This window comes from Oryza glaberrima, chromosome 11, assembly GCF_000147395.1.
Source record: "Oryza glaberrima chromosome 11, OglaRS2, whole genome shotgun sequence".
Lineage (NCBI taxonomy): Eukaryota > Viridiplantae > Streptophyta > Magnoliopsida > Poales > Poaceae > Oryza > Oryza glaberrima.
In genome coordinates, this window is record NC_068336.1 from 20,958,792 (window position 1) to 21,102,970 (window position 144,179).

A 144,179-nucleotide genomic window follows, 5' to 3' on the forward strand; every position below is an offset into this window, starting at 1 on the left:
TTTTTTTTTTGACTTTATTACACATGCTTTTTTTTTCTTATGGCGAACGGAACCTAAGCTTTATTTTTTTTTTTGAATCATATGTAGTGTAGTTACGATTTTTTGTTTATGCCGACGGTACGTCGTATTTTCCCTTTTATACATGGAAGGTATTTATATATACACCTAATGATTCTAAAGTAATAGGTCCACCAATTTAAATGAAAATCAACTATATATAGATATAGATCTAATCTCATGGTCTAAAATAACGGGTCCACTAATTAAATGAAAATCGACAGTGAGATCATTTATAGGAAGTTTAATGAATGATATTTACGTAAATTTATAGAATAGTATGTTTTATCTTTAAATAACAGAATTAAAGATCATCAATTTTTTTCAATGCATAGGTTTACTTTTTTTTTTTCTTTAGACGAACAGCAGGTACGTCTGTGCGTATTGTTTTTTTTCAGTCGTATGTACGTATGGAGTACTTGCAGTTATCGTTCTCCCGTATACATATAGAGATTAAGGAATTAGTTTCTTAAAATAAAATATATCTAATCTAATGGTTTAAAATATTGGGTCCACCGATTTAAGTGAAGATCGACGGTCAGATTTGACAGTGCCACGTGGCGGCTTAGGAGCGTTTGTAGAAGTGCCACATGTCGGTTTGAGAGCGTTTATAGGAAGTTTAATGGACTTTTAGTATATAATAGATGATTAGTTGATTAATTCCTCTATAAATCTGTAACTAATTAATCAACGTCCTAAATTTCACAATTCAAATCCATCTCGCAATTTCAGTTTGAGTGGCTGAAGAAAGAGAGAGGTCATGACGAGGAGGATATTTCAGCTACGAACCAGCTTGACATAAAGGATGACGGTGAGATTGCAGCTACGGACCAAGAGGTGCTGCACTCGCTCGTGGCGTTCCTACACATCGCGCAATCAATTTACCTGTTGTTTTTTTTTTTCGCCGGGGCAATTTACCTGCTCTTAATTGCTGGGCATTGGTTTGTGCCTATTTCAGCCGGACAGTGATGCAGCCAAAGAGGAAGAGGAGGCTACGACGAACCAATCTTGAACCGGCTCTCCGGCCAGCACTCGTTCGGTTATGCCTGCAGGTACATGTACAGATGTACCAGAGTTGCACACCAACATCTTCATAACAATCATCAACTATGATGATACCATGAGAATTTCTCTTTCCGGCTGTAGTTAAACAACAGCAGCAGCAGAACAAGAAGAAGAACAAAAGGGAAAATACTTGAGCGGAACTGAAGAGAAGCACAGGGCAGGAGCAGCTCATAATCCTTCTCTGGGCATTTATTTTTCTTGTAAAACTACAGAGTCCTTTCAATTAAAAAAATCTGTGGTGTTTTTTTTTTTTTGCGGGAAAAAAAAACTGTGGTGTTTGAAGCATTTCTTTTTTTACTCGAGAGGAGTGATCGCACTGTCACAGGATGAAGGCGTCAAGGGTGACGGCCGTTTCTCCAGCAGGGCCGTGTGCTTATATTTGTCCCTACATTTGCATTTTGCAACGCCATACATTAATTGGAGACATTACGACATGCTAAGCATCACTTACATTCATATGCTTTGTGAACAGAACTTGATTGTTCATTTTTCTTTCCTATTGGGTATTTTTTTCTAGAGAATTATTTCTACACCTAGTACTAGTTTTTTTGCACGCGCGCTTTGTTTTTGGGTTTTCCATTAATCCAAAAGTGAGCCCAATAAGATAATTAAGGGGGTGTTTGGATCATGGACTAAACTTTAGTCCGTGTCACACACTAATTTGGAGTATTAAACATAGACTAATAATAAAACTAATTGCATAAATAAGAGCTAATTCGTGAGACGAATTTTTAAGCCTAATTAATCTATAATTAGCAAATATTTACTATAGCATCACATAGTCTAATCATGAATTAATTAGGCTCAATAGATTCATCTCGTGAATTAGTCTAAGGTTATGAAATGGGTTTTATAATTATACTATGTTTCACCCTTCAAATTACCATCCAAAACATTCGCCGTAACATACACTAAATTCTGAATTTAGTTCATCCAACCACCCACCAAGGACGCACTTCACTTGCAGGTTGCATGCGGCAGCAGGTCAATCGCGCGCGCGCGTCAAGTCAAGCTACCTGCAAAAAAGCTTTGCATTATGTGTCTTTTTTATTTGCACATGTTTTTCGCTTGGAGCCGAAAGCTATAGCTAGTAATTAACTTATTACTTATTATATATTGCTATATATGCGTTCATGCGTCATAGATATATGTGTCAGTACTTGCGTGGATGGAATGCGTGACAAGCAATTATATTACAAATTGAAATCACCTTTATGTAATTAGACATCATTACACTCACTAGTTTGAAATTTCTATTGCACATGCTATAATTGTATTTGCAAATCGTTTCTTTTTTCTTTTTAAATTAACATTGTAATTTGGAGGTCCACAAATTGAATGTGGTGAATAATTTTTCTTTACGAAACATGGTATAAATTCATACGACCAAAATGAGATATGATATGTGAAATGAGTTCAAAAGATTTAAAAAATGTACTTTTATTTAATAATATTTTTAAATACGTCAAATGGAAAAAAACAATCGAATCATAATTAAGCTAGACAGTGTACTACCGTTGCCTAGCTAACTTGACCTGCTTGCATGGTAGATCCACATCTATCCACATCTATCCACTATGAGACGCGTGAAGAATAATGCCCATCTATGTTCTTTTAGACCGGCGAATAATTAAAGTCGATTCCCTCGTCAAATAAAATTATTAATCACCTTAGTGCCGCACTGCCTCGCCCTAATAAAGACACTTTAATTAATTTGTCTCTTACAACAAATGGAAAAAAAAGTACTCCCAATGGATCGAAAAACCAATCATATAGTCCCAAGCTCTATATAATCTCTCTTAAATCTTCATGTATCAACACTAATCCCTTGCATGCGAGTCATGGCCATGTGCGCACTATCCACAGTGAGTCAAGGTCATGTTCCCTGTTGAACAAAGCTGCTCACATCCGCATAACTCTTCACTTCTTAGTTTTTAAGGTCAGTCAAATTCAATTTGAGCTGAGTTCAGTTTGCAGGTGTGTGTGTTTTTTTTCTTTTTTGCGCTCTTCAATAAGGAGAGTGTCCATAGAATTTATTTTGCTGGATGGGAGAAGCTAGCTCGCGTGAGCTTATTTTTGTCCCTACATTTGCATTTTGCAACGCCACACATTGGAGACACCAGTCGCCAACCCGCGGTTTATATATTGGTGCTATATAAAAGTTTACTCATATTAAATGCCTTGCTGATTTTCAATACCAGTCAGTTAGATTAAAAGATGAGTATATTTCAGATAACTATAACTATTTTATGTATCCAAACTATCAATTTACTATAACTTTAGTCAAACATTTCAGAAAATTGCAACAATAGTATATGGTTTTATCATAAAACTATAACTTTATTCAGGTGACGAATCTAGCCCCACCAATCAGGTACACATGTAAAACTCACAAAGTTACACATTGGTCCCACATATTAGACACGCATTGTGGGTTAAATTTGTAGCTTTGTGAAATGCCCAACTGAAGTTGTAGCAAAGTGATAGTTTTGATCAAATACTTTGCAGTTTTTATGAAATTTACTTTTAAAAGATTCCACATGTATCACAACTTGCTAATTATTATTTTAGAAGTTAAACTAATTGATTACTAAATTCAGAGTAGAACAGTTCAAGATGGATACAATTTCCTATTTATCAATAATTAATAATTCAAGAAAAAAATAAATAGGTCATGCTATTCAAAATTACAAATTTTACCGAACACAAATTCTTTATATAGATTTATGGTTCGCAATAATATGGTTTATCAACATCATTTCCTCTTGTTAATTTTTGAGCTCCCTTGAAGTGCCTTGCCAACAGGTGTGTTTAACAGTTATCATTTTTATTTTAAATGTAAAAATTTCTATGATATATATATATATATATATATTTGTGATTTTTTGAAATTACAGCTGATCTAACTAAAAGAAGTACACAGTAGTTAATTACTCCTAACTAATTATTAATTTGAATTACTGAAATTACCATATACTAAATTGATTGTCAAAATGGGCACAGCTCCATAGTTTTTTCTGAAACATAACAGTAGTTAATTACTCCTAACTATATATTAATTTGAATTACTGAAATTACCATATACTAAATTGATTGTCAAGATGGGCACAGCTCCATAGTTTTTTTCTGAAACATAGCAGATTAGAATTAAAAACAAGTTCACGTCAGTTTTAGTACTTCTTCGTTTCACAATGTAAGTCATTCTAGCATTTCCCACATTCATATTTATGTTAATGAATCTAGATAGATATATATGTCTAGATTCATTAACACCAATATGAAGGTGCGAAATGCTAGAATGACTTACATTGTGAAACGGAGGGAATACTAATTATTAATTTAGAATTAAATGAAAAGGTGCTAAAGTGAGAATCCAAGATGAACACAGTTCCATCTTTATTAACTAATTAAATCTAAATCTACTGTCCTCGTCTATATACCTCTGGACATGTTTAATTAACACAAATTCCAAATACAATTTTGGCATGCATGGGCACATGGCTGCTTCTGAGCCTCGTCGATGTGCATTCGAGCGAGATTAGCATGGCCAATGGTGGAAACTGGATCGAGATGCAACATGAGACAAAAATAAGAAAGCTACGTGCATAGATTGGATACGTGATAACGTTAGTATATGTAACTGCAATCCGATTAAACACGGTTGCAGTTGGAGCGTTTGATAGGCTTTGAAAAGGGCCCACAAAGTAGAAAAAAACTGGCCCACAATGTTAAATCAAATAGGATCTCTACGGCTCTGATTCTAAGATCAATCTAATCAACAGTCAATTATCTCTAGTTAACGTGGAATCTTGTAGGAAGTGTCCGATTAGTATAAAAAAAATGGCCCACAACGTTAAATCAAATAGGATCTACGGCTCTGATTCTAAGATCAATCTAATCAACGGTCAATTATCTCCAATTAACGTGAGAGCTCGTAGGAAGTACCCGATTAGTATAAGTATAGATAGATATATTACAACAAGCATGCTAAGCAAGACTTACATTCGTATATGCTTTGTGAACGAAACTTGATTACTTCCTCCATTTCACAATGTAAGACTTTCTAGCATTGCTCACATACATATAGATGTTAATGAATCTAAACACGTACATATGTCTAGATTCATTAACATCTAAATGAATATGGGCAATGTTAGAAAGTCTTACATTGTGAAACGGAGGAAGTAATTGTTTATTTTTCTTCCCTATTGGATTTTTTTTCTAGAGAATTATTTCTACAGCCAGTACTAATTGTTTGCACGCGCGCTTTGTTTTTGGGCTTTCCATTATTCCAAAAGTGAGCCCAATAAGAAAATTAAGGGACTCATATCACTTGCAGTTGCATGCAGCAGCTGGTCAACCGCGCGCGCGTCAAGTCATGCTACCTGGAAAAAAGCTTTGCATTAGGCCTTTTATTGCACATAGGCTGTGTTTATCCCACCTCACAGTTTACAGGCGGAATATGTAATTTATTTTATTATTAGTCTACGTTTAATATTTTGAATTAGTGTACGTATATTCGATGTGACACGCTAAAACTTTTCATCTCTGCATCTAACACCCCCATATTTTTCCTTTGGAGCCGAAAGCTATAGCTTAGTAACTTATTATACAAGCTTACGTATAGCTATATGCGTTGATGCGTCGTAGATATATACGTTCCGCACTTGCGTGCATGGAATATGACAAAAGTAACTATATTACAAGTTGAGATTACCTTTATGTAATTAGTACGATATAAAAATCCATCCATCTATCTATTATATACTGAAAGTAAATTAAATTTCTTACAAACACCCTTAGACCGTCACGTGACATACACTATTAGATTAGATCTATTATTAAAAAATAATAACTTCCTCCTGTTTAGATACAAATCATACTACCGTTCTCCCGTACATACAACGTACGAGTGGTACATGCGATTTATACTTCTACTGTTCACTGAAGGGAAAAAACCATACGAACATAGATAGAAAAGACAGCAAATAAAATAGATACATAAAAATGGAATATATTACTTCACAAATATAAATATATATAGTTAATTAAACTAAGATCTATAATATAAAATACGCACTAAATGTTCTTTAAACCATCTTCTAAATTATTTTTAAATTATATATCCAATTTGTGATCATTTTGTATTTCTTTCATTAAATTATAAAAGTTATATTGTGGTCCTAAATACATCACGGCACGTGAGGCAGACATATGTATGATAATTTTTCAAAAAAATCACATCATATTTTAGGGGTGAAATATGCAACACTAATTTAAATCTATATATGTACACAATTTTAGTTGTGTTTTTCAAGATCTAATTAAACTATAATTTGTTTAAGATTAAGATGCTCAAAGTATTTTTATATTTTTAGAACTATTTGACTGTACATATTTATCAAAATATAAACAATAACATGATACTGTGGATATTATTGGAGTGGTATGTCTCATTAGCTATATATTTTTTTAAAAAAAATATCTTCAAACGATTAACCTCGGTCATTTTCAAAAAAGTGTATTTTACCTATATCATAAAAAATTGAGTAGTAGTGATCAACACCATAAACAAATTGTGTTTATATTGCACCACAAATCTACTCAAAACATTTTAAAAAACTACATTGGTCACCTCCGTTCTTCCCTGAAGGACACCAAACATGGACAACAAAGTTTAGTATGGTGTCGTAAATATAGCATGGAATATATGGCTAAGTTAAAGACAGTCCCAGCGGAGGCCACCATCGCTAATAGTGCTCAACTTTCTACTTACCGATGCAATACACCATTAGCGTGTGATAATGAATTATACATTAAAATTATGCTCCAAGCAGGTCTTCAGGAGCATGGCTACATCGATGCGAGACCCATATCTCAAGGCAACAGAGAAAGGAAGTCTTGGTGGCTACGATCGACTTCACCCATAGAGTACCATTTGTGTTTAACTTTAATGGTGCTATTCCATTAATGGATAGAAGTGGTGGTATTTTTACAATAGTTATAAATGGATTTAGAAATAAATGATACATGAAACCTAAGTAGTGGATAATTTAGTGTATTAATGATGTATTAGGTTTATTTTTTGGCGCATATGCAGTTCACTCAGCTTTTAAAGCATAGTAAGTAATGGTGATATATAATAGGAGAATTTATATGTCACTCGAGTGTATTTTTAATCTGAGAGATATTCTTATTATTTAATAATATTTAAATAGAAATAGTGAGATTTTACTTCTTTTAGCATTATTTTTATAAAACAATCAATAAAATGCCCGTGCATTTTTCTATTGTTTTTTTTTTAAAAAATAGACATCATTATACTCACTAGTTTGAATTTTCTATTGCACATGCTATATATCGTATATAATCTTTTAGACCGGCGAATAAAGTCGATTCCCTCGTCAAATAAAGTTATTAATCACCTTAGTGCCGCACTGCCTCGCCCTAATAAAAACTAATCATATTGTCCCAAGCTCTATTTAATCTCTCTTAAATCCTCATCGTATCAACACACTAATCCCTCGCACTATCCAAAGTGAGTCATGGCCATGTTCTCCTGTTGAACAAAGCTCTGCTCACATCCGCGCCCAGAACTCGATCTTCACTTCTTAGTTTTTTTAAGGTCAGTCACATTCAATTCGAGCTGAGTTCAGTTTGCAGGTGTTTCTTTTTCTTTTTTGTTTTGTCCTGCACTCGTCAATTAGGAGAGTGCCCATAGAATTTATTTAGCTGGATATGTGTTCTAATTAAAGCTGGGACTATCTCAGCCATCTTGTTCATGTTGACCATTTCATCGATTCAAATGGTTTCCATTTTTTTTTCTTTTTTTTTAAACTGCTTCCAATGTTTACAGGCTCATAAAAGCCTTAAATTGTAACCGACTATGTATATATATTCAACACAAACTCTAACATTTTATACACATAACTGTTATGCACAATAATCTCTCTTCCTCAGACAATTAACTACTCCACTCCTTCATGGTACCCCACCTGTGAGGAATCCTTACCCTCACCTGCCCCACATCCCTAAAATCCTATTTTTCTGTAGCCATGCGGACATTGTTCATTTTGAGTTGCAGCAGTGATTGGGGGTTCTACTAAAGATGGATCATTACTGACCCAATTGCAGTCTTGCCTGTAGGGAGAAAGGCGAGGAATTCACCCATGGAGTTCATATTGGGGGCAATGCGGCCTCTCCTTTTCAAGCTCGGGAAGCTGCTCAAGGAGGAGTATGGCCTAGAGAAGAAGGTGATGAAAGGCATCGAGTCACTCCAAAATGATCTGGAGATGATGTACACCGTCCTCAACAAGGTGGACAGTGTGCCGTGGGATCAGCTTGACGAGCAAGTGAGGGTTTGGGCAAGCAAGTTGAGGGAGCTGTCCTACAACATAGAGGATGCTATCGATGCCTTCATGGTGCGCGTGGAGAAGGGCCCTGAGCCCGCTGCCGAAAACAATCTGAACAATAAAGTCACGGAATTCATTAAGAAGATTGTCCGCTTGTTCACAAAGAGCAAGGAACTCCATCAGATCTCCCACGCCATCGAAGAAGCACAAGAGCTCGCCAAACAGTATGGCAAGCTACAACAAAGGTACATGTTTGACTTTAGCTCCGTCAGGGACGATGGTGCTACCCTTGATCCTCGTGTGCTGGCTCTGTACAAGGATGCAAGAGAGCTCGTTGGCATCGAACACCCCAAGGACGAGATAATCGAGAAGCTATTTAATGGGGATGAAGAGTCCAAGCTGCAATTGAGAAAAATCTCAATCGTTGGGTTTCCTGGGCTCGGCAAGACAACTCTCGCCAAAGCAGTGTATGAAAATATAAAATCACAGTTTGATTGTGATGCTTTTGTTTCAGTTTCTCAGACTCCTGACATAACAAGGGTTTTCAAGAAGATGCTCTACGGACTTGACAAGCAAAAGTTTGCAAATATCAATGAAGCAACTAGAGATGAAGTGCAACTTATCGATGAATTGAGAAACTTCCTTCAAGATAAAAGGTACACTTCACCAAATCCTATAGCTGATCTATTTTGTTTCATCAGAAGGTACACCTCACACATATTATCGATCAATTTATTGCAACCGTCATTCTCCCTCGTTTTTCTTAAGGTGATATGACCATCCCAGTTCAATTTGAATGTTTTTATGGCACCCAAAACTTTTTAAACCATCCATTATGCACTGATCCAAGAGTCAATATTCTGCTTACCTCTTTGGATGGTAAGATGCTATTTATTTTATCAACGAAGTCTATAAGTATCAAACTATCGATTAAAATAATAAAAAAAGCAAACAAGCAATGTGTCCTCTTATCCATTGAACTTCATAACTAATGATACGAATAAGTCTTCTAGTAAAATGAAAATTGTTACAACAAAATTACACCATTGCTATTGTATTTTTATTACTTTTGATATGTAATCAGAAAGAATAGGTATAATTTTGCAAGACTCCTACAAACAATAATGTGGATATTATGGTACCCGGTACCCACGGAGAGGCCTTTGGGCCATGAGGCATAGGGTGGACCAAGAGCCCTACCCCCATGTGGCTATCTTGTAAATAAGGAAATAGATAATTCCAAGATATTATCCCGAGGATCCTGCATATCTTTTATAGATGGAATAGGGATATCTAATTGCAATTAACTAGATATTTTCCTTCCTTGTAACCCTCCTCTCTCAACCTATATAAGAGGGGTAGGGGTCCCGAGATGGGGGAGGACGGCACTTTGCACCATTCTTCACACTTTGACATCAGATACAGATCCAATCTACACACAACTGGACTAGAATATTACCTCACATCGAGTGTCTGAACCAGTATAAATATATGTGTCACCAGATCTTGCGCACCCTATAAATTTTATTGCCGATCCAAGAAATCGACAAATAATTTAGACCACAGCCCATTTTTAGTCTATAGTAGTCTTGTGGTTTTGGCCCAAATGGCCCAGAAGTGGTAGTGGTGGCCGTTTAGTACAACTTTGTGTAAGTTTAGGATTTATAGTTGCTGGTTGCAAGTTGCAACTAAGTCTGTGTTACGGGAGAGTCGATCGATGAAGACCACCGACCGCGAGCCTGTCGCAAAGAGTTACGTGCGGCCATCGATCATCCCCAACACCTGAGGCTGCAATCAACAGTGATTGGTTTTTCTAATATATTTTTTCACCGGGTGTTTCTACTAATATATTAACGTGGCATCTTTTTAAGCGTTTGTAAAAAATGTTTGAATTAGTTTGGTGATTTTTTAAGTTTTATAATCTATATGAATTTGAGAGTTTCACCACTAATACATTGTTTTTTATTCAATCTTTAGCCTGTTTTGGATATTTTGTTGTCGAGGGATTAAACGGTTTGGCAACTTTATGGATTATAAGAAAACTAGTCACCAACCCGTGCGTTGCACGGAATGGGTTTATATATTGCTATTAGTATTATAAATGTTAAAATTAATATGTCAAATTTGTAAGTAAAATCTTTTTTAATGTAAGTAATGTGTAAGTACATAAGTTCCTAGAAAACAGAATTAGTAATTATATATAATCCATTCTAATATTTATTTTGTTAATTTCTAATTTCTAAATTTAATGGTCTGTGATTTTTACGGGCAAGATTTATTATTACGTAAATTAGACATTCTATAATAGACATATAGCGAGCAGTAGGCACAACCCATATTAAATGAGTTTTAAAAGTGTCTGACGATATCAAAATGGTGATTAGTTTGCTAAATTATTTTTGTCATATAAATTTTGTATTGTTCGACAAAAACATAACAAATGGTAAGATATGTGCTAAAAATTAATGGTGTTATCTATTAAAGCCGGATTGAGTATGCACTTATGGTTCGGTACATCATTCTATTGATCGCTAATTGGACAATTAACCAGTTGTATGGCTATTTAGTTAGTTGTTAACGATTAGCAGCTAACTAAGTATAAATTTTTATATAGATAATAGTATGTTTTGATTGCCTTCGTCGCTAGTCAAAATATCATATATTTATATCCTTTTACTGAGTGAGTTCTAAACCTTTTTGTTGTAATGTTGACAACATAATATGTTTAATATCTCTAAAATTAAATAATTGAGAAAATATAAATTTGTGTGCATGTCAGGAACATGATCTTCCTCCTCACGTCCTCAGCATACCGACAAACGTTATTTATCCCTTTATTATTTGTGCATATAGCTTACTACAGGCGTGTACCCATTGAGGATTCAGAGGAAGTATCTTCCTAGCTAGGCAGTAAGCGTGTAGTCCGCGAGTGATTACGACTGAGTGCTCGCTTGGTCCGATCAAGAGTCCATATCCATGTTGAAAAAATCTTCGATTACGAATAATTTCTAAAATATTTGTCTTTGAAATACGGTGATATGTATAGATTAGTCTAAAAAAAATACTTCAATAAATCATATATTTGTTAACACATGCATACATATTATAATAAAAAATAGTGGTCAAAATTGTTTTTTTAAAACCATGCCCTTATAAAAAACGACAAGTATTACCAACCCGGAAAGAGTATCTATTTACATATCTGACATTTGTCCATATAGAGTCCAAATATGACATATATTCAATCAATCTCAACCGTTAAAACTTGCATTTGCCACGATCAAACGACATAAATATTTCTTTTTTCTTTGATTAATGTGAGAATTTTTAGCCTCAACAGTGAACATGGTTTATTCTTTTAAGGCTGTTTTAATAATATAATAATAGATTTCTAGATTTTTTTCCCTGTTCATCGGAAGGTTTACATATGATGGCTAGGAGCTCTTTAGAGGTTGTTTGGTGGATCTTTATTATAAACTAGGAAGGTAGCCTGCGCATTCGCGCGGGCATGCGTCGTACGCTAAGTATGCGACATTTATAAGAGCGAAATATTAACCGGAGATCAACTGCCACGATTTCTTCATAAATTGTTTTCACTGGTATTAGTTGCTTATATAATTTTCTAACCTATTACTTTTATGTTATATCATATTTAAATAATATCTATAAGCAATTATTTATAATCTTCTTCATCATTTGAAAAACAATATAATCTCATTTTCTTTAGAAAATATGTTAACGAAAGTAAAAGTAATGTGTTTTTCTTTTCTTTAATTGCATATATTATCATGGTTTATTAGAGGATGAATTGGGTGGGACATGAGGCTTTACTAAATGTATGGGTTTATATAGCCTAATATGATTGATGCAGTTTGAGAGGTGATCCATCCATGAACATTTTTATTTAGAGTGGGTCAGAGGCTCCACACAACCTAACATGAATATGATAATGACGAAATATAGTTGCGCAGTAATATTTTTGAAATGTGATGTCCCATGAATACACGCTTGTTTACTATACAACATAGATCTAACGGTTAGAAATAATAATGGTTCCACTAGTTTAAAATGAATAGTAGTATTCCAAAAATGTAGCTTAAAAATTATGGTTGTTTTAATATCCAATATTATTGCGAAGTGAGTGTAACTCAACTGGTTATGTTCCTTGTGATGGAACATGTCCACTCGGATTCAAGGCTTAGACTTGACACGGATGCTCGCATTTACGGCTAGTTATTCCTTCAATGCTGACATATCCGTTGGCAGCGAGACGCTCGTGGTGATTTTGTTAATCTCAAAATATGTCGGCCCAGTCCTTAGGAGATATTCATAGGGGTAGGATATGCGTGTGTGTTTATAGGGGCGAGTGTGCGTGTGTTGTGAGTGCCTGCGATTGTATGGTATTTCTTAAACAAATACCCAATATTATAGATTGTTTATCGCTGTGTGTTTTCATAAGGGTGAGTGTGCGCGCATTCAGAGCGCACGCGTTGTATAGTCTTTCTTAAAAAACGAATATTATTGAATTGTTTCTCTTTTAGTTTAATAGCTAAAAAATAGGGAGGGGACGGACCATGTTTTGTGCATGTGAGGGTGGGGAGGAAGTGGAGGAGATTTTATTCTTCTACTTTTTCTATATTATTTAAGTGAAATCCAAAATTCTTTCCCTTTTTATAGGAGGTGACACATGGCGACTTAAGATTTTCTTAAAAGTAGATCTAATAGTTAAAAATAATGGATACACCAATTTAATTGGATTGTTTTAGAATTTTAGTATATGATATACAATTAGTTATGAGCGTTCTGGAGAGCGTTTTTTGATTTTTGTTATGTACAATAATGATTTAGTACAACGTGTTACATATTTTCAATTATTTTTTCGTTGTTGTTTAATTGGCATGCACACGATTGTGTCTACCTTCAAATGATGCATTTTTAATTTTGTATAGTAAAATATAGCTAATGCGATCTTGATTTATTTATTTAGTTATAAAATAAAACAATAGCTATGACTATTATTATATCATGTTAGTTAAAACAAAATAGAATATGGGATAATTGAGCTGGAGAGGAGAGCATGGGAGATTCATAGAGGGAGTGGATATGACAAGATTATTGTTTTTCAAGATAGATCGAATGGATCCTATAAATACAATTTATCTTACAGCTATTAGAAATACTTTGGATATTGTATTTTCTAATTAAACTACTTAAATTTTTCTAATTTAAGTACATGTTATTAATCAGAAGGTTTAAAAATCTATTTGATTTTTTCTTAAAAATATATGGATGAGTGAACAATATATATGTCCCAAAGTAATGAATATCTATAATAATATTAGCTATATGATTTTAATAATATATGTCCCAAACTTGGATCTTCAATCTTAAGATATATTATAGTAAGTAATCTAATGGATTGTACCAATAAAAAATTAGCTATATGATTTGGATAATACAGTTGTTTAAAATTTGTTATCATAAAATATTTTTTCCATCTATCTAAAAGACGAAAATAGGAGAGAAATGAAATAGGTGTGGAGGTATGCACGCACGTACGTACTGGACGGCCGGGGATGAGATATGCGAGCCTTTTTTTTGTCCTTTTCTTTTTGGCTAAATAAATATAGTGACAAAAAATAATTGGTAAAAATATATATATTCCACCTTTCTAAAAGAGGAAAATAGGATAGAAAGGACATAGGTGGTATTCCTTTTTTTACTTGGACAAATAATTTAATAGTAGAAAACAATGGGTCAGCCGTATATTACAGAAAATCGACGGCTAAATGTTTTGTTTATTCTCAAAATTTTTGTGATTTCTCTAGTTTATTAAAATGTCATGCGGCAACTTAGGAGCATTTGTAGGAGTGCTACGTGGTGTCCTAAGTACGTTTGTAGGATGTTTAATGGACTATTAATATATAATAGACGGTATTAAGAGGAAGCGGGCTAATGTAAAGGTATAAAATAACGGATCCATAAATTTAAATATAGTGCTACGTGAGATTATACTGTACTACGTGATGGCCTAAGATCGCTTATGAAAGCACCACGTAACTATATTTGTAGCTAAAGTAATAAATTTTATTTTTTATAGTATAGAAGATCCTATTTAAAAAGGACCGTATATTTTTTTCCGATGGTACGTACATATATTTTCCTTCAGGGCTTTATAGCATTTTTTATCGTGCGTTCACCGTACATACGTACGCATGTTCCTTTGTATTTTTCCATCCAAGTGAACAGTTATCAATGTTTTTTTTCTCTGTAGGTTTTTTTTCTATCGTACACACGTACGTTCTTTGTTTCTTTTTTAATAAACAGTACCTGAAGATTCATATACGTATGTAAGTACTTTCATACGTATACGCATATAAGTATTTCCATCGTAAGTAACTATTTTCATGTATATAAGTATTCTCAGATATAGAAAGCATAAACTTTTTAAATAGATCTAATCCAATGGTGTAAAATAATGGGTCCACCAATTTAAATGAAAATCGATGGTGGGATTGTAGAATGCCACATGGCGGCCTAGGAGCACTTGTAGAAGCGCCACATGGCGGCTTAGGAGCGTTTATAGGATGTTTAATGGACTTTTAGTATATAATAGACTAGATGATGCCCATGCTTTGCTGCGGGATATATGGATGAATATCATACGAATATATGTTGAATGTCGTAGAAATTATGAATAGAATTGGTTTGGGTTGAAATATTATGAAAAATAATGCGAAGAGTCGTAATTTAGCATGCTTGTATGTTAAGGTTTAGGATGTAGTAAATTTACCATGCTTCCACATGTTGAGTCTTAGGTGCTTAGTGGGTTGCTATGACATACTTGTATGGTAGCCTTTAAGATGTACTAATAATTATTATGCATGTGTGTTGAGCTTTAGATATTTAGTGGGTTGTAGATATATAGATGGTTTTATTTTGATTAAACTAAAAAGAGGGTAGTGCACGCCAGTGATGAATTTAATCCCCACATTGAGCAAACTGTTGATGATTGTTCATGACATGTTAGATCCTCAATGCTAGTAAGTTTCTTGGTTCGACACAAATATATTGTGGATCATCTCTCTAATCCATTCACTTTCTATGACCATATGGATAGGTATTTGATAATTGTCGATGACATATGGCAGAAATCAATATGGGAACGGATTAAATATGCTTTGGTTGATAGTAATTGTGGAAGTAGAGTGATCACAACAACTCGTATTCATAATGTTGCCAAAGAAGTTGGTGATGTTTACCCCATGGAGAAACTTTCTGATGAAAACTCAAAGAGGCTATTCGACAAAAGAGTGCTTGGTACTGAATACAGAAGTGTGTCCAGTAATCAATCGGAGGAGGTGACTAAAAAAATACTAAAGAAATGTGATGGTGTACCATTGTCAATAATTACAATAGCTAGTGTGTTGGTTCATAAAGATGACTGGTCCGAGGTCTATGATTCAGTTGGTTTTGGGCCTGAAGATGGGAATGAAGTTGTTCACAACACAAAGAAGATACTTTCATTTAGCTACTATGATCTACCTTCGTACCTACAACGTTGTCTATTGTACCTAAGCATATATCCAGAAGATGATTCAATAGAGAAGGATTGTTTGATTTGGAAATGGATAGCCGAAGGTTTTGTCTATGAGAAACAAGGGAAGCAGTTATTTGAGGTTGGAGAGACATACTTCAATGAGCTTATAAATAGAAGCATGGTACAGCCTATAGAAGACCAGATCAACCTCGGCACCGTGGAAGGCTGCCGCATCAATGACACGATGTTGTATCTCATCCGTGACCTATCAATGGAAGTAGACTTTGTAAAAACATTGGATAGAGCATGTGAGGAGCATGATTATTGTTTGCAGAGCAGTACTATCCACAGGATAGCGGTACATCATGGAATGAGACAAGATCAAAACAATAACATAGCCTTGTGCATGGCACGGTTGAGGTCATTAAATGCCATTGGGTGTCCTATTAGCATGCTGCCCCCTGTTGAGAGCTTCCAGGCTCTACGCGTTCTAGCAATAGAACATTGCGATGTCAGCACAAGGGGATGCCAATTGAAGTATCTTGGAAAGCTATGTCAGTTGAGGTACCTAGGACTGACAAACACACCTGTTGTTGAGCTTCCAAGGGAAATAGGAGACCTTGTGCACCTTCAAACATTGGATGTTAGAGATACTGGCTTGGAGGAACTGCCAGCGACCGTTGGCAAGCTTAGCAAACTGATGCGCCTTTGCACCGGTGAAGATGCAAGGCTTCCTTTCGGTGTTGGGAACATGACATCCCTCCAAGAGTTGTGGCTGTTTACTCTAACTGCAGACTGCTGCCCAAACTTCAATGTGGAGCTGCGCAAGCTAACGAACCTGAGGGTGCTTTATATTCTTGAGGTTGGTAATATAAACAGTAGCTCGCTAAAGACTTTGGTGGAGTCTTTCTGCAGTTTGCGCAGAATCCAGCAGCTGGAATTGTGTTTCTCTTCACATCTGGGGATAACCAGCTTGGAAGGCTGGGAGCCCCCGTTGCAGCTTCGCATTTTCTCTATTTCTGGCGTCAGTATCGCTCGGCTGCCTGCATGGGGGAACTGCAAGCACATCTCCAATCTGTGCTTTACTGTGCTGGAGTTGGAAACATGGGACCTGGAAATCCTTGCCAAAATGCCGGAGCTCCACTTTCTCGCTATTTACATCGTGGGGAGATTTTCATGGACCATCGCTGGTGGCAGACTGTTCCCCAGCCTAAGAGAGTTCGTCACGGACATAACAGTCACCTTTCTAGAGGGAGCGATGCCGATGCTCACTAGGATTTACCTCAAGCTGCAGGTGTCAAAGGGTGATGCCGCCAAACACGTTGGCTTGGGGAACCTCCTGCAGCTCAATACGGTCAATATTGACCTCCGGTGCAGGGGTGCAACAAGAAGGGAGGTGAAGGAAGCAGAGGTGGCCGCGAGACGCATGGTCGACGGCCACCCCAACTGTCCCTGCATTGGTGTCAAAAAAACAGAAAGGGTATGATTGGTTTCCTTTATCATGATTAATTAATTGATTATCTTATTATCCTATCGGAGTTCTCGGTTTCGATTTATTTGTCAAGATTTATTTGTTAGTTCACCATTTTTTAGTTCGTCAATGGATAATAACCCTTTGTCAATTTGAAATTCAGGATCTGATGGAAGCAGACGAAGATGATGGTGATGATGAGGAGATTTCAGATTCGGATGAAGCCGAGAGCGATGATGATGAGGAAGAGATTTCAGAGACGGACCAAGAGGTAGTACATTTGTTAATTCGCCATTGTTTAGTTCGTCAATGGAAAATAACCCTGTTTCAATTTGAAATTCAGGATCTGACGAAAGAAGACGAAGATGATGGTGATGATGAGAAGATTTCAAATCCGGACGTAGCCGAGAGGGATGACGATGAGGAGGAAGAGATTTCAGATACGGACCAAGAGGTATATCATTTGCCTGCAGTTTGCAAATATATCTCGATCCCTGGCTGCGTAACTAATTTACTAGCTACTGGTTTCATTCCCGTATCCAGCCTGATAGTGGCACGCGCAAAGGGCAGAAGAGGCTGCGCAGCAGTAGTCCACAAACTCTCTCTACACAAGTGCAGGTATACATAGCAAAAGCTGCACCCCTAATAGTAATATAGTAATCGTCTTGAAAACAATGTTCCTACTTTGATTATGCAAACTTTTCAAAAGGAAGAGTTTGTTTTGTTACTTATGAATAATTGTTGATTGGGTAGTTAAATCCAGCTAAGAAACATCCAGGGGTTTTTCGTCTAGCTTCACAAGGTGGTGAGCTAGACGATCTGAATTCGAAGCATCACTCCTTCTAATTATTTGAGATTAGATTCTTCCCTAATATTCGTATTTTTTAAGTTAAATCCAGCGATTGAAATTTCAGTTAGAAATCTCGGACCCCTAGCCACAAGCAACTACCTTGCCCAAAATATTTGGGATTTTAGTCTTTTTATTAATTTAGTCAAGATTTCTTAAATTTGAAATAATTTCGTCCAAAAGAACACCGAAAGGCCCAAAATTCACGAAAACTCGGTGACCACCATAATTACGGAAATTTTGGTGGCTTTTGAAATTGTGAGCCTTGGTTCATTCCACCACACTACCTCGAAGTTCAGGTTCATTTCGAAGATCCATAACTAATCATCTTCCTTTTCATTTAGCCTTTAATTTTCATTCCTCAATTCATATCCTTCTCTCAACTTTAATTCTAGCATCTGAGGAATGAAGACGAAGATGATGAGATGATGTCAGCTAACGAAGTTGACGGAAATGATCATGACGAGAACATTTCAGCTACGGACCAAGAGGTACATCACCTGTGCGCAGTGAGATTATACACCCGAACCTGGTTGCATAACTAATTAACTAGCTACTGGCCATTTCTTTAGCAGTGTCAGCCGGACGATGGTGCAGCCAAAGAGGAAGAGGCTAGGCACCATTCTTGAACCCACTCTGATTTGCACTCGTTCGTTCACGCATTCAGGTATTACAAAGCGAAAGCTACACGCATTTATATCATCTTGATCAAAACATTATTAGAACATGATCGTTGTATATATGTACACTTTTATTTCCAGGTCTAATTAATGGAGCACCGGAAACAACAACAGGAGAAGAATTTCAGACTAGATGCCGTTCTTTGGTGGCAGCCTCCTCTTTGGCCGTACGAAGAGAAAGAAGACGCCCTCCGGCAGATTTGAGCACCAGAACAGCGACGGCTGTTCGATATGTGTTCTAGTTTTTTGTTTTTTTTTCTTTGTCATATCTCGAGGATTTGTATGGTGTGTATGCAAATGGATTGTGCTATGCGCATCGATGAGGCCCAATCATAGGCCCGGACAAAAATGCTGAACAATTAAGCCACTAAGCTGTCACATATGTTACATAATACTCCCTCCGTTCCGTTTCGAAATGTTTGACGCCGTTGATTTTTTTAAACATATTTGACCATTCGTTTTATTCAAAAAATTTAAATAATTATTAATTTTTTTCCTATCATTTGATTTATTGTTAAATATATTTTTATGTAGGCATATAATTTTACATATTTCACAAAAGTTTTTGAATAAGACGAACGGTCAAACATGTGCTAAATAGTCAACGGTGCCAAACATTTCGAAACGGAGGGAGTACTATTGTTTGTGCTTGCTATCCGTTTTTTGGTTGTTCCCCTGTTTATCGTTCATTTATGTTGATGTCTCAAATGTACATGCTCTGTTTTACTCTGTTTTTCACACGGGTACCCTTTTAAATATCTGCACCTCATGTACACTTTTGAGATTTTTTTTTGAAACGAATACTCCTTGAGCTTGTGGTGAAGTAAAGCACACTGAATGTTTGTGGTTGGTTCTAAAAAAAAAAAAGAAAAAAGTTTGTGGTTCAATGTCGGAGCTTTTAGGCCTGTTTGGTTGAGTGCCACGCTTCGCCAAACTTGTGGCAATCAAGTTTGACCAACCAAAGAAAGCGTTTAGTTAATGCCACAAATGAGTTATACCCTACTCTCTCCGTCTCATAAAAAATCAACTTCTGAGGATAAACCTGGACAAGCATTTATCCAGATTCATTCCTAGAAGTTGTCTTTTTTTTGGGACGGAGGGTGTAATTTTTTAAGTAAGCTGTCCCACTTGTCATAAAATTACTTTTCTACCATAACTTGTCACAATTGTGACCAATATTCTTAGTCAAACAGTGTGTCATGCCACGCTTTGTCAAATATATTATGGTGAAGTATGAGAGCCACCCAAACAACCCCAAATTTGTCACTTGTTAGTTATTCCAAACATTTGATATTTAAAAAAGAGGGAGTTGGTTAGTGCGACGTTGTCATCGTGCTGACCGTTGGTCAACAGTCAAGTCAACACTCATGAAGTTTCTTTGAAGAGGAGGCTTTGCATGATTGCATCTGGGTGTACCTGTATTTCGGACGGAGCTCCTCTGACGTAAAGTCAGAGGGACGTGGGTCGCTGATAGGTGGGGCCCACTTTCATGAGCCCATACGTCAGTGACCACGTCTCTCTGATTTTATGTCAGAGGAGCCTCTTTCCTGTATTTCTATCTCCTTTGTTCCTTCTCATGCCTCAGTCCAAACTCCAAACTCAATCATTCCACACATTGCTGATTCTGATCAAGTGAGTAAACCATGACGACTCTACCCACCTGAGTAACAAGTTCTCACGACCGCCAGCAGCCTCGTGCAAGAACCCGGCCGGCTGCCTCCCTTACTTTCCTAAGCACCTAGCCATGGAGCCGCCTCGGACCCCTTCTTGAGCTAAGCTGCCAAGAGAAAAGCAAGAACAAGAGCTTAATTGGTTCTCTGCTTCTTTGGCAAGTCCAGCTGCATTCAATTCAAGGGTAACCCTCCCTCTACTTTGCAAGTGTAGTTTACAGGTGATCACTTTTTCTATTCTGAGTTGTTAGGCATTTGCAATGTAGGGATGGTCATATTATAGGTGTGTTCTGTGAGACTAGTAGTTGCAAACAATGGCACGATCATCTTTTCTTTTTCTGTATTTGGAAGAACATCTGAAACATTTATAGACAGTTTCCTCATTTATAGTTTCAGCAGTTTCTATATTCATTCAATTATGTAATTGTAGGCTCTTATTTCTGTGTAAACAAGACACAACCAGCTCTTATAAAAAAATTTCGCATTCTTAAATATCCATAAAGGCTACACTTAGGGTCCTTGACTAAAAAAATGAGATAGAATGAATATAAGATGTATGCACACTGGTGTATTCATATGCTTTTTTATTTTTGTAAGGTTAAGCAGTGGTAGAGAAAGCAGCTGAGTGGTAGTGAACCGACATATCATTGTATGTAGTAAAAAAAATAGAAGGAAAAGGAGGCAATCATTATAAATAGAGTTCGTCACGGGGGAAATGGGCACGCTCCTCCCCAAGCTAAGTGAGCTGCTCAAAAAAGAGTATGACCTTCAGAAGAGTGTGAAGGACTGGATCATGTTCCTTAAGGCTGAGCTCGAGAGCATGCAAACTGCCCTCGATAATGTTTCAAAGGTGCCTCTAGACTAGCTTGACAAACAAATCAAGATCTGGGCTAGAGACATTAGGGAGTTATCCTACAATATCGAGGATAACGTTGACACCTTCATGCTTCGTATCAATGGCCTTGAGCCAACCAAGAAAAATAAATTCACGTGGTTAATTGATAAGTGCCACAAGTCATTGTCCAATATAAAGACTCAGCACAGAATAGCCAACAACATCAGGATGTTAAGAGCCAAGTTAAGGAGGTGATGGAACGACAGGATATGTACAAAATTGATAGTGTTTCTGCTAAGCTTCCAACTACTGTCGATCCATGCAACTTGACACTCGATGAGAAGGCCAGTAGGCTCATTGGCATTCATAAGTCAACTGATGACCTAATCAAGAGGTTGTTAGTGGGGGATGAGGCATCCAAGAAGCTCAAGATGGTCTCTGTTGGTGGTATGTCATGAGACCCTTCGACCAGACCCGCCGAAACCACGCGACCAGCTAGGATTCAGGCTCAAGGCGTCAAGTTCATTGGGGCAAAGCTCCATGGCGAAGACTATGCGGTGAAGACGGCAAAAGAATGAAGCCTCATGGCGAAGGCCATGCGTCCTGGGCGAAGGTCAAATAGCGAGGGGTACACGTCGAAGGAGGATGACTTCGCCATACCGAAGCCAGCTCCGAGGAGGCCCAAGGGGCCATCCCAGCCGCTTCGGCCCATGGGCCATTGGGCCAGCGTTCGCCAACTTGACCCATTAGAGGCCCGTGTGCCTCAATTACCATGTATGCCCATGTAAATGTCCCTTTCATAAGGGCAACCATATAAATTCCCCTGTAAAACCTAAACCCTAATAGGGGGACCTGTAATAGGGATATAAATAGACCCCTAGGACCATGTAAAAAGGGGATCCTAAGAAAAATTCTCAAAGTTAATACAGTTTACTGCTTTCCAACATTGTTGAGTGACCACGTCCTTCGACGTATGCAGTTGTCGTTTCGACAACAGCTGGCGCCGACCGTGGGGACCTCCGAGCGAATGCCACCGAAGAGGGTCGCGAGGGAGAAGATTGTAAAGCGAAAGGGAAGTGAAGCAGAAGGCGAGATGGCTACCGAAGGCGGGGAGCCTTCGGTGCACGGCGCCGGAGCGGGAGCAGCGCCATCGGCTTCGGCGCCCGCACTACAACTGCCACCTTTGGCGCCCGCCGCTTCGGCGGAGCCAGTGGTGAACACAGGCAAGGCGGCGATGATGGCTGTGGGAGCAAGGGCGCTCCAGACCAGGGCGGAGATCTTTCTGACAAGCTATCTGGTGCCGACCCAAATGATCCTAATGTAGCTAGCTCCAACTTCGACCACGCTCACCACCACGCAAGCCAACGCCAACCTCGAAGTGCAAGCCGAAGCCGACATGGGGGCCATGCGTCAGAACATGGCGGGACTTCAAGACATGCTTCGCCAAATGCAAGAGAAACAACAGGCATACGAAGCGGCGCGGCGAGCCAAGGCCGCTTCGGCACCCATTCTTCAGTATTCGACAGGCTACCTTCAGCCCCATGTCTACCCGCAAGCGCCAAGCCAAGTCAGTCCGCCTCAAGTCTCGTAAGCGCCGACGTGCTTCGTCGGGCAGCACTCGGCCTCAACTGTACACCCGACTCCTCATGCACAGGCACCAGTTTGGCCGATCGCTACCCAAGTGCACCCCCCGCAACCTCCTCAGATGTCGCAAGCGATGGCGGAGGGGGCTTTGGCTTTGCAAGCGTAGCTTCAAGCTTTCCTTCAGCAACTCAACCACCCCCACAACGTTCCAAGTACAGCACCTTCGGCCCGACCGGAGGAGAACACAAGTCAAGGTACACCCAGTTGACTGCCGTCGAACCAGCCTGGTCCGGGGGCTTCGCCTTGGAGTCAAGGGCCACAGTTCGACTTCAGTAACGCTGCTCAAGCACCAACCATTCAACCATAGGCACCGACACCAGGCTTCAGAACACATCAGGCGCCGAACCAGGTCGCCATGGCATGGACTCAGCCTTCGTTTGACCCGTCCATGGCGGCACACCAAGCGTCACCGTTCGGAGCCGAGCAGCCGAACACTATGGCCCAACCTTACGCACAAGCCATGACTTCGCCCTTCGCCACGCCATACCCACAGCAAGGTGTTGCAGGCAAAGCGAGGGGGGAAAGGGGCTGCCGTTGAGCTCGGGAATCAAGAATCATCCAATCCCACTCCAGTTCAAGTTCCCACCCGTCCCGCGGTACTCAGGTGAAACGGATCCAAAAGAGTTTCTGTCCATCTACGAGCCCGCGATCGAAGCCGCTCATGGCGACGAAAACACCAAGGCATAGGTAATCCATCTCGCTCTAGATGGCATCGCCCGTTCTTGGTACTTCAACTTACCTGCCAATAGTATTTACTCATGGGAGCAATTGCGCGATGTCTTTGTCCTTAACTTTCGAGGTACCTATGAGGAGCCGAAGACGCAACAGCATCTGCTCGGCATTCGCCAGAGGCCTGGGGAATCGATACGAGAATACTTGCATCGTTTCTTGCAAGCCCGATGCCAGGTTCAAGACATAACCGAAGCATCTGTCATCAACACTGCTTCGGCCAGGCTGGTTGAAGGCGAACTTACAAGAAAAATCGCCAACAAGGAGCCGCAGACACTCGAGCACCTGCTTCGCATCATTGATGGGTATTCAAGAGGCGAAGAGGATTCCAAGCGGCGGCAAGCAATCCAAGCCGAGTACGACAAAGCCTCCATCGCCGCTGCCCAAGCCCAAGTCCAAGCGCAGATCGCCGAACCAGCTCCTCTCATCGTTCGCCAACCTCAGCCGTCGAACCAGGGATAGTGTCACGCCCGGAATTTCTATCCAAAATTCCAAACGCTTACATGTGCGCGAACCCTCGTCCAGGAATCAGCCGAGGCACACAATAACAAATTGATAATAGAGTACAATTATTACTCTAATTAATAAGCGAATAAAATGTCATTACAGAGGTAGATAGTTCCTCTCAATCAATAAAGATCTAAGCAGCGGAAAATAAGATAAACGGCGCAGACGATTCCACTCCACAGGCAGCTTGACCAGGGCTACACCTAATCCTCCACACCATCAGCATCACTGTAGAACTCCTCCTCTGATGAATGATTGCAAGGTGAGTATATGACATACTCAGCAAGCCACGCAGCAAATATGCAAGTGCACAAAATAACAAAGGATGGCATAATAGGGTTTCATTTGCATAAACAGCATTTAATAAACATTTCAGAATTTAGTAAACCATATTAATCCAACGCTATACAACATACCCTGTTGCATAGGCCCAACCATTCTGAACAACCAATCCCGGCTGCACAGTTCTATCTCCAAACCAGGAATATACCATTCCAAACCAGGAGCTAATCAAATTATTACCAGTCATAGTATCCTTTATTATGATGAGAGGTATGAGACTAATCACGAAAGACATTGTTAAACCCGCCCATAACCGCGGGCACGGCTATTCGAATAGCTTTACTCTGACCAGAGGTGTACCACTGTACCCACAAGACACAGCCCCACGACATGTCACCATGCGCCTTGATACCACCACGGTACCTCAGAAAGGAGCTGTGACAGTACCCCTCGCACAACACAATCCACCACAGCGCACCGTTCCTGGATCATAATCACCCCCTTATAAACAAGGCATGGACTCCCCAGCGACCCCCGTGGGCTTATCTCCGCCACTTCTCAGTCTGGTGCCCCGCAATGAACTATGCTATACAAAAGGTAAAGCCGTTGCCCACGCTGGCTTGTGGTTGGCACGGTTAATGTTTCACAACCGAAACTCGTGAACCGGTCCTTAATTGTCATGAGCACGACCATCAAAACCATGTGCTCACAACCCACCATTAACAGGTTTTAGTTGGCAAATTTATTAATTAACCAATCATGATTAACCATCATGAGTTATCATTAAGCCATCATTAAATAATAGTGAGTCATAAGTTATCCCAATAGTGTGCTAATGTTTCTAAGCATGGCTAAGCAATCACATCTAATATCTAGCTGAACCAATATATAAAGCTCAACTAGTCAATTTATAAGAACCCAAGGTATCAAGGAATAAAGTAATCAAGAACAAAAGGGCTATAACAAACAATAGGTTAATTCCACCCAATGACATTCGAAAATAAATGCAATAGTTGAATAGAAACGATAGCTTTAAATGGGATCAACATGCTCAAAGGGGTTGTTTGGGATCTGTGTGACTTGCCTTGCTGGCCTTGGAACTCTTCAAATTCTTCTCCTGCGAAAACGGACTCTCCGGAAACGTCGGAATCTAAACAGAAAAGAGCAAAACACCAAAACAGCACATAAACAAGCATGAACAGTACATGTAGATATTTTTAACATGTAGATCTCAATTTTAGAAAAATTTAGAGACTTGAACCAACTAAATCCGAGCTAAGATGAATTAGTTATGAATTTTTAAAGATTAAATCGGATTAAAACACTTATATGGATTTTAATTGAATTATGACGCAATAATGAATTATTTTTGAAAAGGAAAAGAGGATTTATTGCGTCAGCGGCTAGGGTTAGCGGTGGACCGGGTGCACAGCGACGGTTCACGGGAACGGACGGCCGAGATCGACCGGTCCACGGCCGGACCACGGCGGACGGCATCGGTGACGTCGGCGATGACGTCACCACCGGCGGCGACCGAACCGCGCGAGCTCGCCGGCGAACGATGGCGTGGCGGCGCGAACGGAGAGCACCTACGGGTAGCGGACGGCACGGCGAACTCACCGACGACCAAAGCGACGGCGGATGATGACCGGACGACGTCGGCGACGAGGAAGAAGCGGCGGAAACCTTCGGCTTGACGACGGCGACGGAGTTCCGGCGGTCGACAGCGACGACGAAGGGGCTGACGAGGACGACGACGCGACGGCGACCACGACGGCGGCCTTCCCGAGCGACGGCGACGACTGGAGCGACGGCGGCGCACGGCTGGAGCGGCGGCGACGACGGCGGCGCGAGGACTCACGGCGCTAGGGCTCTACGGACGACGAGAGGCGAAGGCGAGGGTGGCGACGGGTAGCGGAGACACCGGGGATCCTTTTATAGGGGCAAGGAGGCGGCGGCGAAGGCCCACGGCGACCGGCGACGCGAAGGAAAGTCTAGGGTTCGGAGGAGAGAGACCGATCCGATTCGAGATCGATTCCTCCGCTTTCCAAACGATTTTAGCCGAAGTTCCAAAAGGGAAAAGGTAGAGGAGATCGAGAAGATCATTTCCCCTCTATTGATTTCACCGGAAACGGAAAGGATCGGCCGGATTTGGAAAGAGACGGCGGCGGCGCGGCGCTAGGGTTTCGGGCGGCGGCGGCGCGAGGAAGACGACGAGTCTGACAGGTGGGCCCCACCTGTCAGCGGGCGGACGCGCGCGAACGGCGGCTGCGGACTGGGCCGACTTGGGCCGAGGAGGAGAGAGAGAAGGTTTTGGGCCGACTTTCGGCCCAAAGCCAAAAGAGACTTTTAAAAACCTTTTTCCATTTAAATTATTCATGAAATGCAATTCCATTTATTAAAAATACTTCCTTAGCTCAAATAAATCCCAGAAAAATCTAGAAATTATAGAATTAAGCAAAGTATTTAATGAAATTTTATCTGGCCCCATTTTATATTGGAATTTATTATTTAAAATTAGATCTTCTCTTCTAGGCTTTTAAAATCAATTCTAACAATTCCAATTAAACAACAATTTATATATTTGAAATTTTTAGGGTGTGACAAACCTACCCCCCTTAAACAGAATCTCGTCCTCGAGATTCGGAAGAACTGGCGAACAGATGCGGATGAGCTGACTTCAATTCATCTTCTCGTTCCCAAGTTGATTCTTCTTCCGAGTGATTACTCCATTGAACTTTACAAAAACGGATCACTCGATTCCTGGTTCTTCTCTCATCTGTTTCCAAGATACGGATCGGTTTCTCAATATAAGTCAGATCCTCTTGGACTTCTATCTGTTCAAGATTAGCTTCTTCGGTTGGTACCCTTAAACACTTTTTCAATTGCGACACATGGAACACATTATGGACTCCTGTTAGAGATTGAGGTAACTCCAACTGATAAGCGACCTCTCCTCTTCTACTGACAATCTTGTAAGGTCCCACGAAACACGGTGCCAATTTTCCTTTAGTGTGGAAGCGATGAACTCCTCGAAGAGGCGTGACACGAAGGTACACATAATCTCCTTCATCAAAACTTAGATCTCTACGACGACTGTCGGCATAACTCTTATGACGGGACTGGGCCACACGCAATCTTTCTTGAATGATTTTTACCTTTTCTTCTGCTTCCCTTAGAATATCAGTCCCAAAAACCTGACGTTCTCCCGTTTGATCCCACAAAAGCGGAGTGCGGCACTTCCGACCATACAGTGCTTCGTAAGGAGCCATCTGAAGACTAGCTTGATAACTGTTGTTGTACGAGAATTCTGCATAAGGTAAATTCTTATCCCAACTTCCACCGAAGTCTAAAGCACAAGCTCTCAACATGTCCTCCAAAATCTGATTTACCCTTTCGGTTTGTCCGTCTGTCTGCGGATGATAAGCAGTACTAAAGTTCAGCTTAGAACCCATCTCTTCTTGAAGCTTCTTCCAAAACTGTGAAGTAAACTGACTACCTCGATCAGACACTATTTTCTTAGGGACACCATGCAAGCACACAATCCTTGCCATATACAATTCCGCCAACCGACTTCCGGAATATGTTGTCTTTACTGGAATGAAATGAGCCACTTTGGTAAGCCTGTCGACTATCACCCAAATAGAGTCGTGGCCTGATGATGTTCTGGGTAGACCAGTGATGAAATCCATACCGATTTCCTCCCACTTCCATTCAGGAATCTTCAAAGGCTGCAGCAAACCTGCGGGCTTCTGATGTTCTGCCTTGACTCGCTGGCAAACATCACATACTGCTACGTATTCTGCGATTTCACGCTTCATACTTGCCCACCAAAATCTTTCCTTGAGATCCTGGTACATCTTGGTACTACCAGGGTGAATGGAGTACAAAGTATCATGAGCTTCCTTCAGGATTGCATCTTTTAAACCTTTGTTGTCTGGGACGCAGATTCTCTCGCCCAACCATACAGTTCCTTGCTCATCTTCCAAGAAACCGATAGCTTTTCCTCTTCTCATATTCTTCTTAATTTCTTGAATATCGAGGTCATTAATTTGAGCTTCTCTAACTTGATCAATTAGAGTAGGCTTTGCTTCTAAGGCTGCAACAAAACCTCTACTAACAATTCCCAAATTTAATCTTTCAAATTCCTTGCATAACTCCAATGGCAACTGTCGTCCTTCCGTAGCATTGCAATAACCTTTCCTGCTAAGAGCATCTGCTACAACATTAGCCTTTCCCGGGTGATAATGAATTCCCATGTCATAATCCTTAATTAATTCCAACCACCTCCGTTGTCTCATGTTCAGATCTGGCTGAGTGAAGATATACTTTAAACTCTTGTGATCGGTGTACACCTCTGTACGAGTACCGAAAAGATAATGACGCCAAATTTTCAATGCATGAACCACTGCAGCCAACTCAAGATCATGAGTAGGATAGTTCTTCTCATGCGGGCGTAACTGACGAGAGGCATAGGCAACCACCTTCCCATCTTGCATCAGAACACAACCTAAGCCAAGCTTAGATGCATCGCAATACACCTGGAAACCCTTCTTTGGATCAGGTAAAATTAAAATAGGAGCTGATGTTAAGCGATTCTTCAGCTCTTGAAAACTCTGCTCACATTCTTCTGACCACTTGTACTTTACATCCTTCTGAAGCAGTCGTGTCATGGGCTTAGCAATCTTGGAGAAATTCTCTATGAACCTCCGGTAATAACCTGCAAGACCCAGGAAACTGCGAATCTCTGAAACTGTCTTCGGTTGTTTCCAGTTGGTTACGGATTCCACATTACTAGGATCAACGGCAACTCCTCCGGCTGATATGACGTGACCGAGGAACTTTACTTCAGACAACCAAAATTCACATTTGCTAAACTTGGCATACAACTGATGTTCTCGCAGCTTCTCTAGTGCAAGACGAAGATGTTCTTCATGCTCTTCTTTTGTTTGGGAGTAGATAAGAATGTCATCAATAAAGACCACCACGAACTTGTCTAGGTATTCCATAAACACCTTATTCATTAAGTTCATGAAGAAAGCGGGGGCATTGGTAAGTCCAAAAGACATAACAGTACATTCGAACAATCCATACCTAGTGGTAAAAGCCGTCTTAGGTATATCCTCTTCTTTAATCCTCAACTGGTGATACCCTGATCGAAGATCTATCTTGGAGAAAACGGTGGCACCTTTAAGCTGATCGAACAAGTCATCAATTCTGGGCAGCGGGTACTTATTCTTGATAGTCACATCATTTAATGCACGATAGTCCACACACATCCTCTGGGTATGATCTTTCTTTTCCACAAAAATAACTGGAGCTCCCCATGGAGATGAACTCGGTCTGATATATCCCTTTTGAAGCAAATCGTCGACTTGCCTTTTGACTTCTGCCAACTCATTGGCTGCCATTCTGTAAGGTCTCTTATGGATCGGAGTTGTTCCGGGTATCAGATCTATTCTGAATTCAATATCTCTCTTAGGCGGCATACCAGGTAAATCGTCCGGGAACACGTCCGGGTATTCCTGTACTACGGGAATTTCTTCCAAAGCTATTTGGTTCAGACTTGACCTTAAAGACTCAGAGGACAGTGCATGAACTGTTACAACTCGACCATCATTGCTGGTGAGAGTTACTTTTCTGTTGGCACAGTCTATCACACCTTTATACCTGACTAACCAGTCCATCCCTAGGATGACATCAAGATCTTTGGATTCTAACAAGATAAGATTGGCCAGGAATGGCACTTCTTGAATTTCTATTCTGACAAAGGGGCTACGTTGCAAAGAGAGTACTTGATTACTCGGGGTACTAACCATCAAAGGACGTCTAAGATCTTCTACTTCCATCCCATGATTTCCCGCAAAACTCATAGATAAAAATGAATGTGTAGCACCAGAATCAAAAAGCACTGTTGCAGGAACTGAGTTAACAAGGAACGTACCCAAAATTACATCTGGAGCACCTTGAGCTTCTGCAGCAGCAACATGATTGACACGAGCCTTTGGCGTAGGTGCGGTAAAGTTACTCTGGGTAGGGACAATCTTCGCGCGTCGGGGCTTCGGACACTTGTCAGAGTAATGTCCTGGTTCACCACAGTTGAAGCATACTCCGGGCTTGCTGCCTTGCTCCTTCTTGGCAGGCTGTTGTTGGGTTGGAGCTGCCACAGGACGTGGAGCTTGATTTCGGATGTTGTTGCCAGCATTGTTGCTGAAGAACTGACGCTGCGGACGAACAACAGACGAAGAACCTCCTTGTGGCATGGACTGGGGTCCTAAAGTAAGACGCGGCCTCTGACTATTCCCTTGTTGTGCCTTGAAGTGAGCAATCCGACGTTTCTTCTGCTCCATGCGGTTGTACTTGTCCTCCTGACGAATAGCCTTATCCACTAACTTCTGGAAATCATGGTAATCCCCAGTCATGAGTGGGTAAGAAAGCTCATCATTAAGTCCTTCCAAGAACCTCTCCTGGCGCTCTTCATCAGTGCGCACATCTTCTGGAGCATAACGAGCCAGACGATTGAACTCATGCAGATACTCGGTGACCGTGCGAGACCCTTGGGTGAGCGACCTAAATTCTTTCTTCTTGAGAGACACCACTCCCGATGGTATATGCGTCTTCCGAAAAGCAGCGGTGAATTCAAGCCAAGTGATAGGTTCAGCAGTAGTCCTGTTAAGACGGGAGTGATCCCACCACTCAGAGGCAGGGCCATGCAGTTGGTGTGATGCAAATGAGACCTTCTCCTGATCAGTGCACTGAAGCAAATCCAACTTCTTTTCTATGGCGTGGAGCCAATCACCAGCTTCCACAGGATTAGTGGTGCTAGAGAAAGTGGGCGGCCTCACACGAAGAAATTCTGCTAACTTGTTCTGGGGAGGTGCGTGGTTATTTCCCTGATTCTGCTGGTTCTGGAGTTGCTGCATCATCATGTTCATAAGCTGTGCCTGTTGAGCCAGGACTTGAGCAAGTGTGGGGTTCTCTCCATTGTTGTTGTTGTTGTTGTTGTTGGGGCCATTCCCATTGCTGCGAGTGAGCACCATCTGGCACAGGCAAGAGCACAGGAAGAGAAACCGGGAAAAACTACTTAGGACAGAGAATTAATTTTCCCACTAACTTAACTTTTATTGATCTTAACTGAGTTTCATTATTACAAAACTGAAGACTCTCTCACACCACCAACTACCTAACACTCGAAAGCAAACAAACGCATGCACTTACATCCCACCACTGATGTAAACCACATGCAGGACCCACACACACAACCAAACTTAAAACAAGCAAACTAACACAACGATCTAGGACAACGGCTTGACAAGGAACTCTAGGTCTTCCGGGCATCGGAGTTGATTGAAGGCTCGTTCGGCTCGTCTTCATCATCTTGAGTGGCTCCCCACTCGACCTTTGAATGGGTGCGCTTCGATTCTTCTCCTTCATCATCACTTATATTGACGACCGGAGGATCTGCTAGGGCTGGGGTAACTTCTTTCTCCACCACACGGACCTTTGGCGCCAATTGGTAGCGAGGGACGAATAGAGCTCTCTTCCTTGCGGTAAGACGAACCCTGGCCTTCTGCGGCAGTGCTTCCCCCTTCAATGCGGCTAGTTCTTTCTCCAAACGATCCACCTTGTCTTCTAGCTTGCAAATCTTTCCACGATTCTGGTCTTCACGATCTTGAGCTGCTAGCACAACCTCCGCGCGGGTCTCATCCATAGCCCACAGCATTTCAACCAAATGCCTTGTGGTAGCATCATTCTCAATCCCCTCAGTCTCAAGGTAGCTGCCACGGTCACTTCCCTGGGGTTGGCGAGGATGGTAGCGATACTCAGTGTCGGCCAACTGATCACTGTAGCGATCACGGAGCTCTCCTATGGCGATCCTTGCCACCTCCTGACATGCATGAATATAATTTCCCCCTCCAGCTTCGAACATCACTGATGGGATATCTTCACTATTACTGTTTAAGGTGGCTTTTGACTCGACACTTCTCTTCATCCCGATCATGTGGAATCTGGGCATACATAGGGGCAGTCCCAAATCCTATGGCAAAGGACATCATACGCAACTCCTGGACAAATCCTTCAACACCAAACAAGTACTCAGGCTTGTAGTGCGGCATCTAAAGACAAGTAAAAGGAGGGAGTTAAGACATTTGTCCAATTAATAGCACAAGTTTTTGGATTAATTTGAATAAATTTAGAAAATCCAGGTAAAAAGATAAGTAAATAAAGTAAACTCAGCTTGCAAGATAAGTTGAAACAGGTGGAAACAAGATCACAAATTTTGCACTTTTGAACAACAGGTTTCAAAAGAAATAAAATAAAAGAAAAGTTGTAAAATCAACATGCTAAATTTATTTCATTGCAGCAAGATTAAATAGAACAACGTTGTAAAACTTTTGCTGGCAAATGAGTCATTAGTACAGTAATTGATGTACGGTACTAATAACACAGGAATAATCATAAATAATTTTTTTTTAAATGAGAACAATTAAAGGAATTATAAACTGCATGTGCCATTTGTTTGGTTTAGTTAAAAGAGAAAGAGAGGAGAATAGTTCTATTTTTTCCAATATTTTTAGAGGGCTTCTATGGGTAACCATTTGGCATAACCTAGGGTCAAGGAGGCTCTGATACCAACTTGTCACGCCCGGAATTTCTATCCAAAATTCCAAACGCTTACATGTGCGCGAACCCTCGTCCAGGAATCAGCCGAGGCACACAATAACAAATTGATAATAGAGTACAATTATTACTCTAATTAATAAGCGAATAAAATGTCATTACAGAGGTAGATAGTTCCTCTCAATCAATAAAGATCTAAGCAGCGGAAAATAAGATAAACGGCGCAGACGATTCCACTCCACAGGCAGCTTGACCAGGGCTACACCTAATCCTCCACACCATCAGCATCACTGTAGAACTCCTCCTCTGATGAATGATTGCAAGGTGAGTATATGACATACTCAGCAAGCCACGCAGCAAATATGCAAGTGCACAAAATAACAAAGGATGGCATAATAGGGTTTCATTTGCATAAACAGCATTTAATAAACATTTCAGAATTTAGTAAACCATATTAATCCAACGCTATACAACATACCCTGTTGCATAGGCCCAACCATTCTGAACAACCAATCCCGGCTGCACAGTTCTATCTCCAAACCAGGAATATACCATTCCAAACCAGGAGCTAATCAAATTATTACCAGTCATAGTATCCTTTATTATGATGAGAGGTATGAGACTAATCACGAAAGACATTGTTAAACCCGCCCATAACCGCGGGCACGGCTATTCGAATAGCTTTACTCTGACCAGAGGTGTACCACTGTACCCACAAGACACAGCCCCACGACATGTCACCATGCGCCTTGATACCACCACGGTACCTCAGAAAGGAGCTGTGACAGTACCCCTCGCACAACACAATCCACCACAGCGCACCGTTCCTGGATCATAATCACCCCCTTATAAACAAGGCATGGACTCCCCAGCGACCCCCGTGGGCTTATCTCCGCCACTTCTCAGTCTGGTGCCCCGCAATGAACTATGCTATACAAAAGGTAAAGCCGTTGCCCACGCTGGCTTGTGGTTGGCACGGTTAATGTTTCACAACCGAAACTCGTGAACCGGTCCTTAATTGTCATGAGCACGACCATCAAAACCATGTGCTCACAACCCACCATTAACAGGTTTTAGTTGGCAAATTTATTAATTAACCAATCATGATTAACCATCATGAGTTATCATAAGCCATCATTAAATAATAGTGAGTCATAAGTTATCCCAATAGTGTGCTAATGTTTCTAAGCATGGCTAAGCAATCACATCTAATATCTAGCTGAACCAATATATAAAGCTCAACTAGTCAATTTATAAGAACCCAAGGTATCAAGGAATAAAGTAATCAAGAACAAAAGGGCTATAACAAACAATAGGTTAATTCCACCCAATGACATTCGAAAATAAATGCAATAGTTGAATAGAAACGATAGCTTTAAATGGGATCAACATGCTCAAAGGGGTTGTTTGGGATCTGTGTGACTTGCCTTGCTGGCCTTGGAACTCTTCAAATTCTTCTCCTGCGAAAACGGACTCTCCGGAAACGTTGGAATCTAAACAGAAAAGAGCAAAACACCAAAACAGCACATAAACAAGCATGAACAGTACATGTAGATATTTTTAACATGTAGATCTCAATTTTAGAAAAATTTAGAGACTTGAACCAACTAAATCCGAGCTAAGATGAATTAGTTATGAATTTTTAAAGATTAAATCGGATTAAAACACTTATATGGATTTTAATTGAATTATGACGCAATAATGAATTATTTTTGAAAAGGAAAAGAGGATTTATTGCGTCAGCGGCTAGGGTTAGCGGTGGACCGGGTGCACAGCGACGGTTCACGGGAACGGACGGCCGAGATCGATCCATCCAAAACGAACGGCCGAGATCGACCGGTCCACGGCCGGACCACGGCGGACGGCATCGGTGACGTCGGCGATGACGTCACCACCGGCGGCGACCGAACCGCGCGAGCTCGCCGGCGAACGACGGCGTGGCGGCGCGAACGGAGAGCACCTACGGGTAGCGGACGGCACGGCGAACTCACCGACGACCAAAGCGACGGCGGATGATGACCGGACGACGTCGGCGACGAGGAAGAAGCGGCGGAAACCTTCGGCTTGACGACGGCGACGGAGTTCCGGCGGTCGACAGCGACGACGAAGGGGCTGACGAGGACGACGACGCGACGGCGACCACGACGGCGGCCTTCCCGAGCGACGGCGACGACTGGAGCGACGGCGGCGCACGGCTGGAGCGGCGGCGACGACGGCGGCGCGAGGACTCACGGCGCTAGGGCTCTACGGACGACGAGAGGCGAAGGCGAGGGTGGCGACGGGTAGCGGAGACACCGGGGATCCTTTTATAGGGGCAAGGAGGCGGCGGCGAAGGCCCACGGCGACCGGCGACGCGAAGGAAAGTCTAGGGTTCGGAGGAGAGAGACCGATCCGATTCGAGATCGATTCCTCCGCTTTCCAAACGATTTTAGCCGAAGTTCCAAAAGGGAAAAGGTAGAGGAGATCGAGAAGATCATTTCCCCTCTATTGATTTCACCGGAAACGGAAAGGATCGGCCGGATTTGGAAAGAGACGGCGGCGGCGCGGCGCTAGGGTTTCGGGCGGCGGCGGCGCGAGGAAGACGACGAGTCTGACAGGTGGGCCCCACCTGTCAGCGGGCGGACGCGCGCGAACGGCGGCTGCGGACTGGGCCGACTTGGGCCGAGGAGGAGAGAGAGAAGGTTTTGGGCCGACTTTCGGCCCAAAGCCAAAAGAGACTTTTAAAAACCTTTTTCCATTTAAATTATTCATGAAATGCAATTCCATTTATTAAAAATACTTCCTTAGCTCAAATAAATCCCAGAAAAATCTAGAAATTATAGAATTAAGCAAAGTATTTAATGAAATTTTATCTGGCCCCATTTTATATTGGAATTTATTATTTAAAATTAGATCTTCTCTTCTAGGCTTTTAAAATCAATTCTAATAATTCCAATTAAACAACAATTTATATATTTGAAATTTTTAGGGTGTGACAGATAGCCGCCAAGGCCAAGTCAAGCTCCCATGACTTGGAGGAAATTCAGAAATGATCGCACGGGCAAGGCGGTGATAGCTGTCGAAGAGGTCCAAGCCCTCCGAAAGGAGTTCGACGCTCAGCAATCAAGCAGCCATTAACAGCCTATTCGCAAGAAGGTCAGGAAGGACCTCTATTGTGCATACCACGGGCAATCCTCGCACACCACCGAGCAATGCCGAAACATTCGGCAGCGTGGCAACGCTCAAGACCCAAGGCCGCAACAAGGGGCTGCTGTCGAAGAACTTCGTGAAGCTGCTCAAGAACAAGCACCCCCGGCCGAACAGCGCCAAGACGCACAGCGCAGAGTAATTCAAGTGATTACAAGGGCTGATCCGCCAGTACCACAGTCGAAGCGGCTGAAGAAGATGCAGCTGCGAACGGTACACAACATCACCGTGGTAAGCGAAGAGGCTCCGAGGTACTTGAACCAGCAAATCTCTTTCGGGCCTGAAGACGCCGAAGGGGTGTTGTTCCCACATCAAGACCCCTTGGTGATCTCGGCCGAGGTAGCTGGCTTTGAAGTCCGGCGAATCCTGGTTGACGGGGAAAGCTCGGCCGATGTCATCTTTGCCGAAGCGTACGCTAAGATGGGGTTGCCAACCCTAGCCCTCACCCAGGCAGTAGCCTCGTTTCGTGGTTTTGGTGGCGAAGCAGTCCAAGTTTTGGGCCAAGTTCAACTGGTGGTAGCTTTCGGCACAAGTGAAAACATGCGCGAAGAGCAGATACTATTCGTCGTCGACATCCCATACAACTACAATGCCATCTTCGGCCGCGCAACTTTGAACAAGTTCAAAGCCATCTCCCACCACAACTACCTCAAGCTCAAGATGCCGGGACCAACAGGCGTGATCGTCGTCAAGAGGCTTCAACCTTCGACCACATCAAAGGGTGATCTGGCCGAAATCAACAGGGCTGTGCACAACGTTGAGGCTGAACCACATGACCATGCTAAACACATGCCGCAGCCTGCACCTCATGGCAAGATGATCAAGATGCAAGTCGACGACGCCGATCCCACAAAGCTCGTCCTATTGGGGGGCGATCTGGGTGAAGAGGAAGCCGAAAACATCCTTGAGGTGCTCAAGAAGAACATTGACATTTTCGCCTGGAGCCCCGACGAAGTGGGAGGTGTTTCGATGGACCTCATCATGCACCATCTAGCGGTCAAGCTGGATGCCAAGCCAAGGAAATAGAAGCTGCGCAAGATGTCCGCCGATCGCCAATAGGCAGCAAAGGCCGAAGTGCAGAAGCTGCTCAAGGCGGGGGTGATCCAAGAGATCGAATACCCAGAGTGGTTGGCGAACCCGGTTTTGGTAAGGAAGTCAAACGGCAAGTGGCGCATGTGCTGTCGCGCCCGGAAAAATACCTTTTCCAGAACGCTAGTGTATTAATCCCCGTCCCAGGAAAACCAGGGTACACCGCACAAACATGATACAAAAAGGCACATCTTTATTATATCGATAATATTTACATTATTACAAAGGCACTTCAGGCCTGACAAACAGAAATAAACAGTAGCGAACTAGAGACTAGCGGGCCTACGGCTCCATCTTCACATGCGCTCAACTGGGGTATAAGCCGGGATTCCACCTAAGACTTCTTCTTCAAAGCTTCTCTTACTGAAGGGGGGAAAGATAGAGCAAGAATGAGTACAACCACAGTACTCAGCAAGTCACACCGGGAGATGCATGATTAATGCAAGGGGGTACAAGGGGTAATAATATAGGGGCTAGGTTTTGTAGTAAACAGCATTTAAAAGACACTTAGTTGCTCAAAGCTATTTTGTAAACACGATCCTAGAGCTACACAGTGTTATTAATCAAGGCCGTGAACCCTCACGAACCTGCCTTAACCCAAGGCCTACAATGATTCAGACTGAACTGGCAACCCGACATGGGTCCCAGCTCGTCCCAAGCCAACCCAGACCAACCATTCCATATTTTAGTTGTTAAGCAAATTTTAAGAATTAAACCGGTTGCCCATATCCGAGGGCACGGCTATTCGAATAGATTATACTCTGATTAGAGGTGTACATCTTTACCCACAAGACACGTCTTTACTCTGCATTCCATTGCAATTGGAACCCATCATAAAAAACGTGACATAACCCTTTACCCATCCTAGCCGTGAACAAAAGCACCTACCCAACATTGCCTACGGCCGGTATCCCGGACAAGCAGGCCAGGATTGAGACCCTAGCAACAAGATCTAGACCGGGTGCGCCACACACATAGGGGTGAGACCACCTGCGTACTAGTCCAGTGCCATGGCATCTCGACTAACGGACACCGGCCCGTGTATCCTTCATTTGCCTAGACATCTCGATTACCGAGCCGCAGCTCGCGTAGCCTTCATTTGCCTTAGAGATATCCATCGTCGCAATGACTTCATCCATCTCTATCCGTGTCCTTTTGTTTAGGACTAGACTGAGCACCGAGTTAAGCCTTACCCATTAGACATATGGTTAGTACGGTAGTGCTTTGCAACAGAGGCTCGAGCTTAATCCTTATATTGGCCGGGGTGCTACTTCCCACAACTGGCATGCACCCAAACCCCACCGGAAAACAGGGTTTAGGGGTTTTGAAAGAGGAAGAGAGGGGTATGTCCAATTCCACCATAAGCCAACCATTCCACAATGTCCAAGTGATATGAGTATTCCCAAAGTCGAGTTATAAAACCACCTAATGTTGCCTAATTAATCAGCGAAGCATCTACCTAAATTCATACTAGTGGAACCATTAATCGAGTACCCACTAGTTGGGGTTTTATTTTCCTAGGGTGAGCAAGGTGATAATAACAATAGAAATAAAAATAAGGTCATAACAAAGGTAAATAGGCATGGCTAAATAAAACAGTGATAACGCGGGAATTTAAATAAAGCGATAATGCATTAATTTAAATCAAAATACTTTTATAAACTGGGATTCAATATGCTCAAGGATGATATGACTTGCCTTGCTCAGAGAGAATGGCATTCTGAACCTTCGGCGACGACCATGAACCACGCTTCGGGAACCTCCGGAACGACAAGAGCTACGCGAAGCACACAAGCAAAGCTAAACCCTATAAAGAAGCAATAACAATACATAAAAAGAAAAGCACCAGGGTTCTTTAGGTTATAACAAACATTAGGAGACTTGAACGGGTCGATTCGGGGTTCGTATGACCAAGATATGATCATCCGAAGTTTAATGCTATTACATGGAGATTTACGGATTATTATAATTAGGTTTTGCAACTATAAAACATGCGTAAGCGCTAGCCTGGAAAAGACAGGAAGGCTGCGCTGTTGACATGCGGACCCCACGTGTCAACCTAAAGGACCACGGTAGACCGAGTACACAGAGACGGTCCACGGGTCGACGGAAGCGGACCCCGTGTGTCAACCGAGGCAAGTGGCCGACAAACGGACTCCACTAGACACCACGCGGGCTGCATACGTGGAAACCACGTAGCTACCGAGCGGCACACTAACACAGTCACCACACGCACACACAAACGACTATCGACACCGGTACACAGGTACCGGGGTCGACAACCGCACAACGGGCACGGGTGACACCGAAAGGACGAGGACGGGGGCAGCGAGAGAACGGACCCTTACCACCACGCAACAAGGCGTGGGAACGACGACGGCGAACGGCGAGGGAACGACTTCGGCTGCGATCCTTGGACGAAGGCGAGACACGGCCGGCACGAGGCTTGACGACATGGAGCCGAGGACGAAGACGATGACGGGGCTGCAGCGGCTCACTTGACGGACGCGGACGACGAACGCGATCGGCTTGGTGGAGGGGCGAACACCACGACGACCGGGAACAACGAGAGGACGACGATGGGAACCGGCGAGGAGGCGACGACCAACGCCGGCGGGTTCGGCCGAAGGGGAGGCGAGATAGCAGCCGGCAGCAGCTGCACGGAGGCGAGGATGACGTGGGACACGCCGCAGCGATGCCCACGACGGTGGTGGCGCAGCGAGACGACAAGCCGGCGAGGATGAACGATGAAGACGACGACGGACACCGGCGGTGTTCAGCCGAAGGGGAGGCGAGGGCAAGGGCGACCTTGCCGCTGCGATGCCAGAGGAGGAGACGGCGACGTCGGCCAACGCACGGGCACGGCAGGAGGGGTTGCCGGAGGCGACGTCGGTGACGAGGAGGATGGAGAAGCCGGCACGGACGATGGCGTTCCGGCGAAACCGAGGGGCAACCGGAGGAGAGGATGACGCTGCGACGTCGACGGAGGAGACGGCGTCGACAATAGCCGCCGCACCGGCGAGGCGGCACAGGCGGCTGGAGGTGGCCGGCGGCACGGGAGAGAGAGGAGGGCGGCGAGGAGAGGTGGTGCGGCCACGGGGAGATGCGGGAAGAGGCTAAAATGAGAGAACGGAGGAAGGGGATCCCATTTTATAGCGGAGGGGAGCTAGCTGGGCACGGGAGAGGGCAGAACGGCGCCGAGAATGGCGGCCGGCGGCCATGGAAGGTGGCCGGGGATGCCGCGGCCGTTCCAGGCGATTGAGGGCACCATTCAAGGGGGAAATTAGGTGGAATGGAAGAGGAAGGAAAGGGGATTAATTCCTCCCAATTAATTTTGGAATCCAAGGTTTGAATCACGCGGATTTGAGGGAGGAAAGGAATTAGGGTTGCACGGGAGAGAGAGGAGGCCGTGCAGGAGGAGGAAGACGACCGGGTGGGTGGGGCCCACGCGGTCGCGCGGTCAGCGCGCGTGCAACGCGCGTGCGTGGGAGGGCGGCGGCTTGGCTTGGGCCGGGCAGGCCAGGAGGGGAGGGAGGAGTGGAAGGAGTGGGCCGGGAGGGGGAGGGGAGGGAGGGGCGGCCCGAGAGAGAGAGAGGGGAGGAAAAGGAGAGGGAGGAAAGAGAGACTTTGGGTCGGACTGGGCCCAAAGAAGGAAGGAGGATTATTTTTAGGTTTTCTTTTTAATAAACTTTGATAATTGTTGTTGTTGCTTAATAATTATTTCCGGTGTTCTGAAAATTCAAGTAAAATTTGAGGGCTCCTTTTAGACCAAGGAGAACTTAACAAAAATTCTCTAGGCCACATTCAAATTTTTCTTGTACGTATTTTAGTGTTTGCCAATTTCTTTTTTGAATTTTAATTAATTCTATTATTCATTTTAGAGAATTATTTTTATTTCGGGATGAATTTATCAGGACGTGACATGTGCGTCGATTTTACAGACCTCAACAAGGTGTGCCTGAATGATGACTTCCCCCTGCCGCGGATCAACCAGCTTGTTGATTCGACAGCCGGCTGCGAGCTCATGAGCTTTCTGGATGCATATTCCGGCTATCACCAGATCCACATTAATCCGGCCGACATCCGCAAGACAGCCTTCATCACGCCGTTCGGCACTTTCTGCCACCTCAGGATGCCTTTCGGCCTGAGGAACGCGGGAGCAACGTTTGCCAGGCTGGTGTACAAGGTCCTTTACAAGCAGTTGGGGCGAAATGTGGAGGCCTATGTCGATGATATCATCGTAAAAAGCCGTAAGGCTTTCGACCATGCGTCCGACTTACAGGAGACCTTCGACAGCTTGCGCGCGGTTGGTATGAAACTAAACCCTGAGAAGTGTGTTTTTGGTGTTCACGCGGGCAAGTTGTTGGGTTTTCTTGTTTCTGAAAGGGGTATCGAGGCGAACCCCGAGAAAATCGACGCCATTCAGCAAATGAAGCCTCCGTCGAGCGTACGTGAAGTACAAAAGCTCGTAGGCTGGATTGCGGCGCTCAGTAGATTTCTCTCGAAGGCAGCCGAAAGAGGTTTACCCTTCTTCAAGACCCTCCGGGGCGCGGGAAAGTTTAACTGGACCCCCGAATGCCAAGTAGCGTTCGATGAGCTAAAGCAGTATCTGCAAAGCCCACCTGCCCTGGTCAGCCCAGCGCCGGGAAGCGAACTGCTACTTTATCTAGCAGCTTCGCCGGTGACGGTCAGTGCAGCTCTTGTCCAAGAGACGGAGTCAGGCCAGAAACCAGTGTATTTCGTCTCCGAAGCTTTGCAAGGGGCGAAGATAAGATACATTGAAATGGAGAAGATTGCTTACGCCCTAGTGATGGCTTTGCGCAAGCTTAAGCACTAATTTCAGACCCACAAAGTCACTATGCCATCGCAGTATCCTTTGGGCGAAGTGCTACGAGGCAAAGAAATCACTGGCCGACTCAGCAAGTGGGCGGCGGAATTATCCCTCTTCGACCTATATTTTGTAGCCTGCACTGCCATCAAGTCCCAAGTCCTAGCTGACTTTGTGGCCGAATGGACACCGGCATTCGCCCCTGAACCCGAGCCTGTCGAACAGCCTTGGGTAATGTACTCTGACGGCTCGTGGTCGCACAAGGGGGCAGGCGCCGCGGCAGTTCTCACTTCGCCAGGGGGCTTGCCGATTCGGTATGCCGCGAGGCTGCAGTTCGACACGACCAATAATACGGCAGAATAGGAAGATGTACTATTAGGCCTAAGAAAGGCGAAAGCATTGGGGGTTCGGCGCTTGCTCATCCGAACAGACTCCAAGCTGGTGGCAAGCCATGTTGACAAGTCCTTCGAGGCCAAAGAAGAAGGAATGAAAAGATATCTGGTGGCTGTTCGGTCTATGGAAAAGTGCTTCGCCGGCATAACGGTTGAACACTTACCTAGAGGTCAGAATGAGGAAGCAGATACCCTGGCGAAATCTGCTGCTTGTGGAGGCCCGCATTCACCAGGCATCTTTTTTGAAGTCTTGTACGCACCAAGCGTGCCCGCGGAAAGCCTGGATATCATGGCAATCAACCAGGCAGAACTGGGTGAAGACCCAGAGGACTGGCGAACACCGTTCGTTAAGTACCTCAAGAATGGCTGGTTCCCGGAGGACGAAGCAGAGGTGAAGCGCTTATAGCTCAGAGCCGCAAGGTACAAGCTAGTCTCAGGGCAGCTGTATCGCTCCGGGGTGCTCCAACCCTTGCTTCGCTGCATCTCCTTCGCCGAAGGCGAAGAAATGGTGAAAGAAATACACTAGGAGCTATGCGGTGCATATCAGGCCGCAAGAACGGTCGCCTCCAAAGTGTTTCGCCATGGTGTGTATTGGCCAACCATGTCGAAAGTTTATGTTGAGCAAACCAAGAAGTGCGAAAGCTGTCAGCAGCATGGCCGAAGCCAAACTGCACTCCAATACGAGCTGCAACCTATCGCACCAGTCTGGCCTTTCGCCAGGTGGGGGCTAGACATCATTGGCCCTTTTCCTGTGGCACGAAATGGGTACAAGTTTGCAATTGTAGCCATTGAGTACTTCTCCCGTTGGATCAAGGCCGAACCACTCGGCGCGATCACTTCGGCAGCAGTTCAGAAATTTGTATGAAAAAACATTGTTTGCCATTTCCGAGTGCCGAAAGAATTCATCACTGACAATGGCAAGCAACTCGATTCTGACAAGTTCAAAGAGTTGTGCGAAGGGCTAAACCTGGAAATCAGGTTCGCTTCGGTCGCGCACCCACAGTCAAATGGGGCGGCCGAACACCCAAATGCCAAAATCCTTGAGGCACTCAAGAAAAGGCTTGAGGGGGCGGCGAAGGGTAAATGGCCAGACGAAATGCTATCTGTTCTCTAGGCCCTTCGAACGACCCCCACAAGGCCAACCAAGTTCAGCCCATTCATGCTTCTCTATGGCGATGAAGCAATGACCCCAACTGAGCTAGGGACTAATTCGCCAAGGGTGATGTTCTCTGGAGGCGAAGATGGGCGCGAGGTGTCACTCGAACTCCTTGAAGGGGTAAGAGTCGAAGCACTAGAACACATGCGCAAATATGCCACAAGCACTTTGGCAACTTATAACAAAAAAGTTCGACCAACAGAGCTGTTGCTTGGCCATCTCGTCCTAAGGAAGAAGGCGAACCCGGTGACAGTCGGGAAGCTTGAATCGAAGTGGTAAGGGCCATACCTCATCAAGCACAGGTCCAGGACAGACTCCTTTCGCCTAGCGATGCTGGAAGGCGAAGAGTTCGACCATTCTTGGAACGCTGCTTCCCTTAAGCGTTTCTATGTCTAGAACGGGTGGCACCAAAATCGCCAACTTGTGAAAATGTACATACTATTGTATAGGCCTTTCGGCATCTCTCATTATGTAAGCCTTTTGGCACAAAAATACCAAAAAAAGAGGAAAATGAAAAAAGAAAAAAAACTGGATGTAGGGCTATTATCCACCCTGGAGGCCCGAACCAGTATAAAATTTTTGTGTCTTTCGTCTTTTTACTTGTGTGAATGATAATTCGTGGAAAAACCTCAAGGCAAACGCCTGATCAGCGAAAATGCCAGGGGGGCGAAATGAATCGGCCAAAGCATCGCTCGCCGAACATTGAAACCGCGACAGCTTGTTTCGGAAATAACTAACCGAACACCGTTATACTCGGTCCATGTGAAAACGTAAGTGCTTTCAGCGCACAATACCACAGATCGAAAACAGAAGCCAAAAGCTGAAAAGTCAGCATACCTATTTCGCTAATATATGCAAAGGGGCCGACATGTTTCGACATAACGAAAGCACGAAAGGTGACAATGCGAAAAATAGCGAAAAGGGAATAAAACACATCTTTATTAACTTCGAAAAAATAATCAAAGAATGCAGTCATACAACATGATACAAGTACAAAATGCACCGGCTTTAAAGCCTAGCCTACAAATAAATTACGTCTTCCCCCTCAAAGCAATCCCCACTCCCTAAGGAACGATTCGACGAACATGGTTCATCATCACTACTAATGTCATACACTACCCTAAGGGGGGAGGGGGGCGGAACGTAAACTAGACTATAACGACGCTGGGCGATCGCTTCCTAACGATCGGTCCTCTGATGGTTTCGCCAAAAGCGAACCATGTCCTCCCGGCGTTCTATATGGATACGATCATAGTCCTCCAGGGTTCACCTGGGGTGCGCCAGCATCCAGCCGTCAACCTTCAAAACCTTGTAACTGTTGCCGTTTATTATCATCTCGTGGTAAACTGGCTGAAATGGACATCGCACCTTTGGCAAACCCTTCACCGCCACGAACTTCTCGTTCTTACTTCGCCAATTCCCAAAGAGGGGCCAAACACACAATTTTCGGCGAACACCCTACTAAAAACAGCATAGGAAAGGTAAACGAAAAGCGCGAAATTAAGACATGAAAAAATGGGCGAAAAGATCAGACACCTCTTCGCATGCGAAAATAAGGCAAAGACAATGCAATAGTTGACTAAAACTAGAGTCATCTATTCCACATATCGAAAAGCCGTTTTCGGCTACAATAAGAAAGGAAAGGGGCCATCGGCCAAATTTACATCGTCCACCCTCCACGGCGAACGCCAAAAGAAAATTACAAAATCTAAAAAGCGGGCGGAGGGCCTCATACCTCTAGGTGATCTTCGGCATCACCTCCGCCCTCGCCGGCTGCCGGCTCTTCGCCATGATCCGCTGCCTCCGCCTTCGCCAGGTGCTCGAGTAGGCGCGCCTTAGCGGTGGATCGGCCGTCCTTCTGCCAGAACTGTTTCTGCCAGGCACAAAGCGCGGGCGAAACGTCCTATGCACTAACCTCCTAGTTTCCCTTCGCAAAGTTAGGGAACTCGGCGATGTGCTCGCAGCCGAACTGCTGCAGAAGGCCATGGTGAAGGCCGCCGATACGCGCACATAGCAATCGCCGTATGCAGTGGTGCAGTCCGAGATCGCACCGCCGGCCTGCTGAGTCCACTCCGAGAAGTCAAAGGCAGAAGCATCTTCGGCAGGGACTCCACGCACTCTCACCCCCATGTCGGAAAGGGCAAGGCGGAGCGTTTGGCACGCAGTCTTCGCGGACTCGGTGGTCTTCACCATCTCCCGCGCAAACTGCTGCGCCTCCGTTTTCCTCACCTCTTGGCGAAGAGCCTCCATCTTCGGCTCGGTGAGGTTGTAGTAGTCAGTCAGAGCGGCGGAGTGAGTTTGCTCCTTTTTGAGCTCAGCCTTGAGGCGCTCAATCTCCGCCTTCACCTCACTCCCTTTCTCCAATTCAGCCTGGAGCCGCTTGTTCTCGGCCTTCGACTCTTTAAGGGCATGGGTGAGGCCTTCCATTTCCAAGCTCTTACGGCCCAGTTCGTCATCCTTGGCTCGAAGACGGTTCTTCAAACCGTCAAGATGAGCCCGCATGGTTCGTTCGGTTGAACATTAGGCCGCGAGAATCTGTTTAAAAAAACAGAGAGATGGGGTAAACAACTAAGACAAGTTGTCAAAAAACGTCGACTAAAAAAACGAAAAAATCGAGGTACGTACCCGAACCGCCAAGCTCTTGATGGCAGAGCAGCCCTCGTCAAACTCGTTCAGCTCTGTGAACAAGCTCAAGCTCCCAGCCAGAGAGACGAGGTTGCTCACCCCCTCGATGAAGGAGATAAGCTCCGCCCGGGTCTCGAAATCGCCCGGGGCGGAGTGGGGTACCACGAGGGAGTAATCCGAAATAGACGTTTCGGCCGCTGCTTTCTTCCCCTTCCCAAGGGCAAGCCGAAGATCCGGGCAGCCGAACCGGGCAGCCGAAGATCCTAGCCGCGGTCTTGACAACCTGATCGGCCGAAGCAGAAGTCCCGGCAACACTACCTCCCGCTCTGCCCGCATCGACCGCGGCGCCAGGTGCGGTCGAAAGCCCTAAGCTCCGGCCAGCAAGCGAAGTAGGGGTTTCGTCCGAGGACTCGTCATCACTAAAGACGCGTGCGACATCGATGAACCCTTTCTTCTTGGAGGTCTTCTTGACCTGACCCCCCTTCGCCACCTTGGCCGCTGCGATTGCGACCAGCGCCTTCGCCCCCTCCACGTTCTTTCAGCGGAGGGGGGAGCAGTTCGACTGCACCCCGGTCTCGACGTGCTCAGGGCTCGGAGTTGGAGTGTAGCCGGGCATCTCGGTGCGGTTGTCGGCAGCCTCTTCCGCGGCCTTTTCGGCCGTCATTTCCATCTCCTCCACATCCTCCCCCTCCTCTCCGCCATCATTGTCATCGACGGTGTCTTCGTCGTTGGCGTCGGAGTCAGTGGAGGCAGGGACCCTTCGCTTATGAGGGGCCAATTTCACCTGCCCGCGCATCCGCTTCCGTGAAGGCCCCGCATCATCATCAGCCTTGAGGGGGTTCATCCGGGGAGGCAGTTCGCCATCATAAACACGGTTCACCTGGCCGTGTAAGCAGCTGGCTGAACTCAACGACCGACACATCACCGATCATCCTTCGGGCTTCGGTGTCGGCCTGACCAAGAGTCAACACTGCCAAAACAAAAGGTGTAACCATATTAAGCGTCGAACCGGGGAAAAAGAGCGAAGCACAGATGCGCATAAGAAAAGCATAGGCTCACTATTCTCCCCCGTAGGCAAGACCAGCTTCGGCAAGCCGTCGACCTCGTTGTCCTGATCGACCGCAACTTGCCACGACTGGGAGAGGGAGAAAATGCGGAGTATGCAGAACTCCTCCACCAAGTCGCGGCAACTAAGGCGGGAACAGATCTTGCGCAGCAAGGCGAACCGGGCTTCCATGGCACCGTCAACGGTGACCTTGGGCTTCTTGTTCGGTGCAATCGCCCTGCGTCGACACCGAAGGGCTTTCGCCACTTCGGACCCAACCTCGAAGGGGATGGAGTGGTAGAACCACTTCGCCATCCAATGGCGATCCCACTTCGACATAGCGGCGTTCACCGGCCAGAGATCGGTGTGCTCGGGGCGAACATTGAAGTTCACACTCCCGAACGCCGTCTTCTTCGTCCCGGCCGGGGTGACCACCGTCTTCGAGTTCACGGTGGCAAAGAACACGGCGCCGAATAGCTCGGAGCTTGGTTCGAACCCAGCGGTTTGGCACGCCCAGTCGAAGATGGCGATCCGGACGAGCGCCGACGGGCTCAGCTGGGGGAGCTCCACCTGGAAAAGTCGAAGGATCTCCGGCAACAACACGTTGCACGGAAATCGAAGGCCCACCTCAAAGAAGACGGCAAATACCACCGTCCGGGTGTCGCCAGGCTTCGGCACCACGGCCTTCCCCGGGGCGAAGGCCTGCCCCTCCACCACCGCGCTGGAGCTGATCAAATTCGCCAGCTCGTCGTCATCCATGAGCAAAACCCCTAAAAAGGCGGTGGTGTCATCGTCGATCCGGCCGGGATCGGGGCCCGTCGCAGAGGCTGGGTTTGGCTTGCGAGGAGCCATGGCGAAAGGCGTGCGCTGTGGCAGAAGGGGAGAACAGGCGAAAGGTATAGCAACTCAAAGGGCGCGGTGAAAGAAAAGGACGAAGAAAGAGGAAACGTTCACGGTGAAAATGACGGAGGTGCGGCAGTGAAAAAGGGGAAGGGGGGAATATATAGCCCACCCAGGCGACGGTTTGCCTTCCCACCCAATCATGACCCGCCACGTGTCATAAGGGTAGGCGAAACAGTAAATTTCCATCGACCGAGCCGCACAGTGACGAGCCCAAGAAGAAAAGCCCATCACTGTTCATTTCGGCCCAGTGAAAAGAATTAGAACAGCTTCATCGTCCGCAAAAGGCGAAAGCTGCAAAACATTACTAACCACCGAAATACAAGTACATGCAGTGCACACGTTCTTTGCAGGATTCCAACATTGGTTTTGGCAGGAGCATCGGTTGAAAGGGGGCGCCTCATACCATACCACATGGTTTGCATGGTCTCGGCCGAAGCTCCTATCTCACCCTTGCCCGTGAGGGGCTTGTTGGCGGTATGCCATGAGACCCTTCGACCAGACCCACCGAAACCACGCGACCAGCTAGGATTCAGGCTCAAGGCGTCAAGTTCATCGGGGCGAAGCTCCATGGCAAAGACTATACGGCGAAGACGGCAAAAGGATGAAGCCTCATGGCGAAGGCCGTGCGTCCTGGGCGAAGGTCAAATAGCAAGGGGTACACGCCGAAGGAGGATGACTTCGCCATATCGAAGCCAGCTCCGAGGAGGCCCAAGGGGCCATCCCAGCCGCTTCGGCCCATGGGCCATTGGGCCAATGTTCGCCAACTTGACCCATTAGAGACCCGTGTGCCTCAATTACCATGTATGCCCATGTAAATGTCTCTTTCATAAGGGCAACCATGTAAATTCCCCTGTAAAACCTAAACCCTAATAGGGGGACCTGTAATAGGGATATAAATAGACCCCTAGAACCATGTAAAAAGGGGGATCCCAAGAAAAATTCTCAAAGTTAATACAGTTTACTGCTTTCCAACATTGTTGAGTGACCACGTCCTTCGACGTATGCAGTTGTCGTTTCAACAACAGTCTCTGTTGTTGGATTTGGAGGATTGGGCAAGACAACTATTGCTAAAGCAGTGTTTGATATACTAAAAGTGCAGTTTGACTGTGTTGGTTTTGTTCCTGTCTGTCAAAACCCTGACTTACAAAGAGTTCTCAAGGACATCCTAATTGAAGTTAATATGCACAAGTACATGGAATTCAGTGCAGCAACGCAAAGTGAAATGCGTCTTATTGATGAGCTCCGAGAATATTTTGAGAATAGAAGGTATGTTCATGATTGGCATGTGCTTATGTGAGTTTTATTAGTTACTACTCCATGATGTGTGTTTCATTAGTTGATGATTGCAGTTGTTGTACATTAAAAATATGTAATAGTCGTGAAGATAGATCTTTATCTATATTTATTTACCAAAGGCTTCTATAGAGGTTTTCAACACATTAATCGGAAAGGAAAAAAAATCGCATTTTACTAGAAAAACTGAAAATGCTAGGAATTTGAATGATAGTCATAGAGCAAGATCAGATATGTGACCATCTATTATCACTGGATTAAACCACTCATCGCTAGTACTAGGGATTAATTTGACTCAAAACAAATTGATTGAAATCAAGTGGAAAAAACCGAGAATTACATATATACATAATTGTTTTTAGCACCCATATAGACTCAATTCAATACAAAAAATGAGATTTCAGACGTGAAGTTATTCCCCCATGTTGAGCAATCTGTTGATGTCTGCTTATGAAACTTTGTGTCATTGATGGTCATAAATTTCTTATTTTCTAAGCCATACCCCTCCTATTCACATTTGGCTAGGTACTTGATTGTCATTGATGATGTATGGGAGACATCAACATCGAAAATTATAGAATGCGCTTTGATTGATAGTAATTGTGGAAGTAGAGTAATCACAATAACTTGTAACTCTCTAGTAGCCAAAGAAGTTGCTAACGAGTTCGGTGATGTTTACATCATGGAGCCCCTTTCCAATAATAACTCAAAAAAAAGTTATTCTGCAATAGAATATTTGGTGCTAGCTGCAAAGGTTCAACCAATAATAATTCGGTTGAGGCAATAAAAAATATCTTAAAGAAATGTGGTGGTGTTCCATTATCTATAACTACAAATAGCAAGTTTGTTGGTTCATAAACCAGTGGAGTCCATTGGTTTTGGGCCTGGAGATCAAAATGAAGTAGTTCAAAATAGTAGGAAGATATTGTTGTTTAGTTACTATGATCTGCCATCACATCTAAAGACTTGTATGCTGTATCTAAGCATATACTCGGAAGATCATTGGATCGAAAAGGATTGTTTAATATGGAAGTGGGTAGCTAAAGGATTTATCCATGAGGAATAAGGCAATAGCTTATTTTAGGTCGAAGAGAGGTACTACATCGAGCTTATAGATAGAAGCTTGATTCGGTCTACGGAGACATGCGATCGACTAAGTGGATGGTTGCTACATCCATGACATGGTGCCAAATCTCGTTCACATCTTGGCAACCAGAGAAAACTTTGTAAAAATATTAGACAGAGTAGCTGAGGAGCATAGCTCGCCTTCACAGAGTAGCATTGTCCGTAGGTGCATTACACAAGAGGGGGAACCAAGATAAAAACAATATCTTGGCAGCCAACATGATACAGCTGAGGTCATTCAATGCTATTGAATGTCCTATTAGCATGATGCCATCACTTGTGAGCTTCCAGGTTCTACGCGTGCTAGCGTTAGAACATTGTGATGTCAATGAAGGCTTACATTTAAAGCATCTCCGAAAGTTACATCAGTTGAGGTACCTAGTATTAAGATCCATAAATGTTGTTGAGTTCCCAAGGGAAATAGGGACCTCAAGCACCTACAGGCATTGGACATCCTATACACGTACTTGAAGGAACTGCCAGCGACCGTCGGCAAGCTAAGCAAGCTGATGTGTGCTTGCGTGTGAATCGAGGAATGCGATTGCCGACGGGGGTTGGGAATCTAAGGTCACTGGCTCACTGCAGGAGCTACAACTGGACTAGGAACCCATTGACGTGTACAAAACCGTCGCCATGGATGTGGGCAAGCTAACGGAGCTGAGGATGCTCGAGATTTCTGTAGAATGTAGATTGACGAGGCCATTGGGAAGACACTACCGGAGTCTGTGTGCGGCTTGCACAAAATCCAGAGCCTGGTGATAAACTCCTCCTCTACAAACAAGATGACCAGATAGGAAAGCTAGGTCAACTGGGAGCCCCCACGGCAGCTCCGCCAGTTCTCCGTGTTCCCCATCTGGCTGCCTCGGTTGCCTGGCGTGGGTGAACTCCATGCGCGCCCCATACCTCTGCAGCCTAGAGCTTCGGGTGTTGGCCATGGAAGTTGAGGACCTTGACATGATTGTGAGGCAGAGAATTTCTTGGGTAGTTGTTGTTGGCGGTGGACTATTTCCGAGCCTGAGGAACTATGAGGCAAACATAGCTCACATTTCTTCCAGGAATGATGCCGATGCTTAACAGGCTTGTATTCTGGCTGCGGCTGTCTGAAGATGGTGCCGCGGGTGACATTGGCTTGGGGAACCTCCCTCTGCTCAGTTACGTCGAGAGGTTAACCTCAACTGCAGAGGTGTGACGGGCAGGCAGGTGGAAGATGCAAAGGTGGCATTGAGGCAGGTGGAGCGTACTCACCCCAACAGTCCTGCCATTCGTGTACTGTTACAAGGATGATGAATCGCCTGAAAAATGAACAAAGCGATTCATGGTGCAAAGGGTACATGTGGTTTTTGTTTGTTAATCTATCTATCTATACCTCTATACCTATACTAATCGGGCACTTTTTTGGAGCTCTCACGTTAATCAAAAAGATCTTACCATTGATTAAACAATCTGTAATATGTCAACCGTTGATTATAATCTACGTGGTGGGTCTTTTAAAGACTATGTAATAACCTATATTGTCAAGCCCATCGATCTGATCCATTCACATGCGTATTCTTTTTTCTTTTTCTTTCGACGGTGGGTATTTTTTTTCTTTTTTCTAAACCGATGAGCAGTCCAAATCGGTGGTACTGATCTAGAGTCTATCCATATTTACTGGGATATTGATGATATATATCTCTTTTTTTCCAAAACAACTCATATTAAGCATGCAATACATAAACATGTACGTTATCTACTAGGTCTACGGCAGTCTGTTTAGGTTTATAATTTTTAAAAACTTGCACATACTACTCTGAGATCGATCTGATCAGACGCAATGGAAGACACAGGCATGGCCATCGCGCCGGCAGCAGCAAATGACGGAGAAAGGTAGGAGGAAACGGTACATACAATTCCCATCTTATGCCACTTATGTTCTGCTCGCTCGGCCGCGGCAAAGGCGAATATATCAACATGATCGGATCTAGCAGCACACAATCACTAAGGCGAGGTTGACGTGCGGCCGGTGAGCGCCGGAAAAGCACACAACATCGGGCGAACGCTAATTGCTGTTTTCTCAATCGTTAAGGTTTGATTCTAACTTCTAATTTCCAGTTCAATTCTCTTTACATACATGCTTCTCATCTGTCACAACGTCCAATAGGAATTAATCTACGTCATCACCATACCGTATATATTTTTTATGTTCAGATGTTGATTCAACATCAACAAGTTCGCTTGCACCTAAGAAGCCAATCCATGGTCATCGTATCATAATAATTCATAAAAGTCTTCCATCTATCTGCTTTGACAAATTTCGCTGGCATTTAGGAAGATCCATAGTGCTCGCCGCATGTACAATTCAAGTAAGTATTCCATCAATTTGCATAGTCTAACTTTTTAATCTGTATTTGATCTACTTTTATCATTCTTCTTATATTCACTCTGTCCTTAAATATAAGCGATTTCAAATTTTTTTTTAGAGATTACGAATGAAGGCAAAAATGAAGATAAATTTAATAAAGGGGTGTAGGGGCAGTGGAACGATGGTTAGGGATAAGATTGATCGAAAAATATTAAATGAGAGGTGGCTTTACAAAGTTCTATTTTCCTGATTAACTTGGTAGCTCAAAGAAAGTGTCCAATAGATTGAAGATGTGCTGACCACAATGGAACTTCCAAACTGCATGCAAGCGAAATTAGTGAAAGCAAATTGACAATACATGTAGATAAATAACTCTAGCATGATATTAATCACATCAATAATCGAGATGCATGTCTCCCATAGAGTACTAATACAAGGTTCTACTCCGTATATATAATTTATATTTGTGGATAGACTTTGAAGTCTAGGATCGAAAATTTTTGTGGATGAAGGGAGTATATTTGTTTTACAATATATTTTTTTCCTAAGTTATATGAATTTGCTACCCTTATTATTATATTGTTAAAACTTTTCATATTTATGTTCAAATATATGTTCAGACTTTCTTAAACTATCCCCACAAAAAAAAGACTTTCTTAACCATCCGTATATTATTTAATTAGTTGATGCATCATAAATTTTGCATTATACAGGTGGTCATGCAAAGGTAAAGGGCATGGAAAAAAAACAATAGATATGCATGTGCAATTTTTTACGATAATGATGCATGTATGGCTTCAGTGAAGTAGGAGTAATATACACGCATGCATGCAAAAAGATAAATGGTGTGCAGTGAAACATGGCTTATTTTCGTCCCTATTTTCCAAAACCACGGAAAAAAGAATAATCCCATGCATTTTGTTGATCCTACAGTATCCGCATTTTGTTGATCCTACAGTATCCTAACATGGCACACAAAGAAACATCATTGGACACGGAACCAATCCATTAACATTATGGTAGGACAGTACAGTAGAGTTCTTGATTTGGCTCCTAGAACTAATCCATTAATATTTATACGTAGTACATGATATCCTCTTACTATATGTTACTTGCTTTTCATCCTTTATGTCATGTTCTCACAATATATAAGTATATGTGTGTCATCCTATATCACTATAATCTGTTGCATGCTTCATCCAGCAGTTGAACAATTTATGTTTTCATTAATATTCATTACTTCAGAAAAATACATGATTCCTCCAACAAATTCAGATGAAGTACTTTTCTTTTAATCAATGTTGAGGGATAAACATGACTAAAATTATTTTATTTATTATTAATCCAATAATAGTATATTGAGATATTGTATTAAGAAAACATGCCATTGGAAGTCATACTCAAAATGAATTAAAAAACATGAATTTTATCCTTTAATTATTCTATTGATTAGGAATCAATAATTAAAAATGTATATTTCAAAAAAACTCTTCTTTTAATATAATCTAAGAGCCATCGCAATTAGAAAAGACCACATATTCATACATAACTGAAATTTTAATATTTATGATGATATAAATAAATAGCCCATGCAACGTATGGGTTGGCGGCTAGTCATGATTAATCGATTGATTGGTCGATTCCGTTCCCCTACACGTACGTCTTCCCAGTTCAGAATCTGTAACTAATCAGCTTTGTTCTCAGTTAGCGTATTACATATATTCCTCAGTTCATATCCCTCTCTCAATTTCAACTTCAGGTGGAAATGAAACGGGACAAAGATGATGATGATGGCGATGGTGGGATGATTTAAGTATATTCTGACAAAGAGGTGCTTTACTTGCGCGTGCAAACATGTTTGGTTTTGTTGCTCGGGTTGCGTAATTAATTACCTGGTCTTAATTACTGGCTACTTGTTTGTTTGTGCCTGTTTGAGCTGGACAATGATGCTGGCATCCTGCCCAAGTGGAGGAGGCTGCTACGCACCAATCTTAATTAGGCCATCCCAACCCTGCATGTCATCTAGTTTTCATAGCATTAAATACATTGACACATAAGCAAAAAATCCTATGTGACAAGAGAGTTAATGATGAGAGAGATAAAAAGATGAAGAAACCATTTCTCATGCAAGAAACCATTTCTACACAAGAACCAAGAATAAAATTAAGGGGATAGGTGAATAAAAGGAGAGAGAAGAGAGGGGATTGGATGAGAATTTAATTTTGAGACACTACCCATTGTATATATAATTTCTACATATAGTGTCTATATGACATGGTAAGTATAGAAACTAATTGATAGTTTCTGGGTTAGGGATGGCCTTACTGGCTATCTGTACTCTTTCATCCCAATGCAATAGTATAAGTGAACGAGTTTTCCCAAACTTGTACCCTGCTGAACTCAAATATATGTTGTTTTATACTGGGTATAAGAAATAAGAAAACTATCAAATAAAATAACTTTATTGTCTTTCAATTGTATTGCATTGGGAAAGATGAATCGCTTTGTTCAATCCATTTGTTCTTGTGAAATAAATTGACACCAGGATGCTTAATTACATATACCATCCTTACACAAGAGGATGGTATAGCATTACAAAGGGAGACATGTAATTAAGCAACCTAACGTCAATTTATTTTACAAGAACAAATGGATTGAACAAAGCAATTCATCTTTCCCAGTGCAAAGGGCATGTAGCTTAGTGGTTGCAGTGACCTGAGTAGCAATTTCATAGGTTAAGTTCCTAAATTAAAATGGCTACATATATCCAGTTGGATATAGAGGCCGGGTAAAAAAATTCCCTTCTCTAAAAAAAATAAAAAAATTCAGGTTGGGTTATTTGAGGGCTAAGTTTCCTATTTGACAGGCTAAGTTCCTAAATTAAAATGGCTGCATATATCCGGTTAGATATGGAGACCAGGTAAAAAAATACCCTTCTCTAAAAAAAGAAAAAAATAAAAAAAAGAGGTGGCGGGACGCAGCAATCATGGCATCTGAATCTTGAGAACCAGCACCGAAGCAGTAAACCATACTCGGTTGGATATAAAGGCCGGGTAAAAAAATACCCTTCTCTAAAAAAAATAAAAAAAAGATGGTGGCGGGACATAGCCATCATGGCATCTAAATCTTGAGAACCAGCACCGATGCATATATCCGGTTGGATATAGAGACCAGGTAAAAAAATACCCTTCTCTAAAAAAAATAAAAAATTAAAAAAAGATGGTGGCAGGATGCAGCCATCATGGCATCTTAATCTTGAAAACCAACACCGAAGAAAAATAAAAAAAAAGATAGTGGCGGGACGCAGCCATCATGGCATCTGAATCTTTTGGATACAGAGGCCGGGTAAAAAAATATCCTTCTCTGAAAAAAATAAAAAAAAGATGGTGGTGGGACACAGCCATCATGGCATCTGAATCTTGAGAACCAGCACCGAAGCAGTAAACCATGCTATGCTGCCTGTCCAGGGTGAGAACTTAGTGCCCTGACAATGTAGTATTCAGCTGAACCTTGTTAACAAATATTATGGCTCGGTATAGTCATCAAATTTGGATCTTTTACGGCATTCTTCCGCGTTTGGTAACTAATGTAATTTTTGGGGCTTGTTTTATAACACCCACTAAGGTTCAGATGGTGCTCACAAATATATTATCTCTTGTGTATACGATAAGTGGAGTTTCAATAAAAATTAAGACTAGGGACATATTGATGGCTTCCATCTGTGCTGCATATGTGTTTGCTGCGTAATCAGAAAAAAAAATACAATAAAGTCACTCCCCTGCACAACTCATCACATGAAAGTCCCTTGTTGCAGATAATAGAGTGTTACTTATGTGAGACTCGTGAAATAGTTCTATGAAACCCGTGAATAATGTCCATTCAGAATCATCTAATAATGCGGCCAATAAAGACATTGATTAAAGGAATCTTTGTGACCCCCCACATTGGCCCCTAATTAAAGAAAAACAATTGCAATAACTACCACCAGCTCTATTAATTAATCTCCTCTTCTCTTCTCCCTTCTCTCCTATTCTACCAGGGACACATCGCCTGCGACCTTCAGCGCGGCGGCTGCGGCGGTGGCCTAGGCAGCGGAGAGCTCGAGCTCGGCCTCCAGCCGTCCAGCGTGCGGCAGCGGCGGCCTTTGGCGAGCAACGACGGCCTCGGCCCCGGCCTCCAGCGAGCAGCTAGCATCAGTGGTGCGATGTGATTCGTGTTCTTCGAGTGTACTGTATGTTCTTCGATTTGACTCTTTTTGTTCAAGTTGAGAGTTCTGTTGTTACGACCACTATGTTTCTGTTTGATCTAATATGCCACACGGGTTAGATTCGTTATATTATTTTTAATAAATTTGATTGTATTCTGTAATTTAAATTTTGTGATTCGAGCTTTATTCATTCACTCTGAGCCGGCTCATCAGTGCCGAAAGTGTTGTGCCGGTTGGGAACCGACACAGATGAGGAATTCTAACTGGCACAGATGGAGCTTTGTGTACCAGTGACCTGCAAGTTATCCCCGCCATCACCACTCTCTCTAGCTACCCCAACCAGCAGCTGCCTGTGCATGAAGCCCACCACCGCTGCCGTTCCCTCATTTCCCTAGACTTTAAGGTGCCCAGCCATCCCTGTTGAACAGCAAGCAGAGGATACACACACCAGAGTACCTGATAGGGATGCAAGTGGGCAAGCCCACTACCCGTATAAAAACCCGCTTGCGAGTTCAGTTTTCATATGATAGTATAAAATTTAGAAGAAAACATGAACTAGAAGTGGGATAAGCGGCAAAAAAAAAAATCCAGCTTACCCACCCGGCTTGCATCCCTAGTACATGATACCTGTAATTGCGCTTCCGGCTTCTCTCTTTAATAGTTTCAGCAGTCTCAACATTTATTCAGTGCTATGGCTATATGTTTTTTCTTATTTCTTTTAAATTTACCCCTTATCTGTGAACATGATATGGCTGGCTCTTATGCCAAAATTTTGGATTCTTAAATCTTAATGAAGGATGCACGTTTCTACAAGACAAACTCCATCAACCTCTAACTCATGTGTTTCATATGTTTTCCATTTTACCAGGGCTTGTTGGGATATCAAATGATGAAGCTATGGGATTTGTGATGCGGTTATTGCAAATAGAGATTGTAAAAGCAGCTCACTGTTATAGTTAACATCATCTCATCATCGTTTTATTTGGAAAATCAACAAACAGAGAGAGGGGCGCACTGAACCATTCGAAATGGAGTTCACCACAGGGGCATTGGGTACGCTACTTCCCAAGTTAGGCAAGCTCCTCAAGGAAGAGTATGACCTGCAAAAGAGTGTAAAGGAGGGAATCATATTCCTGAAGACCGAGCTTGAGAGCATACAAGCAGCCCTAGAGAAGGTCTCAAAGGTGCAGCTAGACCAGCTAGACAAGCAAATCAAGATATGGGCTAGAGACGTGAGGGAGTTGTCCTACGACATTGAGGACAACATCGATACCTTTATGTTGCATATCAATGACATTGAGCCAAATAAGAAATATAACTTCACATGGTTAATTGATAAGTGCCAGAAGTCATTGTCCAAGGTAAAGATCCGCCATAAAATAGCCAATGACATCAAAGATATCAAGCGCCAAGTCATGGAGGTGATGGAACGGCACAAAAGATACATGATTGATGATATTGCAACTAAGCTTCCAACAACTATTGACCCTCGCATATTGACATTATATGAGAAGGTCACCAAGCTTGTTGGCATTGATAAGGCAAGTAATGATCTAATAAAAATGTTGTCTGTGGGGGACGGGGTGTCCGAGACCATGCTCAAAATGGTCTCTGTTGTTGGATTTGGAGGATTGGGCAAGACAACTCTTGCCAAAGTAGTGCTCGACAAGCTTAAAGTGCAATTTGATTGTTTTGGTTTTATTCCGGTTGGACAGAACCCTGACATCAAGAAAGTTCTCAAGGACATCTTAATTGAAGTTAATAAGGACAGGTATATGGTACTTGATGTATCAACGCTAAGTGAAAGGCATATGATTGATGAACTCCGAGAATATCTTGGAAATAGAAGGTATTTATGCAGTAGCACCAAATTAGTTGTTCTTCATGACAATCTTATGCTGATGGGAGTTTTATTAGCTACTAGCTGAAAAGTATTTTATAAGTTTCTAGTTGCAGTAGTTTGTACATTAAGTAAATCTGTATTGGTCTTATGTAGACATTTATCCATATGCCCTTACTTTTAATGCATTTTATATATTATAAATGGTAGATGTATATGTTTAAATGATGTGGAGATAATGATTTAACATTGCTTACATATTGAGTTCTAAAAATATATCAAAATTGTAAATGATATATCATATTTGCATGATGTCTAAAATACTCTATGTAATAATTGCTAGTGGATGATGATGTGGCACACTTGTATGTCGAGTTTTAGGACTTAGTGGGCATCAACTTTATAGTAAGATGAGTCTCCTTTAAAAACCTTTAGCTTCTAGCGTTACATGAGAGAAACATAAAATGCAAAGAATTCTAGTGTTTATTGCAGAGGAAGAGAAGATATATTTTACCATCTAACATCCAACTCGATCCAAAATGTACTGATGATTCATAAACTTCTAGAGTAATAAAATGATAATTCACATATACATATTTGTTTTAGGCACTCAAATTGACTCGATTTGAGACTGAAAAAATGATATTGAACTAGTGATTTATTCCCCATATTGAACAACTTGTGTTGACGATTGTTTATGCCACTTTGGATCCTTGATACTCATATGTCTTAGTTACAGAGATATACACTATATTGTTTTACTAATCCGTTCCCCTTTTTTTCCATTGTGGATAGGTACTTGATTGTTGTTGATGACATATGGGAGACATCAACATGGAATATTATTAAATGTGCTTTTCTAGATAATAATTGTGGAAGTAGAGTGATTGCAACAACTCGTATTTCTAATGTTGCTAGTGAAATTACAGAAGAATTTGGTGATGTTTACAGCATGGCGCCACTTTCTGATGATAACTCGAAAAAGTTGTTCTATAGCAGAATATCTCGTGCTGATTGCAACAGTCCTACTAATAATCAGTTGGTTGAGGAAACTGAAAAGATCTTAAAGAAATGTGGCGGTGTACCACTTTCTATAATTACAATGGCTAGTTTATTAGTTCATAAACCAATGGAGGATTGGTCCGAAGTGTATGAATCTATTGGTTTTGGGGTTGCAGATCAAAATGAGGTAGTTCAGAATACGAGGAAGATATTGTCTTTTAGCTACTACGATTTGCCTTCACACCTAAAGACTTGTATGCTTCACCTAAGCATATATCCAGAAGATAGTTTGATTGAGAAGGATGGTTTGATATGGAAGTGGGTAGCTGAAGGTTTTGTCCATGAGGAACAAGGGAAGACGTTATTTGAGGTCGGTGAGAGATACTTCATGCAGCTTATAAATAAAAGCATGATTCAACCAATGGAGAGATACGGTATTGTGAACGGGTGTCGTGTCCATGACATGGTGCTAGATCTCATTCGCATCCTGGCAACCAAAGAAAACTTTGTAAAGATATTGGACAGGGTACATGTGGATCCCAGCTCTTCTTCACAAAGCTACACAGTCCGTAGGATAGCATTGCACAAGAGATGGAACCAAGAAAGACTAGACGCCAGCATGACACGACTGAGGTCATTCAATGCCATGGAGTGTTCTATTAGTGTGATGCCCTCACTTATTAGCTTTCGAGTTCTACGTGTGCTAGCACTGGAAAGATGTAATGTCACAGGAGGATGTTGCCTCAAGCATCTTGGAAAGCTGCTTCATTTGAGGTACCTTGGACTTAGGTACACACGTGTTGCTGAAATCCCAAGCGAAATAGGTGATCTCGTACACCTACAGGTACTGGATGTCCTGGACACCTGGTTGGTGACACTACCGGTCACCATTGGAAACCTAAGAAGGCTAATGCGCCTATACATCAACATTAGAAGAAGAGCTCTTACCAGTGTTGGGAGCCTGACGTCACTGCAAGATCTGTCTCTCGGTACTGTATCCGATGACAGCTGCCCAAACTTCATTGCAGAGGTGTGCAAATTGACGGATCTGAGGAGGATTAAGATTAATTGGTCCAAGAAAACAGACGAGGGCTTGCTAGAGGCACTGGTGGAGTCCTTGCGCATCCTACACAAGTTACAGAACCTGGAGATCTGGTTCCCTATCCCGCTGGTTGAGTACCCAGTGATGAGTGGCTGGGAAGGTTGGGAGCCTGCGCGGCAACTCCGACAGTTCTGTATACACAACGTGGACCTGCCTCGGCTGCCGGCATGGGTGAACTCCATGTGTGTCCCGCACCTCTCCCACCTGGACCTTCGGGTTGTAGGCATGGAGACACGAGACCTGGACGTCCTTGCAATGATGCCGGCACTCTGCTTCCTCCGCATAGACGTCAAGGAGAGATTTTCGTGGACGGTCAGTGGCGGCGGATCATTCCCAAACCTGAGATACTGCGACACGAACATAGAACTCACCTTCCTTCAAGGAGCGATGCCGATGCTTCTGGATGTTGTTTTGATCGTGCGCGGATCTAGGGATGATCCTGCTAACAATGTTGGCTTGGGGAATCTCCCACTGCTCAAGAAAGTCCTTATTCTGCTCAATTGCGAAGGTGAGACGGCCAAGCAAGTTGAAGAAGTGGTGGTGGCATGGGAGCATACCGTCCATGCTCACCCCAACCGTCCAGTCATTTCTGTGCACCGATTTGGGGAGGTATGATTGGTTTCCTTAACCACTATTAATTGATTGATTAGTTAATATCTAGTACAGGGCCTTCTCAGTTGTAATTTTCCTCTCAAAAATTGCTAACTGATAAGCTTCTTTCTCGGTTAGCCTTTTATATTCCTCAATTTGTACCTGTCTCTTAATTTCAATTTTCAGTTCTTGATGAAAAAAGATGATGGTGATGATGAGGAGGAGATTTTAGCTACGTATGAAGTTGATGGAAGTGATCATGAGGAGGTATTAGAGCAGGTACAATAGCTAGCAGGTTCTGCACCGGCGATAAAAAGCTACATAAGCTGCAACGATGAGTTGGCAGAGAAAAGGTATGAGAGGAAGAGTCCCACTCCGGTGCTTTCTACTTGTAGTAGAAATTAATCCGAACCGTTGATCATATTTAATCGTAGGGTTGAGATGTAGTTCTACTCCCACCAGATTTTATAGGAGTAGAAATATGGAGGGGTATATTTGTCTAGAGGTAAAAATTCGAGTATGGATATTATCGTAATTTGTCTTTATCTAACTCTTCACCCTCCCTCTATCCCTCTATCCTATGTTAATCGACGACGTCATTCCCCATCATCCCTCTCTGTCGCCAGTTCCCCTCCATCCCCGACTCCGTCGCCGTCCATCTCCCTCGTCGCCTCTAGCGCCATCGGCATCTCCTTCCCCTCCAGCACCGTCGCCTCACCCGGCCTCGCTGCCTTCTCTGCCTCCTCCGTCGCCGTCCGTCTTCCCCGCCCGCGTCGCCTTCTCCGCCCCCCTCCGTCACTGTCCGCCTCCCCCGCCCTCGCCGCCTCCGTCGCCTCCTTCGTCGCCGTCCGTCTCCCCCGGCCGCGTCGCCTTCTCCGCGCCCCTCCGTCGCCGTCCGTCTCCCCAGCCCTCGCCGCCTTCTCCGCTCCCTCCGTCGCCATCCGTCTTCTGGCTTATTTATGCTCAAGTGTATGGAGCACTGGAATGGGGATCGGCTGGACAAAGGTTTTACACAGGAACGAATTGATGGGTTTAGAAGGAAGCGATAGTGGCAGTCTGATAGTTCACTCTTGTCAATGATATAAGATGACAGATGAGTAGTTAGACATTTAGATGATTTTAATCAAACTCTGGTATGGGATGTTTTTAATGAGTAGTTAGACTTACTTTTTTATTGTTCTTATTTATAACAATTGCAATCAACATACTGTTGCACATAAAGCTCTGATGCCCATCCAACCTGGTCTGGTCCTGTGATATGTGTAGGCAGAAAAGATGTTCTTGAGATATGTCAGAATATTTGTCCAAGGCAATCAGGCCAAACAGAACTGAGGGCAGCAATAATCTCTAAAATCAAAGGTGTTTTTGATTATTATTCTGTGATGAACAATTGGGCATTGGAGATTATTAGTTTTGTTAGTTGGAATTTATTCATGAAGTGGTTTTGGAGATGATTGGATTTCACAGGTGAATATACAGGAACTGCTGTGATTATATGTGGACCGGTCAGACCGGGCTTGTGCTGCCGGTCAGACCGGCGTGTAATGCGCGGTCAGACCGGCGCAGCCTGCGGTCTGACCGGCCGACACTGTGTCGGTTTCGGTTTCAGGTTGTTTATTTGGATATCCGAGTTTATTCCATGATTATGACTTCTAGATGGACACTATACGTATGTAATACTATTGTTTGCTGCTAATGAGTCAAGTTGGAGATAGCATGGTCTCGGAATATGGTTTCTTTGTTTGTTCCATGTGTAGGTGACTCGATGTCTCGGGAGAGTATTTGCGGTGATGGACCGGGAGTCGGCTTGGGAATAAGACGACGTCCGTGGTGGTCAGAGATCATGCGGGATACTAAGGCTAGAGTTGATGCACGTGGTTGATGGAGATTCCATATGGCATACGATGGAGTTATTCTGTGCGTATGGAATGCGGAGTCGAATTTGGAAGGAGTCCAAATTTGGTACGTTTGGTTATGTAAAGTTTCTTTCTTGTACTAGTGGGTTTCCTAAGGTGTTTAGGACTCCTAGTATGAGTTTGGTTCGTGGCTTTAGGCTGCCTACCTCATGTATAAATAGAGGGGGAGCGTGAGACTTCCCGGTATCGCTTTTGAGAGCAATAGAGTTGAGTTTTGAGTTAGGGTTTCGAGTTTAGTCGAAATTTTTGTAAGGAGTGCTGTTGATGCACTTTGTAAACACAGAGAGAAGTAATAAAGTCGTCATCCACTTTAAGAGTTCTTCAATTTTTGTTTACCGGGTTTCGGCGGTCAGACCGGCGGCTTACGGGCGGTCAGACCGGCGGCGGCGACAGCGGGCGACAGGCGATCTCGGCGGTTAGACCGGTAGAACAACACCGGTCAGACCAGCGGCTACACTTCGGTCAGACCGGCTAATCTATTTCGGTCAGACCGCGATCCATTGATTTCGAGGGTACAGATTGTGGATAATTAACATCATAAGAAGAATCAACAGATCTAAGATCACTCAAAATTTTATTAAATCTAGAAAGATAGTCATCCAAAACCTCTCCAGATTTCATCTCAAATTTAATGTATTCTTTTTTAAAAAGATCTCGACGAAGCTCTTTAATATTATTTGTTCCTTGATGAAAGTTTTTCAAAGCATTCCAAATCTCATGAGCAGTTTCAAGATGTGCAACACGATCATAATCAGAACGAGAAATCCCACTCAAAAGAATATTATGAGCTTTGCAATTATTTTCAAACTCAGTTTTTAAACCATCAGTATTAATGGCTTCAGGAATCACATAAGGATGAGAAACTTTCCTCCAAATATCATAATTTTCAGCCATAAGGTAAGATTGCATCTTACTACACCAATGAGGAAAATCAGTACCATCGAAAACATGAGGCTTAGTTGAAAACCTAGTGGGACTAGCCATGGCAAAAACTTTAGATCGATAAAAATCCAAGAAGAAAACGAGGCTCTGATACCACTTGTAGGATCGAATCACAAGAACTAAGCCAACCAGAGGGGGGTGAATGGTTGGTATACCCAAAAACCGAAAACTTTTAGCGGAAATCGTCACTTTTTGAATGGTCTCGACATGTCTATTTGGGAGATGAAAGTTACATCTATTAAGGAGTCTGTTCACATGTCTACTTTGACTTTGGATTCACTTTATACTAAATTGAAAACACATGAGATGAATATTCTTTCTCGCAAAGTTGATTCTAAATCGAGTGCTTTGGTTTCTTCTTCTTCTTCTTTGGTTGTTGATGCTTCTTCATCTATGCCTTCTTTTCTTGCTGCTTTTAATGCCACATCCGATGATCAACTCGAACAAATTGAGGAGGAGGATTTGACTTTGGTCGCTAACAGAATTGCTTGAGCTATGAATAATGCCAGGAACAGGAAAAGAGGTGGTCCAAATCGTTGCTTTGAATGTGGTTCAATTGATCATCTTCGTTCGCATTGTCCTAAGCTTGGGAGAGGCAAAAGAGAATTCAAAGATGGTGAGAAGACCAACAACAACAAGCCCAACAACTACAAGTCGAAGGGTTCTAACCAAGGGAGGAAGATGGAGAATCTTAGGAAGGCTTTTCAACAAGTTCGCGCCGCTTTCGAGCCACTAAGTGATGTAGATGGTGAAAGTGGAGATGATGATAAGGGAAAGAATGTCTCCGATGTTTGCTTCATGGCACGTGGTGAATCTGACACAGAGTATGAAGATAATAAGGTGAGTGCTTTTGAAGAAGCTATTAATATTTTGAGTGCTAAAAATAAAAAGTGTGAGAAGATGTATAAAAAACAGGAATTTATCATTGAATCTCTTAAATCTGAAATTGATAGGTTAAAATCTCTTATTCCTAATGATGATGATTGTGAAAATTGTGAGGTTTTAATGAATGAGATTTCAAAAATTAGAGATGTTAATGCTGCACATGATTTGAAAAATAGATCTTCTCTTGCTTGTTGTTTTGCTTTGCACACACGCACTTTGGATGAGTTGTTTTTAACTAAAAAGTTGTTGCAAAAATATCAAATTGCTTTTCATGCTAGTTTGATGTTTAACATGATTTCTGCTAAAAAGTTAAAACAACCTCATGATGTTTTGGATTGCTCAACATGTAATTTGAATAAGATAAAACTAAAAGATGCTTTAGGTCGTGTTGAGTACATGGAAGATGTTGTGAAAAACAATGAAGTGATTTCTTGCCCCAAATGCCGTAAAAGCAAAGGTGTCATGGTAGATTGTGAAAATTGTGCTAATTTGGAAAAAGAGGTTTCTTATTTGAAAAATTCTTTACTAAGATTTTCTGATGGTAAAAAGAACCTCAACATGATTTTGGATCAATCAAAGGTTAGCACAAATAACCGTGGTTTAGGTTTTGATCCTTATGCTCATAACTCTAGACATCCTCCTGTTGTGTTAGGTGTTGGTGCTAGAGGTGGTGAGATTTTGATTAAACATGATACTAATAAAATTGTGTTTAAATCTGCTGGTATCATGTCTACCATGAATGCATCTTCTTCAAAATCCAATGTTGTGCATGCAAAACCTCCTGTTTCTGCTTGTGTTGCTAAATCTTCTTGCTCTAACAATGTGTCTAAACAACGTGAAAAACATACTTGTTCTTTTTGTGGAAAAGATGGACATATTGTTGATTTTTGTTTCAGATTAGCTCACAAACAGAAAAAGGAGAGAAAGATTGCTTTTGCAAAATCAAAGTGGCAAAAATCTGGTTTTCCCTCGAGGAAACCGGTCAGACCGCAGTGGGTCCCGCAGTCAGACCGGCGACCGGTCAGACCGGCTGCAGAGCCTCGGTCAGACCGGACACCGGTCAAACCGGCGGTACAGAGGCGGTCAGACCGGCCTCCGGTCAGACCAGCCACTGTACTTCGGTCAGACCGGCCTCGGAGGAATTTTTCTGAAAATTCTAAAATTGATTTTGCACGTGGATATATGCCTATTGGATCTTCTGGTCGTGTGTCTCAGTACTGGATTCCTAAATTTTTATTATCTAACCCCAGTACTGAGGCTTCGACTTCTGCTGTTGTGTAGGCTTTTGTGGCAAGGAAGGAGAACGTGTGGATCGTGGATTCCGGTTGTTCGCGCACATGACCGGTGATAAAAATTGGTTCTCCTCACTCAAAAAGGCATCCAAGACTGAATCAATTGTCTTTGCTGATGCTTCTACTAGTGCCGTTGTCGCTACAGGTTTGGTTAAGGTAAATGAAAAATTTGAATTGAAGAATGTAGCTTTGGTTAAGGATTTAAAGTACAATTTGCTTTTAGTTTCACAAATTGTTGATGAAAATTTTGAGGTTCACTTTAAGAAAACTGGAAGTAAAGTTTTTGATTCTTGTGGTGATTCTGTGCTGAATATTTCTCGCTATGGAAGAGTGTTTAAAGCTGATTTTGAAAATTCTGTTTCACCTGTGATAACATGTTTGGTTGCTAAGTTTGATAAAGATGTAATGTTTTGGCATCGTAGACTTGGACATGTTGGTTTTGATCATCTCACTAGGTTAAGTGGTTTGGATCTTGTTCGTGGTTTGCCTAAACTTAAGAAAGATCTTGATTTGGTTTGTACACCGTGTCGTCATGCTAAGATGGTTTCTACTTCACATGCTTCTATTGTTTCTGTGATGACGGATGCACCAGGACAGCTATTACATATGGACACTATTGGTCCAGCTAGAGTGCAATCTGTTGGAGGAAAGTGGTATGTGTTGGTTATTGTTGACGATTTTTCTCGATATTCTTGGGTTTTCTTTATGGCAACTAAGGACGAAGCTTTTCAACACTTTTGTGGTTTGTTTCTTCGATTAGAGCTTGAATTTCCTAGTTCTTTGAAAAGAATTCGAAGTGATAATGGTGGAGAGTTTAAAAATGCTTCATTTGAACAATTTTGCAACGAAAGAGGTCTTGAACATGAATTTTCTTCTCCTCGTGTTCCTCAACAAAACGGTGTTGTTGAAAGAAAAAATCGTGTTTTGGTTGAGATGGCTAGAACGATGTTGGATGAATACAAAACTCCTAGAAAATTTTGGGCTGAGGCGATTAACACTGCTTGCTATATTTCAAATCGAGTTTTCTTGCGTTCTAAACTTGGAAAAACTTCTTATGAACTTCGATTTGGTCGTCAACCCAAAGTTTCACATGTGCGTGTTTTTGGTTGCAAGTGCTTTGTCTTGAAATCTGGAAATTTGGATAAGTTTGAGGCACGCTCTACCAATGGATTGTTTCTTGGTTACCCCGCACACACTCTTGGCTATCGTGTACTTATTTTAGGGACTAACAAAATTGTTGAGACTTGCGAAGTTTCTTTTGATGAGGCTAGTCCTGGTACTAGACCCGATATTGCAGGTACACTGTCACAGGTTCAGGGGGAGGATGGTCGTATTTTTGAAGATGAGAGCGACTACGACGATGATGACGAGGTCGGCTCGGCCGGTCAGACCGGGCGCCAGGCCGGTCAGACCGGCTCATGAGGAGTGGTCAGACCGGCCAGGTTCGTCGGGTTCGGGTACTGTTGATGCTGATCGAGATGGTCCTCCAGAGAATTCAACTTCGACCAGTACTGAAACAGAACATGGATCAACTTCAGAAGTTGCTGCTCCTTTGCATATTCAACGACGACATCCACCGGAACAAATTATTGGTAATATAGGTGAGCGGACTACAAGGTCTAAGGTAATGACTCATGATGTTTGTGCAAATTCTGCATTTGTTGCTTCTTTTGAACCCAAAGATGTGTCACATGCATTAATTGATGAATCGTGGATTAACGCCATGCATGAAGAACTTGAAAATTTTGAGAGAACAAAGTTTGGACTTTAGTTGAACCACCTTCTGGATATAATATTAGTGGAACCAAGTGGGTTTTCAAAAATAAACAAAATGAGGATGGTTTGATTGTGAGAAATAAAGCTAGACTTGTTGCTCAAGGTTTTACTCAAGTTGAGGGTTTGGATTTTGATGAAACTTTTGCTCCTGTTGCTAGAATTGAGGCAATTAGACTTTTGTTGGCTTTTGCTGCTTCAAAAGGTTTTAAATTGTATCAAATGGATGTGAAAAGTGCTTTTCTAAATGGTTTATACAGGAGGAAGTTTATGTCAAACAACCACCAGGTTTTGAAAATCCTGATTTTCCCAACCATGTTTTTAAATTGTCTAAAGCTTTGTATGGTTTGAAACAATCTCCTAGGGCATGGTATGATAGGCTTAAGAACTTTTTGCTTGTGAAAGGTTTTACAATGGGAAAGGTTGACAAAACGCGTTTTGTTCTTAAGCATGGTGATAATTAACTTTTCGTTCAGATTTATGTGGATGATATTATCTTTGGTTGTTCGACTCACGCTGTGGTTGTAGATTTTGTTGAGACTATGCGCAGGGAATTTGAGATGAGCATGATGGGTGAGTTATCGTACTTTTTGGGATTGCAAATTAAGCAAACACCTCAAGGTACTTTTGTGCATCAAACGAAGTATACGAAGGATCTTTTGCGACGGTTCAAGATGGAGAATTGCAAGCCAATTTCAACACCAATTGGTTCTACAGCTGTGTTGGATCCTGATGAAGATGGTGAAGCTGTTGATCAAAAGGAGTATAGAAGTATGATTGGATCTTTATTGTATCTAACTGCTTCTAGGCCAGACATACAATTTGCTGTGTGTTTGTGTGCACGCTTTCAAGCTTCTCCTCGTGCTTCACATCGTCAAGCGGTCAAGCGAATAATGAGGTATTTGAATCATACACTTGAGTTTGGAATTTGGTATTCTACTTCATCTTCTATATGCTTAAGTGGATATTCGGATGCTGATTTTGGAGGTTGTAGAATTGATAGGAAAAGTACTAGTGGAACATGTCATTTTCTTGGTACATCATTGATTGCATGGTCTTCTAGGAAACAATCTAGTGTTGCTCAATCAACTGCTGAATCTGAATATGTTGCTGCTGCTAGTTGTTGTTCACAGATTCTTTGGCTTTTATCTACTTTGAAAGATTATGGTCTTACTTTTGAGAAAGTACCTCTCTTTTGTGATAATACTAGTGCTATCAATATTGCTAAGAATCCTGTTCAACACTCACGCACAAAGCACATTGATATTCGTTTTCATTTTTTGAGGGATCATGTTGAGAAAGGAGGTGTTGAGTTGCAGTTTTTGGACACCAAGTTGCAAATTGCTGATATTTTCACTAAACCTTTGGATTCTAATCGCTTTGCTTTTCTTCGTGGTGAATTGGGTGTCATTCATCCTTTTGGCATGGTTTGAGGGGGAGTTTGTACCTCATGGTTTTATCAAGCAATAATATGATAATAAAAAAAAATTGAGAAAAGAGAGCTTTGTTTATGCATATGGTATTTTCTTGTGCATGCTAGCAATACTTTGAAGGTTTATTTGTCTCTAGAATAGAAATAAAATACTTTGGATTTTTGAGAAGCGAGCATGTTTTTGGTTCAATTGGGAATTTCTTTCTTTTAAAAAGGGGGAGAAGTTTTCTTTTGGATTTTTCAGCACGATGTGTACATTTGTACGAAGTGTGTTTTTTACCACCAAATATCAAAACATTTTTATGCGTTTGCTAATGTGTTCATCAAGGGGGAGATTGTAAAATCAAAGGTGTTTTTGATTATTATTCTGTAATGAACAATTGGGCATTGGAGATTATTGGTTTTGTTATTTGGAATTTATTCACGAAGTGGTTTTGGAGATGATTGGATTTCACAGGTGAATATACAGGAACTGCTGTGATTATATGTGGACCGGTCAAACCGGGCTTGTGCTGCCGGTCAGACCGGCGTGTAATGCGCGGTCAGACCGGCGCAGCCTGCGGTCTGACCGGCCGACACTGTGTCGGTTTCGGTTTCAGGTTGTTTATTTGGATATCCGAGTTTATTCCATGATTATGACTTCTAGATGGATACTATACGTATGTAATACTATTGTTTGCTGCTAATGAGTCAAGTTGGAGATAGCTAGGTCTCGGAATATGGTTTCTTTGTTTGTTCCATGTGTAAGTGACTCGATGTCTCGGGAGAGTATTTGCGGTGATGGACCGGGAGTCGGCTTGGGGATAAGACGACGTCCGTGGTGGTCAGAGATCATGCGGGATACTAAGGCTAGAGTTGATGTACCTGGTTGATGGAGATTCCATATGGCATACGATGGAGTTATTGTGTGCGTATGGAATGCGGAGTCGAATTTGGAAGGAGTCCAAATTTGGTACGTTTGGTTATGTAAAGTTTCTTTCTTGTACTAGTGGGTTTCCTAAGGTGTTTAGGACTCCTAGTATGAGTTTGGTTCGTGGCTTTAGGCTGCCTACCTCATGTATAAATAGAGGGGGAGCGTGAGACTTCCCGGTATCGCTTTTGAGAGCAATAGAGTTGAGTTTTGAGTTAGGGTTTCGAGTTTAGTCGAAATTTTTGTAAGGAGTGCTGTTGGTGCACTTTGTAAACACAGAGAGAAGTAATAAAGTCGTCATCCACTTTAAGAGTTCTTCAATTTTTATTTACCGGGTTTCGGCGGTCGGACCGGCGGCTTACGGGCGGTCAGACCGGCGGCGGCGACAGCGGGTGACAGGCGATCTCGGCGGTTAGACCGGTAGATCAACACCGGTCAGACCGGCGGCTACACTTCGGTCAGACCGGCTAATCTATTTCGGTCAGACCGCGATCCATCGATTTCAAGGGTAACTTTTATTTCCGCTAAAAGTTTTCGGTTTTTGGGTATACCAACCATTCACCCCCCTCTCTGGTTGGCTTAGTTCTTGTGATTCGATCCTACATAATCTTCTGTTATTTGTCAAACAGCAGAGTTCTGGAGATAGGACGGAATCAGAAATCATCATGGATATATTTTCCTGGTCCATAAAGCAAAGCTACAGAATGGGGATTTCAGACCTTCAATGATCATCATGTCAGTACCATCTGACTCAGGAATTGGCAAATAGCCATTCATGGATGGAGCAACACAGGAGTAGCTATGGCGTCGCACTCGCGACAGGAACAGATCGATCATACGAGTTAATTTAAAAGGAGAGGTTACATCGTTTTAAAATTATTCGCAACAATTCGTTGACAAAAAGAATTTTGTAGAACCAAGGCTAATCACTAGCAGGCTATTACATTGTAGGACCCCCAAGCCATGTACAAAAAGAATCTGGAAAAGAATAGTTCATTAGCTAGGTCTTTTGTTCTCTTGTCGGCAGTTGAATCTGTACATGCTGTTGTATAGGTTATTGACTTGAGATCTAGACTTGGCAAAACATCCCGAAAAAATATTTGATGTATTGCAGCTGTATCCTGATCATTCTCGTGTGTAGAACAGCACATAAGCAGCAGGTGTCTTTATACTGTCTTCAGTTATAGGTCTCACGCACTCATCATCAAACTTGTACCATCCCTTCCCTTCTTCATGCTGTAGAAACCAACCAGCCTTGCTCGTTATCAAGACATTGAAAAAGATAGTCTCAAGCTTATTTCTTGTGAATTGGGTGTACGAGAACCTTTTGAGATGAATGACCAGAACTTCCGGTAGCCTCCACAGATCTAATTTCTTCATCGCTTGTTGATGCTTTTTGCAGCATGGGCAGTACCTGAATGCAAAGCAGAGAAAAAAGTGGTTATCAGTTATGCAACAACAGTAAATTCAGAATCCAAAGCAAGCCACGTATTGAGGTAATATTTCCACATCATACATACGCACATCACCCTATTTTGGTTAACAAAAGAAATGAAGATTGCAAAGAAGGCTATTCAATAAGCAGTGAAGCCATAATATCCAAAAGGAACACTACATACTTCAGGCTTATCGAGAAGAATTTAACCATGCATACACACAGCACCATAGCACAAGGTTAAGGCTAAATCAGAGAATACAACAATCAGATGCGATGATGCGGTGCCTGCGAGTCGGGAGCTTTTGCGTCGGACCTGACGCTGGCAGCGCCGACGGCAATTTTCGCCGCGCCGCCACCTGCGATGACTGATGCGGTGCCTGCGTTAGGGGCTTTGGGGGGCCGGGGGGGGGGGGGGGGTGGCAAGCCGCCGGTGGAGTAGATGGGCGGGCGGAGCGGCGGCGGAGGTGTGGGCCGGAGGAGGAGGTCCGCCGGTGATCCGGATCTAGAGCCGACGGCGATTTTCGCCGCGCCGCCGCCTGCTGTGACTGAAGCGGTGCCTGCGTTGGGGGCGCGGGCGATATGCCTTTTGTCGGACCTAAGGCGAAAAGATGAGAAAAAGAAATAATCCCATGCCAAAATTAACCCTGAGCTGTATTAAGAGATTACTAATCTACCTTTTAAAATAAACGGTCGAGATTAATTCTACTTGCAGTAGTATACTCCAAGTAGAATGCACTGAAGCGTTACTCGAGAGAGGAAAGATGAGCGGATAAAATTGTAGCTTGCAGTAAGTGATACTATTAAACTTGCTCTTACAGCACCTTCCCGCAGTGTGCACATATACTACTCGATCCTGCCTGCATAATTAATTTATTAGCTACTGGTCTGTTTCCATGTTCCAGCCAACGAACACAAAACAATGAACATAGTTATATGTAGTAAAGCATTCCTAGATAGAGATACAAACAGGCCGATCCATGAATCTACTTATATGTTAAATAATTAAAGAGTAATTCGTGAGTTTTTATGTCATGGCTTAGTTTGCCACATCGTAGAGATGCAGGTGGATTAACCTAAACCTATTTATAGGTCAAATTAGTAGATAACCCGCGAGTCAACCCACGAGTTACTCACTAATTTTACCTATAAGTGGATTCGTGGGTTGGCCCTTTTGCATCCCTATTAATCTCAGGTCTCATATGGTGAGTGGTGACCAGGTAGTTTCCTCTGATCGATTCGAAGCAGGATGGTCAGTGCTAGCCAACATTGACAACACAACACATATATAGCATCACAAATTTACACATAGCATGCTTTTTTCATTCGGAACTTTTTTCATTCTTTCCTGCTCGTTCTTGTTTTCTATATTTTTTTTCTACTCTATTCCATGGAATTGTTGCTTGTTGATTCGCTACAAAAATTTACTGCCAAGCTAGAGGATTGTGTTACATCGAGTAGTCTTTGCAAGTTCGCTTTGTGTGAAAATGGGCCAAATAAGATAAACAAGCTAGGATCGCAACCTCAGACTCACTTCCATCGGGTCAATTGTCAAGTCAACCCGTCAACAAGCTAAGCTACCTGCAAAAGAAACGTTGCATTATTTATTGGCTGTTCTATTGGACCCCTTATATTTTTTTTCCAGAAAGCCGAACGTACGGTGTTGATGCGTCATAGATAAATGCGTCAGTGCTTACGTGGATGTCACGTACTCCCTATGTCTTTGTTCACTTTTTTGCAAAGATTAACAAAGTAGTAAAAGTATAAGTGATGACATAAAAGATGATAAGAGATGGAATAAAAACTAATACAAAAATTAATAGGGATTAAACTAGTAGAAAAATGGATAGGTAAAGGATTAAAGGTGGGGAATAAATTAAGGATTATGCTTTGAAGACTAAAATATCTTATATTATGAGATGGAGAGTGTATGACAAAAAAAACTTTATCACACCTCTAGATCTCCTAATTAGAATGCATAAGTCTTTCTTTTAAATAATATGTTGTGCTAACTAGTCATAATTAATGTTCGATTCCACATGTTTTTTTCTTTTTTGCATGCATTTTGCATATAATTTTATTTGCGATGTCAATACATGTAGTGGGTTGGAGCTCGTTTAAATATGCATGACATCCATAACAAGTTCAGGATCCAAAAATATATTTCGAGAGTTCACTAATCTAGATGATACATACGCACAAGTTTAGATACCGCTCGTAAATAGATACATACAGCCAAAACCATGAAAACATAACTTACTATTAATTGTATGGAAAATATTAATGTTTGATATATATGCAAAATGAGTTTGGAAGAGTTGTAGAAAATGTACTTTTGTTTAATTATAATTTCGAATTTATGAATAAAAAACAGAATAATCCAATCATGTTAATAAATTAAGCTAGACAGTGTGCTATACCGCGCGCGGCGCGATCCACGTAAGAAAGTCACCAAACTACCCACCACACCAAATAAAGTTGATCGGTGCTGCTAATAGTAAAACTTTACTCCTTTATCTATGGATCCTATATCTATGAGAACCTGAATTATTGTCCATACTCTCTTATCTAACGGTGGGCAAATAAAGTCGATTGCAGCGTCATTTTATATTTCGGGAAGCGTCAAATAAAATTGATCACCTAGCTAGCTAGTGCCGCACTGCCGCTATAAAAACACTTTTTTTTTTTCGTTTAAGGCATATATTTTGCGACCCCAAGTGACCCCCCAAAGACCAAAGAAATAATAAAAATAAAAACGATACAGCTCTATTAATAATATCTCTCTTCCTCCATGTATATATCTCAACTTACGTTAATCATATCCTTCCACACACCAGCTAAGCAGCAAGCTCTCACTGCACTCACCGCATCGATCTCTACTCGATACACAGCAGCAAGCCGCCGGTGGAGTAGATGGGGCGGCGGAGGTGGGGGCCGGAGGAGGAGGTCCGCCGGTGATCCGGATCTAGAGCCGACGGCGATTTTTGCCGCGCCGCCGCCTGCTATGACTGAAGCGGTGCCTGCGTCGGGGGCGTGGGCGATATGCCTTTTGTCGGACCTAAGGCGAAAAGATGAGAAAAAGAAATAATCCCATGCCAAAATTAACCCTGAGCTGTATTAAGAGTTTACTAATCTACCTTTTAAAATAAACGGTCGAGATTAATTCTACTTGCAGCAGAATACTCCAAGTAGAATGCACTGGAGCGTTACTCGAGAGAGGAAAGATGAGCGGATAAAATTGTAGCTTGCAGTAAGTGATACTATTAAACTTGCTCTTATAGCACCTTCCCGCAGTGTGCACATATACTACTCGATCCTGCCTGCATAATTAATTTATTAGCTACTGGTCTGTTTCCATGTTCCAGCCAACGAACACAAAACAATGAACATAGTTATATGTAGTAAAGCATTCCTAGATAGAGATGCAAACAGGCCGACCCACGAATCTACTTATATGTTAAATAATTAAAGAGTAATTCGTGAGTTTTTATGTCATGGCTTAGTTTGCCGCGTCGTAGAGATGCAGGTGGATTAACCCATAAACCTATTTATAGGTTAAATTAGTAGATAACCCGCGAGTCAACCCACGAGTTACTCACTAATTTTACCTATAAGTGGGTTCGTGGGTTGGCCCTTTTGCATCCCTATTAATCTCAGGTCTCATATGGTGAGTGGTGACCAGGTAGTTTCCTCTGATCGATTCGAAGCAGGATGGTCAGTGCTAGCCAACATTGACAACACAACACATAGCATCACAAATTTACACATAGCATGCTTTTTTCATTCGGAACTTTTTTCATTCTTTCCTGCTCGTTCTTGTTTTCTATATTTTTTTTCTACTCTATTCCATGGAATTGTTGCTTGTTGATTCGCTACAAAAATTTACTGCCAAGCTAGAGGATTGTGTTACATCGAGTAGTCTTTGCAAGTTCGCTTTGTGTGAAAATGGGCCCAATAAGATAAACAAGCTAGGATCGCAACCTCAGACTCACTTCCATCGGGTCAATTGTCAAGTCAACCCGTCAACAAGCTAAGCTACCTGCAAAAGAAACGTTGCATTATATTTTTTTCCAGAAAGCCGAACGGTGTTGATGCGTCATAGATAAATGCGTCAGTGCTTACGTGGATGTCACGTACTCCCTATGTCTTTGTTCACTTTTTTGCAAAGATTAACAAAGTAGTAAAAGTATAAGTGATGACATAAAAGATGATAAGAGATGGAATAAAAACTAATACAAAAATTAATAGGGATTAAACTAGTAGAAAAATGGATAGGTAAAGGATTAAAGGTTGGGAATAAATTAAGGATTATGCTTTGAAGACTAAAATATCTTATATTATGAGATGGAGAGTATGACAAAAAAAACTTTATCACACCTCTAGATCTCCTAATTAGAATGCATAAGTCTTTCTTTTAAATAATATGTTGTGCTAACTAGTCATAATTAATGTTCAATTCCACATGTTTTTTTTCTTTTTTGCATGCATTTTGCATATAATTTTATTTGCGATGTCAATACATGTAGTGGGTTGGAGCTCGTTTAAATATGCATGACATCCATAACAAGTTCAGGATCCAAAAATATATTTCGAGAGTTCACTAATCTAGATGATACATACGCACAAGTTTAGATACCGCTCGTAAATAGATACATACAGCCAAAACCATGAAAACATAACTTACTATTAATTGTATGGAAAATATTAATGTTTGATATATATGCAAAATGAGTTTGGAAGAGTTGTAGAAAATGTACTTTTGTTTAATTATAATTTCGAATTTATGAATAAAAAACAGAATAATCCAATCATGTTAATAAATTAAGCTAGACAGTGTGCTATACCGCGCGCGGCGCGATCCACGTAAGAAAGTCACCAAACTACCCACCACACCAAATAAAGTTGATCGGTGCTGCTAATAGTAAAACTTTACTCCTTTATCTATGGATCCTATATCTATGAGAACCTGAATTATTGTCCATACTCTCTTATCTAACGGTGGGCAAATAAAGTCGATTGCAGCGTCATTTTATATTTCGGGAAGCGTCAAATAAAATTGATCACCTAGCTAGCTAGTGCCGCACTGCCGCTATAAAAACACTTTTTTTTTTTCGTTTAAGGCATATATTTTGCGACCCCAAGTGACCCCCCAAAGACCAAAGAAATAATAAAAATAAAAACGATACAGCTCTATTAATAATATCTCTCTTCCTCCATGTATATATCTCAACTTACGTTAATCATATCCTTCCACACACCAGCTAAGCAGCAAGCTCTCACTGCACTCACCGCATCGATCTCTACTCGATACACAGCAGCAGCAGCAGCAGCAGCCTAAACCCCCATTAGCTAGCTGCATGCCTCAGCGAGCCATGGAGTCGCCTCGAATCCCCTCTTGAGACAAGCTGTGCCAAGGGCAACGAGTACAAGCCAGAGCTATTGGGCTCTCTACTTTTCAAGGTCAGCTACATCCAATTCAACGAGACCTCTCTTCACAGTATTGTACTACCAGTAGAATTAAGGCTAAATTCATAATTTACTAATATAGTTATTAAGGGTAACTTTGTTACTTGCCTTTTTTTTAAGTTGTCGAAAGCAGATTAAGAGCTTGCGTGGGCTTTATGTGAACTAGGAAGGTAGCCCGCGCACATGTGTGGGCATCTTGTTTAATATGTTTGGAATGTTAATTATTACAAATCATTTTGTCAAACCATGCAGTTTTGAATTTATGAGAAAAATAGTGTCACTATCATGAAGTTATATATATATATAATAGTTAATGTTAATACCTAAACATTTAAAAAAATTTCATACTCATTTGAATTGAGTATATACTCAATTTGAATCATGGAGCCCGGACACCATGGAGCACCGAACAAATTTACTATAGGATGTGTTCGGCACTGCCGGTTACCAACTTTCCCCTCTCATTTTTCACGCGCACACTTTTCAAACTGCTAAACGGTGCGTTTTTTTTTTGCAAAAAGTTTCTATACGAAAGTTGCTTAAAAAATCATATTGATTCATTTTTTTTAAAAAAATAGCTAATACTTAATTAATCACGCGCTAATGGATCGCTCCGTTTTCCGCGTGCACTGTTCCCGGTTAGAGCAAGTTCAATAGTATAGCCAACTACTAGCTCCAATTCATCTATAGCCAATCTAATAGCTCATTCATACAATAGTTACATACTACACTATTAATACCTAGTCCCACCTGTCATTGACACACCGCGTCTTGGAGTCCGTACTACAGCTGGCTACAAATCTGTAGCCCGCTGCTCTTCTCTCTCCTGATTTATCTCCTTAAAATATGTTTGCAGCTGGCTTATAGCCTGCTATTGTACCTGCTCTTAGGAACCTCCAGTAGCAAACACACCCTTAATAATTGTTTTTATACTATAGATGTCTTTGTGGATTTTAGAATAAACTAATTGAAGTTTTTCTATTAAACATATAGCTAATAAAACTATGTCATCTAATTAAAGATGGACTTATACCTTGTCATATAAATCCGAGAAAGTTAAATTTTGTTCCAATATATAAAGGATTTTAGAGTACTACTACTTATCCCATCCAAACAACTATCGTTTAATGTTTACGCAATGTTGCCCTAACCATCTTCCCACTCTTTACGTACCCTTTAATTACTAATTGGTATCATAGTCTTTTTTTTTTCTTTCTATTTAGCTATAACCCGAAATACTTTATGATGGTTCGCTACTACCCGTGAAATACCCTGATTTTTTTCCCAATTTGTTAACACACTTGGATGATTGTTTTTAATCTAACCGGTTAGCTATAATGGGTATCAACATAATAAAGATGTAGAAATAATATATCCGACAGCTAAGAATAACATGACCACATAACTAACGATAAATTAAATGTGAATGTTGTGCCTTCATAGAGAAACTTTTCGAAAATTTCTCTAATTAATTATATGCTTTAATAGACCAATAAATACATAGGTTATATGCCACATGGATTAGCAGTGTTTTTTAATTATAGTAGGGTGTACATTATTGTGGTTTTTCAATCTCCATTTTATCATATTGTTGTGTACTTGTATTTTTTTAATTTAAAGAAAAGTCGTGAAGATGTAGTTTTTATTTTATTCCATGAGATTGTACACCTAATTTAGTGATTTGTGTTTATGATCTGATATACAATGATATGTCATATTTATAATCTGTATTGCCAGTTGCCCTTCTCCTTCACTATTTGATAGCATAGGTGTTCATCGGATCTCAGATAGTCATCTTGATACACAATAACCTCGTCAATATACTTGACTGAACGATTAGTGAATAGCGGTTCGTAAGTAGAATTGATAAATGGGTTTGAGTGTCATACAAAATTGGTACATAAGGTAAGCCATTACGCGTTGAGTATGCTAGATATTTTATACTTTATACTACGATTAGACTAATTAGGTTTAAACTCCAAAGATGGAGAGGAAAATACCGATATATATGCCCCATATTCTTCTTAACTAAGATATATCAGAAAATTTCAAGAAAACATCTGAAGCTTTCTTTTCATAATGTATTCACTTTAATTATTAAAATCATGTAAAAATATTTGTCATGAAAGATCTAATTAATATTGTTTGGATATATTGATATTTTAGAATGATGGTAATAAATTTTTGGAATGCTCATCACAATTAAATATTTTATTTTTTGATATCATATATTGCTTGGAATATTAAACATATAATGATGTCAAAATATTTTTAATGGTAGATTTAATTAACATTATTTTGTTTCATAAAGGATACCTTTATTTTGATATACCAATATTTAGAATGGATGCTTTTTTTTGGAGTGCTTATTACAGTTAAATTATTTTATTTTGTGATGTTATAGTTATAATCTAATTATGTTTTTAAGTAATATATGATAAGATGATCTATGTTATCATTTTCTTCATTTTTTTAATGTTACTCGCAATTTAAGTTTTTTTTTTTGTTTTTGTCATATCGTGGTGCACGTTTTTTGAAGTGATACATTATTATTTTTTCTATTTTAGATAACAATTTTAGTGGCATGGATGTGATAAAAACCAAATATTTCTTACAAGTTAAATTATATATTATATTGCCTTTTTGAATATATTGTTAATGAACCGCAATGCATACAATAATACGGAATAATAAAAAGATTTATGTGTAATTAAAAATCATGACTATATTTCTAATAAATTATGGTTATTTAAATTTAATTAAGTTTTTAAAATTTTAATAACTAAAGAAAAGAAAAGGAAGAAGAGGAGAGTAGATAGATGGGGAAGGAGGGAGGAGAAGCGTACGTACGTTACGTATTGGAAGGGTGGGTGCTAGTGCAGGAAGAGGAGAGGGAGGTGGACCATGGTTCTTTTTTAAAGGTAAAACTAATAATTTTAATAGTTAGAAATAATTAATGGGTCTACCGGTTTATTAGATTGCCATGTGGTGACTTAGGAGCGTTTGTAGGAATCTCATATGGCAGATTGAGAGCGTTTGTAGGAAGTTTAATGAACTTTTAGTATATAACTAGGAAAATAGCCCGCGGATTTGCGCGGGCATGCACATTATAGTTTGTTTCAAAAAGAGTTCTAACAAAACAAATTAAAATTAAAGTAACGTATTTTCTATTTTGAATTAAGTGTCTTTATATCTCTCTTTCGAGGAAGAAATCTCAACAAACTTTCATTGGTTTTTTACCATCATGCTAGCCCTCTCTTTAATTACTTCTCATATATGTGCAATTAGTTATGCATGTGAATCAATATTAATAGAAAAATTCTTTTAAAAAGTATTTATTATAGTAGTTATATTTATTGGGTTCACCTATTTAAAGGAAAATCAATGGTTTAATTTTTATCATAATTTTTAGGATTTTTAATTTATTTAAGAGCCATATGGCATCTTAGGAGTGTTTGTAGCACACCACGCATGTGACAGGTTGAGAGCGTTTGAAGGGAGTTTATTTGATTTTTACTATATAATAGATAGTTGATATAGCATTTCTTATTGCTTATGTATTGCGTTCGTTTGGAGATGAAAGGGAGTTTGTTTGATTCTTTTTCGGCGCGCACAATTCCCAAACTATTAAACGGTACGTTTTTTTCAAAAATTTTCTATGAGAAAGTTGCTTTAAAAAATCATATTAATCCATTTTTGAAGTTTAAAATAGTTAATACTCAATTAATCATGCGTTAATGGCTTATGCTAGCTAAAAAATTTGGATAAAAAAGTGAGCAAGTGAAATAATTGGAGATAAAATGATGGGTCAACCATATTAAGTGAAAATCAATGATATGATGTTTTCCTTTTTTTTCTCAGAATTTTTAGATTTCTCTAATTTATTAGAGCGCCACGTGACGGCTTAATTAGCGTTTGTAGGAGTCATGTGGCAGCTTAAGAGCGTTTCTAGAAAGTTTGGTGGATTTTTATGTATAATCTAGTTTTTTCGGCTTTATCCTTTTTAATTTCCGACCATACGATCGTATGTTACGTTACATGTAATTTTTTTTTGTTTTTTTGGGTAGTACATGTGTACATTCCTCTCCATCCATATGCATCGGATAGGAAAGATATTTTGTTTTTTTTTCTGTTTACGAATAGTACATCGTACCTTCCTCTCCATCATATGGATCAGATCCATATATATTAGAAGGAATGATTTTAATAGATTTAATCTAATGGCTTGAAATATCGGGTCCACCAATTTAAATGAAAATCAAGAGCTAGATGTTTTGCTTTTTTCTCAGAATTTGTAGGATTTTCTCTAATTTATTAGAGCCACGTGGCGGCTTGAGAGCGTTTTTAGGAAGCCACGTGGCTGCTTGAGAGCGTTTGTAGGAAGATTAATGAACTTTTAGTATATAACTAGGAAAGTAGCCCGCGCATATGCGCGGGCATGTGTGTAAAGTTTTATTACGAATGTCCTTGTGTGGATGGTTTTCTACCAAAAATATTCTTTTACTTTATCATAAATTAAAATTGAACTTACACAAAGTGCTTTGAACGCTGGTTACTTGTAACACATAAATTGTGAACTAAAATTACTTTAAATCGTGTTGTTTCTAATTCATGAGAAAATTTTGTGTTGAAACAATAGATGTGTTTCCTATGAATGTCCAAATTTTTTTGGTTAGATTCTGTTTGAAATTTTAAATATATTCATTTTATTAGTCCTGCTAAAATGTTTGAATACTTTTATTTAGAATGGGTTATAAACCCAACAAAAAAAATTTAAATTAGATAATTTTTTTTCAATTTTCATTTCTTTTTATCTTCATTTTTTTGGATAAATCCACTTTATGAAGCATCTTTGAAATGCTTTGATTTCTGTATGTCAGGATGAAAATATAAGTGGATTGATCCTACAACCTGGCATGAGGTAAAGGCATTAATTCTAAATTATCTCGCTCCAATTAAGTAAGAAAAATTAAAATAGATATTGTAGTATTTTCTTAGCAAATTACCACTAAACTGGAGGACAATTAGTATGTTGTTCAACTGGCCACGTGACTTCATAGGTCATATATATATATACATATATATATATATATATATATATATATATATATATATATATATATATATATATATATATACACACATATACATACATACATACATACATATAATTTAGATGCTATGATCATCTTAAGATTATTTATTTATCTCCTAAAATGATCATTTATTGATAAAAGCATCAATATCAAAATGTACGGGTAAATAGCTCCTATATACAAGCTGAGAAAAAGTTCATAGAAAGACGTTAGATGTCTAACGGGATATAAGTAATGGGTCTACCAGTTTTATAAAAAATTAAGCTAGGATATTTTGATTTTTAGTGAGCAATTTTAGTATTTTCTTTTATTTAGGGTAAAATTTCCTATGGGACATTAAAAAACGTGTAATTGGCCGGAGGACACCACAAGAACGCGTATCTGTTGTGGGACACCGAAAAAACTGGTAATTAGCTACTGAAGGCCCGTGACATTATTTTATAATATCCAAAGGAAATGCAGAGAGAAACGATAACAAAAGTATGACTTTTCCCCTGCCTACCAACTCCAGCTCACATACACCTTCGACGCTGCAACCGCACCCGCTGCCGCTGAGGTGGCTCTCTAGAGGGAGGGGGGGTCAAGGAGGGCACGTGCGCCTGGGCCTGTGGCTTCAAGTCACTGCTGTAGCGCGAGGGCCATGCTAGCGCCGATGCTCCGCCACACACAGCGCTTGGGGTGAGCACAACGTGGACCACCTCCAGATTCATGTCGAGGAGGGCGCCGCAGAGCGCAGGCTATTGTTGTCGGTCTCACAGCCGTGCCACGCCACGCTGCCATACCCTCCACCGTCCATGTCGTGACTACCATAGCGTCAGAGCGATATGCCAGCCGCACATGGCGAGAAGGGGCAAAATCATACTTTCGCGATTGTTTATCTCCCTTTTCTTTTGGATACAACAAAATAATGCCACGGGTATCCAGCAGCTCATTACCAGTTTTTTGCGGTGTCCCATAGCAGATATACGTTCTTGCAGTGTCCCTTAGCTAATTATACTTTTTTTATGTCCTGTAGCAAATTTTACCTTTTTTGAGTTGAGGCTTCAATATGGATGTGGGTCCATAATGTAATTTTTTTTGTTAGCAGTTAAATATAGTCAATATGGCCATTAAGTTATTGTTTTCACTTAAAAAAATAATAGCTGGCTAGACCTGATAGGTGGAGATTCGTTTGTGGTACGTCTTTTCTTTGCCTACAAAAATAATTTTAATTTTAATTACCATAGTGATATTAAAAACATAGAAAAGTAATACTGCACACCGCTTGGGAACGGGGATGGAGAAAGGGCTAGGATGTTTCTTCTTTTTTAGAAAAAAATTGATTGATCTGACGACCTAAAATAATGTGTTGATGTTTAAGTAAAAAACCGATGGTTGGATGCTATTTTTTTCTCAGATTTATTAGGTTTTTTTTCTAATTTAAGTGAGACAAGTAGCAGCTTAGCAAAACAGCCACAGGGATGGAGAGGAATGGAAGATGGTTTGGGATGTTTTTTTATTAAATAATTAGATACAATAACGATGTAAAATAATATGTGAATCGATTTAAGTGGAAACCAATGGATGGATGTTTCTCTAATTTAAGAATGTCATACAATGATTTAGAAATATTTATAAAATATTTAATAGACTTTAACACCTATTTTTGATATTATTTTCCATAAAAAAATTAATTTTATTGTGATACGAAGCCTACAAATTGATCACTCTATGCGTGGTGCACGGTATGGGGACGTGGGATGTTTTAGTTTTCTAATATAGATCTAACAATTTAGAATAATTGTCCACCGATTTAAATGAAAATTGAAGGTTAGATTTCTCTATTTTATTTTATTAGGGTGCCACATAACGACTTTAGAGTATTTATATGGTGCCATGTGACGGTTTGAAAGTGTTTGTACGATGTTTAATGGATTTTTAGTATATAATAGATAGATAGATAGATAGATAGATAGATAGATAGATAGATAGATAGCACTACATACATTGATTCTCTCTTTATCTTATATGGTAGAAAATTATATTTTATATTTTTCTCCTGATTATACTATGTACCTTTTTTTTTTGACTTTATTACACATGCTTTTTTTTTCTTATGGCGAACGGAACCTAAGCTTTATTTTTTTTTTTGAATCATATGTAGTGTAGTTACGATTTTTTGTTTATGCCGACGGTACGTCGTATTTTCCCTTTTATACATGGAAGGTATTTATATATACACCTAATGATTCTAAAGTAATAGGTCCACCAATTTAAATGAAAATCAACTATATATAGATATAGATCTAATCTCATGGTCTAAAATAACGGGTCCACTAATTAAATGAAAATCGACAGTGAGATCATTTATAGGAAGTTTAATGAATGATATTTACGTAAATTTATAGAATAGTATGTTTTATCTTTAAATAACAGAATTAAAGATCATCAATTTTTTTCAATGCATAGGTTTACTTTTTTTTTTTCTTTAGACGAACAGCAGGTACGTCTGTGCGTATTGTTTTTTTTCAGTCGTATGTACGTATGGAGTACTTGCAGTTATCGTTCTCCCGTATACATATAGAGATTAAGGAATTAGTTTCTTAAAATAAAATATATCTAATCTAATGGTTTAAAATATTGGGTCCACCGATTTAAGTGAAGATCGACGGTCAGATTTGACAGTGCCACGTGGCGGCTTAGGAGCGTTTGTAGAAGTGCCACATGTCGGTTTGAGAGCGTTTATAGGAAGTTTAATGGACTTTTAGTATATAATAGATAGATAGAAGATAGATAGATAGATAGATAGATAGATAGATTTGTGATTATGAGAGTTTGCAGCAATTAAGTTGGATTGCAAAAAACTGTTGTTATTTACATATATTGATTCAATTTAGCTAGTGTGAAAACCTGATTTAATTTGGTACGATATAGTGATGCAACTATAGTGATGCATCTCGTTTTTTTTCTAATTTTTTAATTTGGTAGAAAATATAGCTAGCTGAAATATTTTCTAATTTTTTGTGCTTCTCATTGAACTGAAGATATAGTGACGCAACTACTGCGAATGAAGATTTGAAAGCAGTTGATGAGTTGTCAATCTACGCCTCATCATCATAAGAAACGTGCAGAGAGAAAGTGAACCATCAAATGGAGTTTGCCACTGGAGCGATAGGTGCAGTCCTCCCCAAGTTGGGCGAGCTGCTTAAGGAGGAGTATGACCTGCATAATAGTGTGAAAGAGGGGATAAAGTTCCTGAAGGCCGAGCTCGAGTACATGCAACCTGCTCTTAAGAAGGTGTCAAATGTTCCACGAGACCAGCTTGACGAGCAAGTCAAGATCTGGGCTAATGATGTTAGAGAGCTATCGTACAGCATCGAGGACATCATTGACACCTTCATGCTACAGGTGGATGCACTTGAGCCACCCAAGAATAACATCTTCACATGGTTAATCAATAAATGCCAAAAGTTGTCCCAGCTAATGATCCACCACAAAATAGGCAATGACATTAAAAGTGTTGAGAGCCAAGTCAAGGAAGTGACCGAAAGATACAATAGATATAGGATTGATAGTATTGATGCTAAGCCTCCAATATTTATTGACCCTCGTATCTTGGGACTGTACGAGAAGGTCACCAATCTTGTTGGTGTTGACAAGGCCAGTGAAGATCTAATCAAGATGTTGTCTGTAGGAAGTGATGCATCCAAGATGCTCAAGATTATATCTGTTCTTGGATTAGGAGGTTTGGGCAAGACAACTCTTGCAAAATTCGTGTTTGACAATCTGAAAGCGCAATTTCAGTGTTTTGCTTTTATTTCGGTTGGTCAGAAACCTGCTGACATCAAGAACGTTCTCAAGCACATCCTGATTGGACTTAAAAAAGACAAGTACAAGGAACTCGATGCATCCCAACTAAGTGAAAGTTATCTAACTGATGAGATCCGTGAATATCTGGATAACAAGAGGTATGTATGCCAGAACCCATCAAATTAATTAATTGATGTACATTAATTATCAGTGTTTGCTGATGATTATTGTGTCTGCTACTAGAAGATCAATTGTTTGTATTAGCAGATCGATGCTATAAGGGTACATTATTTAATATGTATTGGTGTTATATAGATATTTGTCTCTCTTTTTTTTTACATTTATTTGAAACCCCTCAAATTAACCCAAAAAATTTAACAGTTGACAAAAAAAAGGGAAAATGCAAAAGGGAAAATGCTAGGAATTTTGATGTGAGTTAGAGAAAAGTTCTTGACCACCTGAAATACTAGCTAGATATATTGTGTACGTGGCTTTATCTTATCCACAGGCCAGGGACCAATTAGATTTAAAACATGCACCGGTGGAGAAGTGCTTTTTAGTCCCGGTTCGTAACCTCATATAGTCCCGGTTTTCCAACCGGGACTACGAATCCGGGACTAAAGATCGCTATTCTTTAGTCCCGTCCTGGTTGCTGATCTTTTTTCCTTCTTTTTCTCTTTTTCATTGTTTTTAACATTGAATATTGATTTCACACCATCCCCAAATCATACCAAGAAATCCCAAATCCAAATCATAACATATCACAGAACATCTCCAAATCCTCAATTAGATCATCTCCAAATACATCACAAACTCTTAAAAAAATTACAAACTCTTAAAAAAATTACATCATAAGTTCTAAAAATACATCATAGATTCACATCTCACACAAATCAAATACATCACAGGATAAATCATAAATTGTAAAAAAAAAAAAGCTGGCCGGCGGCCCCTGCCGCCCCCCCCCCCCCTCCGCGCCGGCCGGCCGCCACCGCCCGCCGCCGCCGCCGCGCGGCCCCCTGCCGCTGCCGCCGCGCAGGCCGCCTCCGCGCCACCGCCGCCGCCCCCTGCGCCGCCGCCCGGCCTGTCTGCCCTCTTCGTGCTAGCCATTTCTTAGCTATGGATTGAAGGAAACAAAAAGGAAAGAGAGGCTTGGAGTTAGAGATAAGGAAAGAGATAAGAAGTGAGAGGGGAAAAAGAGATAGAGGGAGGAGTTTGTTGTGTGGACGGGAAAAGAGGATCGGTACTATGGATTATATAGTGTGTTTTGATTTTTATTCCCGGTTGTTTTTAGTCCCGATTGGTGTTACTAACCGGGACTAAAAATCCTAGGGCCCTGACACGGCCTGACATGGAATCAACCGGGACGATGAACTTTAGTCCCGGTTAGAGTTACCAACCGGAACTAAAGATTTTTAGTCCCGGTTGGTAACAACAACCGGGACTATTGATCTTCCTCTTATTAACCGGGACTAAAAATCATTTTTATTCCCGATTTTTAATGGAATCGGGGCTACTGTGGATTTGGGTCGATCGACCAAAGATGGTTTCTCTACCAATGATGCTCCCTCCGTCAAGTGTACTTTGTGGTAAACACATACAATCATTTATGACCATCTCCATGTCAATTTCTTTTTATATTTTTAGAGTACATATAGCAGGGGCTCTGACGTTTTTCTAATTTAAACTGGGACTAAAAATAATCTTTAGTCCCAGTCTGTGTTACCAACTAGGACTAAAGATCATCTAGTCCCGTTAAAGTTTTAAACCGGGACTAAAAACCATCTTTAGTCCCGGTTCCTATTTAAATCGAAATTAATATAGTTTTTTACCAACCCAGCAAAGATGTTTTCTCCAATAATAGTGGGCGCTCTGGTTCAATCATTGTGTTGGTTGGGAAAGATAAGTGAAGAGGAAGAGATAATGATGACTTACTGTAGTCATGACTCTTGGCACAGTCCTAGCCATTCAAAAGTTCACATAAGGAATGCTAGAGATCCATAAGGAATGTGCCCACAAAAAGTTCACATATTTATTTTCATCAATTCAAATGCGTCGGCAATAAGGCTGTGGCTCTATCTGGATGTGTTAGGTGCATAATCATACTGCTAGCTATCTTGCATGCATATCACTACATATGTTCCCTGCTGTTTGCTAGACACATTAAAAGAAAGTATAGAATTCCTTTTATGCACATACAGACATACTTGTTTTGGAGAGTCATATGTAGTTTTCCAATTTCAAAACAGAAAATGAGGTTACACAAATGCATGGCAAGTGATGAATTTAATATTTTTCATAGAGCAATCTTATGATAATTGCTTATGCCATTTCGGATCCTCCATTATGTACACTTCTTGTTTTACAGATTTACTCAATAAATATGTCTCACTAATTCATATCTCTTCTACTCCCGTCGGGATAGGTATTTGATTGTTATTGATGACGTATGGGAGATATTCACATGGAAAAGGATTAATTGTGCTTTGGTGGATAGTAATTGTGGAAGTAAAGTAATTACAACAACTCGTATTTCTAAAGTTGCTGAAGAAGTTGGTGATGTTTATAGGATGAAGCCGCTTTCCAGTGACAACTCCAAAAGGTTATTCAACAATAGAATATTTGGTATTGGTTCCAATGGACCAACTAATAATCAATCAGTTGAAGCAACTGAGAAGATCTTAAAGAAATGTAATGGCATGCCTTTGTCTATAGTTACAATGGCTAGTTTGTTGGTTAATAAACCAGTGGAGGACTGGATCGAAGTGTACGACTCTATTGGTTTTGGGCCTACAGGTCAAAATCAAGAAGTTGAGAACATGAGAAAGATATTATCTTTTAGCTACTACGAGTTGCCTTCATACCTAAAGCCTTGTCTACTATACCTAAGCATATATCCAGAAGACCACTATATCAGGAAAAAACCATTGATATGGAAGTGGATAGCTGAAGGCTTTGTCCAAGAGGAACAACAAACCTGGTTATTTGAGGTTGGCGAGAGGTATTTCACCGAGCTTATAAATAGAAGCATGATCCAACCACTTGAGATGTGTGGCAAAGTGTTTTCCTGCAGCATCCATGACATGGTGCTAGATCTTATTCGCATCTTGGCAACCGAAGAGAACTTTGTAAAGATACTAGACAGGTTCTATGATGTTCATAGCTCATCTTCACAAAGCAGCACTGCCCGTAGGGTAGCATGGCACAAGAGCTTGAACCAAGATAAAATGGATAACTTGACCACAGGGATGGCACAACTGAGGTCACTCAATGCCATTGAGTGTCCTATTAGCATGATTCCCCCATTAGTGAGCTTTGAGGTTCTACACGTGCTAGCACTGGAATCGTGTGGTGTCATAATAGGATATCATTTGAAGCATATTGGGAAGCTACAAAGGTTGCGTTACCTGGGACTTAGAGGCACACATGTTACCGTGCTCCCAAGTGAAATAGGGAATCTCATGCAGCTGCAGGTATTAGATGTCAAGAGGACCGGGTTGAATGCACTGCCAGCAACCGTTGGAAAGCTAAGAAGGCTGATCCGGCTATGCATCGACGGAGACATTCCTTGTGGGGTTGGGGTCCTGACCTCACTACAAGATTTGCGTCTGGGCAAAGTATCCGATGATAGCTGCCCAAACATTGCTGTGGATCTTTGCAAACTGACAGACCTGAGGAAGCTCACCATTAGTTCGTTGCATCTAGATGAGGGCTCACTGAAGACACTGGTGGAGTCCCTATGCACCCTGCGCAAACTACAGAGCATCAAGATCAAGGGCAGTTGGAAGGTGTTGGAAGGTTGGGAAGGCTGGGAGCCCCCACGGCAGTTCCGCATGTTCTACGTGGATGGTTCATTGCCTCGGCGGCCAACGTGGGTGGATTCCGTGCGTATTCCACACCTCACCGATCTGAACCTTCACTTGCTGGCTGTGGAACAAAGGGACTTGGATGCCCTTGCGATGATGCCGGAGCTCCGCGTCCTCGAAGTGAACTCCGATTTGTCAATTTCATGGACAATCGCTGGTGGCGGTTTGTTCCCAAGCCTGAGAAGCTTCTCCACAGACATAGAGATCATGTTTTTGCAGGGAGCAATGCCAATGCTCACTTATATTGCATTTGAGCCATCTGGTGATGATTCAGCCAATGACATTGGGTTAGGGTACCTCCCTCAGCTGAATCGTGTTTTTATACATCTGCTGTACTGCTCAGATCTGACGGCCAGGCAAGAGAAGGAAGCCATAGCGGTGTGGTGGCGTGTGATTAATTCTCACCCCAACCGTCCCAACACTAATGTGAAGATAGGTGACGAGGTACGATTGGTTTTTGTTAATACTCCATCCCATCATAAGGAATTTTAGCTCTATAATTGTATAGACAAAATTTCTTATATTATGCAACGTAGGGAGTGGAAATAATGAAAAAATGATTGACGTTAATTCTCTTTCATGCCTCCTCTAAGTAATCATTACTTTTCTTAGGCTATGTTCTTTCTTTCTTCGTAACTTCTATAAGTAATATTTTTTTTCGCGCTTGCTTTCTAGACAGCTAAACGGTGTGTTTGTCAAAAAATTATATAGGAAAGTTGTTTTAAAAAATCATAATAATCTATTTTCAAGTTTCTATAGCTAATGTTTAATTAATCATACGCTAATAAGCCACTCCATTTTTTGTACAGGGGTAAAGGTTTAAACCTCTAGTATTGAACATAGCCTTGCTAATGTACTCTCCCTCAATTTCAGTTTTATAAGCTGATTCCATCAGACGATAGCAATGACGATCAATTTCAGTTTTATAAGCTGATTCCATCAGACGATAGCAATGACGAGGAGATTTCCGATCCAGGGAAAGATGACATAAATGATGAGGAGGAGGATCAAATTTCAGATCCAGAGGAAACCGACAGAAATTATGGCGAGGAGGAGATTTCAGCCACGGACCAGAAGGTGCAGCATTTGCGCACATCGTGCTAATTTAACACTGAATTCGTACAAAGTGTATATGTAACTAATTACTTCTAACTAATTACTGGTTTCTTTCCCCATCCAGCAGGACAATGGCGCAGCCGACGAGGCAAAGAGGAGGAGGCTATCTTGAACCAATTCGCTCTGCACTCTCGTTCCTTGATGCGTGCAGGTACACATTTAGGAAAGTAACAGTCATCTTCAAAGTTGTTATTGTTTTATGTAAAGTTCTATTACCGACTGTACTGAACAGCGGCAGGAGGATAATTTCAGAGAAACTCTTTGGTGGAACCCTCCATGGCTTTATGACGAGGAAGAAGACCAGTATCCTCCGGCAGACTTGAGCGCCAGAACAGAACCGGCCGTTCGATGGATTGGCTAGTTTTTCCTAATATTTTCCTGTGCCATTTTACTTAGCTTTTCTACATTGTTTTTATTTACAGATGGATTGTAATATATGCATCAGTGAGGCCTAATCATAGGCCCAGATAAAAACACAAACTGATGGTGTGTAATTGGTTGGAAGTGCAATGTTTGATGGAATGATCCCATCCAAGTTTTACGGTGAATGTTTGAGATGATGGAGCACATTTTTTTTTAGAATAATTCGCATGCAAATACAAACTCACATGCTTTCAAGAGAAAGATGAAAAAAAATAGTGATTTTACAGCCATTGATTAGTTACTGGGAGGTATACAAAGGCCAGCCGGGTCTTGGGCTCCCGGCGCGACGTGGTGCGTTGGCGTGGCGACACCTCCATCTTCCACCGCTCCGTGGATTGAGCGGCCGGGAAGTCAAAGACGCCAGCGGGGAGAAGCAGAAGCTGCGAGGCTGACGCGAGGGCGAGGCGAGCTGGGCTTGAGTTAATTTGTGAGAGATGATGGTGAAGGAAAGATGAAGATGCTTTGCCTACTAGTGAAGGATCGATCGATATGATGTACTGGCCATGCCACGGACAGCAGCGTCCTGTTAATTCGTCCTCCAGTCCACGATTCGTGTTGCTTCAGATTGGTACCGAGCTCGTCTGTGCTTGTGTTCAGGAGGGTATTGAGCTCGTCGCTGTGGACGTCTCTTCGTTGGCGCGTTGAGGTCATCGTCGCCCTGAGCTAGATCGGCTCCCTGAAGTCGGCGCGGCCGGATTTGGACCGGGAGCAGGAGGGGCAAGTTGGGATTGGGCAGTGTGGTGATGGCAGGTAGTAGCGAGGGAGGCGGAGGCCAACGAGCTTGGCTGCGCCGCCGCCGTCGTCAAAGGACCCGAGGGGCTTTTAACTATTTGCCACTCTTACGAGTGGTGCTTAACGATTTGCCACTAGGCCCACATGTCATAGACATATGAGAGCCCACATGTCATAGACACGGTGTGGCAAATCATTAATTGCAATGTCACAAGAGTGGCAAATAGTTAAATTTCCCGGAGGGGGGGGATTGCCGGTGTCGGGGACTCAAACCGTCTCGACGAAAACTATCTATTATGCGAAAGTCCAATTCTGCCCTTTAATTTGTTCCACGCATGCGAATGAAGTGGGAGGTATCCAGCACGGGACTCCTGTACCTCGCGGTACCAGTGATTGTCGACCGTTTGGTTGTAGTACCGGGAGGTACCAAAAACTGTGTTGGATGGTAAAAAATCTCACCGAATCCTTTACTAAAGATATTCTATCTGTATATGGTACCCTCATACCTAGTTGGATATACATGTCGTGTGGGTATGGGGTATCCATAATCTCCAGAAGTATGTGCGTAACTGGTTCTGACGGTTGGATTATCTCGATAATATTTTTTTAAACTTTTATGAGTGCCAAGATTATCTCGATTATACCTCTTTGTTTTATTTTATGTTATGGTAGTGGTGAAAACTTTTTTTTTTTACGTTATGATTGCCTCTGTGTGGTTTGTCATCACAGCGATACTTTTTTTTATATATATATGAGTAGTGGACATAACCGGTTCTTCCTGATGTTGGATTTTATCTGAATGATAGTCGTTTTTACTTTTTAAAACTATATATTATGAGTGCGGTGGTGATTGCAGCTTGTTCTTCTCGCCATTGGATTTGTAAGGTGAGCGCCAGCCAGGGCCGCAGCGTAGGCGTGCTGCGGCAAGCGAGCCAAGCTGAATCGGAAAATGGAAATATAGAAAGAGGAGTTGAGAGGCATGTGATGTATCGCTGAAAGCGTAAATCTAGAGGAGTTGAAGGGGTGATGCTAATGGGCGATAGATCGCTTGGAGCGATCACTCCCCATCCCCCCTATACGCTCCTCTCCCCTTTCCTCCTCTCCTTCTTCTCTTACTATTACACCATAAATTTTAATAATATAAAAAACAAAATTAGAAAAAATTATATATATAAATACAATATATAAAAAATATTTGAATTCAAATTTAAATTTGAAACGGGTATGTAAACTTTTAACTTATAAACTTTGGGTCTATAAACTAATATTTGAATTCAAATTCAAATTTGAATAGGATATGTAAACTTTTGACTTATAAACTTTGGGTCTATAAACTTTAGGTGCATAAATTTTAGATGTATAGAAATACTATATATAAAAAATATTTGAATTCAAATTCAAATTTGAATCGGATATATAAACTTTTGACTTGTAAACTTTGGGTCTCTAAACTTTAGATGTGTAAACTTGAGGTGTACAAACTTTAGGTGCATAAATTTACGAAAATAGAAAAGTAATACGGTGCCAAAAAAGGAAACCACGTGAAGGAGGGGGTCTGATCGAGCGATCGATCGCCCGTTAGCCTTTTCAGAGTTGAAGTACTCTTTTAAGTACATATTCTTTTATTTACACCTTTAATTTTGTAAATAGATGATGAATTGTGAACTTGTGATTAATGCTTGTTACATTGCTTAATGTAGACTTGATGAGATAACGTTGCCTCGTACAATATCGTGCGCATTGAGATTGATTTTTTTTTTCCTTTACTATTGTCCTGTGCTAACTCCTGTATAGTTCATGAGCCACATCTAAATTTTTCTCGTCCTATGCTACTGCACAGGCATACCTTATTTCAAGACTGAACCGATATATTAATTTTAATATTGACGAAATCACTGCGTACGCTCGCCCCCACTTGACTAGCACCAAGTATGTCTCGGAAGCATCCATCAACGATGTACACTAGCTAGCTGGAAATATTATTTCCCAACCCGGTCAGTACGTGTACACGACAGGGACGGGGAGTCACGGGATCACGGCCTGATCGGGCATCGGTCGGTAGTGGAGAAGGGTGACGACGGCTTTGGTGCGCACACTGGACTGGAGGCTGCATGTTGGAGTAGGACACGCCACTATATATATTTCTCTGTTTCGAGGCCGGGCGGACACGGTGCCTCCATGGATTCGCTCAACAGAGAAATATATATAGTGGCGCCGACGCATCGTGAGGTTCGCCTGATCTGGACGGGAGAAGCATCTGTGAAACGTTAAAAAATTATGAGAGCTTTTAAGGTGCTTTTAATAGGTGAAACGTTAAAAAATTATGAGAGCTTTTTATATATTGTATCTAAAAGTCTACGAGCTCCATCTTCCATCTTGGACAATTATATCCTTTATTACTACCCCCTTCATTAATTTTCATATTATAAGACGTTTTGACTTTGGTCAAAGTCAAACTGCTTCAACTTTAACTTTATAGATAAATATAGCAATATTTATAATACCAAATTAGTTTTATTAAATAATTAATTGAATATATATTTCCATAATAAATTTGTCTTGGGTTGAAAATGTTATTATTTTTTTCTACAAACTTAGTCAAACTTGAAGTAGTTTGACTTTGACCAAAGTTAAAACGCCTTATAACCTGAAACGGAGGTAGTACATGTACTACTAGAATAATGCTCATGCATTGCAATAGAAAGCAAAAATTAAAACAAATATTAGATGAAATCTTTGCGATATATATCCCTTAAAAACATAATTTTAAGTGGATTCTCAAATTTTGAGGTGATGTGATTTAATGAGAGATAATAGAAAACATTAACTAAGTGGGGATGAAGTATATATAGGATTTGGTAGAAATGACAAGGAAAAAAACATGTTGAAATGTTTCCTTTACACTTGATGCAGGATTTACCTATTAATATGAAGTTCACTCTTCTGCTGACTTGAGCCCAGAAGGGAAGTGACTGATTTCCAATTATTCTTTGCTAGCGCTTGACTCCTGTGGAATTCCATTAACAAGCTTTAAAAGTAAAACCTTTTATTTGGATTTTTGAGATACTAGTTATTTATAGAATATAAATTATGTGGGGGTGATTATTTAACATGTTTGTATTTTAGATCTTCAGAATAAAATAAAATATAGATGATATAACATGTTTACATGAGTATTAAGATGTAATAATCTCTAAAGGATGGTGATGTGGTATATTTGCATGCTGAGTTTAGGATGTAGTGGATTGTAACTTTATACTCCCTCTGTCCCATAATATAAGAAGTTTTAGAGTTGGACACGGTTATTACGAAAGTAGGTAGAAGTGAACGGAGGAGGGTTGTGATTGGATGAGTAGTAGAGCTAGGTGGAAAAAATAAATGGTGGAGGGTTGTGATTGGTTGGGAAGGGAACGTTGATGAGAAGTTGTTATATTTTAGGATAAATCCTGAGACAAGTTACTCCCTCCATCTACTTTTGATAGTTATATTTCTAAATCTGAAAATTTTATTTTTGATAGACATATTTCAATCCAACAACCTATCCTCTTAATGATTTTCTCGAATTTAATGTGTGACTCTCCATTCTTCCACACATGATTGGCTATATGGGCATTGAGAAATGTAAATATTAATGAATCGCTTGTTTACGAGGAATGACTAGTAGCATGTTTAAATGGATGATAAGTAGAATTACTTATCATTGTTCTGTGTGTCAAGATGAAATATGACTATCAAAAGTAGATGGAGGGAGTATTATATTTTGAGACGGAGGAAGTAATAGAATCGTCCATGCCTTCATGTCTCCTCTCCCATCCACACATTTCTGAGTAAGAGTAGTCCATGCCACCTCCACAGAACTGAGCAAGTGAGCAGTACAAGCTCTGCCGCCATGTATCACCAGCAGCCCCCAGCCGTTGAGTCTCCTCCCTCCCCGTGTTGAGCCAAGAGCTGCGAGGGGAGATCGGTCCTCTACTTCATAGGTAAGATCAGCTGGCCCCTCTCGAGTCTCGCCAAAAATTCGTAGAATTTAGTTTCCACATAAACAGTCGTACAATTTCTCTTCTTTCTTTTTCTATGAAGCCCAGTTTGTGGGTGAAAACCACTTTTGTGCTTTGTTTGGCATATCTGCAAGAACATATATATCAATTGTGTTAGAGAATATAGAAAGAGTCATACTTGATACCGTTGTGTTATGGTAGAATATGATTAAGTTTTATCTTATCTCTCCGAGAGAATCTCTAAAAGAGTGTCTATTTAATTTTTGGCTCTCTCAATATCCATATTTTCATTGCACTCGAACGAAAAACAGACAATATGCCACTATTTTCATGTGGTTTCAAACAAAATTACATCCACTAGATGCACCCGATAAAATGTTACTGTAAGATATTTTGCCACTTTACAAAGCTTTAGCTATTTTCTTTTCTTTTCAACTCATTTTCTTTTCACCATGCACTTAAAATGACCGAAATGCCCTTGGCTCCTCCTAAACAAATCAGCTCTATCTGTCCTCTCTTTGTACCAACCCAGGCATCAACAGCCTGTATGCATCAAAATTAAATAGCAGGCCAGACATAAGAACATCAAACTCAATCCAGTGAAGTTCACAAACCATTCAAGGCAAAATCTAGTGCATACACAAACTTGCTACAAATTGTTCAACCGAGTTCATATACAAACCATTCAACGCATAATTCAGTACATAGACAAATTGTTCCTCATTACCCGCTCTTGACGCCTTCTTGGTCACCGATGCCGTCTTCCTGTTTGGCCAATGGAGACAGGGAGAGGAAGAGTGGAGTGCAGGGGAGGGCTGAACTGACGGCACCCATGCATGCTCCTAGGCTTGCTCCCCTCATGGCAGACAGTGTTAGAAACGGCAACTGAGTGAGTGAGAAATGCTGGAGAGAGAGAGGGAGTGGGAGTGGGAGAGGGGAGTACGGGGAGGCACCGAGCCGGCCGGCGACCGATGAGGAGGCAGCGAGCGGTGCTAGAGGAGCAGCGAGCGAGGGCAGGCATCTCTGTGGAGGCGGTGAGCAAAGGAAGAGTGTCACTGGAATTGGATTGAGAGATGGCATCAATCTGATCTGTTTAGGAGGAGCCAAGGACATTTCAGTCATTTCACGTGCATGAGAGAAACGAAAATGAATTGAAAAGAAAATAATTAAAATTTCTGCAACTCTCTAATGTGGCAAAATATCTAGCACAACTACTCAGGCAGATCGTCAGCAACATTGCGCCGGTGGCTGACGGAGCTTGGCAATAGGCGGAGTAGGAGGCCGAGAGGCAATGGTGATGTTTAGGAGGGTGGGAGGCAATGGATGAGTGTGGTGGAAGGTAGGGCGTGGTCTGCCATGGGACACATCGAGCAGAGCTTGGTGCTATGGCAACGTAGGTGTGGACGCAACTCGAGCCGGAGGTGACGATAGTACGGATGACAGGTGGAGCTTAGGGCATTGTTGCTCTATGCCTGTGCTGCTCATCTAGGTTGCGTAGCTATAAAGGATGAGGCTTTGGCTAGGAGGCAGATCCACAGATCTAAGGATGGCATTGCAGAGTGAGGAAATTTTGGTGTGTTGTGGTCTAGAAGAAGCCCCTGAGCTTTGATGAAGAGAGCATAGGTTGCGATGCGGCATTAGGATAGCTCGTTTCCACTGTAGAGGGCGGCGATGCATTGAGGAGTTAGGACCCGTGGATGCTCAATGGAGTAGGCTGGCCAAGTTTGGTCGAGGAGGTAGGGGGACATTTGACCAGCCCGATTTTAATATGTTCTAGGATATGCTTTAATATGTTGCAGGATATTCTTATCCCGCTTTTATATGTTTCACATCCCCTTCATAGCTAGAAGGATCATGTCTTTATGCCTTTTAAGATTTGATGTGTTTTATGGTAATTATATTCAAATACCCATAGTTCATAACGACAATGTGAGGATATTTTATAGATATTGAATATTTCATTTTATACTTCCTAAAGAAAACATAATCATTGCTTCAGGATGCAATGATTTCCCAAGCTTAAACCCCTATGCTTCCTCGGTCATCCATGCGTCTATATTGTGTTCTCCTATACAACTCCACTTGTCATTAGTCATGCACTGTTCTTTTTTTAGAGGGAGTATATTAGATCAATGGATAGTTCTTGTAATGTGGGTAGAAGATCACACCAGCCAGAATGTGGATGAGCAAAACATCGGGACAATAGATACGTTAACAATGCTTTGTAAAATGTGTATCATTAAGTGAAAAGTGGCTATAGCCTTGGTCTATTTGCAACTTTATTCTTTATACATAGTTCAAAGTAAAATCTACTCTGTTGCTTAATAATATTTTTTAAACAGAATCTTATTATAGGTTTAGCACAGAGGTTTCCATTTTGTAGTTGCGGTCCTATCGATGGCCTAGCAAGCAGGGCTGCCAGCATGTTGAAGAGGTTTTTTTTTTTCTCTATGTTTGCTAAACATGGAGAGCTATATAGCCCCTCTTCTAGAGATACTCTAAGATTGCTTAAGATCCAAGCCATATAGGATAGTACGACATCTACATGAATGTTTTAGCTTCTTTCCGTAGTTTTTTTTTTCTCTAAAGGGGCATAGAATCTCAATCAGTTACTAATTGTGGAGATTGTATTAGGCTTCCTAATCAGGTATCATGATATGTTCATAAATGCGACCCATATCTTCATCAATCATCATCATTAAAAGAAAAGGGAAAGGTGTGAATCATCCAAAATGGAGTTTGCCACTGGGGCAATAGGCACTCTCCTCCCCAAGCTAGGCAAACTACTTAGTGAGGAGTATAACTTGCAGAAAAATGTGAAGGAGGGAATCAAGTTCCTCAAGATTGAGCTCGAGAGCATGCAACTTGCCCTTAAGAAGATCTCAAATGTGCCACTAGACCAGCTTGATGAGCAAGTCAAGATCTGGGCTAGGGACGTTAGGGAGTTGTCCTACAGCATCGAGGACATCATTGACACCTTCATGCTACGGGCAGATGACCTTGATCAATCCAAGAAAAACATATTCACATGGTTAATCAATAAGTGCCACAAATTGTCTGAAGTAAAGATCCAGCATAAAATAGCCAAGGACATCAAGGATGTCAAGATCCAAGTCAAGGAGGTGATGGAACGACGGGATAGGTATAGGCTTGATGGTGTTGTTGCTAATCCTCCAACGATTGTCGATCCTCGCATATTGGCACTTTACGAGAATGTTACAAATCTTGTTGGCATTGACAAGACAAGTGATGATCTAATCAAGAGGTTGTTTGAGGGGGACGATGAGTCCAAGAAGAAGCTTAAGTTAATATCCATAGTTGGAATTGGAGGATTGGGTAAAACAACCCTTGCAAAGGCAGTGTTTGAGAGTCTTAAAATGCAATTTGAGTGTGCTGCTTTGATTCCCGTGGGTCAGAAACCTGACATCAAGAAAGTTTTCAAGGACATCCTTATTGAACTTAACAAGTACAACTATATGAAATTCGATACAATGGCACTAAGTGAAAGATATCTAATTGATGAGCTCCGAGAATATCTTCACAAGAGGAGGTATGTACTCAATGCCCACCAAATTGATCGATTGTTAATTAACCATAATAAGTGTTTTTTGAATGATTTTTTCCATTAGAATGATTTCAATATTAGCTATTGGTTGTGATAGTTGAGATTAAGTAAATCTGCATTAGGTATGTATATCATCAATGTTTCATGTGAAACTAAACCCCACAATCAACTCGCCATCACACTCATGCCTCGCTACTATGGGTCTAAATCTCTTTGCCACGGAGATTAAATTATTGTATCAATAATGATGGGTTTAACCCCTTTGTCAAGTAACATGTTGATGATTTTCTTATGCCTCTTGGATCTCTAATGTTTGTAGGCTTCTTGATTATGCATTGATTGTTTTACTAATGAATATCCGTTGTATTCCAATGCACATAGGTATTTGATTGTTATTGATGACATATGGGAGACATCAACATGGAAAATGATTAAATGTGCTTTAGTTGATAGTAATTGTGGAAGTAGAGTAATCACAACAACTCGTATTTCTCAAGTTGCTGAAGAAGTTGGTAATATTTACCTAATGGAACCACTTTCTGCTGACAATTCAAAAAAGTTATTCTACAATAGAATGTTTGGTGCTCAATGCAAAGGTCGAGAGGGTAATCAACAAGCCGAGGCAACTAAAAAGATTTTACAAAAATGTGGTGGTGTACCATTGTCTATAATTACAATAGCTTGTTTGTTAGTTAATAAACTAGTGGAAGACTGGTCCAAAGTATACAACTCTATCGGTTTTGGGCTTGAAGATCGAAATGAAGCAGTCCAAAACACAAGGAAGATATTGTCTTATAGCTACTATGAATTGCCTTCACATCTGAAGACTTGTCTGTTGCACCTAAGCATATTTCCAGAAGATTGTTGGATTGAGAAAAAAATCTTTGATATGGATATGGATAGCCGAAGGATTTGTCCATGAGGAACATGGGAATAATATATATGAGGTAGGTGAGAGTTACTTCACCGAGCTTATAAATAAAGGCATGATCCAGCCGATGGGCTATGACATTTACAGTGACACGTTTGATGGTTGTCGTGTCCATGACATGGTCCTAGACCTCATCCGCATTTTGACAAATGTAGAAAACTTTGTAAAAGTATTGGACAAACCATATGATGAGCACAACTTGTCTTTGCAGATCAGTATAGTCCGCAGGATAGCATTGCACAAGAGTAGCAACCTAGAAAAAAGCCATAACCTGGCTGCTAGCATGCCACAACTGAGATCATTCAATGCCATTAAGTGTTCCATTAGTTTGATGCCCCTACTTACAAGCTTCCAGGTCCTACGTGTGCTAGTACTGGAACATTGCGATATCACGGGAAGTTGTCACCTGAAGCATCTAGGGAAGCTACATCAGTTGAGGTACCTAGGACTAAGATACACATGTGTTGATTACCTACCAACAGAAATTGGTGCCCTTGTGCAACTTCAGGCACTTGACGTAAGGAACACAGGCTTGGCAGCACTACCTGCAAGTGTTGGCAAGCTAAACAAGCTAATGCGCCTATGCGTCGACAGAGAGACGAGAGTTCTTGCCAGTGTTGGGAATCTAACGTCCCTGCAAGAGCTATCTTTGGGCCTTGTATCGATCGATATCTGCTCAAACTTCGCTGTGGAGGTGCGCAAACTGTCAGACTTAAGGATCCTCAAGATTAGTTGGCTTGGTGAGACAGACAAGGGCTTGCTAAAAGCCTTGGTGGAGTCTCTATGTAGCTTGCAGAGAATCCAGCATCTGGAGATTTTGTTTGGCTCGTGGCTCCTTGTAAGCCACTGGGAAGGCTGGGAGCCCCCACGGCAACTCCACAAGTTTTGTATGGATGGCCTCCATGTCTTCTTGCCTCGGTTGCCATCATGGGTGAACTCCATGTGCGTCCCACACCTCTCCTATCTCGAACTCCAAGTGCTGGCCATGGAGCCGCAGGACCTAGACGTCCTAGCGAGGATGCAAAAGCTCCGGTTCCTCCACGTGTACCTCAACACAAAATTTTCATGGACCGTCGCCGGTGGCGGGTTGTTTCCTAACCTGAGATACTGATGCACAAACATAATGCTCACATTTCTACAGGGTGCCATGCCAATGGTCAAGCATGTTGAATTATGCGTACCAGCATCCAGGGATAGTGTGACCAAGGAGGTTGGCTTGGGAAACCTCCCTCTGCTCGATGTAGTCTCGGTATTGCTCGACTGCGAGAGTGCCACAGGCAGGGTGGTGGAGGAAGTGGAGGCAGCATTGAGGAGAGAGGTTAACGCGCACCCTAACAATCCCACCATTCAAGTTAACTGGTTTACGCACCTAAGGTTTGTTTAGTTAACCATGAATAATTCATTGATTACCTAGTCAATTTACACATTTGCCTTCTCAGTTTGTAGCTTTTTTCAGTCCTCAATTGACACCCACCGTCCCCTTCCTCATTTTCAATTTCAGGAGAAGATGGTTTTAATAAATCAAGTGTTACTGCAGCTTAAATTAAACATTTTTGTAAGGAAAACAGTAGCAACAGGGGGGAGGAGAACTGCAGGGATAATCTTGGTGGCAGCCTGCTCTCCGGTTGCATGAAGATGACATGAGGACCAGCCTCCTCCGGTAGACTTGGGCGCCAGAACAGGATGATTATGTAGTGTGTTGACTATTATTTTGCTCTCAATATTTATCCGCGAGATTCATATGTTCAGTATTTTAATAATATTAGAATAATATTAATATTACTCCTAATTGTTTGTATTTCTGCTGTGCGCGTTTGCCAAATCTTCTTAGGCTGCATTCAAGACCATCAGTTAGAAACATTTATGTCTAGTACGGAAAATAGAATAACTCATTAGTAATATGATTAATTAAATATTAGTTAAAAATTTAAATATCTTTTAAAGTAACTTTTCTATATAAATCTTTTAGAAAAAAACATCGTTTAGCTTGGGAAACATGCATAAGAAAAACAAGGGAGAGTAGAGATTGGGAGAAGGAAGAGCCGAATACAATTAACCTTAGTTAGTAGGGTAATTTTACCCTATACCAAACTGCAGTTATCACGTTTTTTAATATAAATTCGGTACCTTCAGATACTCCATATCTCTTGTACCAAAATATTTAATATAAATTAAATATATGTATCTATAAGTACCTTCTAAAGGATCGGGAAATTTCTCTAATAACTCTACAATTAATACAAACCGAGCCGGCCAGTCTAGTATGATGAATGCATGATTGGCTAGCTAGTTTCATTTTGAAAGTTAGAACCCGAACTGGTGTTTTTCTCACTCTGTTTTAGAAAACGAATAAACGTGTCCAACGCGTGGTGACGTGTCTCCAAGTCTTTGAAACAACAGATGTAAGCAGCCTTAAAAAAAAATATGGACACATCACCCATGCGACCCGTGCAAATGCTTAAACAAAGTTATCAGTGAATAAATACGCTGTCAGTCAACCAACAGCTGCCAACTGCATGAGACGATGGAGAGTTCACATTGGCCAAAATCAAAATAAAAACAAACAGATGAAGAGATCTCAATTTGCCTCCATGACCGCTACCTCCAAGCTTCACTAGGGGAGGGAGAGAGAGAGAGAGAGGGATGAGAAGCCATGCATCCACCTGATGATGATCAGCCTCTCCCTCTGCTTTGATTTGCAAGGTCAGTTGCATACCTTCCCTCAATTCAGATTTCTAGAAAATGGGGAGCTTTGGGATTTGTTTTGATTTTGGGAGTTTAATTTGCTGCGATTTTTTTTATGGCCTGAGACTTGGAGATATGGAGTCAGTTTATTACTAGTAGTAAGGAAGTACCTGAGTACTAGACTTCTTAGTATGCTAGCCAGGGGCGGAAGCCAGGATTTTGAGCCACCAGGGTCATGACTTACCCTATTACTTATCTTATCCTGTGTTTATGGACTCTAATATTGCTAGCTGAAATGTGTTTCTGTCATCTTAGAGTTGCAGTACAGTGATTGTGGGTTCGTACTGATGATAATTTAAAATATTGATTGCAGCCTTCAAGTGATTAATTAGGACTGGTTAAACCAGACCAGACACTAGAGACCTGAGTTTGTCATCCTTTCTTTTTCTAATAAACTAGAAAAAATGCCCGTGCATTACAGCGGGTGAAGACTATTTTAGTTTTATTATTATTGTTATACGATTTAGCTAGGGTGAAAATCATTGTGGGAATTTACTTGGATATTTTTTTTTAGAAAATCATGAGTTGTAATTAGGAGTCCGACTCTTATCTCAAGTTAGCATGCGAGTTTTTTTTAAATGATTTCTTATACAACTTCTTTTGTATTTTCAAAAGCGTCCCAAGTTATCATGCAAGTATTTTTAAAGAGATTTCTTACCAGACGTCTTTTGTATTTCCTAAAGCAAACAAACTTAAAACTGACTCAAACACATATCTGTATTTCCAAAAGTGAATGAGCTTAAAAACCGACTCAAACACGGATGACCTACCAAAGTATCGACAAAAACATCTTCAATTTTTATAATAGTAGAGATAGAGATATAGAGAGAGATGTGGCACCTTCTACACTCTGCCTCCAAAATACGGATTAGTCCAGCTTACCATGTAAAGTCAGACCTCATAAACATAATATCACCATATCCTCACTTTCGTATTCGCTTCGCATAGACGAGTTTAACTATGATATAGTTATAGTTGAAGCGTCAAAAATTACAAGCTAGCCCTCACAAACAACCACTGCAACTACTTCTGGGTCATAAGTCTTAACTACACCACTACTAATTGGCTAGGGCCTAGGGTAAACTGAGTATAATGCATGAAGGCCAGCTTAGAAGCGATTGACCCAAACCATGTGTCAACCTTTTACTTGAAGCGAGGATGGAAGTGTAAACTGAGTATAACGTGTATGTGGTCCTTCTCTATTTGGTGTGATGCACTAATCAGATATTGCAGACGGAGTGTTACAAAAAAAAAATTCAAGTTTGTGTCATGTGTAAAAATGCTAGTATATGACTATTGTGCATTCTTAAATATTATTAAAAATTGCATTTAGGTCATTGAGTAAAAAAGGAGACAAAACCAAAATATGCACATAGCTGATGTTTTGCATATGCTTTTTATTTTACCAGGGTTTGCTGGGATATAAGGTGAAGCTATCTGAGGCAATTACTGCAAAAGAGACTGTGCAAGAAGCTGTGTGGTAGTGAATGCAGGCATCATCACCCCACTTCACACTTTTTGGGTACTCTTTTGGTTAAATAAGTTTTGTAGACTTGTAGGTGAACATTCTGTTCGGTGTTAGGCACCTGCAGGAACATCCAAAACATCTGCAGAAATTGGGGCAATTCATTTGATCCTAAAACATTGCTGCTATTTACTGAAATTGAGTTAGTTCAGCTGAAAATTTTTCCCTTCTTACATACTTTTCTTTTACCAGGACTTGAAGGGAAACTATAGTGAGTCAATTACTACAAATAGGATTGTGAAAGCAACTGACTTGTCGTCAATCTATGCCTCGTCATCGTAACAACAGAGAGGGAAAGGAGGGAACTATCAAGTATGGAGTTTGCCACAGGGGCAATAGGAACACTCCTTCCCAAGCTGGCCGAGCTATTGAAGGAGGAGTATGACTTGCAAAAGAGTGTGAAGGAAGGGATCAAGTTCCTCATGGCTGAGCTTGAGAGCATGCAACCTGCCCTTAAGAAGGTCTCAAATATTCCGCTAGACCAGCTTGATGAGCAAGTCAAGATCTGGTCTAGGGAAGTTAGGGAGTTGTCCTATAACATCGAGGATATCATCGATACTTTCATGTTGCATGCTGATGTAGTTGAGCCAACCAACAAACATAACTTCACATGGTTTATCAATAAGTGTCATAGGTTAGCCCAAGTAAAGATCCACCACAAAATAGCATGTGACATCAAAGATGTTAAGAGCCAAGTCAAGGAGGTGATGGAGCGACGTGATAGGTACATGATTGACAATATTGCCGCTAAGACTCCAACAGTTATTGACCCTCGCATATTGTCATTGTATGAGAAGGCCACCAATCTTGTTGGCATTGACAAGGCAAGTAATGATATAATCAAGAGGTTGTTCGTGGAGGATGAGGCATCCAAGATGCTCAAGATGGTCTCTATTGTTGGATTCGGGGGATTGGGCAAGACAACTCTTGCCAAAGCAGTGTTTGATACGCTTAAAGTGCAATTTGACTGTATCGGTTTTGTTCCAGCCGGTCAGAACCCTGACATCAAGAAAGTTCTCAAGGATATCCTGATTGAACTTAACAAGCACAAGTACAAGGAACTCAATGCATCAGCACTAAGTGAAAAACATCTCATTGATGAGCTCCGAGAATATCTTGACAACAAGAGGTACGTGTGTTGTGCCACCAAATCCTGATGGAAAATTCTATAGTGATCTCACATTAATGTTGACCACTAATTCCATTAGATCTTATTAAATCTAAGGGCCAAATATCTTTTACCACCTAGGAGATGTCATGAAAAGAATATTAGTGCCAAGGGTAATAATGACGATCACAAACTATAACAAGAAAAGTTCAGGAGAAGAATAATAAGAGTAATCACTATCATTTAGAGTATGCTAACTGCATTCAGCACACAAATAAAGTAATAACAATGAGTATTGTTTATGAACTGGCCGTGCTATTTGTTTTCTCATTTGACATTAATTGAAACGGAATTTTAAAGGGATGCATCTAGTTGTGTCAAACCAAAAGAATAATTGATAGAATTTTTTATTGTAATATAAAACTTCTAACGGCATGCAGTTTATTTTTATTTGAACAGTTTTAGTTAATTTGGTATATATTATATGTGTTTTGATGAATCAAGCTAGATATTTTTATTTGGCATGTTACAAAATTTTGAAATTAAAACATTATCTTCAGAATTATGTGTTATTTTAAATTTTGTGATGGTTTGAGTGCATTTGTATATATCATATACATTACGCGCATAAAAATGGCTTTTTTATGCGATAGATGTATACATTTCTGCACAAAAAATTATAGAATTATCCAATAAATCGCTATGGAAAGAAAAGATATGCCAATTTAATATATCTGTGTTTTAGGCATCACTTAATGAGTGGGCAGTGCTGTTCTTGCTTCTTCTTTTTTTTTTTTACTTTTTGTTAGGTAAAACTGAACATTAATAAATAAAAGGCACAATTTTAATTTTGCTCTTACCTCGATAGTCAATAGTGCAGTAAGACAGTGCCGCAAAATAGCTTGTGTGTACATTTTCTGCATATGCTGATGACTATTTTGTTTGCTATCAACAGAGTGTTTTAAACAGAATGGACTCAAAGTTCAAATATATTACATAATCATTTTGGGTACTCCGATTCAATTCGAAACAGAAAATGAAATTGCATGAGTACACCACACAATAAATTTAATCTATTCATGGAGCAGCACAATGAGTCAATGATGATTGCTGATGCCATTTTGGATCCTCGACTCTGTATATTAGCTTCTTAATTTTACAAATATATTCTTGATTGTTTCACTAATTCATGCCCTTTCTATTACCATGAGGATAGATACTTGATTGTGATTGATGACATATGGGAGGCATCAACATGGAAAATTATTAAATGTGCTTTGGCGGATAGTAATTGTGGAAGTAAAGTAATTACAACAACTCGTATTTCTCAAGTTGCCAATGAAATTGCTGATGTTTATAACATGGCGCCGCTTTCTGATGACAACTCAAAGAAGTTATTCAACAACAGAATATTTGGTGCTAATTACAGAGATCCAAGTGATCATGAATTAGTTGCGGCAACCGAAAGGATATTAAAGAAATGTGGTGGCGTACCACTGTCTATAATTACAATAGCTAGTTTATTGGTTGATAAACCAGTGGAGGATTGGTCCAAGGTGTACGACTCTATTGGTTTTGGGCCTGAAGACCGTAATGAAGTAGTACAAAACACAAGGAAGATATTATCTTTCAGCTACTATGATTTGCCTTCATATCTAAAGACTTGTCTACTACACCTAAGTATATACCCAGAAGATCATCGTATCGAGAAGGAGTCTTTGATTTGGAAGTGGATAGGTGAAGGCTTTGTCCAAGAGGAACAAGGGAAGGGGTTGTTCGAGGTCGGTGAGAGATACTTCACTGAGCTTATAAATAAGAGCATGATCCAGCCAATTGAACACCACCTTTACCTTGGCACTGTGGATGGCTGCCATGTCCATGACATGGTGCTGGACCTTATCCGCCTCTTGGCAATAGAAGAAAACTTTGTAAAAGTGTTGGATAAAATGCGCGAGGAGCACAACTCATATGCACAGAGCACAACTGTCCATAGGGTAGCATTGCACAAGAGTTGGAACCAAGATAACAAGAATAACCTAGCCACAAGCATGAAGCAGCTGAGGTCATTCAATGCCATAGAGTGCCCTATTATGGTGATGCCTCCACTTGCGAACTTCCAGGTTTTGCGCGTGCTAGCGCTGGAAAACTGTGTTTTCACGGGAGGTTGTCAACTCAAGCATCTTGGGAAGCTACTACAACTGAGGTACCTAGGACTAAGGCATACACATGTTGCCGATCTCCCAAAGGAAATAGGGAATCTTGTGCACCTGCAGGTACTGGATGTTAGACACACTGTCCTGAAGGTATTGCCGGCGACCATTCGCAAGCTAAGGAATCTAATGCGCCTACGCATTAATGGGAACAAGACGAGATTTCTGACCGGGCTTGGGAAGCTGACATCCCTACAAGAGTTGTCGCTAGGAGCTGTATCCGAAGACACCTGTCCAAACTTTTCCTTGGAACTATGCAAACTGATGGATCTGAGGATTCTCCAGATTGATTGGTACACAAAGACAGACAAGAACTCATTGGATGTTCTGATGGAGTGTCTTCTGACCTTGCGCAGGATCCAGAGCATACATATCTCTTTTGCTATCGATTTCAGTGAGACCCCTGTGATGACTGGCTGGGAAGGCTGGGAGCCCTCGCGACAGCTCCGCCTGCTGCACATCACTGGCGTCCGGCTGCCTCGGCTGCCAGTGTGGGTGAACTCCATGCGCATCCCACACCTCTCCATATTGGACCTTAGAGTGGTGACCATGGAACATCGGGACCTAGACGTCCTTGCGAGGATGCCGGAGCTCCGCTCCCTCCGTCTGGACATCACGAGGAGATTTCCATGGACGGTCGTCGCTGGTGACGGTTTGTTCCCAAACCTGAGATACTGCCGCATGGACATAGCGCTCACGTTTTTGCAAGGAGCAATGCCGATGCTCGTCAAGGTTGAACTGTACGTGTGGGTGGCCAAAGATGATGCTGCCAATGATGTTGGATTGGGGAACCTCCCTCTGCTCAATACCGTCCATATTTGGCTGCAATGTGGGGGTGCGACGGCCAAGCAGGTGGAGGAAGCGGAAGCAGCATGGAGGTGCGTCGCCCATGCTCACCCCAATCATCCTGCCATTCATGTGAACCGATTGGGAGAGGTACAATTGATTTCGCTAGTAATGATTAATTGATTGATTGATTAGTTAACTCTTCTAGCTACATGATTTCTCAGTTCTGATTCCTCCCCAAGACCCATAACTAGTCAGCTTCTTTAATACATTATCTAAAAAAATCAGCTTCTTTCTCAGTTAGCCCTTTTTTTTATATCGCCCAATTAGTATCATCAGTCTCTCAAATTCAATTTCAGTTACTGATGAAAAAAGACAAAGATGATGGTGATGATGAAGAGGAGATTTCAGGAACACACAAAGTTGACGGAAATGATGATGAGCAGGATATTTCAACTAGGGATCAAGAGGTATACAGCTATTGGTTTACCCACAGCATGCAAATATAATCTCATCCTTGCTGCATAACAAACTTATACTTATTTTAGACAATGGATAAATTAATTCCAACCTTTGCTTCAAAGAAGCTACAATCACTTATTACAAACTTTCTTCAACCGGGTATGTAAAGTATTACAAAGGATAGGTAAAGACAAACTAAAAACACACCAACAAAAGAGAGATAAATTCTAAGTAAGACGTAGTCCTATTAGAAAATCTTCATCCAAAGTTGGGAAAATCTGCATTACCGTAGATTTTGCAAGTAGGTTGCCTTGTAATGTTCCTTGTCTTCTTCACACCTTTATAGCTGGGATCAAAAGCAAAGCCAATAGGTTACCCTGAAAAGTACATGTATGTAAGATTGAATTGAAGCTTTGTCAAAACCATATCATTACTACTAAGCCATACAGTCCAATATAGTGCAGCAGATGCTCCCGCTAACATATGTTTTATTGGTTTTTATAATCGATACCAGCAAGTCAATTTCCAGACATATGGGAGAAATTCTCTGATTTAAAACAATTCTCAAAAGAAATTTAGAGAAGTGGCAATCAAAGAAACAATGTTGAATAGTTTCACACTACTACAAAAAGACAAATAGGTGTCGTCACTATAGGTGCCGAAACAGCTAAAACCGGCACTTATAATGCCTTTCCTGCCCATGCACCCGCCTCCATGCACCTATGATCATCATGCAAACAGAAGCAACATTTCCTACTAGCATTCCAATTCCGTCGTGCTAAATTATCTTTGGCCAGTGTTACCCTTTTAATAAACACCACGTAAAAATATTTATTTTAAGGGGCACCTTCAGTCTCTATGGGACCTTGCTTCTCTCTATATGACCATTGTTAATCAAAGCTAGGCACATTGAACGAACTGAAAAAGGAGCATTCTGATGTCAAATTCATCTTAAAGATATATTTGTCTTCATTCAATTGTACATGTACTGTTTTTTCAACTAAAGCATGCCAAAGAGCCAGATTCCGGCCTACTAATAATGCTCTGCGAAACAAAAATTAAGAGAAACAAAACCCAAGATTGTTACCACTGTTGCATTATTCGTACAAACAATGTTACAGTTGGATGGATATTGTTCCCTAAAAGAAAAGTTATAACTCTATCTATCTCCCCAAAATCTAACATATTTCCCATCATTAACCATAAAATTACCCGAGCTTAAAAACCTATGTTTTACTTTCATATGTCCCGGTCAGAAGTGAAAGCCTCCTGGTTTTCTCAGTCTAGGTGATAGTTTGATTCTTTAAATATTTTCTTCCTTATAAATTATGCAAAATGCCATCCTTGTTAATCCTTGAAAAGCCATTTGCGTAGAAGACATAGTTCTGCACATCCAAATTATGCATTCCAAGCCATCGTGTTTCTTTGGTTGACAAATTATATTTCATCTAGTCAATATGTTTTTCTTATTGCGACTATCACATTGTAAAAAAAATTATGAATCTATAGTGATCATATTTTTTTCAAGAATTACTCTAGGAATCTCGAAAAACAAGATCATAAACATAGCTAAACTGGTTAACATAGATTTAATTAGAACCAGTCTTCCTCCAACCGAGATTATCTTTCCAATTAGTAAGTTATTTTCTCTATCCTCTTCTCAATTGATTTCCAATCCTTATTACTTAGCGTCAAAATACCAAGCTACCTAAAAGAAAAATATCCTAATTAACATCAGAATAACCAGAATATATATATATCCTTGTGTTCTTTAGTCTGGCCCATAAAAATGAGTTCACTCTTACAAAAATTTATTTTGAACCAAAAAGCTTCTAAAAAACAGTAAATAACAACCTCATGTTTTTGGCTTTATTCAAATTGTAATCAATAAATATTATTGTATCATCTTGTAATCAATAAATATTATTGTATCATCAACATATTGCAAAATTGATAGATGAGAAACTGCATCCACGATTTGCCGATCTTCTTTAGCATGCTTAATTAGGATAGCTAACATATCAACTACTACTCCCTCCGTCCTAAAATATAGCAACCCAGTACTATTCTATGAATCGGAAGGTAGTATGTTTCTAATCTTATACTAGGTTGTTATATTTTGTGACGGATGAGGCATATATGTTAAAAAGAATTTGAGATGAAGTATTGCCTTGTCTCAAGATTCTTCTCTCTTTTTTTTGAAAATTAGTGCCAATCTAGTCATTAACTTTGATACCTACATGTCTCCCTTGATCATCCATTGGCACCATTTAAGAGAAAGGCCTTCCATTCTGAGGTTTGTAGTACAAATAACCATTTGACCTTATCATATGCCTTTTCAAAGTCAATCTTGAAAAATACTCTGTCATGTTTCTTTTTATATAACTCATGAATAGTTTATTGTAAAATCACTATTGGTTCCATTGGAAGGTATGAAACCCGTTTGGGTAGGACTAATTTTTTTTGAGCTACCCCAACAATCCAATTAATCGCAACCTTGGTAAAAATATTAAAACTCACCATATAATAAACAGATCAGCTTATATTGCTCAATCTTAAAAGCCTCTTTACATTTAGACAATAAAATAATTGTACCGAAATTTAAAGAGTACATAGGAAATAACCAAAGTTAAATATTATAATTAATTTACTTAACTACTGCTTTCTCTCGCAGTTCCAATCTGACAATGGTAGAGACAAAGAGGAAGAGGAGGCTGCACACCAATCTTGAACGCGCATGCATGCACTCCTCCTTTCATGCAATCTTCTCTTAATTTGTGAGACATTCCTATCGTCTTCGAAACATTCTTCAAATTTAATATCGCTATACGCAAACTTCTCTTAATTTCCGACTGTAATGAAACAAGTTTCTTTGGTGGTAACCTAATATTTTGGTTGTGTACTGTATGAAGACGAAGAAGATCCACCTCTCCTCTGGTAGACTTGAGCGCCAACAGCACCGGCTGTTCGCCTGTTCGACAACATTGGCTAGTTTTTCATAATATTTTCTTTTGTCATGTCTGGAGGATTTGTATAGTGTGTTTGCAAATGGATTGTACTATGTGCTTCGATGAGACAAAAATGTTGAGCAAATAAGCCATTACATAGGACATACTCTCTCCAGTTTTTAATCTTTGGCATCGTTGAATTTTAGATATACATTTGATCATTCGTCTTATTTAAAAAAATTTATGCAAATAAAAAATATAAGTCATGTTTAATGAAAAACAAATCACAATAAAATAAGTGATAATTAAGTTTGTTAATAAAACGAATGGTCAAACATATGTTCAAAACAGAAGTCGCATCGTGTGTAGCTTGGTTTCTTTTTACTTGTTTTCGTTTCTGTTTTGTGTAAAAGACTCAGTTTTTAGCTTTCTCAAAAAAAAGCAGGGTAATGAAAAGTTGTGCATCAAACATAAAACAGGATTGAAAACTATTTTGCACCATATTCTAGTTTTTCAAAAATATTTGTTTACCAGATTGAGTGGTTGGTTGAAACTTGAGAGTAATTTGTTTGAGATATGATGGATAATACGATCTTCCTAGATTTAGTGGGGTTTCATAAGTTTCACAAAGCTAAACAGATTCTATATACTAACCCACATCACAGCAGTCAAACATAAATTTATGGTGCATAATTGGTTTTGTAGATACATGGTTGGATTGAGGGTGCGCTCGTTTCAGTAGATAGGTTGGGCTGATTAGCCACACGTAAAACGAGAAATGTGATTAGCATATGATTAATTAAGTATTAATATATAATTTTTTGATAAATAAATTTGTTGGATTTTTTTAAACAACTTATTTATAAAAAGTTTTCGCACGAAATACACCGTTTAGCAGTTTGAAAAACGTGCTAACAGAAAACGAGGAGAATCTAATCCTATAAGCTGAAACGAGCGCACCTTGAATGATCCCATCCATGTTTTAGGGTAACACATGCAAGTAAAAGGTTAGGTGAGTGGATGACATGGCGGGATACATGTTTCCATAATAGTTCATGTAGACGCTACATGGATTTGGATCAGCTGCAGTCACAATAGTGACTGCAACTTAACCAGTAGCAGTAGTGCCATTGGATGTAAATTGGACGGCTCAGAAAATGGTGTAAAATAAGGCTACGTTCGGGAGGAACTCCACCTCCCCGCACGAAAAACGTGATGGTTTATTAATGTATAATTAATTAAGTATTAGCTAAATATACTTGAAAATAAATTAATATATTTTTTAAAACAACTTTCTTATAGAAAATATTTTGTAAAAACGCATCATTTAGCAGTTTAGGAAGCTCACGTAGTCGCGTGCGGAAAACAAGGAAAATGATTTGGAAAATGAGGGGGGAGAACATATCCTAAGGCCGTGTTTAGTTCCCCTCCACCAACTTCAAACTTCCAACTTTCCATCACATCAAAAACTTTCCTACACACATAAACTTCCAACTTTTTTTTCAAACTACCAACTTTCTTCAAACTTCCCACTTTTTCCACCAACTAAACACAGCCTAAGAATGCTTAACACAGCTCAGGCCACATATATCTTGAATTCATTCTTAATTCCATTGTTCTTGTGAAGTTTTTCCCCCCTGTAATGCTATACCATTATCACCCTCTTGTATATATATAAAAGCGGTTTACCCTCGTTTACAACACAAAGAAGTGAAAATTGCAGACTAGTAAACTTTGATCTTTCAGGAAGTGAGGTCCAAAACAGAATCAAGAAATTGTATAGATGGTGGTGGCTGGCAACCATCATATGGCATCTGAAAAATTCTGAAACCAGTAGCATTATATCATGATGATGCCTGTTTCCTGCCCAGGGTGAGAGCTCACTCCTTCCCATCAGCAGCACGGAGGGAGCCAAGCTGCACCGGCGCCTGAGTCTGCACAACCTTGGACGACCCGTAGGCCGACAAGTCGACGCCCTCGGCCTTCTCCTTCTCGAGCTGCTCCTTGATCCAGAAGTAGGTGATCCTCAGACCATCCTGCGCCGCAAGAATCAAGTTTCCGATGAATGATCAGAATGCATGAATTCGGGGCGATGAACTGATAGACAGATGGTTGCCTGAAAATCAGGGGTGGTAGTACCTTCAGCCTCATGGTTGGAGCCCATCCAAGCTTCTCTTTGATGAGCGTGTTGTCGGAGTTGCGACCGCGGACTCCCTCTGGGCCGGGGATGTGGTGGATGGGCAGCTGCTTGTTGTCAAAGCTGAGGACTATCTCAGCCATCTCGTTCATGCTGACCATTTCGTCGCTTCCAATGTTTACAGGCTCACGGAAATCGGACTTTGTCAACCTGAATGCATTTGGCAAAGTAATGACTTAGTCGACCACCCCAAATAAAAAAAAAACTGTAGACAAATTGGTATGTCTCTTTATATCACATGGTATGTTCCTTCAAGCAGACAGAGGGTGAAAAGGATAATTATTCAAGGCTCAGGTGGTGTTTAGATCCAGGGACTTAACTTTAGTCCCTGTCTTTAGACACTAATTTAGAGTATTAAATATAGACTACTTACAAAACTAATTACATAAATGAAAGCTAATTCACGAGACAAATTTTTTAAGCCTAATTAATCCATAATTAGAGAATGTTTACTGTAGCATCACATAGGCTAATCATGGATTAGTTAGGCTCAATAGATTCGTCTCGCGAATTAGTCCAAGATTATGGATGGGTTTTATTAATAGTCTACGTTTAATATTTATAATTAATATTCAAACATCCGATGTGATAGGGACTTAAAAGTTTTAGTCCCATGTAAACAGGGCCTCAAGAACAAAACGGTTAAAATTATTGACGAACAAATCAATGTGCTCCCAGTCTACTGGTCCTATGCACAAGCTACAGGGACCAACAGATTCTGTTTCTCATCCAATAAATTGCCTGTTGGACAACTGGTAATTAATAAAACTACGCAAAGAAGGAAGCGTTTCTCAAAATCTAAAATGCTCATCAAATAAGTATATCCATAACATTTAGAAAACTTCGAGAAGTTTAACAATCAACTGATACTTCTCTTGGAATTAATATACATGTAAACCTTCAATTATAATCTGAACATGACATGATCAAAGTAGTAAAAACAGATCTATGCAAAAATGTGCTTGATATTAAACTAAGATATGGAAATGCTGAATAACTGGATTGTGCATAGAAGAAATAAGATTGAAATGTTTACCTGAGGACACCCTCCACACATTCATCAATAAACGTGAAGGATCTAGTCTGAAGACCATCTCCCCACATCTCAAAACGGTCGGTGGAGGTTAGAGCTTTTCTGCAGAAAGCAGCAGGTGCCTTCTCCCTTCCACCTGTAGAGCCAATAAATTATTAGAACTTCTACAGTAACAATACCCAAGTTTTACTAGGTACCAGATATGTAGCTTACCCTTCCATGTTCCAAAGGGACCATAGATATTATGAAAGCGACCAACCCTACATTCAATGCCAAAATCCTTTGTGTAATGCTTGCACAGTTCCTCGGTAGCAAGTTTTTCCAAGCCATAGGCATCTTGAGGCTAAAAGGTAGTTACTGAAATCAGTGCTGTTTTAAAATAATAGTTAACATGTCAATTTGCAACAGAACATATATCAGTGGGAAAGTTTAGAAACCTCTGCAGGCCAAGCATCTGACTCCTTCAAGCTAACTACAGTGTCCAGCTGCTTAAATTCAGGGTAGATACAAGCACTTGAAGCATAAAAGAACCTACAAGGAAAAAAAATAACCAAAATGATGATTCTTCTGAGTTATGATAACATGACAAGATTGTTAAAGTAAATGCTCTGTTTTGAGGAATTCTAGGGTTCTACGTATGATCCATTCCTTTCATTTGCTTCCCAAATCATGCCAATCTATGAAAGCCAGGAAGCATAACAATGAAATTATAACAATGTATAGACTGAAAAAAGAAAAGAATACAGTCAACTCAACAAACTCGTTTTTTTTCTATCAAAGAGTTGAACACAATTCTCTGCAAAAGTAGTTTGTTTTGGAAACTACAACCAGTGAATACTATGTTTGAAGTGCAGTTTTGTTAACCAGGAGAGAAATGCAAGTTTTAGATAATATTTGAAAGATTCTAATATCTTCCTTGATCCCCAACAGTTCATAAAGCTCCTATAGGTGAAAAGTTTTCATAGAAACCCCCTATCTGCCTATCCCCCATAAGGGACATCCACTAATAAATGAAGGCACACCAAAAATCATCAATCAGCACCAACCACCAAGTAGAACTCTACTAATTTATGCTTTCCTCATTGAGGTCAATCCATGCCCGTTATGTTGATATACATTAATCTGCTATATGCAACCGCACTGCATAGAAATAGTAATACTTGTCCACACTTTCTCTTAACGTCATCAAACTTATCGTTTAGCAGGAAGCCCCTGATTGAAACTTTCCAATACAGGCCAGGTCAATCCAAGCTCAGTACGCATAGATTCTCTACGCGGCACACATTCCAATTCTAACACTTTTAAATTAATGATAACTAACATGTGGCATTCACTTCCCAAAGTTGCAGCTTCAGCCAAACACAAATTAATACATCGTATTAGCATATCAAATCAAATAGGTAGATGATTCCCGCCAAATACTATGTGGTGATTTCCATTTCTATGTTTTTCTGTAGAAAGGCTTTATATACCTTAACAGATCTTAGCATCCTATAGCTTCAATTGATGAAAAATAAAACATGGGATTTACAGAGCCAGCACCAGTTCAAAAGTTACCTTTTCACACCATTAATCCTAGCGGCCTCAAGCATGTTAAAGCTGATCATGGTATTGTTGTACATGATAACAGAGTGATTGGATTGAATGAATCCCATCCCTCCCATATCAGCGGCAAGGTTGAAAACATGATCAACCCCGGTGGTCACCTTGAGGCAGTTGTCCATCACCCTCAAGTCAACAAGATGGAACTCATGGCAGAACATTTCTTCAGTCATGTGCTCATTTTTCTTCCAGTCAGAAGCAATGATGTAGTGCCCCTCGCTCTTGAGGCGCCTCGCAATGTGGGACGCGATGAACCCGCCAGCTCCTGTAATCGAGATCCGCAGCTTCTCAAATGGCCAGTAAGGCTCCTTCTCCAGCTCCGCGTATGTGTACTCCTCATTGAGCGCCATTCTGCAGCAACACATATTCATCAAGCTTTAAGACGACGAACCGTTCAAGAGGTATACATTGTCCTTGCTGAGATTATAAACTTCTATAGCAAACAACCAATCTACTTCGGCTACCAAACAAAAGTTCTGATTGCCAAACATGTTTCTAGACACAGTCAAAGACGACCACTACTAAAATCACAGAATTTGATATGAAAAACCACAACAAGGATATGTTTTGACCATCTATATTCAATCAATAACACATGAATCAGCCAAACTTTGTAGTCAAAACCAAGTGCTGCCTTGCAACCCTTAAAGGACATGCGACTATTAAAGCTAAACCCCTAACTTAGCTCATACTAAATTGTACAAACTGCATCTGGCAGCAATCCCACACACACAATAATTCATCGAATACGAAGTTACGGAATGCCATGTGCGGTCTCCTCAATTTCAGGAAAAGATAGTAAGAAATGTGATCCCCCTGCTCCAATCCAACACCAAAGCAAGTAGGTCCCTTTTGGGGGGAGCAACATGATATGGAACGCAGTAGACGGTAGAAATGGATCCTTGGGCAAGTTTAATCCACAAAATCACAGATTAAAAGATAGAAATTTACAGCAGCTATCTCCAGCTTGGCTAATACTACTTGCTTCACTCCCCACCAACCAACCAAGCGTCCAAGCCTATCTAATCCTCTTCTCTTCCCCAAAACAAATCTGGAGTCTTTGGCCGAAAAAAAAAAAGAAAAATCCTAAAGCCACCGATCCAAAATGGCCAGGCCAAAATCGAACAAGCCAAGAACAGCAGAAATCCGGCGGATTAATAAACAAGAAAGAACCATTACCAATCCGTTCAATCAAATTCTTGGACCATGAACACAAGGGATGAATTAATACTAACCAATAAAAAGAACTTCTTTTTTCCGCGGGGATCGGGGCATTACCTGTCACAAGTCGCGGCGATGAGGCGTGGGAGCGAGATTTGGGGAGGGGAGGTAGATTCTTGCACACCCCCACAGGATCTCCTTTGCTTTTGTTCTTCCTCTTTATATAGAGGTTAGACTTGCATTCGAGAAGAACAGAGGAAGAGTTCGTTCATTTTGCATTTTTGACCCTCGATGGTTTGGGATTCACTTACTGGTCCCTGAGAATCTGAGATTTGTTTGACTTTAGTACGTTTCTTAGCCAGGATACAGCTTTCAAATTCTTTCCTAGCTAAGATCCAAAAACTTATGTACTACCTCAATCCTCAATTCCCCATAACATAGATATGCACGTATTTTAAGATTTAATTTTTAAAATTTTTATTTAATCATTATTATAATATAAATTGAATTTTATTTGATGAAAATAATTTCATTGAATTGACATTTAAATTTACAAAGTTATAGTACAAGGCTACAAGCCAAAGATTATTTTTGAAAATCGTACCAAATTTGACCGTGCCTTATATTGTAGGATAAAAGGAGTACCAAATTCCCATGGTTTACTTCATAAATGGTTTTTGCTAACAAATAAATTATTTCATATGATTTTTAGAGAATCAGCTCAATTCCTAGGAAATATTGAGGGAACAACTCTTGCATTTCAAACAAAGCTAAAAAAATATGAATTTTATGGGACGAGAAACTTACAGATTCTTTGACGTTTATGATATATATTTACTATTCCTATAAAAACTACTACCTCTGTTTCGAAATGTTTGACACCGTTGACTTTTTTAAACATGTTTGACCATTCATCTTATTAAAAAAATTAAGTAATTATTAATTCTTTTCCTATCATTTGATTCATTGTTAAATATATTTTTATACAGACATATAATTTTACATATTTCACAAAAGTTTTTGAATAAGACGAACGGTCAAACATGTGCTAAAAAGTCAACGGTGTCAAGCATTTCGAAACGGAGAGAGTACTTTCAAGTGACTTCATCCAAACTCCTGTACTTTTCTTGTGAAGTACTCCACCTAACATGTTGCTTCTTTTACCATCACTTGGAATCAATTGATCATATTGTCTTAATTACGTGTCAAAATATACCAACATGGTATTGAATTAGACACAGTCTAATACTACAAATCTCGGAGAGATTTGATAATTTAACACTCTTTTCAATGGGTTTCGATTATTTGACATCCTGGCCCACTTTCATTCACTCAGATGGTCCCATATATCATCCTCACAAATGTCAATTAAAGTAATTGGATAACGAAAAAAGTGCCAAATTATCAAATTTTTCCAAATCTGGATAGACTAGTAATATGAAACCGAACATTCTTCTATCAAATTTGTGGTATATATTGTATCTAATCCAATATTATATTGTTATATTTTAAGAGGAGTATGAATTTTTTTCTCCAGACTCATGTGGGACTGAGAGAGTACATTTTCTCCGTCTACATTTTTCTTTCCCTTTTCTGCCTTAGCTTAAAGAGAAAAACAAATCGGGTACCGTCCAAAAAAAAAAACTCCTACAGGGATCATTTTACAAAAAAAATAATCCTGCAAATTACTTTTTTCTTCTCTTTCTCCTTGGACTTGTCATGATTCATGAACTGTGGCGCTTTCGCAATGCAACGTTGGTGATGTGTGCCTTTTGCTTATGCAGCTCCTCAAGTGAAGACAAAAAGAAATGGCTCGATCGATCTGAGGCTTGGAGTTAGGCAGGCTGGCTGATCTTGACGTCCCGGCTACCCAATCAAGTGAGGTCCAGTATAATCATTGACAAACGTGTGCTAAAAAAAGTGGAAAAATTAGCAGTACATGTAACTGACATTACATAAAAGTACACCTCATAATATGATCAATAGCACATTTGTTAGTTGTCAATTTGTCTCTTCTCACCAAACAATTAAGCAGTGCAATGCGCCGTAGATTAATTGGCCAATCAAGAAGTCAAGAAACTGATTGCCAAACTGATTTTTCAGCAAAGGACATATAGGAGAGCATACTTTCACACAGTGGCACATACAAGGGGAGATTGGCATTGGCCTGACCCCCTCCAACAAAATACATTTTTTTAGTTTAAAATAATTTTACAAAATACTTTAGATGATTATATGTAATCTCTGCTTTCGCAAGCTGCCTATAATCTTTATATTTTTCGGGCACGGTTTGAATTCACTTCGAGTTGCAATGGAAGTGTACTGTGTTTGAACTTTGGAGCTTAGTACACCTACACCAGTTATGCCTACACCAAAGTACACGTTGATTACTAGCAAATTAACGGCAAATTTAGTAGGTTTAGAGAACAAAGAGAAATGATGGGGATTATCCGGCCCAAGTTAATATGATTCACAAGCCCAAAAGAAAGTCCACCAAAATTTAGCCCAAACATATCACATGGGGATATAAAACGTGGCCCATTAGGCCCATCCCATGCTATATCAGTTACACATAAGTTTATACAATTTGGAAGGATTGATTTCATTCTTTTTCCAGCCCACATCATCTATCTCAGACTCTCAGCTACGATGAATCCAAACATCAGGTTCCAAACCAAGTCACCTTAGTTTAAACCATCATCAAATTTAAATAATGTTTACAGATTGCCTGACGTTACAGCGTACATTAATTCGAATTTGATGGTATATACTTCAAAACCCCAAAAGAAAAAAGAGAAAAGAAAATAAGAAAAAAACAAGAAAGAAACTAAGAAAAATAAGTCAAACAACCGAGCCTGCAAGAACCACCATCTTCCTCGTCGGCGGCGACCTCACGACGACGCGGCGTCGGCGGTGGCGGTGGCGACGGCCTCCACCTTGGGCACCTCGACGGGGAAGTTGTGGATCTCCCCCGCCCACGGGTTGCGCTCGTCGGCGCCGGGCTCGACGGTGCGGAGCGCCCTCCACACGGCGCTGTTGCACTTGAACCCGGAGCCGAACGCGATCTGCCACGCCGTCTGGCCGCGGCGGACGCGCCCCTTGGCCTCGGCGTACGCGAGCTCGTACCAGAGCGAGCTGCTCGACGTGTTCCCCCACCGGTAGAGCGTCATCCGCGACGGCTCCATGTGCCAGGCGCCGAGGCCGAGGTTCTTCTCGATGGTGTCGAGTACGGCGCGGCCGCCGGCGTGGATGCAGAAGTGGTCGAACGCCATCTTGAAGTCCGGGATGTAGGGCCTCACGCCGGCGAGGCCGAACACGCGGCGCGCCACGAGCGACGCCAGGAACAGGATCTGCTCGGACATGGGGAGGACGAGGGGCCCCAGGGTGGTGATGTTGGTGCGGAGGGCCTCGCCGGCGACGGCCATGAGGTCCTTGGAGAGCGCGACGCCGACGCCGGCGGCGTCGTCCTCCTCCTGGAACACGCAGCGGTAGGCGCGGTCGGCGGCGCCGCTGTGGGTGCGCACCGTGTGCAGCAGCTGGTACTTGGCGCGGCGGCGGTCGCCGCCGCGGTTGCTGAGGAGGATGGCGGCGCCGCCCATCCGGAAGAGGCAGTTGGAGACGAGCATGGAGCGGTTGTTGCCCCAGTACCAGTTGAGCGTGATGTTCTCCATGCTCACCACCAACGCGTACGAGTTCCGGTGAACCTGCAAAAACACGCTCAAATTATTAGTTTCATGTCCTAAATGTTGTTAAAAAAAATCTTCTTTTCACTTTTTAAAACTATTTTGTTAAGTTTATTTTTTTTTAAAATTATATTTATCATTGTGTACATGATTCACTAAAATAATTCAGTTAATAATCTGTTCCAAAAGGCTGTGTTCGTTAGCAGTGAATCGAGAGAAAACATCTCTTGTTTTTTACATGAATGTTTTCCGAACTCCTAAACGATACTATATTTTTGTAAAAAAAATATAGTAAAATAGTTTTAAAAATCATATCAATTTATTTTTTATAATTTAAAATAATTAATATTCAATACATTATTAGCGCTAATGACTTATCTCGGTTTATGTGTCTTCTCAAACTTTTTTTTTATTATTCACTCAAACATATCCTAAACGGTGCATCCTCACGGAGGGCAATTCTCAACCACGAATCGAAGAACTTTTTGAGTTTAGTGCAGTGGGTCTCTCTTTGGGCGATCTAGCTGTCGTCATCAATGGCGAGCTAGCTAGGGCACAAGTTGATCGGACCAACCACACGCTGTGCTGTGCACGCAGGTGGCGGTCTCCTCCGCGCATTGATGATTCTCGGTGTGGTCGCCGGCCATTAACGGCGGCGAGGAGCTAGCAGAGGTGGTCGGACACGTCACCTGTGTCTTTCTAGCAATTTGTACAGTTATTATTGCTGCTGGCTGGACCATTTTTGGTAGTAGTAGTGACCCAGCAATTAATCCCCAAGCAAGCTGGAGAGATGCTGATCACTGATCAGTGATTTTTTTTTTAATTTTGTCTATGGGTTGCAACTAATTAAGCAGGTGATTAACAAGATTGGAAATATTATGTAGTTTTATACAAAGGTTAATTGATTGATTATTAATTGGTTCTTAATATGGTTGATGTATCATACCTTTGGAACCAATCTAGGGATGACTATTTGAGATTAACTTGGTTATTATATCGTCAGAGATAGGAATAACTACTTGCGAGGTTGATTGTGCAGTGTTAGTTAATTCTTTGGTTTATGTATATATTTTGTACTAGCTTACAATTAATTTGGTCAAGTCCCAAAATTATATGTGTATAATCAAAAGAAATTTCAGAATTGACTGACCATCTACAGTTTACCCAAAAAATGTTGATTGCTTAACAGTAGTGTGTTAAGCTAGATTTAATATCGGTTTAATTAGCTAGACTACAAGAAATAAGTAAACATCATGAATTAATTGCTTAATGGAGAAATAAAGATGTTTTTTCTGTTGGTAGTTAGTAGCTTAATGGAGTAATTAGGAGGTAGGAGTAGTAATTAATTAAACCTGGAGCAGCTGCTTGGCGAGGTCAATGGAGATGAGGCCGGCGCTGCAGCCCATGCCGCCGAGGTTGTAGGTGGCGACGTTCCCGCGGAGCTTGTAGTGGTTGACGATCATGGCGGACAGCGACGGCGTCGGGTTGAAGAGGCTGCAGTTGACGACGACGACGCCGATGTCCCTGGCCCGGACGCCGGTCTTTGCCAGCACGGCGTCGATGGCGCCGAACATCACCTGCTCCGCCTCCCGCCGCGCCTCCGCCATGCACGGGTTCGGCGGCGAGTTGAGCACCGCCGCCGGGAAGTAGGTCCCCTGCCCGAGCCCCGACCGCTCCAGGATCTTCCGCTGGAACGCCAGGCTGTCGCCGGTGAACGCGCCGGCCGCCGCCGACTGCGCCATGAACGTCTCCCTCGTCACCACGTGCTCGGGGCCGGGCTTGTAGCACGCGAAGTCGAGCAGGTACACCGGCCTCGGCCGCCGCATCAGGTAGGCTGTGGCGAGCACGACCGCCGCCGCGAGGAGAGCCACGGCGAGCGGGAGGTTCGACGCCAGCAGCTCCCGCGCCGCGGCGAGGTCGTCGGCGCGGGTCCGGGCCAGCCGCGACGCCCGCAGCGCGACGGCCGCGGCGGCCGCGGCCAGCACGAGGTACGGCGCGTTGGAGATGGCGTGGTGGTAGAGCAGCTTCATCTTCCCCGGCCGGTACGGGCCGGCTCCGGCGGCGTCGGCGGCGGGAGCGGTTTCTTGGGTGGCGGTGGCGCTCATGGTGGATAGGGGAGAGGAGATGGAACGCGGCGGAGGGCGGTGGTGGTGGGTGGTCGGAGATGGCGGGGAGAGGGGGAGGGGGATATATAGCGGCGGTGGTGGTGGTGGAGGTGGAGGTGGGGGGTGGGTGCAACCACCGGGAGCTACCATTAATGTGTGCAGTGCAGTGGAGGGAGGAGGCCGAAGGCGCCGGGAAAAGGGGGAGAAGGGCTCGCGCGTACGTGGCGCGGGTTTTGGGTCTGGCTCGGTCGGGTTAAGAGTGGATTCTAAACATGTGAGGACGTTTCTTCATCCTTTGCAAGTTACTCAATCCGTTTTAGAATGTAAGTCATTTTAGCATTTCTCATATTTATATTGATGCTAATAAATCGCATAAATATAAATGTGAGAAATGCTAGAATGAATTACATTGTGAAACGGAGGAAGTACTTAAACAGTGATATACTCCCTCCGTCCTGCAAAAAAGAATCTAGGACGATGTGATATATTCTAGTACAATGAATCTAGATAGAGGTATGTCTAGATTCGTAGTACTAGGATGTGTCACATCTAGTAATAGGTTGGTTTTTTAAGGGACGGAGGGAGTACAATTTTAGAAAATATATTAACATGTGATGTGCTCCCTCCATTTCAGATTATACGATGTTTTGGCTTTAGTCAAAGTCAAACTGTTTTAAGTTTGACCAAGTTTATAGAAAAAAATAGTAACATTTTTAACCCAAGACAAATTTATTATGAAAATATATTCAATTATTGATTTGATGAAACTATTTTAATATTATAAATAGTATTATATTTTCCTATAAGCTTAGTCAAACTTGGAACGGTTTGACTTTGACCAAAGTTAAAATGTCTTATAACCTTAAACGGATGAAGTATCAATTTATACACATACAGGTTAGAATATAACTTTCTATAAGTTAAAAAATCACAACTACTTAATCATTTTTTTTACAATATGTATTAAATTTTAACTTGTATATTTTTATAGAGTGACCTGTCATATATTAATCAATCTTGTTGATTTTTTTAAAAATATAGTCATTACTATTTAAGTGATTTACAAATAACGAGATGACATTCTTTTTCCAATCGGGGTTTGATTATGGTCACAGCCACGTACGTTTCCATGCTGGACATGGATGTCCTCTTGTGTTCAAACAACTGTCAGTACTTTTTGACTGATTCATTTTAACTTTAACCATTAATAAATTTTAATGAAATGGGTAGATAAAATTTTAATGAAAGTTTTATGGACCTATTAAGATAGAACACACTTTACCTTTAAGTATTTGTATTTTTTTAAAAAAATAATACAAGATGAATGATCAAAGTTTAAAGATAAATAGAATAAAGTCATAAGTAGTTGAACATGGAGGGAGTAGATTATGGGTATGTGTGGCTGCACTTTTTTTACTGTAGTGTAGTCGACACGCATAGTGTGTTCTATTTATAGCTGAGCAGTCGAACATTTCTTACTGTAAGATTTGTAATTTTGGAAAAGCCGGCCAAAAAGTTTTTCGATTGGTTAGAGAGTGGGTTAGCAACTTAGCATCAGCAACAGGAGGAGGAAATGAAGGGGCTAGCTAGGTTTGACGGAGAATAGGGTGTATAGCTTAATTAGATGTGGATAGACCGAGGGTGTGTGATATAGCTTGCAATAGACGACCTTAGATATGACACATTTCAGTCGTTTTCTCCATCATCAATATTGTTGTCACAACTCCCTACCGTCCTCTCTCTTTTTTAACTTGTCGTCTAGAACCTCTCTGCGTAATCTCCAATTTATAAGTTTATTATTTTACCTAATCTTATTATAACATATTATGGAAAAACATATACTATATTTGTCAAATTTTTACATGAGATATCTCATCAAACTGAAAAAATAAAATAAAATATGTAAGTCAATTTTTCAGAGGAGTGTCAACTACTCAATTCATGTAAGTATTTTGCATATATAAAGGCAGACAAAGACAATTAATTCTCATGTCTCAGACTTAAGGTTTTGATAGGGACAAATCCAGGATCCTTCAGCCCTCCTCCTTCTCCTCTCCCTCTTCTTCCACCTTCCCTCTCTCCTTCTACCAGTGATAATCCAGTGGGGTATGTGGGGGCTCGAGTGTCTCCCTAGCATCCACGCTGGATCCACCCCTGTTTGTGATCTAGACTGTTTTCTCATTTACTTTCTTAATGAGATCCGCTTCGTGAAAAAAATAATATAGAAGTTTTCAAAAGATCAAATAAATCTAATTTTTAAATTTACAATAGTTACTACTTAATTGTGAATACGCTAATGATATTTCGTTTTCACGTGCCATTGAGCTGATTCTAATGCATGCGTCATAAACTTTATTGCAGGTATACATATACAAAGCATGCTATACACATGCAAAGTAAGTGTATCTCAACTATTTAAATTTCTTGTGGTGGAACCAGTTCAAACTGAGTTTAAGTCCTAAATTTAATGGGGTTGCTCGTAGGGGTTCAAGTCCTAATAAATTGGATGTACCAACATAATCTTTTGGAGGTACTCATAGTGGTGAGTGTTTGTGTATTATGAGCGTATACGTCTATACTAAACACGCCATACATGCTCTTCGTACTTACACACATTGAATTAATTAATTAAATTGCTAGCTATAGTTGGACATGCAAATATGATGTTTACTAATGGAATAGAGATCCCGGCTGGGACATGCAAATTAAATACACATAGAGATTAGTTTTTTTTTTCTCGTTGATGGAAACTGTAAACCCCTGCACCGTTGTACGGTTGCACCGGCCCAGACGAACGTACGTAACGTGAGTGACGTGCTACGTTTACTTGTAATTTGTGGTTGAGCCGATCGACATATATATCAGGCGCAGGCCAATTCAAGCTGATCGAATTCAACAACCAAAACCAAATCTGAAGAAGCTTGCTCCCCTTAATTAATTTGGTTATAGATGATCCAAAAGGGCATGTACGTACGTAGCATTTAGTTTGACCAAATTAAAGGCAATATTATATACAAAAGTACTCTAATTAAGGGGCACAAATTAAGCTTCTTTTCCAGCCGGACCGGTCCGTATAAAGTGGGTTGTTAATCAAAAACCTTAATTTAAAGAGGAGTGAATTTCAGTTTGAATCTCGTTTCTTTACCAAACTTTTACGTTTGTGTGACCTCCTTATTAGCCAACATTTTCCTTTTTAATTTGGACATCCTTTTATTCTGACTTTTTTTTCCATTTTGGACCATTTACACTTTTCCTCAAGCTCTAACTCAGTAATTTTCGGCATGAAATAAAATTGGACATTGCTAGGCCAAAAATTATAGTGATATGCAAAATATGCAATTTTAGCTTATCTTTTACCGCAAATTTTGCTGCTATATTCGGGTTTACCTTATTGTTATCTAAATTTCAATATTTGTCCATGTAGTTTTGTAATTTTTTATGAAGTGTAAGTTTATTTCATGTAATCACATTGTAAATTATTTTTTTAGCATTTTGTCTAAGAAAGAAAGGGCTTTATTGAAAATAATTAAGTAAAAGATCAGAGTTATGAGAACCATCAGATCATCATCCGAGCAAAAGGAAAAGTGACTTGAAAATTTTAAAAATATCAGTATAGCCTGAAATCTAAACACTCTTTAAATTTTAGCACAAATTAACTAGCTAGTATGCACTTCTAAACTAAGGGAGGCTTAATTGCGCAAAAATGATGAGTACGCATCCTTTAATTTGCAGCAATAGAATAAACACAATTTAATATTTTCTCCATTTCATATTATAAAATGTTTGGACTTTTTCTAAGTCAAAATATCTTAAAGTTGACCATACTAATAGAAAAATGTAGCAAGATTTTTAATTGACACCAAAATTAATTTTATTAAATCTAACATTAAAAATATTTTGATACTATATTTGTTTTCTATTAAAAATATTGTTATATTTTGCTATAAATTTTATCAAAGTTAAATATATTTAACTAGAAAAGTTAAAGTGACATATAATATAAAACGGAGGGAACGAACGACGCTGTAATTAACATCACCTTCACTTATACATGTTACTCTCGTGTCATTAACAAGCCGCGTGCATAAGCCCCCACGCGTCAAATTTCGTTCGAATTTCCTTATCACATATTTTCATGCCCATTTCATTGTCACCCCAACTATTTTGCTTTGATCACCCGTAAACGTTTAAACACAGGGCCGTACCAAACTCCTTTCGATCGAACCCATCTTTCTCCTCCATCGATTTATAGCGCTGCTAGCTGCTCCGGCCATCAGTCAACTACAAGTCCACAACTACTGACATATACTGCTACTGCTTCTGCGCGTCTCCAGCTCTATCTTATCTGGTCGAGACCCCGTCGCTGCAACCGATCGAATGAATTCAAGACGGCGGCGGCGGCGACATGTGCCCTCCTTCATCGCGTGCTCTACGTGTGGGAATAAACTGGAGAGGAAGGGTGTCGGCGATCGACGCGCGCGCCGGCCGACGTACTGACCGGCGACGTACACCTGCAGCATGGGATCGCTGCAGGGTTGACATGGGCGTCTTGATCAGTGCGACCAGTTGGGGGGTTTATACGTGTGTGTGCTTTCATTTTTGGGGAATGCTACTTACCGGGAATCCGTCCTAGATATTTAGAACGGGATCCCCTCCCCAGGTACGTTTTTATCCCTTTGCTCTAATCTCATCCGCAACTGCTTTTCCCATCTCCTTCATCTCACTTTCTCTAGATCTCGATACATACGTGGAAGAGACGGGCGGTGTGTAAGCAACGGTGGCGAAGCCGGCCGATCTCGCATGACTTTCACGGTGGCGGCGATGGCAGAGCCCGACCTCACATGGTATGTCCGTTTTCATGTAGTGCGTATTCGTTTGACGGCGCTCATGATGGCAGAGACTACATGAAAACGCTCATGATGGCAGAGACTATCTAGATTTCAGCATTGCTTCTCTACTATGAGCAAGATCCGGTGGTCTTTCTCTTGGCTGGAGGTACAAATTTCGTCCTCATCACCTTCTCTCTTCGTCTTTCTCATCTTTACCACTGGCAACGGGACGCATAAGCTTTGGTTTTTTTTCCCTCCACACCGGCAACAACATGCATATGCATCCGGCTTTCCTCCTCACCACTGGTACCAAATTCCTCCTCGCCACGGGTACCAAACACATACCCGTCGATTCCGATTGGTATCACAGTCTGATACCAAGCTAGAAAGCATTGCATCATACCTCGTAAGTATTATCGGATATCTTACCTGTATCATATAATACTCACAGGAATAAGAACATTATAGTGACCGGTTATCAAAACTTGATACCTCGTATATATCATCCTGTTCGGACGAGAAGTATAGTAGCCCTTTCAATTTTTTTCTGAGAGATTATATATATTATATTGTTCGGTTATTTATTCATTAAGTGAAAATGATAATTTCAGAACTATAACCTCAGATATCATAATAGCCAAGATCAGATAAGAAGCCATGACTTGACCGTAAAAGCCAGAGCGTCAAGGCTCCAAGAGTCGTCGTTTGTTTGTTTGAGAGACATTCCCTAACGATACTTTAACTCTATTTAATGAATTAATTGGTACTGCGACGATTCATTTATAAAAAAAATGCAGGGCTATGGTAGCTACAGTAAGATAATTAACCTTTGTAATAATGAACAGTGCTCACATACTGCAACGATTGTTCCATCTTTTCCTATATTATGCCAGAGATATGTATCACTAATACGTACCGCATAGTAGCAGAAAAATCTAAATCATGGAAGAGGTTATGGAAAGAGCATCACTAATTCGCTATCGATCACTATACAAGCTAGGTTGAAGAAATTAACCACGTGCGCAGGCAACGAGTTGTCGAGGAACGACCAGCCGTCAGATGCGTATCCAACGTACGGTTGGTCAGTTGCACGTGAACATCTAGCTCTAGTGAAGTCGTTCGGATCGATGGCCTAAATGCCTAATATAAACATTAATTTAAACCTGTTAATTATTTTTGGAACGCATACATAGATATTATATCTTCTTCTGAATGTATTTGACCAAACATTTTTCTGCATATATATACTAATTAATCTCGTGGTCATGTGGATTTGCTAGCTATAGTACTCCAGCTAGCTCCTCTTGTTTTTCCGTCCAGCCCCATATGCATGCACATATTAATACTGTACATATTTGCTTCAACTAACAACCCGATCATTTAATATTGCATGACTAACCATCTTCTTCTAGCTTAGGTGTGTGTTTTCTTCTTTTGAAAAACTTCTTCTTGTAGGAAGCGTATATAGCCGCTGGATTCCATGCATTATTTGCCAAACTAAAATCAAAGGTCGTTTAATTCTTCTAGGTCTTGCACATGCATGATCTGAGAGCATTATGATCAGGAGAACACTTAATTAATTTTAGCTTAGATGACAGTGAAATTGTGGTTGCATGATTTTATTTATTAACTAAAATGTAATTCAAGTCTTAGTTACGCTAGCATTGCTCTCGTTATTAAGAAGACGTGTTAACCAAGTTAATTAGTTTCCTCTTAAGTTTATTTATTATTTTTTAGTCAGTTTTCCTCTTAAATTTATTTTTGAAACAACCGAGACAATGCAGAGTTTTGTATTGATGTATGATCAGTAAAAAAAATAACAAATTTATAGCTCTGAAAGACTATAGTTAGGAAAATAGAAAAAGGACAATCACATCACGTGTCTACATTTGGATCCTCGCTACTGAAAAGCAAAACAGGATCACGACATCTCTCGAAAAATGGAATTTCAAAACGATACCTCTAGGGAGGATATGACGTTGAGAGCATCGCCGCTACCCATCTAGGAGATCAGGACATAGTTTTCACCGAAGAACACCATCAAAGAGAGAAGAAAGACATTTTGCAACAACGTCCCAACGCCTCAGGGTTTTCCTCTTAAATTTATGGCTCAAGAAGGAACAATATCCATTCCATACAAGATATATGCTCACGCAAGTAAAATTACCACGGCTCCAATTTGTCAATTGTGGTGGATCATCTCTCCAACCTAACAACCATACTCCATATTCATCATGCATACATATGTCATGTTATCCTCATGACAGCTACAGGTGGTGTGGCTATCTATCTAGGCAGCATCATCATCAGCTAATCTGCCCAACCAACACGCACTCATGAAAATCAGATATTTTTAGCAGCATTAAACTATATTAGATCTTGCATGCATGCTGCTGTTTGCTCTATGGCATTTGCATTTTTATGGGGTTTTCCAGGAGTTCTTTCAAAATGAAAAAAAAACTATTTTACTTTCTAAATTATTCTGTTGGATCACTTAAAAATGATTCACTTACTACTCAGTATAATTTCTTTTCTTTGTTTCTCTTTAGACTAGTTGTACTTTATGCTGAAATTTTGTAGTCCTAGATGATACAACTATCAAAATTTTCTTTGACTGTTTGCTTGCAATTTAAAACCTCTATGTCTAAAGCAGTCTCAGTTCTTTCAACTTATATAAATAGTAAAAAATATAAAATATAGGATCGTAAAGAGTCTTTCCCATTCCAAAATCTAGCCAATAAGGTGATAGGCTTATCCACTTATATATTAGATCCCTTATCCTTCCACAACTAATGTGTGATTATTCAACATAAAAGATATTGAGATATAATTAGTTATAATGCACTATCAACCCTAGCAAATTTTATTGCAAAACTAAAAGATTATTCTAACTAGTTGGGGGGTGCAAAAGGAGCCTAGCTAGAAATACTTTTGGGTTAAGGGATTCGGTGAAAAAAAAAAGGGGGAAGAAGCTATACAACATTCGACAGTTTTTTCAATGAAAAACTTTCAGATGTAACTACTGTGTAATTGCAATGTAGTTACATTTTAACTACTACGTAACTACAATATAAGTAATCAATCTGTAACTCAGATATAACATTGAAAAATTACGATGGAGCAACTGGTTAGTTGAACGAGCATGCAAGCTGCAGGTCTCGAGTTCAATCCTTGATGTGAGCATTTGATTTTTTTTTCCATTTTCCTCCACCAGTACAAATCTCAAAGCATATTGGACGGTTTAAATTTTAAAAGTTTTCATCCCTAAAAACTGTCGACAGTAGGATAGCAAATCCGAAAAAGAAATTCGGTGAAATAAATGGGCTTCTATTTCTTTAGAAAGTATATATACGTATACATCGTGATCTGCTACTACGTTTCACATGTTAGCAAAGGACGCATTGACACGGTCATCTACACATGATTACATACGTACAATTTCGATCGGTATATTAATTTCTCTTACCATGTCTAGACTTCCATTAATTAAGATGCGAGTATGTTTAGATTCGTTTATTAGAATATGCCATCGATTTATTTTGAACGAAGGGATCGAGTAGACATCTTCGCTTAATTTGTTGACTGTTGAGTCGTCTTCTCCTTCTCCTTCTACTTCTCCTCTCATTTATTTCCGGCCCAGCAGTCAACTACCCTCTGCTACTCCTCCAAACTACTAGCTCAGCTCTCACACTTTAGGTCGCCGGCCGGCCGACAACCACGGTCATGCTTGCAGCCAATAGCTTTGCTTTCCCGGCGCCATCAGTGCCCTACTGTTCCATGTTTTTTTTCCTCTTGGTTTGGACATATAATTTTATTTCATGTGTGATAAATTAGCTAGTGTGTCTATATTTTCTCTTGTGTTGATATTAAATATATATCTTGCACACTCGGTAGAGATAAAATGTTTTTCTCTCGCCGGTTCTTGAGAAATGGCAACAACATTAACTGCAAACATGGCAAAAATAACTTGTCTCAAGTGAAAGGAAATTTTATCCAAACCACAAAACACTTATATGACAACAACTATGGAACAACCTCTTCTTATGACTTAATCCTTACCTATAACTTACAAGCCAATCATTAATTACAATCTATTAGTTAGAGCTGTGTAACATTGTGTACTAAATATTGCTCTCTCCTAGTATATTGACATGCAATTATTTTATGTGTTTGGGAAAAAATCAAAGCTGTGGAAAATGAGATTTGAAACATACGGTATATAATACTACATTTATATATAGCATTATCGATATAAACTTTAGAGTAAACTAACGAAGTGACTAATACATCTAACCATGTCTATCTAAAACCGGTGGAATTCGTTGAAGGTCAAGGGGCCGGTCAACAAACGTGTAGCTATGTACGTGCTGGTGGCGGATGACCTCTTTAAATTCGTTCCATCGATCCGTATGGGTTCTAGCTAGCTAGCAACGTATAGCTGCAACTTGCACGTGACCACATCTCTCTCTCTCTCTCTCTCTCTGGGAAAAAATGATTTGCTTAGAATAGTTAAACGCATGGGTAATTTTTTGAGATTCCATTACTATTAGTTCATTTTAGCACATAAATGGAGCATTATTTTTTCGAGGAAATGGAGCATTATTTTTATTGCGAGGAAATGGAGCATTAAATGGAGTATTTATGATTGACAGAGGTTCAGTACACTCTCTCAGTTTAATTTACTCATTCATCTACTTTTGATAGTCATATTTTTAAATCTGAAAATTTTATTTTTGCTACGCATATTTCAATCCAACAACCTATCATCTTAATGATTTTCTCAGATTTAATGCGTGACTCTTCATTCTTCCACATAAGATTGGCTACATGGACATCAAGAAATATAAATATTAATGAATCGCTTGTTTACGATGAATGATTAGTAGCATGTTTAAATAGATGATAAGTATAATTACTTATTTTTGGTATGTGTGCCAAGATGAAATATGACTATTAAAAATAGATGAAGAGAGTATATTATAAGGGATTTTAATATGGGACGGAGGGAGGAGTATGTTTGAACATATGAACATTCCTGGATATGTACATATCACAATCGATCGAGGAAGAGCTTGCTAACACAGCGGCCGAACAAGAGCTTAATTAGCGCACACACGTACGTGCGATGACGATTACTACATTAAATAAAGAACGTGGATATGAATTTAATTTGTTTTGTTCGGTATATTAATATTCTTACTGTCATTAGCCAGACTCTACTTAAGAGCGCGTTTAATCATCGATCCACATGGATATTCCTACGCACGCACACATGCAATTACACATTTCGTGACACGTAGTACCAATATTAATTATCTAACAATCTAGAATAGCTGATATCCAATTAATCGATCCATGATGAATACATTCAATATAATATATATACACAGATATGCATGCGATGGTCGATCAAGATCAAGCGACCATGCATAGCATAGAATAGCTGCAATTGGTCAAAGGAGGATCATCTCTCCAACCTAACATCCAAGGATAATATATATTGTCTGCATATGCAGATGCAGATGCGTACCGTGCTGATCCTGGGTGAAAGCTACAGCTACTGCATTCAGGTGGCTAACTTGGATATAGTAGCTAATTAAGTTGGTATCGATCAGCTAATCTGCCTAACCAGTAACCACACACACCCAAGAATTAATTAAATCGAGACCTTTTCTTCATCAGCACTAAATTAAACCAGAATATACCAGATCTTAATTAAATCGCATGTGTCCAACTAATATTAATATTTGCTTTTTTTTTGCCAAATCCAGTGTGTTGCTTGCAGGTGTAACTAAGACCAGCGCTAACAACATGGCTGGGATTAGGTCAGGTGGTTGCATTTGAATTCCCCGCAAAAAGAAAACAAAAGTTGGTTGCATTTGCTGCGATTTGCTTTAATTTAATTTTCCATTTCCCTGTGCGACTAATAAATTGCTCGCTTTTTTGTTAATTAAACAAATCAAATACAGGGTACGTTGCTTTTCGGAATCAAATCGTTTCAGCTTCGAGTCCAAATCAAATTAAACGTAGCTAGGGTGAGATCATAATCTGTTCATCTCTCCTACCACCTGTGGCCACCTTCCCAACTGCAATTCTCTTTAGTTATTACTCCTATCTGTTGATCTCACTCGCGATTGTAGTGGTGTGATATTGGTTCAATTTCTAGTAGATCTTGATTTATGAGGATACGGTATTTAATTTTTATATTTTGTATATTACTCTATTTTTTTTACTTCTTTGTTGTTTAGGATTATGAAACGGAAATGTGTAAAATATTTACACAGCATAGGATGGTGAGATGTTAATTTGGACCAATCATTTAGAAATAAAACGGAGAAATTAAAAATAGTTTTAGGTTAACATCAATGGAGGTTATGGGGGCGCAGACGTGGTGAACGCACAATTAATACGACCATTTACCTTAGTGATTTCAGGTATTTCTTAGGGCTTTAAGACAAGCTATCTCTATAATATTACATAGTTACTAAATAGTTTAATACATATAGTTTACCTAAAACAATGCTATAGGTTCATTGACCTACCCAATTATAAGTCAGAATTAAATTAAAGCGTGCCGCTAAAGAAAGACCAGCCATTGCTACTGCCATCGCTGCCAAGGGTCAGGCAACTTGTAGCATAAGAACAATTTTCAGAGCTATTTGAAGTTGAAGCATGCATGAATATGATTTTGAAGTTGAAAGTTTGAATTTTTGTTTCATGAATATTAAGAGGAAGTCACTTTGAGTAATATACAAGGCGCCGGTTTTATATATGATGGGAATGTCTAACTTGTCTTTTTTTTTATTGCCAGCTTAATTAAACGTGTAATGTGCTGTTTCTTTTAATTCGGTTCGTTGGCGGTTGCGAGCGAATTCAGTTCTAGTCTTCTGTTTGTGCTATCTAGTATGACATTTAATTTTTATATTCACAATAAATAGCGTTAATTTGATAAATATAATGTGTCCCTATATATCGTGAAAATGCAAGGTTTTTATGATTTTATTTAGCTTAGCTGGAGCAAATAATTTGTTTCACGGCACAACTTCAGATGGCATTTTGTCAATCTTATGCGAGCTTGATTATGTATATAATCAAATCATTAATTAAACGGTTGGTAATTAATTAAGTCTGATTGACGGTACAATTATTAGTGATCGACTGGCTGGCTAAAATTTGCTCAAATCTTTACTAGGACATATATTGCCTTATTCTGCTGTACATCAATTTAATTAGTTGTCATCAATAGTTCCTAATTTGTTCAGAAAATTAAACTTTCTTTTACTTTCAGTCTACCGCTAAAACATTGAGACAATAATATTCCCTCCGTTGCACAATGTAAAACTTTCTAGTATTGCTCACATACATATGTTAATGAATTTGAACACATACACATGTCTAGATTCATTAACATCTAAATAAATGTAGACAATGCTAAAAAGTCTTACATTATAAAACGGAGGAAGTAATTAAGTTTGTCTAAGTACGTACTTCACAAGACAAATCGAAACAGATTAAAAAAACCCTATCCCTATGAGCACCTCTGTCTCAGAATACATGCATCGACTATCACTAAAAGAATAATTAACTGTAAATGTGAGCACTAGTGTCAAGTCTAGGATTTGTACCCGGGTGGATTGGTTCCACCACAAATAACTTAGTTTTAAAGTATACTATAATGATAGCTAGTACTTGCCAGTATAATTCTAATCATAGGATTTTAGTGTTAAAAAATCTAGCTATATCCATTCTCAAAGTTTTGAAGGTTTGGCTGGGCCGGGAACAATTAATCCAACTCCCAAAGGACAAGGTATGGTACAGAGTGTCCGCTTACTCCATCTTTAAAAATAGCCTTTGTCTACATTTGTAATCAGAAGTTGAATTCTTCTGCAAAAAGGGTACATATATGCATGTTCAGGTAACAACGTTAACGTTAAGAGAAATTTTACATCCTATAGAAAATAACTTAAGGTACCTAAATTTTACGTTAAATTTGTTGGTACCTTAAGATATTTAGTACCTGAACGTGCTAAATTTTACGCTAGAAAATATGGTAACTTTACAAGGATGGTAAAATTACCCTAACGTTTTAATCTACAACCACATGAATAGGTCTCGTCCATGAATTAAGGAAGAAAATGCTGCAAGTAGCCTTATCAAGCTGTAATTAATGTTTTGGCTCTAGTGACTAGTGTAATCAGTGTTTTACTGACCCAACACATCGATCGCGAAGGGATGACACCGGACCGGCTGATGGGGTATGTAGTGTCATGCGCTGTCAATGTGTAAAGCGACTTGTTATTCTTTTTCTGTTTTGTTTGGTGGCTGTGAAAGCTGTGGTTTCAGTAATAAAATGGGAGGAGACCTCAGCTCTCTTTCTAAAAAGGAAAAAAAAAACTATGGCGAAATTTATTTAGATAGCTGCTGGCCTTTAAATTGTGTTGCGGCGCACTGCGACCATAGGGAAAAAATTGCTTTCAATCAATATCCAAGATTTAATATCCAACTTTATTAGAGGGTTTGTAATAAGGACACAACTAACACTGACATATTCAACTTTGATGTGATTTATTTCTCCATATGTTTGTTAGGATGCATCATCCGATATGTAGTATTTTTACTATATAGGTGTATTTTTTTTACGTATTTTTTTACACAACTAACACTGACATATTCAACTTTGACGTAATTACGTTTTTTTTTTTAAAAAAAAGAGGGCACAAGTTTTGCATCGCATATTAATAGAGAAAGAATAATCATTTTTTTATTGAGTAGAGTTATTGTTGTCGTGTCTACGTGGTTCGGAAAGGAGTAAAAAAACGGATTCAGTCCAAGAAAAAATAAATCCGAACGGATGGGAGTTAATTATAGGACAGTTCGTGTGACTTATCAATCATCAGTTGGGGTTGGGAATTAATTGGGATAGCTGGTACCACTTTTCACTAAGAGCCTCTTAATGCACACACTTCATCCCAGCCCCCGCGTCGCTCCCAGGGCAGGGGCGACACGGGAGGCGACCCAGCCGCCGCCGCCACACCACCCCCACCGCTCTCCTTCCACCTCGCCGCCGCCCGAGCGGGCCGCCGGAAACCGCGCGGCCGCAAGGACGGCGGCGGCGGGGCCTTCTCCCCCCAAGGTCGCGGCGTTCGGAGCCCACGACCCCGACCTAGCTCCGGGGCGGCGACTTCGGCAGCTGCGACGTCGAGATCAACGGTGGCGCATGGCGTCGGCGAGGTGGCGGCGCCAACGACGGTTGAAGAGGTGGGCAACCGGGCTGACGACGACGACGAGGCGGCGGTGCTGGCTCCCACGCTTTCCTGCGCGGATCTGGTGCGGGGGGATAGACCGCCGGCGGCGGTGATGCGCGTGGAGGCGGCGGGGTGGCCGGATCCGGCCCCCTCCTATCCGGATCCGGCGCGGGAGGCCGAGCTCCGACACCAGCAGCGAGGCGGCGGGGGTGCGCGGCGCTGGGGCGGCGGTGGCTGAAGGCGGCGGGGATGGCGACGGCGGCGGGGACGGAGCTGGCCGAGGGCGCAGAGGCGGCGGCGGCCGTCCCGTGGCTGCGACGGCGCAGTGCCTGGCGGCGGCGGCGGCGGTGCCCCCCAGATCCGCGCCTCTCGACCGGATCTGGAGGGTGGCGGCAGTTGGCGACGGCGGCGGCGGTGTGGCGACGGCAGTTGGCGACGGTGGTGGCGGCAGTTGGCCGGCGGCAGTTGGTGATGGCGGTCTCTCTGGACGCCGGCAGCAATTGGCGACGACAGCCGCGGTGTGATGGCGTCGGGCAGCTAGCTGCTCGGTGGTGGAGGACGACGGCGCGGCGGCGGTTTGCGGAGGCGGTGGTTGGCGTCGGTGGCAGCGGCGACGGCGGCTGCGACTCTGGAGGCGGTGGCGACGTCGGCGGCGGGGAAGGAGTTGGGTGCGAGGTGAGGATGACGACGGCGAGGTGGCTGGGTATTCGGCAGCAGCGGCTGCGGTGGTGGTGACCGTGTTTGCAGTCACCGAAGACATGGCGGCCTCGGTTGACTAGCCGAGGGCGTGGGAGACGGCTGCATCTGGCCGGTGCGGCATCGTGCGGTGGAGGGGTCGGAGACCGGCTTGGCGCAGAGAAGCGCAGCCGATGGCAGCGGAGGCCGGCTCGGCGCAAGAGGCGCGGGCGGCAGAGATGGAGGCCGGCTTGGCGCGAGAGGCACGGCCGATGGAGGGAGGCCGGATTGGCGCGAGAGGCACGTCCGGTGGAGGAGGCCGGCTTGGCACAGAGAGGCGCGGCCGGCGGTGGAGGAGGCGACCTAGGTGTGAGGAGGAGCTACCGGTGGGTGTGGCGCGGTCTTCGACGCATGAAGGTTGGCCGGCGGGGGACGCCAGTGCAGGGGTTCCACATGTCGGCAAAGCTTGTGTGGTGGTGGAGCATGGGTGCGTCAGACGTGGTTTCGCAGAATCTCGTCTGTGCCCCTTTGTTGGCCTAGTGGCGGTCGGTCACGCTTAGCGGCGGCCGATCCGGTGCTAGCCTTCTCCTGGGCGTGTGTGTTGGCGATGTCGGCATGTGGGTGGTGGTATATTTTTTCCTTTTCCTGGTTACGACTCTCCAGAGTTGTAATCTTGTAATTTTTTCCTACTCTATCAATAGAACTTCGCACCGTCTCGTGCGAGTCGTTCAAAAAAAAAAAACTAAGAGCCTCTTCAATAGACTTCTAAGACTCTCCAAACATCCATTTAGCCAACTCTTCATCTGATTTAACAAGTTAGACTCATTACTCACATCAATAACCTCTCCATCTACACTCTATTCTAAGTTTATGACAGTGGAACCCATATGTCAGTCTTTTGTTCATTCCTCCCCTTCTCCTCCTCCCAATCATTGCTCCATGGTTCCATCCTCAGCAAAAAGCGGTGGTGAGAGGGGAGAAATCAGCGGCAACGACAAGTGGTGAGAAGGTAAGAAGCTGTCGGTGGCGATAGGGGAGGCGGCGGAGTGGTGGCTTAGGGCGGAGTGACAGAGATGGGCGACAACGGTGGATGAAGGCAGAGCCAATGCGAGAAGGATAGAGAAGGCAACGGCGGTGGCGTTGGGAGGATACTCGCTGGTGTCATTGACCATGACTCCGACCGGATCCACTCCTCGCCAGCCTCGTCCTTCCTCCCCTCCTTGCCGCCGAGCCACCCCACCACCACGCCCTCCCTCCCTCACCGCCGCCCGCTTCCTCCCTCACCATCGTGCCGCCCCGCTGCGCGCCTTCCTCCATGTTGGCTCTCCCCAACACCATTCATTGCAACTCCCTTGCCATTGCGCTGCTCCTCAACGAGATTGGGTCAATAGCGATGAAGCTAGTGCTTGGCATGGAAGTTAGGTGGAGCTCGATGCAGCTCACGCTGAAGGAAGGAGGCAGCGGTGGATGAGGATGGCAGAAGGCAAGGTTATCGCTCTGTGGCCGTTGCTACGTTTGAAAGAGAAAAAATATGGTGGGACCCACGGATGGCAAGTGGAAGTAGGCTGGCCAAGTTTAGCAAGTGAAAGAAGGAGTTTGGCCAGTCGTATGGGTTGAGAGTGGGATGGAAAGGCTGTTGGAGTGCGATTTTTATCCACAATTGCTAAATTTTGGCTTTGGTAGTGGGATGAAGAGGTTGTTGGAGATGCTCTAAGCTTGAAGGCTATCGGAGAGGCTGTCCGGAGAAAATTAAGCACCTAGTGTTTACTTGTATCTGAATTTTTAACAACCATGTAACTAATTAACAATGACATGGTTTATTCATATAAAAAATCAATGATATATTGACATGCATTGTTTCCTTATGCACTTATATCGATATAGCGAATAACTATCTTGGTTTATAATAACTCTATATTGAAAATTATGTTGAATAGACGAAATATATTTTCTTAAAGCACACTTAAGATACAACAACATCATCACTTGCAGAAAATCAATTGAAAAAAGAACAGCAAAAAGGAATGAAACAAGCAAAGCCTAGCTAGCTAGGACAATGAAACCAGGTGTTTGGTCCACGTACAAGCCCAGGCCCAAGCACCCATAGTATGGGCCCTTACACTTTAACAGGGCTACTAATCCTGGTTAGTTCGACTTTGGTCAATCCCTAATTCCCTATGAAACAAAAACTAAAGACCTTATCATGAAGCAAAAACTAGATACAGGGAATACTTGATGTCTTGATCGATCGTTTATCTGAAAATTTTCCATACTAAGTAACCTTCTCTATATAACAAAGTTCGCATGAAAAGTGTATATATCAGTTATAACTGTTATAAATTTGATCCACTTAATGTATCTTTTAAAAGAGCATTAGTGGTTCAAAACCTTGTGCTAGGGTATAACTTGGTTGCTATATTGTGCTTATTAATCTAAGTGATGATAAAGAAATGTTTAGATGAAATCTGGATATTTGTTCAATACTACTTTGCAAAGAAAAATAAATTAATTCTTAATACTTCTCCAATAATTGGTTCTCCAATACTTACTTAGCTTGATACTTTCAAAAAAAAAAAAAACCAATTATCGATACTTGTGGATATTACCTCGACACTGTTATGTTAGGTTGTACTTCACTTTCTTGACAACGATGAGCTGATCATGACTCCCATTGTTTCCTCCATACAACATCAGTTGTTACTAAAAATTTGAATTTTCAAATCCAATTTTCAAGTTGATTTTGAAGCTTTTTCTTTTCACCAAATTATATTTTTTAAGCATTAGCATTTAAATTGCTAAGAACGTATATATAAAAATATTATCTATAAATTATTATTATTATATTAATACGTCGAATGACATATTTTCGCTTATGCTTATACTTATCCGCCAAAATTTGAATTTTCACCGTTAAATTAGAAGCTTATTTTGAGGTTTTCTCATCGGAGTTTATTTTTCAGCATTTGCTTTTAGATTGCTAAGAACACGTATATAAAAGTTTTATTCACAAGTTACTTTTCGTTTGCAAATATGCCGTGTGGCCCATAATATCCGCATCGGCATCTAACCAGTAAGCAGTGTGCAGTTGTGCACTGTGCTCTAGCCAGTAAGCAGTCAGCCATGGCGCCGTGCAAGAAGGTGCTGATGCTGTGCGGCGACTACATGGAGGACTACGAGGCCGCCGTGCCGTTCTACGCGCTCGCCGCGTTCGGCGTCGCTGTCAACTGCGTCGCGCCGGGGAAGAAGCCCCCCGGCGACGCCTGCCTCACCGCCGTCCACGAGTTCCTCGGCCACGACCTCTACACCGAGCTCCCGGGCCACCGGTTCGCGGTCACCGCCGACTTCGCCGCGGCCGCCGCGTCGCGCTACGACGCGCTCGTCGTCCCCGGTGGGAGGTTCGTCGAGCGGCTCAGCGTGGACCCGCTCGCCGTGTCGCTCGTCGCGGCGTTCGCCGGGGAGACGGCGACGCGCAGGCGGCCGGTGGTTGTGACGTGCCATAGCCAGCTGCTGCTCGCCGCCGCGGGCGCCATGCGCGGCGTCCGGTGCACGGCGTTCTTCAGCGTGCGGCGTGTGGTCGAGCTCGCCGGCGGGAGGTGGGTGGAGCCTGACCCACTCGGGCTCTGCGTCGCCGACGGCAGCGTGCTGAGCGCCATCGGCTGGCCCGCGCACGGCGAGATCATCAGGGAGCTCCTCCGCGCCATGGGCGCCCGCGTCGCCGGCGGCCGCGGCCAGGCCGTCCTCTTCCTCTGCGCCGTACGACGACACGCCGGCGCTACCTCTCTCTCTCGCCGCCGTTAACACCTCGCCGGCGGCGCGGCTAACCCGGCCTTTGTCGCGACGCAGGACTACGTCGACGACTACGAGGCGAACGTGCCGTTCGGGGCGCTGACAGAGAACTCCCAGGCAAAATGAAACTGGATGGTAGAGGGCTGCCTGCGCCCAAAAGCGATGATTCACTTGTCCCCTTGTCTATAGGGACCTTGTGGCATACAACCGCCACGACTCCTGTGTTATAGCTACCACAACGGAGGAGCCGCCCCCACCAACCAAAGCAGGTAGGCGGCCACGGTTCATAACGCACTCTTCGCACAACAGATCCACTTTGAAGTTGACTTATTCGCTCGGGTTCGATCCTTCCCAGTAAAACGCGGCGTGTTCGAATGATGATCGCTTTTACGCGAGAAAGGGGGACCACTCTCTAAGCCTAAGTATTCCTCAATGACCGATAGCGTACAAGTACCGTGAGGGAAAGGTGAAAAGAACCCCAATCGG

General features: G+C 41.3%; 7 protein-coding genes and 2 pseudogenes across 18 annotated transcripts in view; 7 read left to right on the forward strand and 2 right to left on the reverse strand.

The window, feature by feature from the left end:
* Positions 1 to 7,659: 7,659 nt before the first annotated feature.
* On the forward strand, positions 7,660 to 19,472 carry LOC127754192 (disease resistance protein RGA5-like). Of its 3 annotated transcripts, none has more exons than XM_052279681.1 (9): positions 7,660 to 7,747; positions 8,269 to 9,130; positions 15,595 to 17,494; positions 17,649 to 17,756; positions 17,829 to 17,939; positions 18,029 to 18,103; positions 18,728 to 18,823; positions 18,905 to 18,999; positions 19,094 to 19,472. In XM_052279681.1, the coding sequence occupies exons 2-8, from the start codon at positions 8,292 to 8,294 to the stop codon at positions 18,959 to 18,961; spliced, it is 3,186 nt and encodes a 1,061-aa protein (XP_052135641.1). In that variant the 5' UTR covers positions 7,660 to 7,747; positions 8,269 to 8,291; the 3' UTR covers positions 18,962 to 18,999; positions 19,094 to 19,472. The 3 variants fall into 3 exon arrangements, with proteins under 3 accessions (XP_052135641.1, XP_052135640.1, XP_052135642.1); XM_052279680.1 differs by having other exon boundaries at positions 7,671 to 7,747; positions 8,257 to 9,130; XM_052279682.1 differs by having other exon boundaries at positions 7,671 to 7,747; positions 8,257 to 9,130; positions 18,908 to 18,999.
* LOC127755799 (disease resistance protein RGA5-like) lies at positions 19,146 to 52,391 on the forward strand (annotated as a pseudogene).
* Positions 52,392 to 57,295: 4,904 nt separating this feature from the next.
* LOC127755067 (disease resistance protein RGA5-like) lies at positions 57,296 to 64,244 on the forward strand. Of its 4 annotated transcripts, none has more exons than XR_008012952.1 (5): positions 57,296 to 57,515; positions 58,360 to 59,340; positions 60,127 to 62,044; positions 62,213 to 62,379; positions 62,653 to 64,244. XR_008012952.1 is itself a non-coding variant. In XM_052280702.1 (4 exons), exons 2-4 carry the CDS (start codon positions 58,520 to 58,522, stop codon positions 62,312 to 62,314), a joined length of 2,841 nt encoding a protein of 946 aa, XP_052136662.1. In that variant the 5' UTR covers positions 57,296 to 57,515; positions 58,360 to 58,519; the 3' UTR covers positions 62,315 to 64,244. The 4 variants fall into 4 exon arrangements, 2 of the variants coding, with proteins under 2 accessions (XP_052136662.1, XP_052136663.1); XR_008012951.1 differs by having other exon boundaries at positions 63,293 to 64,244; XM_052280702.1 differs by having other exon boundaries at positions 62,213 to 64,244.
* Positions 64,245 to 77,665: 13,421 nt separating this feature from the next.
* On the forward strand, positions 77,666 to 92,492 carry LOC127754806 (disease resistance protein RGA5-like). Of its 7 annotated transcripts, XM_052280398.1 has the most exons (7): positions 77,673 to 78,071; positions 82,958 to 82,998; positions 86,197 to 87,120; positions 89,388 to 91,272; positions 91,702 to 91,905; positions 92,009 to 92,095; positions 92,197 to 92,492. In XM_052280398.1, exons 3-6 carry the CDS (start codon positions 86,303 to 86,305, stop codon positions 92,054 to 92,056), a joined length of 2,955 nt encoding a protein of 984 aa, XP_052136358.1. In that variant the 5' UTR covers positions 77,673 to 78,071; positions 82,958 to 82,998; positions 86,197 to 86,302; the 3' UTR covers positions 92,057 to 92,095; positions 92,197 to 92,492. The 7 variants fall into 7 exon arrangements, with proteins under 7 accessions (XP_052136362.1, XP_052136361.1, XP_052136358.1 ...); XM_052280401.1 differs by lacking the exon at positions 82,958 to 82,998 and having other exon boundaries at positions 77,671 to 78,071; positions 91,750 to 91,905; XM_052280397.1 differs by lacking the exon at positions 82,958 to 82,998 and having other exon boundaries at positions 92,177 to 92,492.
* Positions 92,493 to 96,928: 4,436 nt separating this feature from the next.
* LOC127754808 (disease resistance protein RGA5-like) lies at positions 96,929 to 103,371 on the forward strand (annotated as a pseudogene).
* Positions 103,372 to 104,175: 804 nt separating this feature from the next.
* Positions 104,176 to 113,522, forward strand: LOC127754969 (disease resistance protein RGA5-like). The gene is made up of 6 exons (XM_052280579.1): positions 104,176 to 104,296; positions 105,748 to 105,860; positions 106,056 to 106,992; positions 108,188 to 110,117; positions 110,327 to 110,437; positions 113,104 to 113,522. The coding sequence occupies exons 3-6, from the start codon at positions 106,178 to 106,180 to the stop codon at positions 113,158 to 113,160; spliced, it is 2,913 nt and encodes a 970-aa protein (XP_052136539.1). The 5' UTR covers positions 104,176 to 104,296; positions 105,748 to 105,860; positions 106,056 to 106,177; the 3' UTR covers positions 113,161 to 113,522.
* Positions 113,523 to 114,965: 1,443 nt separating this feature from the next.
* LOC127755036 (GDP-mannose 3,5-epimerase 2) lies at positions 114,966 to 119,644 on the reverse strand. Its single transcript, XM_052280668.1, has 7 exons — positions 119,488 to 119,644; positions 118,165 to 118,560; positions 117,045 to 117,138; positions 116,821 to 116,950; positions 116,611 to 116,743; positions 115,517 to 115,724; positions 114,966 to 115,413 (listed from the first exon to the last, which is right to left on the reverse strand). The coding sequence occupies exons 2-7, from the start codon at positions 118,557 to 118,559 to the stop codon at positions 115,258 to 115,260; spliced, it is 1,116 nt and encodes a 371-aa protein (XP_052136628.1). The 5' UTR covers position 118,560; positions 119,488 to 119,644; the 3' UTR covers positions 114,966 to 115,257.
* A 2,225-nt stretch (positions 119,645 to 121,869) lies between these two features.
* Positions 121,870 to 125,228, reverse strand: LOC127755531 (3-ketoacyl-CoA synthase 20-like). The gene is made up of 2 exons (XM_052281208.1): positions 124,406 to 125,228; positions 121,870 to 123,074 (listed from the first exon to the last, which is right to left on the reverse strand). Exons 1-2 carry the CDS (start codon positions 125,156 to 125,158, stop codon positions 122,262 to 122,264), a joined length of 1,566 nt encoding a protein of 521 aa, XP_052137168.1. The 5' UTR covers positions 125,159 to 125,228; the 3' UTR covers positions 121,870 to 122,261.
* Positions 125,229 to 142,999: 17,771 nt separating this feature from the next.
* Positions 143,000 to 144,179, forward strand: part of LOC127754203 (DJ-1 protein homolog E-like) — a 2,707-nt gene continuing 1,527 nt past the window's right edge. The window contains exons 1-2 of the mRNA XM_052279693.1: positions 143,000 to 143,660; positions 143,751 to 143,793. Of these exons, the coding sequence (XP_052135653.1) occupies positions 143,028 to 143,660; positions 143,751 to 143,793 (676 nt within the window). The 5' untranslated portion in view covers positions 143,000 to 143,027. The remainder of the gene's footprint in view (positions 143,661 to 143,750; positions 143,794 to 144,179) is intronic.

Excerpts from the sequence above, each read along its gene's own strand:
- LOC127755036 (XM_052280668.1), bottom strand. The coding sequence starts at position 118,559 with ATGGCGCTCAATGAGGAGTACACATACGCGGAGCTGGAGAAGGAGCCT. Across the intron at positions 116,744-116,820 it reads TCCCTTTGGAACATGGAAGG|GTGGAAGGGAGAAGGCACCT; the intron begins GTAAGCTACATA and ends TTGGCTCTACAG. Across the intron at positions 115,725-116,610 it reads TGTGTGGAGGGTGTCCTCAG|GTTGACAAAGTCCGATTTCC; the intron begins GTAAACATTTCA and ends AAATGCATTCAG.
- LOC127754192 (XM_052279681.1), top strand. The coding sequence starts at position 8,292 with ATGGAGTTCATATTGGGGGCAATGCGGCCTCTCCTTTTCAAGCTCGGG. Across the intron at positions 17,757-17,828 it reads TTTCAGAGACGGACCAAGAG|GATCTGACGAAAGAAGACGA; the intron begins GTAGTACATTTG and ends TTTGAAATTCAG. Across the intron at positions 18,824-18,904 it reads TTTCAGCTACGGACCAAGAG|CAGTGTCAGCCGGACGATGG; the intron begins GTACATCACCTG and ends CCATTTCTTTAG.
- LOC127754969 (XM_052280579.1), top strand. The coding sequence starts at position 106,178 with ATGGAGTTTGCCACAGGGGCAATAGGAACACTCCTTCCCAAGCTGGCC. Across the intron at positions 110,118-110,326 it reads ATGTGAACCGATTGGGAGAG|TTACTGATGAAAAAAGACAA; the intron begins GTACAATTGATT and ends ATTCAATTTCAG. Across the intron at positions 110,438-113,103 it reads TTTCAACTAGGGATCAAGAG|TTCCAATCTGACAATGGTAG; the intron begins GTATACAGCTAT and ends TTTCTCTCGCAG.
- LOC127755531 (XM_052281208.1), bottom strand. The coding sequence starts at position 125,158 with ATGAGCGCCACCGCCACCCAAGAAACCGCTCCCGCCGCCGACGCCGCC. Across the intron at positions 123,075-124,405 it reads TCGCCAAGCAGCTGCTCCAG|GTTCACCGGAACTCGTACGC; the intron begins GTTTAATTAATT and ends GTGTTTTTGCAG.
- LOC127754806 (XM_052280398.1), top strand. The coding sequence starts at position 86,303 with ATGGAGTTTGCCACTGGAGCGATAGGTGCAGTCCTCCCCAAGTTGGGC. Across the intron at positions 87,121-89,387 it reads GAATATCTGGATAACAAGAG|GTATTTGATTGTTATTGATG; the intron begins GTATGTATGCCA and ends CCGTCGGGATAG. Across the intron at positions 91,906-92,008 it reads TTTCAGCCACGGACCAGAAG|CAGGACAATGGCGCAGCCGA; the intron begins GTGCAGCATTTG and ends TTCCCCATCCAG.
- LOC127755067 (XM_052280702.1), top strand. The coding sequence starts at position 58,520 with ATGGAGTTCACCACAGGGGCATTGGGTACGCTACTTCCCAAGTTAGGC. Across the intron at positions 59,341-60,126 it reads GAATATCTTGGAAATAGAAG|GTACTTGATTGTTGTTGATG; the intron begins GTATTTATGCAG and ends CATTGTGGATAG. Across the intron at positions 62,045-62,212 it reads CTGTGCACCGATTTGGGGAG|TTCTTGATGAAAAAAGATGA; the intron begins GTATGATTGGTT and ends TTCAATTTTCAG.